Below are 125,209 nucleotides of genomic sequence, written 5' to 3'. Positions count from 1 at the left end.
TTTCAGCATCTTAAATAAACAGCACAGAGTCTGAGGTCACACTACGCTGAACACACTGTAATTGCACAAACAAAATTGTAGGGCTTTGTTCCAACATGATATTAAGACTTGATCTATGGATAAGATCAACTTGTGGTTGATTCAGAGGTGCACCCACTAGTTCCCTGCAACCAGAAATTGTAAACCTACTTATGTGTTTAAAGATGCTTGAAACAATATTGCAGAGAGAGGATGGTGAGACAGTGGAGTGCTGTATGATGGTGAGTGTTAAACACAATTGATTTATTAAAATTAAGTTGCATTCCTTGGATACAAATAGTTCATTTTAAAAAGTAGGCATAGTATTACCCTATTTTTTTTTTATTTTTTGTTCTGAAGACAGTCTCACTCTGTCACCCCGGCTGGAGTGCAGTGGCGCAATCTCAGCTACTGCAACCTCCGCCTCCTGGGTTCAAGCAATTCTCCTATCTCAGCCTCCGGAGTAGCTGGGATTACAGGCGTGCACCACCACGCTCGGCTATTTTTTTTTTTTTTTTTTTTTTTTTTGAGACGGAGTCTTGCTCTGTCACCCATGCTGGAGTGCAGTGGCGCAATCTCGGCTCACTGCAAGCTCCACCTCACGGGTTCACGCCATTCTCCTGCCTCAGCCTCTCTGAGTAGCTGGGACTACAGGCGCCCGCCACCATGCCTGGCTAATTTTTTTTTTGTATTTTTAGTAGAGACGGGGTTTCACTGTGGTCTCGATCTCCTGACCTCGTGATCCGCCTGCCTCAGCCTCCCAAAGTGCTGGGATTACAAGAGTGAGCCACCGTGCCCGGCCCCAATTTTTGTATTTTTGGTAGAGATGGGGTTTCGCCATGTTGACCAGGCAAGTCTGAAACTCCTGGGCTCAGGTTGTCCACCTGCCTCAGCCTCCCAACGTGCTGGGATTACAGGCCTGAGCCACTGCGCCCGGTCACCCCATTTTAATATGTTTAATAAAACCAAATAGTCAAAAAGTTAAGATGGATTATTTATGGGTGTTTGGATTTTGAGTGATTTGTAATTCACTAATTTTGTTTTCTGTTATCCAAGTGTCTACAATGCTATTAATAATATGTATTTATGCCACTATATAAAAATTAATCTTCAAAAATTGCAATATTACTTTACATGTACTAGAATGGCCATTTTTAAAAGGCCAATAATAACAATTACAGGTGAGGATATGGAGAAGCTAGCCCCCTCCTACATTGCTGGTGGGAATGGAAAATGGCGCTTTGGAAAACAGTCTGGCAGTTCCTTGAAGGTTAAACATAGAGTTACCATATGACCCAGCAACTCCACTCCTAAGTATGTACTCAAGAGAAGGAATTAATCTATCCACATGGAAATTCGTATCTGAATATTCGCAGTATCATTTCTCATAACAGCCCCAAAGTGGAACTCACCCAAATGTCTATCGTCTGCTGAATGGATAGAGAATACGTGCTGTGTCCATACGGTGGAATATTATTCAGCCATGAAAGCAAAGGAGGTGCTGTTAAATGCGGTATAATATGAATGGACCTTGAAAACATTATGTGAAGTGAAAGGATCCATCACAAAGGACGATATATTGTTTGATGTCTGTCTTGGTCACTTTGGGCTTCTTTAACAAAAGTATCATAGACCATGTGGCTTCAACAACAGGATTTATTTCTCACAGTTCTGGAGGCTGGGAAGTACGTTCAGTGCCTGGAGAGGACCTGCTTCCTCGTTCGTAGATGGCTGACTTCTTGCTGCATTCTCCCACGGTAGAAAGTGGGAGCGAGGTCTCTGGGGTCTCTTTTCTAAGGGCATTGAGACCATTCATGAAGATTCCACCCTCATGACCTCATCACCTCCTGAAGGTCCCATCTCCTCCTATCATCACATTTGGATGCACATTAAAGTCTGTGCAGTTCTATTCTACCTATCCCGTGTGTGCCTGTGAGATTGGGCGGAGGTTTACCTGCTAGTGCAGGTCTCAGGGCCTTTAAATGTGAATTAGTATCAGAGCAGTGAATGCCCAAATTGGGGTTAATCCTAGGAATTCATCAAAGTCTCCATGGACTCGAATTCTGCAGCTCCATATGCTTTATTATTGTTATGGTGAGAGAAATGGCATTTTGTTATTTTCTATACCCTAACTTGAAGTAGAACTGAACTCTTACATTTGAAGATTGAACACCGTAATTTTATGAAAAATATAAAAATATGTTGTTATTAAAACAAAGAAAGGTACATATTATTAGGCGTTTTATTGATTCATTTGAGTATGTTAAGTTAAAAATACAAGTCCATTAAAAAGAAGCCACGCTGGGCGCGGCGGCTCAAGCCTGTAATCCCAGCACTTTGGGAGGCTGAGGCGGGCGGATCACGAGGTCAGGAGATCGAGGCCATCCTGGCTAACACGGTGAAACCCCGTCTCTACTAAAAATACAAAAAAATTAGCCGGGTGTGATGGCGGGTGCCTGTAGTCCCAGCTACTCGGGAGGCTGAGGCAGGAGAATGGCGTGAACCCGGGAGGTGGAGCTTGCAGTGAGCCGAGATCACGCCGCTGCACTCCAGCCTGGGCGACAGAGTGAGACTCTGTCTAAAAAAAAAAAAGAAGCCACCAGGTTTCTTTTCTAAGTGACGTGTGTCACTGAGAGCTGATGTTACCATTTCACTTCCAAAAGTCCTTTTCGGAAGATAGCCTTTGAATTAATTTTAACACAAAGTGTACAAAATATGTAAGTTTACTAACTCTAGTTTTGTCTTATATTGACAAACTCTTTAATATCTAGAGACTAGATATTATAAAATTAGGACCCATTTGTCCAGTACCTACACAACATATACAGTGTAGCAAAGTTAAATGAAATGCAGGCTGGACACGGTGGCTCACGCCTATAATCCCAACACTTTGGGAGGTTGAGGAAGGAGGATAACCTGAGGTTGGGAGTACGAGACCAGCCTGACCAACATGGAGAAACCCTGTCTCTACTAAAAATACAAAATTAGCCAGGCGTGGTGGCCCATGCCTGTAATCCCAGCTACTTGGGAGGCTGAGGCACGAGAATCGGTTGAACCCAGGTGGCGGAGGTTGCAGTGAGCCAAGATCACGCCACTGCACTCCAGCCTGGACGACAGAGTGAGACTCTGTCTCAAAAAAAAAAAAAAGAGTAAAGTTCCATTAACCGGCAAGTAATGGATCCAGGTCTACAATGCTCTATCTCCTAATGTCATCTCCAGATTAATTTTTTAAATCACCCAGGGCAGCAATCTGCAATGTCCTCTGGATCTGTGTAAACTCTTGCGTGGCAAATGACTGAAAGTTCAACTTCAATGCAGTAAAAATATAAAGAGAGTGTCCTGGCTCCGTTGAATGCAAGGACAGGAGGTAGGACTGACCCCAGGGAGGCTGGTCCATGGGCTCCAAAAACAGCACCGGGAAGGAACGTTTCTCCAGCTGTCCACCTTGCCTTCCATGGTGTTGGCTCCACACAATCTTCACATGAAGCTTCCCATCTCACAAGAGACAAAAGGGAGAAGAGCAAGGGCAGCCTCTGATCCCTCCCAATGAGGAGAAGGCTCCTCGGGATGTCGTCATGTCTCACAAGCCCATTTCCCAGCCGGCTTGTGTTTCCAGGAAGTCAGAGGAGCAGATTAAATTTTCAAAATCATGCCTAGAGGAGGGTCAAGATGGCTGACTGGACACAGCCCAGAAGCACCACTCCCACCAAGAGAAACCAAGATATTGGATAAACCAACAGACTTAGAGAAGATCTTCGTAGGGAAAACACCAAGAGTTGATACAGAGGCATGCAGACAACAGGGCTGAAGAGCGAGGAACCCGGGAATGTGGTGTGGGGTAGCTGAACGCTAGGGCCAGTAGCCAGCACTGAAAGGCTCCTAGGGGAGACTCCTGAGTGAAGGGACAGAGGGACGACAGGCTCTCACCACAGACCGCTGATGTCCCAGCTATAGGAGACTGCATGCCTTCCATAGACATTATTTTTTCTTTTGAGATGGAGTTTCGCTCTTGTTGCCCAGGCTGGAATGCAATGGCATGATCTCAGCTCATTGCAACCTCTGCCTCTCAGGTTCTAACGATTCTCTTGCCTCAGCCTCCCGAGTAGCTGGGATTACAGGTGCCCGTCACCACGCTCAGCTAATTTTTGTATTTTTAGTAGAGATGGGGGTTTCACTATGTTGGCCAGGCTGGTCTCGAACTCCTGTCCTCATGATCCACTCGCCTCAACCTCCAAAAGTGCTGGGATTACAGGTGTGAGCCACCGCGCCCGGCCTCCATAGACATTTTGTCAGAGGCACTTGAACCACAGCAACTCCATCTTTAGTAGAAGCTGGACAAAATGAGGCTGAGACCTACTGGGCTGCATTCCCAAATGATGAAGGCGTTCTGAGTCACAGGATGAGATAGGAGGTCGGCACAAGATGCAGGTCATAAAGACCTTGCTGATAAAAACAGGCTGCAGTAAAGAAGCCAGCCAAAACCCACCAAAACCAAGATGGTGACGAGAGTGACCTCTGGTGGTCCTCACTGCTACACTCCCACCAGCGCCATGACAGTTTACAGATGCCATGGCAATGTCAGGAAGTTACCCTATGTGGACCAAAAAGGGAAGACATGAATAATCCACTCCTTGGTTACCATATCATCAAGAAATAGCCATAAAAATGGGCAGCCAAGACCGGGCACAGTGGCTCACGCCTGTAATCCCAGCACTTTGGGAGGCTGAGGCAGGCAGACCACCTGAGGTCAGGAGTTTGAGATCAGCCTGGCCAGTATGGTGAAACCCCGTCTCTACTGAAAATACAAAAAAAATTAGCCGGGCATGGTGGTGGGCGCCTGTAATCCCACCTACTCGGGAGGCTGAGGCAGGAGAATGGCGTGAACCCGGGAGGCAGAGGTTGCAGTTTGCCGAGATCACGCCATTGCACTCCAACCTGGGCAACAAGAGCGAAACTCCGTCTCAAAAAAAAAAGAAAGAAAGAAAGAAAAACATGTTAAATGACAACGCAAGGATCTAATTGGCAAAACTGAAACCAAAGAAAATTTTACAGAAAAAAATGACCTACTTTCTACAACAATAACAATGTTTGAATGGGGGGATGGAATTAGATAAGTGGCAACTTAGATTAACAAAGAATTAACACACACACACATAAAAACCTATTATAGTGGATGATTTCTATCTCTATGCAAAGCAATAAAGTAAAAATAAGAACCAGGAAATGACAACATTAATGGGATATTTTATGATGTCCTGAATGATGATTACTTTTAATTGTAAGGGAGTATTTATGTAAGACAGTAAAGCATTTTTTAACTCTTCATCTTTTAAACATACATAGTAATTTTTTTTTTTTTTTTGAGACGGAGTCTCGCTCTGTCACCCAGGCTGGAGTGTAGTGGCGCAATCTCGGCTCACTGCAAACTCTGCCTTCCAGGTTCATGCCATTCTCCTGCCTCAGCCTCCTGAGTAGCTGGGACTACAGGTGCCCGCCACCACGCTCGGCTAATTTTTTGTATTTTTAGTAGAGACGGGGTTTCACTGTGGTAGCCAGGATGGTCTCGATCTCCTGACCTCGTGATTCGCCCACCTTGGCCTAAGTGCTGGGATTACAGGCGTGAGCCACCACACCTGGCACATAGTAATATTTTTATTTTTTATGTTTTATTTATTGATACAGAGTCTCGCTCTGTCACCCAGACTGGAGTGCAGTGGCAAGATCTCAGCTCACTACAACCTCTACCTCCTGAGCACAAGCGATCCTCCTGCCTCAGCCTCCCAAGTAGCTGGGACTACGTGCACCACACGCCTGATTAATTTTTGTTATTGTTGTTGTTTAGAGACAGGGTTTTGCCATTTAGCCCAGGCTGCTCATGAACTCCTGAGCTCAGGCAGTCCACCCACTTCGGCCTCTCAAAGCATGAGCCACTGTACCTGGCCATCATAGTGATATTTTTACAGGTGAAATAATATAATGTTCCCAATTTTCTTTAAAAAGATCCACCTAGCAGTGAAGGCGTAGGTGAAACGGGATATTGAGGATACCAGAAAAGAAGCAGGGTTTTTTGTGGTTTTTTGGGTTTTTTTAATTTTGTTTTGTTTTTGAGACGGAGTCTCACTCTGTCACCCAGGCTGGAGTGCAGTGGCGCGATCTCGGCTCACTGCAAGCTCCGCCTCCCGGCTTCCAGCGATTCTCCTGCCTCAGCCTCCCAAGTAGCTGGGATTACAGGCATCCACCACACCCAGCTAATTTTTGTATTTTTAGTAGAGACTGGGTTTCACCATATTGGCCAAGCTGGTCTCGAACTCCTGATCTCGTGATCCACCCGCCTCGGCCTCCCAAAGTGCTGGGATTACAGGCGTGAGCCACCGCGCCTGGCCAAGAAGCAAGTTTTTGAAGGGACAGGATGAGAAACCAAGGAAAGGAAGCACTGCTGGAGGAGATGAAGACCCAGAGAAAATAGAAGGGAATTGGACACCTACAACCACTAGAGGTCGCAAGAGGAATATCCTTTAGTGCCCTGAGCCCAGACCTGAACCAAGGTTTAACAGGGTTCTTCTCAAGTCCTTGGACTTCTTCGGTCGTAATTTGGGAGCCTCCAAAAAGGAGAGCCTGAAATGAGGCTTACGTGCAGATAGTTTATTTGGGGAAGAGGTCAGAAATTTTCTTTTTTTTTTTTTCTGATGGAGTTCCGCTCTTGTTGCCCAGGCTGCAGTGCAATGGCACTCTCGGCTCACCTCAACCTCCGCCTCCCGGGTTCAAGTGATTCTGCTGCCTCCGCCTCCCGAGTAGCTGGAATTACAGGCATGCGCCACCACGCCTGGCTAATTTTGTATTTTTAGTAGAGACGGGGTTTCTCCATTTTGGTCAGGCTGGTCTTGAACTCCTGACTTCAGGTGATCCGCCCACCTCGGCCTCCCAAAGTGCTGAGATTACAGGTGTGAGCCACCGCCCCCAGCCCGAGGTCAGAAATTTTCTTATGCCACATTGTACTTTTTTTTTTTTTTTTTGAGACAAAGTCTCACTCTGTTGCCCAGGCTGGAGTGCAGTGGCACGATCTCGGCTCACTGCAACCTCTCCCTCTCAGGTTCAAGCAATTCTCCCCCCTCAGCCTCCCGAGTACCTGGGACTACAGGCATGCACTACAACGCCCGGCTCATTTTTGTGTTTTTAGTAGAGACAGGGTCTCACCGTGTTGGCCAGGCTAGTGTTGAACTCCTGACCACAGGTGATCCTCCCGCCTCAGCTTCCCAAAGTGCTGGTATTACAGGCGTGAGCCACCATGACCGGCCATACATTTTACCTTTTAACACTACATACCATGGAATACTGTTCAGACTTTAAAAGGAATGAAATACTGATACATGTTTCACCATAGGTGAACTTGGAAAACATTGTGCAAAATTAAATACGCCAGACACAAAAAGGCAAAGGCTGAGTGATTCCACTTCTAGGAGAGCCCTAGAACAGTCAAATTCCTGGACACAGAAAGTAGAACAGAGCTTACCAGGGACTGAGAGAAAAAGGGAATGGGGGCCGGGCGCGGTGGCTCACGCTTGTAATCCCAGCACTTTGGGAGGCCAAGGCGGGCGGATCAGGAGGTCAGGAGATCGAGACCACGGTGAAACCCCGTCTCTACTAAAAAAAATACAAAAAATTAGCCGGGCGTGGTGGCGGGCGCCTGTAGTCCCAGCTACTCCGAGAGGCTGAGCCAGGAGAATGGCGTGAACCCGGGAGGCGGAGCTTGCAGTGAGCCGAGATCGTGCCACTACACTCCAGCCTGGGTGAGAGCGCGAGATTCCGTCTAAAAAAAAAAAAAAGAAAAAGGGAATGGGGTGTGATTATTTAACGGGTACAGAGTTTTAATTGGAAAAGATGACAAAGTTCTGGAGATGAATCGTGATAATGGTTACACAGCGATGTGGCTGTACTTAATGCCACTGAATGTACACTGTAAAATGGTTCACATGGAGGCCGGGCGCTGTGGCTCACATCTGTAATCCCAGCACTTTGGAGGCTGAGGCGGGTGGATCACGAGGTCAGGAGATCGAGACCATCCTGGCTAACATGGTGAAACCCCGTCTCTACTAAAAATACAAAAAAAATTAGTCAGGCGTGGCGGACGCCTGTAGTCCCAGCTACTCGGGAGGCTGAGGCAGGAGAATGGCGTGAACCCGGGAGGCGGAGCTTGCAGTGAGCCGAGATCGCGCCACTGCACCTCAGCCTGGGTGACAGAGCAAGATTCCATCACAAAAAAAAAAAAAAAAGGTTCACATGGAAATTTTTGTGATATATATTTTATCACCGTAAAAAAATGTAACTGGGGTAAGTATTGATCAATATTTGGCAATTTAAGCTTTATGTGGAATTTCATTACTAGAGTGAAGAAAGACAGTGCATAAAAAATAAATTAAATAAATTATTTAGGCCAGGCACGGTGGCTCATGCCTGTAATCCCAGCACTTTGGGAGGCCGAGGCGGGCGGATCACCTGAGGTTGGGAGTTTGAGGCCAGCCTGACCAACATGGAGAAACCCCGTCTCTACTAAAAACACAAAATTTAGCCAGGCGTGGTGACGCGTGCCTGTAATCCCAGCTACTCGGGAGGCTGAGGTGGGAGAATTGCTTGAACCCGGGAGGCGGAGGTTGTGGTGAGCCGAGATTGTGCCATTGCACTCTAGCCTGGGCAACAAGAGCGAAACTCTGTCTCAAAATAAATAAATAAATAAATTATTTAATTGACCAGATAGGGATTCCCAGCCCTTCCTTCCTGGGGAGCTGCAGGAGCTGGTTGGGGGAGGCCTTATCTTTCCTCCCAAAGAATCAAAAGAAAAAGAGATGCACATGAAGGCTTGCTGGGGACCCTCAAAGGAAAAGAAACAATGTAACTCGAGTAGAGGATAAAGGCTTTATTCAGCTGATTTGCATCAGGGCACCTGACGATCAAGCGACTCCCCAGGTAAGCAGAGTCAGGGTGGGAAACTGAGTCTGTGTCCTGGAGGTCTGGGTTTAGGCAGTCATTTTGGGTTTGGTTTTGTTTTGTCTGTTTGTTTTGAGACAGAGTCTTGCTCTGTCACCCAGGCTGGAGTGCAGTGGTGCGATCTCAGCTCACTGCAACCTCCTCCTCCCAGGTTCAAATGATTCTCCTGCCTCAGCCTCCCGAGCAGCTGGGATTACAGGTATGCACCACCATGCCCAGCTCGTTTTTGTATTTTTAGTAGAGACAGGGTTTCGCCAGGTTGGCCTTGAACCCCTCGCCTCAGGTGATCTGCCCACCTCAGCCTCCCAAAGTGCTGGGATTATAGGTGTGAGCCGCCGCGCCCAGCCAAGGCAGTAGTTTTAACTGCAACTTGCAGTTGGAGGTCTTTTCATCTCTTGGGAGGTTGTTGATGCAATCCCAATAAAAGTATTTCTTTTTTCTTTTTTTTCTTTCTTTTCTTTTCTTTTTTTTTTTCTTTTTTTTGGAAACAGGATCCTGCTGTGTCGCAGGCTGGAGTGCCGTGACATGATCACAGGTCACTGCAGCCTTGATCTCCCAGGCTCAACCAAACCTCCCACCTCAGCCTCCTGAGTAGCTGGAACTACAGGTGTGCACCACCACGCCTGGCTAATTTTGTGTGTGTGTGTGTGTGTGTGTGTATGTGAAGATGAGGTCTCACTATGTTGTCCAGGCTGATCTCAAACTCCTGGGCTCAAGTAATCCTCCTACCTTGGCCTCCTAAAGTGCTGGGAATTATAGGAGTGACCCACCATGCCCGGCCAGAACAGTATTTCTGAGACCAGTTTTTGAAAACTGTCTTGAATGGTTAAAATAAGAGAATGACCAAAGTATGATTTCTTTTTCTTTTTTTTTTTGAGATGGAGTCTTGCTCTGTCACCCAGGCTGGAGTGCAGTGGCGCGATCTCGGCTCACTGCAAGCTCTGCCTCCCGGGTTCACGCGTTCTCCTGCTTCAGCCTCCCAAGTAGCTGGGACTACAGGCGCCCGCCACCACACCCAGCTAATTTTTTGTATTTTTAGTAGAGACAGAGTTTCACCGTAGTCTCCATTTTCTGACCTCGTGATCCGCCCACCTCAGCCTCCCAAAGTGCTGGGATTACAGGCGTGAGCCACTGCGCCCGGCCAAAGTATTATTTCAGGAACTCACTAGCAAGCAGTGTGGGTGTTTGGATGTGAGACTTGAGAGAATAACTGGAAAGCTGGCAGAGAGCAGCTGTGCCACAGCCTGAACTCTCCCTGTGTCTACCAAGTCTTTAATATGTTTTGGAGTCCAGTAGTTGAGGCCAGTAATTCACATGTGTAGCTGGATAAAGCAAGACGATAATATTCTCACAGCAAAGGGGACTACAATCCATGTTTTTATCACAGCAAAACATATGTCACTCAGGAAGTAAATTATGTAAGTGTTTAAAATCATTTCAGGCCAGGTGTGGTGACTCACACCTGTAATCCCAGCACTTTGGGAGGCCAAGGCCGGTGGATCGCTTAAGCCCAGTGTCAGGCCTCTGAGCTGAAGCTCAGCCATTGTAACCCCTGTGACTTACACACATATACGTCCAGATGGCCTGCAGGAGCCAAGAAGTCTCTAGCAGCCGAAAAACCACAAAAGAAGTGAAACAGCCAGTTCCTGCCTTAACTGATTAACCCACCTTATGACATTCCACCATTATGACTTGTTCCTGCCCTGCCCCAACTGATCAGTCAACCCTGTGACATTCTTCTCCTGGACAATGTGTCCCATGATCTCTCCACAATGCACCTTGTGAGCCCCTCCCCTGCTGACAACAGATAACCACCTTTAACTGTAACTTTCCAGTGCCTACCCCAGCCCTATAAAGCTGCCCCTCTCCTATCTCACTTCGCTGACTCTCCTTTTGGACTCGGCCCACTTGCACCCAAGTGAATAAACAGCCTTGTTGCTTATACAAAGCCTGTTTAGGTGGTCTTCTATACGGACACGCGTGACACCCAGGAGTTCGAGACGAGTCTGGGCAGCATAGTGAGTTTTCATCTCTACAAAAAAAAAAAAAAATTTAAATTAGCCAGGCGTGCTTGTAACGCACCTGTGGTCCCAGCTACTTGGGAGACTGAAGTGGCAGGATCGCTTGAGGCTGCAGTGAGCCAAGATTGCGCCACTGCGCTCCAGCCTGAAGGACAGAGCAAGACCTTGTCTCAAAAAAAAAAAAGAATAAGAAAAGGAAAAAAATAAAAAAGGAAGGAAGGGAGGGAGGGACAGAGAGGGAGAGAGGAAGGGAGGGAGAAAGGAAAGAAAGAGAAAGAAAGAAAAGAAAGGAGGGAGGGAGGAAGGAAAGAAAGAAAAAAGAAAGAAAGAAGGGAGGGAGGAAGGAAAGAAAGAAAGAAAAAGAAAGAAAGAAAGAAAAGAAAAGAAAGAGGGAGGGAGAGAAAGGAAAGAAGATAGGGAAGGAAGAAGAGAGAGAAAGAAAGAAGAAAGAGAAGAAAGAAGGGAGGGAGGGAGGAAGGGAGGGAGAGAAAGAAAAGAAGAGGAGGGAGGGAGGGAAAGAGAAAGAAAGAAAAGAAAGAAAGAAAGAGAAAGAGAAAAAAGGGAAAGAAAGAAAAGAGAAAAAGAAAGAGAAAGGAAAGAAAGAAAAAGAAAGGAAAGAAAAAGAGAAAGAAAGAAAACAAAGAAAGAAAGAAAAAAGAAATAAAAAGAAAGAAAGAAAAAGAAAAAGAAAAGAAAAAAGGAAAGAAAGAAGGGCGGCTCACGCCTGTAATCTCAGCGCTCTGGGAGGCCGAGGCGGGCGGATTACGAGGTCAGGAGATCGAGACCATCCTGGCTAACATGGTGAAATCCTGTCTCTACTAAAAATACAAAAACTTAGCGTGGGTAGTGGCGGGCGCCTGTAGTCCCAGCTACTCGGAGGCTGAGGCGAGAGAATGGCGTGAACCCGGGAGGCGGAGGTTGCAGTGAGCCGAGATCGCGCCACTGCACTCCAGCCTGGGCGACAGAGAGAGACTCTGTCTCAAAAAAAAAAAAAAAAAAAGAAAGAAAAAAGAAAGAAAAGAAAGGAAGGAAGGAAGAAAAAATCATTTCAAGGCTAGGTGACAGGAGACTTGCGGTTTAGCCGCTAGTCAACGGATGGGGGGAGTGGTAGCAAAAACATAAAAATGGGGACAAGAGAGAAACTGGAGACCCCCCAACGTGTCTGTTTCCGCCCTTTTACCGTCTGAGGGAAAAAAAAAACGCATTCTTTCCTTGGGAAATGCAGGAAGCCAGCAAGCGGCCGGCGTCTCCGGAGCCCGCAAGGAGGCGTGTTGGCTGCGCAGAGAGCGCGCTTCCAAGCTGGAGAGCCTAGGAACGGTGGCGCGGGCGGAGGCGACAGCGAGGACCCAAGGCTGGGGTTTCCTGCTTGGATCAGGAGTGCCTGGGGAGTAAGTTCTACAGGAAATGTCAATCTAGTGGCCGTGGGGGTCAGACTCTGGGGTCGGGTCGATCGGGTCCCGGGGGCGGGGGGTGGGACGGAGGTGGGCAGGCAGGAGTGCGGGCGCTGGGATCCCCTGCCTGCTCGGCTCCCCTCTCCTCCCCCTGGACCCTTATACCGTCCATTTTGAGGAAGGGGTCAAGAAGCGAGTACAAAATGTTTGGGCAGGACGAATCTCTGTAGTCGGTCCTTCCTGGCGGCCTCGTTAGGTTGATTTATTTCAACAGTTTGATCCCCATCCTGGTGCAGCTCCGAAACGCTCCAGGGCTGCGCGCGCTTTTGGGCTGCGCCACCCACAGAGACATCTAGAAGCCGGAGCTAGTGGAAGAGTAAGTGTGCCTGAGTGTACGTACTAATGGCGAGACCGGGCCGGGGCCCAGGGACTTGAGAGTTGCTGTCTGCAAAAGCCTCATTGTCTCTACCCTTCCGGCAGGAAAGGGGAAGGCACGAATGACCCACGTGTTCAGACCCCGAGCGCGCCCTTCACCTTGGCCCAGGCAGAAGGGCGATTCCCCCATGCCGTGCTGAAGCCTCGCGAAAGCGCCTGTCCCCGGGCTTGGGCAGCAGAGATGCCCGCATGCAGCGGTTGCAGGGGTTGTGTTCTTTGCATCCATGAAAGTATTGGAGCTGGCCGGCGCGGTGGCTCACGCCTGTAATCCCAGCATTTTGGAAGTCCGAGGTGGGCGGATCACCTGAGGTCAGGAGTTCGAGACCAGCCTGGCCAACATAGTGAAACTCCGTCTCCACTAAAAATATCAAAATTAGCTGGGCGTGGTGGCATGCGCCTGTAATCCCAGCTACTCAGGAGGCTGAAGCAGTAGAATCGCTTGAACCCGGGAGGCAGAGTTTGCAGGGAGCCGAAATCGAGCCAGAGCCATTGCACTCCAGCCTGGGCGACAGAGGGAGACTCTGTCTCAAAAAAAAAAAAAAAAAAAAAACTTGCCGGGCACGGTGGGCTTCTGTAATCCCAGCTACTCTGGAGGCTGAAGCAGGAGAATCACTTGAACCTGGGAGGTGGAGGTTGCAGTGAGCCAAGCGCCTGTAATCCCAGCTACTTGGGAGGCTGAGGCAGGAGAATGGCTTCTACCTGGGAGGTGGAGGTTGCAGTGAGCCGAGATCATGCTACTGCACTCCAGCCTGGGCGACAGAGCCAGACTCCCTCTCCAAAAAAAAAAAAAAAAAAAAAAAAAAAAAAAAAAAAAAAAAAAAGTATTGGATTGGAGCCTGTTGTGATGAGGGTAAACTGAAAAGTCCCGAGCAGGGCCAGACGTGCAGGATGCACTGGTTTCTTAAGAGAAAGAGTTTTGTTTTGTTTTGTTTTGTTTTATTTTTTGAGAGGGAGTCTTTCTCTGTCGCCCAGGTTGGAGTACAGTGGCGCGATCTCAGCTCACTGCAAGCTCCGCCTCCCTGGTTAACGCCATTCTCCTGCCTCAGCCTCTCAAGTAGCTGAGACTACAGGCGCCCGCCATGGCGCCTGGCTAATTTTTGGTATTTTTAGTAGAGACGGGATTTCACTGTGTTAGACAGGATGGTCTCGATCTCCTGACCTCGTGATCTGCCCGCCTTGGCCTCCCAAAGTGCTGGGATTACAGGCGTGAGCCACTGCACCTGGCCAGAGAAAGAGCTTTGAGGGTTTGAGTTCCGTGTGCTGAGCATGTTGTTTTATGGGAACTGAGACCTCAGCAGAGGAAATGTATAAAAAGGACAAGCTGCAAGGAGAGTGGTGTGAAGGTGTCAGGATCAAACCCCACGGTCGGAACAAGATGCATTTTTATTACTAATCCACTCCAGTGAGGTCTGGTTTATTAGAACTCAGGGCAAAGGTGGGAACATGTTTCATCAGCCAGGTATATTTTCGTCATGGACAATCAGGCAGAAGCCAGCCTCAGCCTGCTCACCTGAGCTGACTCACAATGATGCTTTGTTTTTCTTTTTCTTTTATTTTCTGTTTTTTTTTTTTCTTTTTTAACTATTGTCCTGAGCTGATATGTCTGAGGTTACTAGGGTCAGAACCGGCGCTCCAATTGTATTGGGGAAAGGGTGGAATTCAGGGAAACTTAATTGAAATAGGCGGTTTTATCTTCTTAGGTAGGCTTAGAGCTCAGATGCGTGTAATGGGGTTATCATCAGGTGTGGCTGTTTCCTTGGAAACTATAAAGTCAAGATAGATGTGGAATGTTGTGTCTCAAAAACTCTTATCTACAGCTCAGGCCCTGAGCTGCACAGGCTTGCTTCTGTGTCAAAGTGACTTGGATCCCCCAGGCAACAGGTGGGGCTTTTCTTTTTTTTTTCTTTCTTTTTTTTTTTTTTTGAGATGGAGTCTTCCTCTGTCGCCCAGGCTGGAGTGCAGCGGCGAGATCTCGGCTCACTGCAAGCTCTGCCTCCCGGGTTCATGCCATTCTCCTGCCTCAGCCTCCCTAGTAGCTGGGACTATAGGCACCCGCCACCACGCCCGGCTAATTTTTTGTATTTTTAGTAGCGATGGGGTTTCACCATGTTAGCCAGGATGGTCTTGATCTCTTGACCTCGTGATCCGCCCGCCTCGGCCTCCCAAAGTGCTGGGATTACAGGCGTGAGTCACCACGCCCGGCAACAGTGGGGCTTTTCATGTTTACCGATACGATGTCAGAAAGCAAAGTTTTTGATAAGCTGTGAATGTTAGAGAACAAAGTTTCTCAGGAAGCAAGAGAATTATAAGAAAAAAACCCTCAAAGACAGGGCTTGTTATTAATATTTCCTTTAGACTGCTGCTGGCTTGATCGAGGCTGATATCTCCTCCTGATGCGTGGTAGGGCGGGTTTTCATATTATTTCACAATGAGAAGGCTGCCGTGTGATCCCTGGTTTGCCCAAGCATGCAATCGCTTTTTTTCTCTTCTTTTTTGTTTTGTTTTGTTGTTTTGTTTTTGTTTTTGTTTTTGATTTTGAGATGGAGTCTCGCTCTGTCGCCCAGGCTGGAATGCAGTGGCGCAATCTTGGCTCACTGCAACCTCCGCCTCCTGGGTTCAAGCGATTCTTCTGCCTCAGCCTCCCCAGTAGCTGGGATTACAGGGGTGCACCACCACGCCCAGCTAATTTTTGCTACTCAGGAGGCTGAGGCAGGAGAATCGCTTGAACCCGGGAGGCGGAGGCTGCATTGAGCCAAGATCACACCACTGTACTCCAGCCTAGGCAACAGAGCAAAACTCTGTCTCAAAATAACAATAATAATAATAAAAAAATACTCAAAAGGAGCGCTGATAATTTCTTTTTTTTTTTTTGTATAAAAGTGAGTATTTACATTGAGGAAAGACATCAAATAATCACAACTTTTTTTGAAAATTTTTGAGAAATAAAAGAAATACCCAAACCATCACAAAATCAAGAAAATTTGACATGTTGGTTAGAACTGACTGGAAGGGCCGGGCGCGGTGGCTCACGCTTGTAATCCCAGCACTTTGGGGGGCCGAGGCGGGTGGATCACGAGGTCAGGAAATTGAGACCACAGTGAAACCCCGTCTCTACTAAAAATACAAAAAAAAATTAGCCGGGTGTGGTGGCAGGCCCCTGTAGTCCCAGCTACTCGGAGAGGCTGAGGCAGGAGAATGGCGTGAACCCGGGAGGCAGAGCTTGCAGTGAGCAGAGATTGCGCCACTGCACTCCAGCCTGGGCGACAGAGCGAGACTCCGTCTCAAAAAAAAAAAAAAAAAAAAAAAGAACTGACTGGAAGACTGCTATATTGCTACTGCATCTCTTCTACTTGATCATATACCCTTTGAGTACTCCTATTTGATAATGTCCTGTGGAGAATATATATATATGTGTGTGTGCATGTGTATATGAATATATATATTTGCCACAATATATAAAAATATATCTATATATACAAATATATATACACATATATAAATATATGTGTATATGTATTTATGTGTGTGTGTATATATATATATATATATATTTTTTTTTTTTTTTTTTTGAGACGGAGTTTCACTCTTGTCACCCAGGCTGAAGTCCAATGGCACAATCTCAGCTCACTGCAACCTCTGCCTCCCAGGTTCAAGCAATTCTCCTACCTCAGCTTCCTGAGTAGCTAGGACTACAGGCATGTGCCACCACACCTGGCTAATTTTGTATTTTTGGTAGAGACAGGGTTTCTCCATGTTGGTCAGGCTGGTCTCAAACTCCTGACCTCAGGTGATCTGCCCGCCTCGGCCTCCCAAAGTACTGGGATTACAGGTGTGAGCCACCGCGCCCGGCCTAGAGTTATGTTTCTTTCGGCAGGATGCAAACACATTGTGTGCGTTTCTCTTCCAGGGCTCACACCCTCGAACTTGCCTCCCTTTGTTGATGACATTAACTAGTTGGAGTCCCTGGGTAGTCAGAATAGCAGAACGTCCACGCCTGTGGATTTGTGGGTTGTTCCTTGTGTTGTTGAAAGTTAGACCTGGCCAGGCACGGTGACTCACGCCTGTGATCCCAGCACTTTGGGAGGCTGAGGTGGGAGGATTGCTTGACCCCAGGAGGTCAAGGCTACAGTGAGCTCTGATCACACCACCACACTCCAGCCAGGGCAGCAGAGTGAGACCCTGTCTCAAAAAAGAAAGAAGAAAGAAAGAGAAAGAAAGAGAGAGGAAGAGAAAGAGGGAAAGAGAGAGAGAGAGAAGGGAGGGAAGGAAGGAAAGAGGGAAGGAGGGAAGGAAGGAAGGAAGGAAGGAAGGAAGGAAGGAAGGAAGGAAGGAAGGAAGGAAGGAAGGAAAGGGAAGGAAGGAGGGAAGGAAGGAAGGAAGGGGAGGGAGAGAAAAAGACAGAGAGAGGAAGGGAAGGAGGGAAGGAGACAGAAACATCCTAGGTTGGTCAGGCTTGGTGGCTCTAATCCCAGCACTTTGGGAGGCTGACACGGGAGGATCATCTGAGGTCAGTAGTTCGAGACCAGCCTGGCCAACATGGTGAAGCCCTGTCTTTACTAAAAAAATACAAAAAAAAAAAAAAAAATAGCCAGGCGTGGTCGTGGGCGCCTATAGTCCCAGCTGAGGGACTTGGGAGGCTGAGGCAGGAGAATCTCTTGAACCCAGGAGGCTGAGGTTGCAGTGAGCCGAGCTAGTGCCACTGCACTCCAGCCTGGGCGATAGAACGAGACCTTGTCTCGAAAAATATATAATAACAAAGAAAAATTTAAACAAAATAAAAATGAAAGATACATCGTAGGTGGTGTGTTCATCACATCAGTGTAACTATAATGGCTGTTTGTTGCCGGGCACGGTGGCTCACGCCTGTAATCCCAGCACTTTGGGAGGCCGAGGCGGGTGGATCATGAGGGCAGGAGTCGAGACCATCCTGGCTAACACAGTGAAACCCCGTCTCTACTAAAAATACAAAAAATTAGCCGGGCGCAGTGGCAGGTGCCTGTAGTCCCAGCTACTTGGGAGGCTGAGGCAGGAGAATGGAGTGAACCCGGGAGGCGGAGCTTGCAGTGAGCGGAGATCACACCACTGCACTCCAGCCCAGGCGACAGAGCGAGACTCCATCTCAAAAAAAAAAAAAAAAACTATAATGGCTGTTTGTCCCTGTACAAGTCAAGCTAACATTGGTGGGCAGTTTCTGGAGGTGAGAGAGCCTCTTCCCTCTTTTTTTTTTTTTTGAGATGGAGTTTCGCTCTTGTTGCCCAGGCTGGAGTGCAATGGTGCAATCTCGGCTCACTGCAACCTCCACCTCCCAGGTTCAAGCAATTCTCCTGCCTCAGCCTCCCGAGCAGCTGGGATTACAGGCACATGCCACCACACCCGGCTAATTTTGTATTCTTAGTAGAGACGGGGTTTCTCCATGTTGGTCAGGCTAGTCTCGAACTCCCTACCTCAGGTGATCCACCCGCCTCAGCCTCCCAAAGTGCTGGGATTACAGGCGTGAGCCACTGCACCCGCAGAGCCTTACCCCTTAAAGTTGCATCCCTTTATGCCCAGCAAGTCCTGAGTGACGCCCCCATACCCTGCTAATGACTGCCTCCCCTTTCTGTGTCCACCAACGTGTCTTATTTCCTGAATCAGTTGTTTTATTAGGGTTGCAAAATGATGATTTTTTTTTTTTTTTTGAGATAGGGCCTCATTCTGTCACCCAAGCTGGAGTGTAGTAGTGCAGTCATAGTTCACTGCAGCATCAACCTCCCGGGCTCAAATGATCTTCCCACCGCAGCCTCCTGAGTAGCTGAGACTAGAGGTGCACACCAGCGTGCCCACCTAATTTTTAAATTTTTTGTAGAGACGGGGCCTCGCTATGTTGCCCAGGGTGGTATCAAAATCCTGGGCTCAAGTGATCCTCCTGTCTCAGCCTCCCAGCATGCTGGGATTATAGGTGTGAACCACCCAGCCCAGCCCAAAATGGTGATTTTTTAAAATATTCAATTGTCCCATCTAAACATGTAGCTGGGGCCGGGCGCGGTGGCCCACGCCTGTAATCCCAGCACTTTGAGAGGTCGAGGCAGACGGATCACCTGAGGTCAGGAGTTTGAGACAAGCCTGGCCAACATAGTGAAACCCCGTCTCTACTAAAAATATAAAAATTAGCTGGGCGTGGTGGCCCAAGCCTGTAATCTCAGCTACTCCAGAGGCTGAGGCAGGAGAATCGCTTGAACCCGGGAGGTGGAAGTTGCAGCGAGCTGAGATCGTACCACTGCACTCCAGCCTGGGCAACAGAATGAGACCCTGTCTCAAAAAAAATTTTTTTTTAATATATATATGTTTTTATTATATTAGCTGGGCGTGGTGGCAGGCGCTTGTGGTCCCAGCTACTTGGGAAGCTGAGGCAGGAGAATCACTTGAACTTGGGAGGCAGAGGCTGCTGTGAGCCGAGATGTCCCCACTGCACTCCAGCCTGGATGACAGAATGAGACCTCGTGTCAAAAAATAAATAAATATGTAGCTGGAATTCTGTAGTTTTCCGTCATCCATAAGGCTATTCCATTTCTTTTCTTATTGGAAAGGCAAAGTAAAGGCTTAGTTTTTCCTCTTTATTAACCAAGGCTTGTGTTTTTTCCCCCTCTGGTTCTCTCTTTCTGGTTATCATTATGAGTGCAGGTATTTTTAGTGTTCAGTGTGTTTCCATCAATTGCAATGATTCACTTTGTAGTTCAAATCCGGCTGCTGGGAGACCTTTCCAGCCGCTGTGCATCCTCCTAACGCGGTCTAGGGCGGCTCCCCTGCCATCTGGCACCGCAAGGCTCACACTGGAAATTTCCTGTTCCCGGATCAGCCATGTCTCCGAGGGTGTTCATCGCTTCCTGCTTGTTAATTCTTCTAAGCATTTTCTATGAATAGACTGACCAGGGAGACATTGTGTGTGTGTGTGTGTGTGTGTGTGGTTTCATGATGATATGAAGCCTTTTCATCTTATATTTGAAACTTTTTCCTCTTACACTAAAAATCTGACTTCCCAGTAACATGAATACTTTTCATCTTATATTTGAAATTTTTTTTTTTTTTGAGACAGAGTCTCACCCTGTCGCCCACGCTGGGGTGTGCAGTGGTGCAATCTCAACTCACTGCAACCTCCGCCTCCCAGGTTCAAGTGATTCTCCTGCCTTCAGCCTCCCAAGTAGCTGGGATTACAGGTGTGTGCCACCACACCCGGTTAATTTTTGTATTTTTAGTAGAGACAGGGTTTCGCCATGTTGGCCAGGATGGTCTCAAACTCCTGACATCAAGTGACGCACCTGCCTTGGCCTCCCAGAGTCTTGGGATTACAGGCTTGAGGCACCGTGCCCGGCCCAATTCACCTTCTTAAAGGGTGCAATTCAATGGCTTTTAGTATATTCACAGATGTGTACGTCCTTCAAATTTAGAACATTTCCATCACCCCCAAAAGAAGCCCTGTATCCTTTAGTGGTCATCTCCCAGTCTCTCATCTCCCCCAGCCCTGGACAACCTCTGATCTGCTTTCTGTCTCTATAGATTCGCCTATTCTGGACATTTCTCTTTCAGTGGGGTCATACACTGTGGTCTTTTGTGTCTAGCTTCGTTAACTCGGCATCCTGTTTTCAGAGCTCATCCGCGTTGTAGTGTGTGTCAGTGCCTCAGTCCGTTTTATGGCTGGATAATATTCCATGGTGTGGATAGACCATGTTTGCTTTCTTTGTTCATGCATTGATCAATATTGGGTTGTCTCTACTTTGGGCTGTAATGAATATTGCTATGGGCCAGGTGCAGTGCTCACACCCCAATCCAGCACTTTGGGAGGGCGAAGCGGGCGGATCACTTGAGGTCAGGAGTTCAAGACCAGCCTGGCCAACATAGCGAAATCCCGTCTCTACTAAAAGTACAAAAAATTAGCCGGGTGTGATGGCAGGCACCTGTAATGGCAGCTAATTGGGAGGCTGAGACAGGAGAATCACTTGAACTGGGGAGGCGGACACTGCAGTGAGCTGAGGTCGTGCCACTGCACTCCAGCCTGGGTGACAGTGAGACTCCGTATCAAAAAAAAAAAAAAAATGCAATTAGATTAGTGGCTGCCAGGAGCTGGGTGAAGGGGAGAATGGGAAGTGACTGCTAAGGGGGATGGGGTTTTATTTTGCGGTAATGAAAAGTATTTGGAACTAGGTAGAGGTGACGTTTGTACAACATTGCAAATGCACTAAATGCTACTGCATTGTTCACTTAAAATGGTTAACTTCATGATATGCAAATTTCACCTCAATTAAAAAAAAATGCTGCTTGAGGCCAGGAATTTGAGACCAGCCTGGGCAACATAGTGAGACCCCATCTCTGTGAAAATAAATATGAAAAATTAGGGGACATGGGGGTGCATGCCTGTACCTTCAGCTACTCAGGAGGCTGAGGCAGGAGGGTCACTTGAGCCCAGAAGTTTGAGGCTGTAGTGAGCTGTGATTGCACTATTGCACTCCAGCCTGGGCAACAGGACAAGACTCTGTCTCTAAAAAATTAAATTAAAATATAGGGGTGTGTGTGTGTGTGTGGATGGGGTGTGTGGGTGGGTGGGGGGATGGGGGTGTGTGTGGGTGTGTGTGTGGATGGGTGGGGAGATAGAGGTGTGTGGGTGTGTGTGTGGGTGGGTTGGGGCATGGGGGGTGTGGGTGGGTGGGTGGGGGATGTGTGTGGGTAGGGGGTGTGTGTAGTGTGTGGGTGGGTGGGGGGATGGGGTGTGTGTGTGGGTGGGTGGATGGGGTGTGTGTGGGTGAGTGAGTGGGTGTAGGGGGTTGGGGGGTGGGGGGATGGGGGTGGGGGGGTGGGTGTGGGGCCTGTGGTGGGGGAGTGTGTGCACACATGCATTTCTGTGCTGAGATAAATGTCAGGCAGGACCCACATGCGAGTGTGGGGAAGGCAGGGTGCCTGGATTCTCATAGCTCCATTCTTCTCCCAAGCTCTGCCTCACCTGCCTCCTTGAAGGAAACACGGGGAAGCCAGGACTGGCCGTCGCATTGGTGACAAATATGTCCCAGGTAAATTGACAGCTCACCCTCTCCCAGAAGCGTGTTGTTGTTCCCACGAGTGAATGTGCCTCTGCCTGTGGCTGGGGAGTCAGGCAAAGCCCATGGAACCAGGCAGGGCGCACCACCAGCCGTGCTGTCGCAGGTCTCTGCACCTCTGCTTGGAGAGAGACGCTGCCCTGGGGATTCTCCTGGGGCCACCCCCACCCCAGTACTGACCGGTCCTTTCCACGCCTCATCCTGGCTGCCTGTGAGCTTCACGTTCTGCTGCAGAGCGCACTAAGAGGAGATGAAAGCGTCTTTGGTGGGGCGCAGTGGCTCAAGCCTGTAATTCCAGGCTTTGGGAGGCTGAGACAGGAGGATCGTTTGAGGCCAGGAGTTCAAAACCAGCCTGGGCAACATAGCAAGACCCCCATCTCTATAAATATTTTAAAAATTTGCCTGGTGTGGTGGTGCACAGCTGTAGTCCCAGCTACTTAAGAGGCTGAGGTGAGAGAATCACTTGAGCCCAGGAGGTCAAGGCCACAATGAGGAGTGATCACTCCACTGCATTCCAGCCTGGGTGATACAGTAAGACTCTGTCTCTAAAAATAATAATAAAGTAAAATAAAAAGAAAGTATCTTTGTCTTAAGGAACTCAGGGTCTTGCAGGGGACGCTAGGCATTTATGGAGCGGGCAGTGCTCTCCTGGTGGCAGCATCTCCTGCGACTGTCGTGACCTGCAGATAACAAGGAGTGGACTGAGCCGTGCCCCACTCCAATTTTTTTTTCTTTTTTTTTTGAGATGGAGTTTCACTCTTGTTGCCCAGGCTACAGTGCAATGGTGCAATCTCAGCTCATTGCAACCTCTGCCTTCCAGGTTCAAGTGATTCTCCTGCCTCAGCCTCCCGAGTAGCTGGGATTACAGACATCTGCCATCACGCCTGGCTACTTTTTGTATTTTTTGTTGAGATGAGGTTTCTCCATGTTGGCCAGGCTGGTTTCGCACTCCTGACCTCAGGTGATCCGCCTGCCTCAGCCTCCCAAAATGCTGGGATTACAGGCGTGAGCCGCCGCGCCTCGCCAGGGTTTAAGATTTTTAAGTCACCCCTCTGTGATCGTTTGTGATGACAGCCTGAACAGGCTAATGCATGAGAAAGACACACAGTCAATTGGTAGAGACTGAAGTCCAGTCGCGTGACTCAGGTACTCTTTTTCCTGAGACAGGGTCACACGTGATGGTGTGTGCCGGTTGTCCCAGCTACTTGGGAGGCTGAGGTGGGAGGATCGCTTGAGCCCAGCAGTTCGAGGCTGCCGTGAGCTTCATTTGCACCACTGCACTCCAGCCTGGGTGACAGAGCAAGACCCTGTCTCAGAATAAAGAGCACCTGAGTCATATGACCGGATGTCAGTCTCTACCAATCGACTGTATGCTCTTCCTGTTGCATTAGGCTGTTCAGGCTGCTGAAACTATCACAGATGGGGTGGCTTAAACAACAGACATTGATTTTCTCACAATTCTGCAGGCTGGAAGTCCAAGATCAAAATAGCGGCAGAGTTGGTTCCTTCTGGAGGCTCCAAGAAAGAATTTGTTCCATGCTCTTACCTAGCTGCTGGTAGTCACTAGCGTCCTTGGCATTCCCTGGCTTGTGGACCCATCACTCCAGTCTTTGCCTCCCTCACCAAATGACATTCTTCCCTCTGTGTCCCTCCGTCTGTCCACATTTCCCCTTCTTTTTTTTTTTTTTTAATTTATATTTTGTTTGTTTTTTTGAGACAGGGTCTTGCTCTGTTACCCAGGCTGCACTGCAGTGGCAGGATCATAGCTCATTGCAACCTCCACCTCCCAGGCTCAGGCAATCCTCCCTCCTCAGCCTCCCAGGTAGCTGGGACTACAGGCACCCTCCCACACTCATGGGTAATTTTTTTATTTTTTGTAGAGACGGTCATCACTGTGTTGCCTAGGCTGGTCTTGAACTCCCAGCCTCAAGCAATCGTCCCACCCAAAGTGCTGGGATTACAGGCATAAGCCACCGCACCTGGCCAGATTTCCTTTTCTTATAAGGACACCAGTCGTTGGATTAGGGCCCACCCAACCCCCAGTACAACCTCATCTTTTTTTTTTTTTTTTCTTTTTGAGACAGTCTCACTTTGTAGCCCAGGCTGGAGTGCAGTGGCATGATCTCGGCTCACTGCAACCTCCACCTCCCCGGTTCAAGCAGTTCTCTGCCTCAGCCTCCCAAGTAGCTGGGACTACAGGCACCCGCCACCACGCCCGGCTAATTTTTTGTATTTTTAGTAGAGACGGGGTTTCACCATGTTGGCCAGGCTGGTCTCGAACTCCTGACCTTGTGATTGGCCCGCCTCAGCCTCCCAAAGTGCTGGGATTACAGGGTGAGCCAATGCGCCCGGCCACAACCTCATCTTAATTCATTGACATCTGCAAAGACTCTAGTTCTCAAATCAGGTCACCTTTGCAGGTACCAAGGGTTAAAACCTCAACGTACCTTTTTTTGTGGAGAAAGGGGTCACAGTTCAAACTGATAACAGGACACCCCACTGAGCCAAACTGCGTGTGTTGTTTTAGGACTCGGTGACCTTTGCAGACGTGGCTGTGAACTTCACCAATGAGGAGTGGACCCTGCTGGATCCAGCTCAGAGGAATCTCTACAGAGACGTGATGCTGGAAAACTCTAGGAACCTGGCATTCATAGGTAAGGAGGCCCCCTTCCTGCCCTTAATCAGTGATGGGACCAGTGCTGGTCTGGAACCGTGTTCTGGAAAGTGCATTGGAAAATGGGAACTGGGTTAAATTCCAGAGACACAGCTGCTGCCCCCCAGGTAGTAGATGTAGGGTTCACCGTGAAACTGGAAATCAGTTTGTTGCATTACTTTATTTTATTTTATTTTATTTCATTTTATTTTTCGAGACAAGGTCTCACTCTATCTCCCAGGCTGGAGTGCAGCGGCATCACCTCAGTTCACTGCAACTTCCACCCCCCAGGTTCATGCAATTCTCCTGCCTTAGCCTCCCCAGTAGCTGGGAATACAGGTGCACACCACCACACCTGGCTAATTTTTGTTTGTATTTTCAGTAGAGGCAGATTTCACCAAGTTGGCTAGGCTTGTCTTGAACTCCTGACCTCAAGTGATCCTCCCACCTCAGCCTCCCAAAGTGCTGGGATTACAGGCGTGAGCCACCACACCCAGCCTTTATTTTTCTTTTCATTAAGATGGGGTCTCACCCTGTCACCCAGGCTGGAGTGAAGTGGCACCATCTCGGCTCACTGCAACCTCCGCCTCCTGGGCTCAAGCAATTCTCCTGCCTCAGCCTCCTGAGTATCTGGGATTCCAGGCATGTGCCACCACGCCCAGCTAATGCATTACATTTTTATTCTCTTCGTGATTGAACAGACTTTGGGGGATCCTTATGTAGGTGAACGTGGTACACAGGAAAAGGGTCGTTGTGAGCCCTTTTGGCAGAGTTTTAGTGCATTGATGAGAAAAGTAGAGGGACAACTGTTGCTCTTCTATTCACACATCTTCAGCTTCAGAACCCCAGCAAACCAAAGCCTGTGTCCATTTCACAGAAAGTCTTGGCACAATTCCTTTACACCACATGCTTGCCCAGTGAACAGGATTTCAACTAGGCAAACCCAGTCTGCCCTCTCATTTGGAGCAAGAAGTGGTCTGAAAACAGTGCAGGGCAATTTTGTCCAGTCATTGCTGCATCTCAGTGCCAGGCAGATGTGAACATTACAGGACCAACTGGTTTGTAAGCCAGCAGCGTGGTAACAGGGCAACAGGCTCACGCCACTGAGACCGCAGGGTTTGCAACAGAGTTTCCTGATTACATGGTGCCAACCGAGGAGATGGGAGGAGACGCTCAAATTCTTCTCCCTGAGGGGTTCTGGGGTTTTTCCTTTTTTGTTTTTTGAGACTGTGTTTCACTCTTGTTGCCCAGGCTGGAGTGCAGTGGCACGATCTCCGCTCACTGCAACCTCCGCCTCCTGGGTTCAAGCAATTCTTCTGCCTCAGCCTCCCGAGCAGCTGGGATTACAGGCATGCACCACTACACCTGGCTAATTTTTGTATTTTTAGTAGAGACGGGGTTTCACTATGTTGGCCAGGCTTGTCTCAAACTCCTGACCTCAAGTGATCTGCCCACCTCGGCCTCCCAAAGTGTTGGCATTACAGGCATGAGCCACTGCTCTCATTTTTAAGGGGATCATGGAGGGCAAGGGACTGGAGAATTGGAGATGTTGATTGGTCAGAGGAAGGGGGATGAAGTCATCGGGATAAGGAAAGTACATTCTTTTGTGCGTCAGTTTCTCACAGCGTTCCTCAGATCAGTGAGCGTAGTCATTTCATCAGAAGGCAGGACCTGAAGGAATATCTCAAAGGGAAAACTTAATGTTTTATAATTTTCAAGGTGTTATCTACAGAGCAGCTAAGGAGACCTATAGGCCAGGCACAGTGGCTCACATCTGTAATCCTAGCACTTTGGGAGGCTGAGGCAGGATGAGGATTACTTGAGGCCAGGAGGTCGAGACCAGCCCAGCCAACATGGCAAAACACTGTTCTTTTTTGTCTTTAAAAACAATTTTTTTTAATTAAAAGAAAAAAAAAGAAAGAAAAAAACAGGCACTCTGTCCCCCAGGCTGGAGGGCAGTGGCACAATCTCGGCTCACTGCAATCTCTGCCTCCCGGATTCAAGCGATTCTCCTGCCTCAGCCTCCTGAGGAACTGGGATTACAGGCACCCGCCACCATGCCCGGCTAATTTTTGTATTTTTAGTAGAGATGGGGCTTCACCACGTTGGCCAGGCTGGTCTCAAACTCCTGACCTCCGGTGATCCACCCACTTCAGCCTCTCAAAGTGCTGTGATTCCAGGCGTGAGCCACTGTGCCTGGCCGAGCTTATGTTTTTTGACTTTTATCCATCCTCTCGTATATTCATTTTTCCCAGAGAAAGGCCTGTTTCTTTTCTCCTTAAAATTGTACATGGAGCCAGCTACTCGGGAGACTGAGGCAAGAGGATCACTTGATCCCAAGAGCCCAAGATTGCAGTGTGCTGTGATCACACCTATGAATAGCCACTGCGCTCCAGCACCTGGGCAACCTAGTGAGACCCTCATCTCAAAAAAATAAAAATTTCACATGGACTCTCTGTCCAATTCTCTTCCACTTAGAATTCCTGATCATTTCCTTGATCTCTGCAGAACCGTTCCTCAGTAACATGACACTCTCCATGTTGAACCCCTGACCTTACCGTCATCACATTCCTGACACTGCGGAACCTCTGATGTCTTTCTCTGCTTCCTTCCTCTTGCTTTCTTCCCCTTCACATTTTTATCATACATGTTGAGTGAACATTTAGAAAGAAATCCACACAGAGGCCTGGCACGTTGGCTCATGCCTATAATCCCAGCACTTTGGAAGGCTGAGGCAGGTGGATCACATGAGGCCAGGAATTCAAGACCAGCCTGACCAACATGGTGAAACCCCATCTCAACTGAAAATGCAAAAATTAGCCAGGCATGGTGGCACGCACCTGTAATCTCAGCTACTCAGGAAGCTGAGGCCAGAGAATTGCTTGAACCTGGGAGGCAGAGGTTGTAATGAGCCAAGATCATGACACTGCACTCCAGCCTGGGCCACAGAGCAAGACTCTGTCGAAAGAAAAGAGAGAAAGACAGAAAGAGAGAACGAGAGAGAGAGGAAGGAAGGAAGGAAGGAGAAGGAAGGAAGAGAGGAAGGAAGAAAGAAGGAAGGAAGGGAAAGAGAGAGAAAGAAAGGGAGAAAGAAAGAGAAAGGAAAGAAAGAAAGAAAGAAAAAGAAAGAAAGAAAGAAAGAAAGAAAGAAAGAGAGCCAGGCGCGGTGGCTCACGCTTGTAATCCCAGCATTTTGAGAGGCCGAGGCGGGCGGATCACGAGGTCAGGAGATCGAGACCACGATGAAACCCCGTCTCTACTAAAAATACAAAAAATTAGCCGGGCGTGGTGGTGGGCGCCTGTAGTCCCAGCTACTTGAAGAGGCTGAGGCAGGAGAATGGCGTGAACCCGGGAGGCGGAGCTTGCAGTGAGCCGAGATTGCGCCACTGCACTCCAGCCTGGGCGACAGAGCGAGACTCCATCTCAAAAAAAAGAAAAAGAAAGAAAGAAGGAAAGAAAGAAAAGAAAGAAAGAGAAGGGAGGGAGGGAGGGAAAGAAAGAAAGAGAAATCAACACGGACATTGCCTATGTTATCATCTCTAACCCACCTTTACTTTCAGCAAAGAATTTAACTTTTGTGCCACTGTATTTCAGATTGGGCGACTCCATGTAAAACCAAAGACACAACCCCTCAGCCGGATATTCTTCCTAAAAGAACATTTCCTGAAGCCAACAGAGTGTGTCTCACGAGCATCAGTTCCCAGCTCTCCACATTAAGAGAAGACTGGAGATGCCCCAAAACAGAGGAACCACACAGGCAGGGGGTGAATAATGTGAAGCCACCTGTGGTTGCCCCTGAGAAAGATGAATCTCCTGTTAGCGTCTGTGAAGATCATGAAATGAGGAACCACTCTACACGTACCTGCAGGCTTGTGCCTTCACAGGGAGATTCCACAAGACAATGTATCCTAACACGTGACTCAAGTATTTTCAAGTATAATCCTGTCTTAAACGATAGTCAAAAAACACATGAAAATGACGAACACGATGGAGGCTTGGGGCGCAACATTCAGTGGGTTCCATGTGAGAGAAAACCAGAGCTGAAAGCAAGCACATGGACTGGCAGTCAGAACACTGGGCATCATATATGTGATGACATTGATATGGGAGCCAACAGGCACCAGCGGCCTCCATTCGGAGAAGCTTTCCGTGAAGACGGCTCCCTTAGGGCACACAACACTCATGTTCGAGAGAAAATGTATGATTTTACTCAGTGTGAGAACACCTCCAGAAATAACTCAATTCATGCCGTGCAGATGCAGTCGTATACCGCAGAGACAAACGAGAAGGATTGTCAAACTGGAGCAACCTCTGCCAGCGCTCCAAATTCCGGTTCACACAAGAGTCGTTGCACTGGAGAGAAAACCCATAAATGTCCCGAATGTGGCAGAGCCTTTTTTTATCAGTCATTTCTTATGAGACATATGAAAATTCACACTGGAGAGAAACCGTATGAATGTGGGAAATGTGGGAAGGCCTTTAGATATTCCTTACACCTTAATAAACATTTAAGAAAGCATGTCGTGCAGAAGAAGGCCTACGAATGTGAAGAATGTGGGAAAGTCATCAGGGAGTCCTCAAAATATACACATCTAAGGAGCCACACTGGAGAGAAACCCTATAAATGTAAGATATGTGGAAAAGACTTTGCGAAGTCGTCAGGACTTAAAAAACATCTTAAGACTCACAAAGATGAGAAGCCCTGTGAATGAAAGGAAGGTGGGAAAATTTTCATTAATTTTCTAACTGTACTGAACATGTGAGGAGGACATATTGGAAGGGAGCTCAAGGGGTTAGCATGCATGAGAACATCTTCCCTGAACTCCCCTATCTTACAGAAATGTGAAAAAAAAAAAAAACCCTGTGAAGGTAAAGTCTACAGAAAGCCTTTCATCTTCATTCATCTTGAGTAGACATTTGTTCTCACCCTGGAAAGAAACTGCAAATCTAAAAGGAATATGACAAAGCCTTCAGTGTGGTCTCAAATTCATGGTTCATACAAGAACTCACACTGCAGAGACTCCTTACGGAAATAAAAAATGTAGGAAAGACCTGCCGGCCGCGGTGGCTCACACCTGTAATCCCAGCACTTTGGGAGGCCGAGGCAGGCATCCGGATCACGAGGTCAGGAGATCGAGACCATCCTGGCCAACACAGTGAAACCCCGTCTCCACTAAAAATACAAAAAAAAATTAGCCGGGTGTGGTGGCGGGCGCCTGTAGTCCCAGCTACTGGGGAGGCTGAGGCAGGAGAATGGCATGAACCTGGGAGGCGGAGCTTGCAATGAGCTGAGATCATGCCACTGCACTCCAGCCTGGGTGACAGAGCGAGACTCCATCTCAAAAAAAAAAAAAAAATGTAGGAAAGACCTCTTTAAACACTTACCACTCATGTTACATGTGAATCCACATCCTGGAGGGAGGCTACAATTGGAATAAAAATAAGAAAGCTTTCAAGTCCTGGTGCAGTGACTCACACCTGTAATCCTAGCACTTTGGGAGGCCAAGGTGGGAGGATTGCCTGAGTCCAGGAGTTTGAGACCAGCCTGGGCGACATGGAGAAACCCCATCTCTAAAAAAAAAAAAAAAAGCAAAAATTAACCAGGCGTGGTAGCACATGCCTGTAGTCCCCGCCACCTGGGGAGCTGAGGCAGGAGGATCACTTGAGCCTGGGAGCTTGAGACAGCAGTGAGCTGTGTTTGCACCACTGCATTCCACCCTGGGTGACAAAGTGACACCCTGTCTCAAAAAAAAAAACAACAAAAAAAAGAAAGCTTTCAGGTCCAGCCCTTCACTTAGGCACAATGAGCGTGAAGTAGGACTGAAACACTGTAAATGTTCATGATTTTCCAGTTTTTCCTTTCTAAAAAAAAATGCTACAAGATGAAGGATATCCCTCTTTGCACCCTCCCAGCTCTGCCACATAAATGTTGATATATAGCAGGTTCATTACAACTCACATACACGCGGTCTCATTTTCAATGGGAAGCCTTCTTTGAGCCTCATTCAATTTAGATTTGGGATTCATATACTCCGTGATACCATTTTTGTCTTATTGGTCACTGTTCAACTGCATTATGGTCAGAGTATGTGGTCTTTCTGGTACCAACTTGGGGTGCTTGTTATGACTTTGTCAGTCTAATGTGCCCTATTCTGTCAATTTCCCTGCCATCTCCATTCTTCTCATCTTCTTTACTAAGGGCACATAGATCCACTTTCCGCAATGAGCACTATTTAATGTCTTATTTTTATTTTTATTTTATGTATGTATTTATTTTGAGACAGAGTCTTGCTCTGTCACCCAGGCTGGAGAGCAGTGGGGCAATCTCGGCTCACTGCAACCTCTGCCTCCCTGGCTCAAGTGATTCTCCTGCCTCACCCTCCCGAGTAGCTGGGATTACAGACACCCACCACCACGCCCAGCTAATTTGCTATTTTTAGTAGAGACGAGATTTCACCACGCTGGCCAGGCTGGTCTCAAACTCCTGACCTCGAGTGACCTGCCTGCCTTGGCCTCCCAAAGTGCTGGGATTACAGGCATGAGCCACAGTGCCCGGCCTCTTTTCAATCTTTTAAAAGTTGGGAAACGGCCGGGCATGTTGGCTCATGCCTGTAACCCCAGCACTTTGGGAGGCCAAGGTGGGCGGATCACCTGAGGTGAGGAGTTCGAGACCAGACTGACCAACGTGGAGAAACTCCATCTCTACTAAAAATATAAAATTAGCCAGGTGTGGTGGCTCATGCCTGTAATCCCAACTACTCAGGCAGCTGAGGCAGGAGAATTGCTTGAATCTGGGAGGCGGAGGTTGCGGTGAGCCGAGATTGTGCCATTGCACTCCAGCCTGGGCAACAAGAGTGAAACTTATCTCAAAAAAAGTAAAAATAAAAATAATAAAAAATAAAAGTTGGGAAATATGACTACCTGAAATGTATGAAAATGTACACATACATTTTTTTTTTTCCGAGATGGAGTTTTGCTCTTGTTGCCCAGGCTGGATTGTAGTGGCGCGATCTCTGCTCACTGCAACCTCTGCCTCCCAGGTTCAAGTGATTCTCCTGCCTCAGCCTCATGAGTAGCTGAGATTACGAGCACCCGCCACCACGACATTTCAAAGTTAATAAAGTGATCACCCTTATACCCACCATCCAAGCCCATAAACAGCTCATCATTAAACACCAGGCAATTCACGTCTGTGCCTCACAGACAACATCTCCAGCCCCAAGAGGAAACCGCTATGGTTCATTTTGTATCACTCGCCCCTCTCGCTCATCTTTATGTTTGCACCTGTGCAGAAATCCCCAAATACCCTGTTTTCTAGTTTTGATGATGTTTATGTTACGTATGATGGTATGGCGTAGAATATTTCTTTGTGCCTTGCTTCTTTCAGGAAAAGAAAGGCTAAGCAGGTAGGGTGCAGGTGGCATTCATTCTTTCTTAGTTATAGTCATTCCAGAGACCTTCGTTCTATATCTCACTTTAGAGATTATAAACACGACTGCTAACGCCAATCTCGCAAAGCCCTCCCAATGAGCATTTTATAAAAGGCATTCTTGGCCGGGCGCGGTGGCTCACGCCTGTAATCCCAGCACTTTGGGAGGCCGAGGCGGGTGGATCACTTGAGGTCAGGAGTTCAAGACCAGCCTGGCCAACGTGGTGAAACCCCGTCTCTACTAAAAATACAAAAATTAGTCAGGCATGGCGGCATGCACCTGTAGTCCCAGCTACTCAGGAGGCTGAGGCAGGAGAATTACTTGAGCCCAGGAGGTTGCAGTGAGCCGAGATCGTGCCACTGCACTTCAGCCTGGGCAACAGACAGAGTGAGACTGTCTGAAAAAAATAGGCCGGGCACGGTGGCTCATGCCTGTAATCCCAGCACTTTGGGAGGCCGGGGTGGGTGGATCACTTGAGGTCAGGAGTTCGAGACCAGCCCAGCCAACATGGCGAAACCCCATCTCTACTAAAAATACAAAACTTAGCCAGGCATGGTGCAGACATCTGTAATCCCAGCTATTCTGGAGGCTGAGGCGGGAGAATCGCTTGAACATGGGAGGCAGCGGTTGCAGTGAGCTGAGACTGAGCCACTGCACTCCAGTCTGGGCGACAGAACGAGACTTTGTCTCAAAAAAGAAAAGAAAAGAGAAACTCCACTGGTAAGAGCAGAGGTGCTCCTAGGCGTGCATTCTGCGTGGCCCCAGCACTGCTAAGTTCAACTTTCAGTGTTTGGGGAGGACTTGCAGGTCAGGGACCCCGCTGTGGCTGAGGCGGCTCAAGCTTGGCCCTTTCTCCAGGACCCCTGCTGCCTGCGTTTCCCAGGAATCTGCTGCTTTATCCTAGAATCTGGGTGACTCCTGGCCCTCCCCATCCTGGAAGGAATGAGGAGGAGGAGGGGAGGCTGCTACGCCAGGACAGTTCCAGACCTTGCCAAGGGGCCTGGGTCCACTCCCACCCCCAGGGAGTGCTGGGCGGAGGAAAAGGACCGTGGCTGAAATCGGAATTCCTGGATTCAACTGGGGGAGGAGGGGCTGGGGCAGGAGGCGGGGAAATATCTGTAGGTGAGGGAACACCCCTCCCGCCTCCAGTCGCTGAGGCTGAACTTAGCCGACTTTGGGGATTCCCCACCCCTACCCCCAACTGGTCCTCAGTTCTCACAGATGTAAATTGAGAATTTTCAACAATCGGTTTGGCAAACATACGCCAGGCCCCCTTCTGAGCGCTTTGCACCTATTAACTCATGCAACGCCTGCAGCCTTGTGAAGTGGCTGCTGTTAATCACTACCATTTTACAGTGGGGGGAACCGAGGCACAGCGAGGCCAAGCACGATGCCCAAGATCACACAGCCAGCAGGTGGCCGGGAGGGACTCAACCCCCTCGTGCTGTCAGGCACCAGAGACTCGGCTCTTCAGCCCCAGGCCAGAGCCTCCCTGCACTGACGGGGCCGCGAATGAGGGGCAGGAGGGTTCGTGTGTGTCCTCACCCCTGCGACGCGAGCTCCGGGGACGGGGAACTCGTCTGGCGTGGGAGGCATTTAATGAGCGCCATAGACTGAAGCCAGGACGGTCTTAGGAGAGCCACTTCCCTTCTTGGCCGCCTGAAACCCCCTACAGGGTTCTGCTTCTGGAACTGCATTCGAGGTCAGAGTTTCTAGTACGAGTAAAGTGGATCCTCGGGAAAAGACCTGACCAGAAGGAAATCGCTGTCTTGGAAGATCTAAGGCCGGGATGGGACAAAACCTACTCCGGGCGTGGGGCGCGCGCCACCTGGCGGCGGATCCTGCTAAGGCAGCGCCGCCCAGAGACCAGAAACGTTTGATTTGGGCAGTGGGGCGAGGTGGTTGGAATTGGTGAATGGGCAGTTGTCTGAAAATCATTGTATGAAACTAAGGACTGTCTACCAGTGGCTTCCAAAATTCTGACGCACAGTAAGAAATCATTCTGCGTCAGCATTTTTTTTTTTTTTTGAGACAAGGTCTTGCTCTGTTGCCCAGGTTGGAATGCCGTGGCAGGATTTCGGCTCACTGCAAACTCCACTTCCAGGGTTCAAGCGATTCTCCTGCCTCAGCCTCCTGAGTAGCTGAGATTACAGGCGCCTGCCACCGCGCCTGGCTAATTTTTTTATTTTTAGTAGAGATGGGGTTTTACCATGTTAGCCAGGCCGGTCTCAAATTCCTGGCCTCAAGTGATCTGCCCGCCTCGGCTTCCCAAAGTGCTGGGATTGCAGGCATGAGCCACCGCGCCCGGCCGCACCAGCATACTTTTACAAAAGAATACCACCCTCTATAGTCAACAGTAATGGATTGTATATTTCAAAATAGCTAGAACGTTTTGCATGTTTCACCACAAAGAAATGGCAAGTGTCTGGGATGATGGATTTGCTAATAACCTTGATTTGATCACTGCACAATTTATATATGTATCGAAACATCACACTGCATCCCATAAATATGTACAATTAAAAACAAAATCTAGGCCAGCTGCAGTGGCTCACGCCTGTAATCCCAGCACTTTGGGAGGCCGAGGCAGGTGGATCACGAGGTCAGGAGTGCCAGACCAGCCCGGCCAAGATGGTGAAACCCCATCTGTACTAAAAAAAAAAAAAAAAAAGGCCGGGCGCAGTGGCTCACGCCTGTAATCCCAGCACTTTGGGAGGCTGAGGCGGGTGGATCACGAGGTCAGGAGATCGAGACCACGGTGAAACTCCGTCTCTACTAAAAATACAAAAAATTAGCTGGGCGCGGTGGCGGGCGCCTGTAGTCCCAGCTACTCGGGAGGCTGAGGCAGGAGAATGGCGTGAACCCGGGAGGCAGAGCTTGCAGTGAGCCGAGATCGCGCCACTGCACTCCAGCCTGGGCGACAGCAGCGAGACTCCGTCTCAAAAAAAAAAAAAAAAAAAAAAAAATTAGCCGGGTGTGGTGGTGGGTACCTGTAATCCCAGCAACTAGGGAGGCTGAGGCAGAGAATTGCTTTAACCCGGGAGGCAGAGGTTACAGTGAGCCGAGATTGCGCCACTGCACTCCAGCCTGGGTGACAGGGCGAGACTCCGTCTCAAAAAAAAAAAAAAATTCAGTTTTAAAAATACCACCCTGTATTACACGATGCTTTATATTCCACTCTATTCCTTTTTTTTTTCTTTTTTTTGAGACAGAGTGTCACTCTGTTACCCAGACATGATCTCGGCTCACTGCAACCTCTGTCCCCCAGGTTCAAGCAATCCTCCTGCCTCAGCCTCCCTCAGCCTCCTGAGTAGCTGGGATTACAGGCTCCCGCCATCATGCCCAGCTAATTTTTGTATTTTTAGTAAAGACGGAGTTTCACCATGTTGGCCAGGCAGGTCTCGAACTCCTGACCTCAGGTGATCTGCCTGCCTCAGCCCCCCAAGGTGCTGTGACTACAGGCATGAGTCACCAGGCCCCGCCTATTCCTATTTTTAAATGCTGGTCAGCTCACCTTAAAATGGTTTCCTGACTCTCTTAAGAGTCTGGGATAGGGTTTTCCACTGTTCTAGATTATCCCCATGTTTTTTCACTTGACAGAGATTATGATGAAGAACCGGTTCACACCCACACTGCCTCCCAGTGAGCCTTCCCCACCACACAAAGCTGCCTCTGGGATTCGCTGCCAGCTCTGATTTCAGGATGAGTAACAGCTCAGAGTGCTGAAGACACTGGCCCAAGACCACACAGCCTGGATGTGGCAGTGCCTGTTTCTGCCTCACTTCTGGAGGAGGAAAACGACTAAATACCCGTAATTTCACTGCTATTGAGTACAATTTAATTCATCCTTCTCCACTTTTGCTGATTAGATTGAGCTGCACTTGCCTGCTGTTCTCTTAGACTGTACCATGTCAATTAAAGGCATTCCAGAGGTCAAACTTTAAAATGTCTTTTTCACTTTGGGAGGCCAAGGCGGGAGGATCACTTGAGGCCAGGAGTTTGAGACCAGCCTGGACAACATGGTGAAACCTCCGTCTCTACGAAAAATACAAAAATTAGCCTGGCGTGGTGGCACACACCTGTAGTCCCAGCTGCTCAGGAGGCTGAGGCATGAGAATCACTTGAACCCGGGAGGTGGAGGCTGGAGTGAGCCGAGATTGCACCTCTGCACTCCAGCCTGGGCAACAGAGCAAGACCCTGTCTCAAAAAATTAAAAAAATCAAAAACCTAGGTTGAATTCTCAGGCATCTCTAAAGTGGCCTTCGATGTATTCTGAGCTGGGTGCTGCAGGGTTGACCATCTAAAAGTGGCGAGCTCAACCCTGGTCCAGGGGAAGGTAGAGGAGGTGAACCTGCTCGGTGCAGGACTAGGACCCTTGAGGTGACAGAGAGCGTGGTTAGCCTGAGTCCGTCGCACTGTGGTGGTCTATGAGGCCGCTTTGCAGGGGGAGCAAATCAGAAGCCTCGGTCTGCTGTGCTTACTCTGCTGTCTTTGGAAGGAAAGAGGAGGAAATGGCTCCGAAATGGTAGATAGGGCTGGTGGTCACGACTCAGCTCCACGCCAAGATGAGACTTCCTGGGCCCCCAGGGAGGAAGAATAGCAGCTCCACTGCCAGGAGCCACACCTCAGAGGAGCTGCCTTTCCACCTCCGTCCTGAAATGTCATTTTCAAATTTCTCCTTTACTCTTCCATCCCCAGAACCTAGTACAATATATGGCACATAGTACATGCTCAATAAATATTTATCAAATTAATGAGAAAAGATATGTGGATGTCCCCTCCTGTGCAGCTGTAAGGGGAGAAATAGAGTTTTTTTTTTTTTTAACTTTCCTACACCAGTTTTATTTAAAACACAAAAATAAGTATTTCTCTTTCTGTAAGGAAAAATGGCTCAAATATTGCTGAGCACAGGCCAGACTCAGTGGCTCATGCCTGTATTCCCAGCACTTTGGGAGGTCAACGTGGGAGCATCACTTGAGGTGAGGGGTTCGAAACCAGCCTGGCGAACACAGTGAAACCCCATCTCAAATACAAAAAAAAAAAAAAATTAGCCAGGCATGGTGGCAGGCGCCTGTAATCCCAGCTACTTGGGAGGCTGAGGCAGGAGAACTGCTTGAACCCAAGAGGCAGAGGTTGCAGTGAGCCAAGATTGCGCCACTGCACTCCAGCCTGGGCGACAGAGCGAGACTCCGTCTCAAAAATAAATAAATAAATAAATAAATAAATAAATAAATAAATAAATAATAGAAAACACTACACTCCTTTCCATCTTTATCGCTGTCCTACGAATAGTCACATATATTTCTGAGCATTTACTACATGCTAGGTACTGTTCTAAGGCTTTCTGTGTATCAGCTCATTTTATTCTCACACAAAGAAGTATGTACTATTATCAAGCCATTTTATTTATTATTTATTTATTAATTTTTTGAGATGGAGCTTCACTTGTCACCCAGGCTGGAGTGCAGTGTTGCAGTCTTGGCTCCCTGCAACCTCTGCCTCCCGGGTTCAAGAGATTCTCCTGCCTCAGCCTCCGGAATAGGTGAGATCATAGGCATGCGCCACCATGCCTGGCTAATTTTTGTATTTTTAGTAGAGACGGGGTTTCACCATGTTGGCCAAGCTGATCTCGAACTCCTGACCTCAGATGATCTGCCCACCTTGGCCTCCCAAAGTGCTGGGATTACAGGCGTGAGCCACCACGCCCAGCCACTGTTCTAAGGCTTTGTGTATAAATTCATCTTATTCTCACACAAAAAAGGATGTACTATGATCAAGCCATTTTAAAGGGAGGTTCAGGGTGCTACATTCCTGGATTAGGAAGGCGGATGATGGATTATCTGTTTGGATTTGAACTTTTTTTTTTGAGACATTCTCACTCTATTACCCAGGCTGGAGTGCAGTACTGTGATCTCGGCTCACTGCAACCTCCCCTTCCCAGACTCAAGCAATTCCTGTGCCTCAGCCTCCCGAGTAGTTAGGAAGACAGGTGCATATTACCATGCTCTGCTAATTTTTGTTATTTTTAGTCAAGACAGGTTTTGCATGTTCACCAGGCTGGTCTTGAAATCCTGGGCTCAAGTGATCCATCCACCTCGGCCTCCCAAAGTGCTGGGATTACAGGTGTGAGCCACCACGCTTAGCCTGAATTTTTAAAAGTTTTTATATAGCTTTGATACCAATGGATTAAATTTTGACAGGGCATTTGGCATGACTCAACTACAGGAAAGAGTTATTATCATGGTGTTCTAAGCGCTCTCACTCCTACATCCACCCCTGCTGCAGGAAAGGGTCAAGGTCAGCTTTTTCTGTGTGACCCTGTGGCTGGAGTTAGGGCTGTCCATAAACAATCTTTCCTTTCTCTCCTTCCAGGCACATGAAAAGACTGCGCTTCCCAGCGACCCTTTGAAGTTCGGCATGACCAGGTGACCCACTCTGGCTGAGTGTGAGCTAAGAGGACAGGTGTCATATCAGGTCCAAGCCTCGCGAGTCACTGCCTGCTGTGCCATCCTCTTTTCTTCCCGTGCCAAAGGACTGGCAGCATTCCAGATGATGGCTGTGCCATGGGCCCGGGGTACATGTGTGATATGGAGCAGAGCGCTCAGCTGGCCCACAAAAGAGAGAAACCTCTGCTGCCTGAGGACCACAGCCCAGCCTGCCCTGACCAACACAGCTCCAGGAGAGCCTGACATGTGGAGGTCTCAGACAAATAGATGAATAGGCTGGGTCTGGTGGCTCACGCCTGTAATCCCAGCATTTTGGGAGGCTGAGGTGGGCAGATCACCTGAGGTCAGGAGTTCAAGACCAGCCTGGCCAACATGGTGAAACCCCATCTCTACTAAAAATACAAAAATTAGCTGAGCGTGGTGGCAGGCACCTGTAATCCCAGCTACTCGGGAGACTGAGGCGGGAGAATCACTTGAACCCGGGAGGCGGAGGTTGCAGTGAGCTGAGATCATACTACTGCACTCCAGCCTGGGTGACAAGAGGGAAACTTCATCTCAATAAATAAATAAATAAATAAATAAGAATGCTGAGTGAGTGAGTGAGTGAGTGAATGAATGAATGAATGGCAGGGAATCGGGACAGGGTCACAGATTACCCCCAGGCCGGAGGAAGAGTAAGCGGCCATGCCTGAAGCCGGCTCTCCACACATACTTTATTTCCACAGTCCCATTTTCCCATGCTGAACCTGGCGTCTTCGCCCTGACTTTTCCCACGCCTGTCAGCACTGGAGGGCTCTTGGGGAGTGAGGAGCTACAGAGAGAGGGACAAAGGATGCGTGGAGAGCCTGGGAGATGGAGATGAGGAGAGTGAGCCAGGAACAGGAGGTGGGGGATCCACAAGGGGCCAGGGCGCAGCAGACAGGGAAGGGGCAGATACGGAGACAAGATGGACAGACACTGACCGGGAAGCCGAGAGAACAGGAGATCGGGAGGCAGAGGGAAAAGCAGGGTCAGGAGCAGAGAGAAAGGAACCAGGAGACATAGGTGAGGCGGTGATGAAGGGCAGATGAAAACCGTTGAAGGGGCAAAAAGACAGAGGCCTGCGACTGGGAGAAAAAGACAGAGACCCACAAGGCAAACAGGGAAGTAGAGACACAAAAAAAGACCCCACAGAGAGCCAGGGCAGGGTGGGGGCCGCATGCCCCTCGTGTTAGCCCCGGGAGTCTTTGCTGGTGGAGGACCCCGGGCCAGTGCTGGAGGCAGGGCCGGTGCTGGAGACGTGGTCTCTGCTGGACCCGAGGGCTCCGCTCTCCACACCACCCTCTGTGTTTTCTCCGCCCCTGCTGGACCCCACATATCCAGTGGAGCCCAGGAAGCTGCTGGTGCTGACGGGTCTGAAGGTCACGTGGCCCCCACTTGAGGCACTGGTGGAGCCGAAGGTCACATGGCCAGTGTTGGGGTCACTGGGCGTGACGTGGCTAGGCAAATGCCCCGTGCTGGAGCTGAGGAGGCCAAAAGTGACGCGGCCAAGAGAGCCACAGTCTCTGCTAGTCTTGTGGCTCAAGATGGACCCGGGGATGGCATGGGGGTGCCTGGTGGGCACCAGGGCGGTACTGGAGCCGGCCCTCTGGGTGCTGGCCAGGTCCACGCTCACGGTGCCGTCCACCTTCGCGGCGGCGTCCGCCAGGTCCTTCTGGCGCTGCGCCTCCGCCTGCTCCTGGAGCTCCACCTGCAGGGAAGGTGAGCTGGGCCCCGACACGCACTGAGGCCTGGCCCCACCCCCGCGGGTCCCACTCTCACCAGCTTCTCCACTTGGCTCAGCAGCTCCTCCCTGCTCATGGGGTAGTCATCACTGGCCTCAAAACCCGGGGGGTCTTCTCTGGGGACGGGAAGGAAAATCGGAAAAGACTAGACCTCAGCCCTCAAAAAGGCCAGTGGCCCTTCCTGCTAAACCCCAGGAGCCTCAGCCATTCTCCCACCAGCCCCAAGTGCCCTCCCCTTCTGGGGTACCCAGGGCCCCGTCTTTCCACACAGGTGCCAAGCCCCTACTCCTTCTGGCTGCCTGGAAGCACATACTTCATATTCTAACCCCCCAGGGCCACATCCGCCAGCCAGTCCCCAAAAGCCCCTCAAAACCCTCTATCCTGTGTTTTCCCTCTGCCCCCATGGAAGCCCTGTCCCCTCTGCATCCCTCCTGCCCTGCGCCTCACAGATTGTCAGGGGGCTGAAGTGGGGCCATCTTCTTCGGAAGGTCCTCCAGGCTCTGGCCCAGTGCCAGGAGGGCCACGTCGGCCAGGGAGGTGAAGCTCTGGAGAGTGTGGAAGCCTGCGGTCAGCTGGGCCACCCCGAGACCGGCCTCCCGTCCTGGCTCCCTGGCGCCTCCCACCTGGGCATCCAGGAAGGCCTGCACCGTCAGGAGCTCCACCAGCCGCTTCTCAATGAGGCTCAGGAAGAGGCCCATGTCCCGGTCTCCCATGCTAGTCTTGACCCCAAGGAGGTCATCAATCATGCTGCTGTCGCAGTGGGCCTTGGTGAAGAGGAGCTGGATATCTGCGTCATGGAGGGCTGGTTGTCAGGGATCTGGCACCGCCAGCTCGGTGCCAGCCCTCTCCCCACTCAGGTCCTCACTGCCCCATTCTACAGAGACTGAGGTCAAGGCTCAGAGACCAAAAGGGAGTCACCACCCAAGCTCAGCCAGCCAGGCAGGGGGACGGCACTGCTGTGCATCCCTCTCTCCCTGGCTTGTCCTTCAAAGTCAGCCTCAACTGTCACTGCCTCCAGGAAGCCTTCCCAGTGACCCCAGCAGAGCCGGCCTCGTGAGTGTGAGACCCAGGCAGTGGTGAGGGGCCTGCACTTGGCTTGACACGCTGCCGCTCTTCCTACCTTGAAAATCTCGGCAATTTTTTAACAAGGGGCCCCTCATTCTGCACTGGGCCGCACAAATTATGGTCTTGCACCACAGACTGAGTTAGGGCCTTCTCTCGCCCCCAGTGCCTGGGCGTCCTCCGCCCTAGCCCCTGAATGATGAGTGCCCAGTGCACAGTCAGTCCCCTCCAGGGCCTCTCCCCGCTGTGCCCACATCACCTAGCACAGGGCTCGGCTCAGCCATCACGACAGCAGGAAGGAGGACCTGCCCATATCTGAGCTCCTACGGTGTGCCCTGCGGGGGTTCTCCAGCTCGCTCCCCACCACCCCCCACCTTTCTCTCCATCCGTCATCCCTTCTAATTCTCATGACAACCCTGCAAAGTAGGCATGGCCATCCCCATTCCCAGAGGGGAAGGAGGAAGCCACACACCAGGTTCAAAACTGGTGGAGCTGAGATTCAAACCCAGGACAGGCTGGGTGCAGTGGCTCACGCCTGTAATCCCAGCACGTTGGGAGGCCAAGGCAGGCAGATCATTTGAGGTCAGGAGTTTGAGACCAGCCTGGCCACCATGGTGAAACCCTGTCTCTACTAAAAATACAAAAAAACTAGCCGGGCATGGTAGTGCACGCCTGCAATCCCAGTTACTGGAGAGGCTGAGGCAGGAGAATTGCTTGAACCTGGGAGACGGATGTTGCAGTGAGCCAAGATCACACCACTGCTCTCCAGCCTGGCTGACAGAGTGAGATTCCATCTCAAAAAAACAAATAAAAGCTAACAATAAATGTTTAAAAAAAAAAAAAAAAAGAAAGAAAAAAAAGAAACAGGACAGCCTGACTCCTGAGTGCTCTGCATGGCTACTTCCTGAAAAATAAGAAAGATGAGGCTGGGCACAGTGGCTCACGCCTGTAATCCCAGCATTTTGGGAAGCCAAGGCGGGTGGATCACCTGAAGTCAGGAGTTTGATACCAGCCTGGCCAACGTGGCAAAACCCCCCTCCACTAAAAATACAAAAATTAGCTGGGTGTGGTGGTGTGCGCCCATAATCCCAGCTACTAGGAGGCTGAGGCAGGAGAATCGCTTGAACCAGGTGGGGGAGGTTGCAGTGAGCCGAGATGGTGCCACTGCACTCCAACCTGGGGGACAGAGTGAGATTCTGTCTCAAATTTAAAAAAATAATAATAATAATAGAAAAAAAAGGATGCACGGGTGGATGCAACTGATACCCACAGAAAGGATAAAAAAAGAAACTCAGCCAGGAGTGGTGGCTCATGCCTGTAATTCCAGCACTTTGGGAGTCCAAGACAGGAGGATCACTTGAGTCCAGGAGTTCAAGACCAGCCTGGACAACATAGTAAGATCCCATCTCTAAAAAAAAAAAAAAAGGGCCGGGCGCAGTGGCTCATGCATATGTAATCCCAGCACTTTGGGAGGCCGAGGCAGGTGGATCACCTGAGGTCAGGAGTTTGAGACCAGCCTGGCCAACATGGCGAAACCCCGTCTCTACTAAAAATACCAAAATTAGCTGGGCGTGGTGGCGGGCACCTGTAATCCCAGCTACTCGGGAGGCTAAGGCAAAACTGCTTGAACCTGGGTGGCAGAGGTTGCAGTGAGCCGAGATTGTGCCACACTGCACTCCAGCCTGGGCAAAAGAGCGAAATTCCTCTCAAAAAATAAATAAATGAAAATAATCTAACAAATTTTTTAAAAAGGAAACTCTAGACCCCTGCCTCATACCATACATGCAAATCAATTTGTCATAAGTCACAGACTTCAATGTGGGAGCTCAAACAATGAAACTTCTAGGAGAAAACACAGCATAATGCCTTTGTAACTTCAGGACAGGCAAAAATTTCTTAGGCAGGCCACAAAGTCACTAACTACAAAAAGAAAATTTTATAAATTAGATCTCCTCAAAACTAAGAAACTTCAGTTCATCACCAAAAAAATGAAAAGGCAAGCTACAGTATAAGAGAAAATATTTACCAAAAGCCTAGTATCTAGAATATACAAAGAACTCCTACAACTTGGTTATAGCAAGACAAACCCAATTTTTAAAAAAACAAGTGCACAAGATTGAACAGGAACTTTACAAAAATATTTGAATGGCCAATAGGATGCTCAATATTATCAGTCACCAGGGAAATGCCAATTAAATTAATAGAGAGAGTACGGCACACATGTTAGATGGCTAATATTAAAATGGCTGACAGCCAGGCGTGGTGGCTCACATCTGCAATCCCAGCACTTTAGGGGGCCGAGGCGGGCAGATCACAAGGTCGAGAGATCAAGACCATCTAGCCAACATGGTGAAACCCCGACTCTACTAAAAATACAAAAATTAGCTGGGCGTGGTGGCGCACACCTGTAGTCCCAGCTACTCGAGAGGCTGAGGCAGGAGAATCGCTTGAACCCAGAAAGCGGAGGTTGCAGTGAGCCGAGATCACGCCACTGCACTCCAGCCTGGTGACAGAGCAAGACTCCATCTCAAAAACAAAACAAGATAAAAAATGGCTGACACTAGGAAGTGGTGGAAAGGGTGTGGATCATCTGGGACTCCCATATGCTCACATAGGTGAGGGCATAAAATCTTGCGACCAGTTTGGAAAACTGTTTGGCATTTTCTAATAAATATCAACATATACCTACCCTAAGACCCATCAGTCCCACTGCTAGGCATTTATAGACAGACAGATGTACATGGATGATCCATGGATGAATACTGGATAGATGGATGGATGGGTGGATGATGGATATGGGACAGTTGGAGGGACAGCATCTGTTTTTTAGTGTTTTGTGAAACAAGTGGAATAATGCATAAGTGCCTTGCACAGTGAATGACACATAATAAACATTGCTATTATATTTTATCATCATTTTCTTTACGAATAATAACATTTTTGGTAACTAAGACTAAGAAGAAATTTGGTAACTAAGACTAAGACTAGGAAGACAAAAGTCAAATGTCATTGCAGATAGATGGATGAACAGATGGATATGGGGCTGTTGGAGGCAGATGGATGGACAGACAATGGATGGATTGATGGACATGGGACAGATGGAGGGATAGACCCTGGATGGATGGATGAACATGGGACAGTTGGAGGGATAGACCCTGCATGGATGGATGGATGGACATGGGACAGTTGGAGGAATAGATCCTGGATGGATGGATGGATGGATGGATATACGGACAGATGGATATAGGACAGATAGAGGGGTAGATCCTGGATGGATAGATATGGGACAAATGAAGGAATAGACCCTGGATAGTTACATGGATATGGGACAGATGGAAGGATAGACCCTGGATGGAGAGATAAATATAGGACAGATGAAGGAATAGATCGTGGATGAATGATGGATACAGGACAGTTGGAGGGATAGACCCTGGATGGATGGATGGATGGATGGATGGATGGATGGATATAGGACAGATGGAGGGGTAGATCCTGGATGGGTAGATAGATATAGAACAGATGAAGGAACAGACCCTGGATAGATAGATGGATATGGGACAGAATGGAGGAATAGACCCTGGATGGAGAGATAGATATAGGACAGATGAAAGAATAGATCCTGGATGGATGATGGATATAGGACAGTTGAAGGGATAGACTCTGGATGGATGGATGGATATAGGATAATTGGAGAGACAGACGTTGGATGGATGGATGGATGGATGGATGGATATAGGATAATTGGAGAGACAGACGTTGGATGGATGGATGGATGGATGGATATGGGACAGTTGGAGGGATCAACCCTAGATGGATGGATGGATGGGTGTAGGACAGTTGGAGGGACAGAAGCTGGATGGATAGATGGACATGGGATAGTTGGAGGGATAGACCCTGGTTGGAAAAATGGACAGATATGGGGCAACTGATAAGCAAGTGAACCAGATTGTCCATGCAATGCCTCCAAGCCCCGCGGGCTGATGGTGTCCTTCCAAGTGGAGAAGCCAGGCTTGGGAGGGGGTGCCCGTGGGTGCTCACCAGCCTTGAGCTTCTCCAGCTGTCCCCGCACATCCTGGAAGCGGGCCTCAAGGCGCTCAGCCTCTGAGTGCACCTTGTCCACGCGCTGCTGCAACGCCTTCTGCTGCTGCTCCTGCAGCAAATGCTGGTCATCCTTGCTGGCACGTGCGCTCACCAAAGCCTCCTGCATCTGTGGGGACAGGGCTGAATGCTGGGCCAGATGGTAGCCTCAGGAGTTGGGGGGTGTGGAGCTGGGAAGAGGCAGGAGGTGGGCTGAGGGAGGGGAGGGGGCGGGGAGGCCGGGAGGAGAGGAGGAGATGGAGAGGGCAGGCCTCACTCACCTCCTTGATCTCTTCCTGCACATGCTCCAGCTCCAAGTTCTGCTCGTTGATGAAGTTGAATTCAGCAAAGTTGCGCTCCTCGACTGGGAGAGTTGGGCAAGGTGGGCCCAGAGAGAGGGAGACAGAGACACAGAGACAGAGAGAACAGAGACAGAGAGGCACACAGAAGGCCAGAGAAAGTGAAGATGAGGAAGGCCACACAGAAACCAAGGCAGAGAGATGAACAGAGAGGAGTCACAGAGACAAAGAGGCGTGGGAAGATATGGCAGGGGGGACACAAATACACAGCAAGGCAGAGAGGGAAAGCCAGAGACTCGGCAATAGCAAGGGAGATGGGGAGATGCAGGTGGGGAGAATGGTAGATATGGGTAAGGAGAGAAACAGAGAGGGACAGGGTTGAGGGAAGGATGTGGAGAGTGACCCCAGGCCCAGGAGTGAGGAGGGGGTGGGGAGGGGCGGAGACAGGGCCATAGTAAGACGCCAGTGGATGCGGGTGGCGGGTCCCAGGCATGACACCATGTTCCTCCGGCGCAAGTGGAGGAGTCCCCAGGGCCAGAGCTGAGGCCAGCCTGCACTGGACTCGGGGTGCTGGGGCCCCTGGGCCTCCTCCCTCCACCCAGGACCCCACTCACTCTCCAGATACTTCTGCACCAACAGGTCGGGGTCGCTCTCCCCCATCAGCTGGGACAGTTTATTCAGGGCGTCCTCGTAGCGAAGCACCAGCCTCTCCTGCGAGGTCTTCCGGACGCCCTCAGCCACCTCCTGGGCTGGGGGAAGAGAGAACAGCAGGTCGGCCTCCTGGGTGGCCTCCAGCACAGAGACCTCCTGGGTGAGGGGGAGCGAAGTGTGGTCCCACCTGGGGCACCAAGGTCCGCTGCAGGTGCCCCAGGGGTGGCCAGGCCCTCAAGATGCAAAGCAGCAGTCCCAGCCTCACCCTGCCTTTCACACTTCTCCAGGACATCAGGATCTGGCTGCCGGTCGTTGTTCTTAAGCTTAAGGAAGTGGTGCAGCTGCTCCAGGTGCGAGATCTGCCGCTGCAGGACCTGCACCTCCATCTCGCTCTGGGCCTCCTCCTTCTCCGCGCGCTCCCGCAGCAAGCCCATCTTGGCCTTCGCCTCCTCCCTGCGGGGGTCAGCCGGGGTCAGGATGACTGGAGGCTGGACTGGGGTTGGCCTGCGGTCCTGGGGATGGGCGAGGTCAGCCAGAGGTTGTGGGGGGTGGGGTGGAGCCAGCTGGTGTCCCAGATGGGCAGGGCCAGCCTGGGGTCACATGAATGGGGCTGAATCAGGTTGCAGTTATCCTGTGGTCACAAAAAGCAGAGAACTGGCTGGGCACGGTGGCTCAGTCTGTAATCCCAGCACTTTGGGAGGCAGGAGGATCACCTGCGGTCAGGAGTTTGAGACCAGCCTGGCCAACATGGTGAAACCCCATCTCTACTAGAAATACAAAAATTAGCCAGACCTGGTGGTGCATGCCTGTAATCCCAACTACTCGGGAGGCTGAGGCAAGAGAATCGCTTGAACCTGGGAGGTGAACATTGCAGTGAGCCGAGATCGCACCACTGCACTCCAGCCTGGGTGGCAAGAGCGAAACTGTCTCAAAAAAAAAAAATGACGGAAGCAAGAACTTCAGAAGAGTCCGACATCATATTAAAAACCCAACACAAAACTCTCGGCGTGCTGCTGGCTCACGTTCTTTCAGCAGCCTGCTCTCCTCATCCTTCAGAGTGTACTGTCTCTCTCTATGTAAACTCTCTGTTCTCTATTTGCCTTCAGTAAATTCTCTTTGTTGGCTAAATCAGTCTCTTGGCAGAATTCTTTCTCCCAAGTAAGACTAAGAAGCGAGGATTCCTGCACTTCCCGGTGGCAGGTACAGTTTCCTTTTGGAGTGATGGAAATATTTCAGATCTGGATAGAAGTGGTGCAGTTGCACAACCCTGTGAATGTCCTAAATGCTGCTAAATTCTATGCTTAAAAATGGTGAATTTTGCCATGTTTATTTTAACAGAGAGAGAGAGAGAGAGAAATCACAGAGACCCTAAGGCGGACCCAGGCCACAGCTGATGTCGATCAGGGACCATGAGAAAACAGAAGCCAGAGAAGAACTCAGTAGAAGGTAAGAAAGCATTTGGAGCAAGAGAAGAAGAGGGCGACACTAAGAAAGAGACAGAGACGGAGTGAGAGAGAGAGCATGGAGCTCATGAGAGCCGCAGACAGAGAGAGAGTAACCAACACCTAAAGCAGCTTCAGCTCTTCAACTCCTTACAGCGTGTCTCTATCTAAAGGTGGCCCGAGAGAATCTCTGTCCCTTACAACCAATGCTGATGAATAACAAATTCGCCAGATGCTTCCAGGAACCCTGCTGCACTATATATGTGCTAGATGCACTTTTTTTTTTCTGAGACGGAGTCTCACTCTGTTGCCCAGGCTGGAATGCAGTGGTGCAATCTCGGCTCACTGCAACCTCCGCTCCAGGGCTCAAGCAATCCTCCCACCTCAGCCTCCCAAGTAGCTGGGACCACAGACACCCGCCACCATGCCCAGCCAAGTTTTTACATTTTTGGTAGAGATGGGATTTCACCATGTTGGCCAGGCTGGTCTCAAACTCCTGACCTCAAGCAATCTGCCTGCCTTGGCCTCCCAAAGTGCTGGGGTTAAAGGCGTGAGCTACCTCGCCCAGCCACTAGACGCATTCTTATGTGCTAGATGGGGTCAGTAGAGGTTAATTTATGTGCCCAAGAAAGAGAACAGGGCTGGTGGGGTGCAGTGGCTCACGCCTGTGATCCCAGCACTTTGGGAGGCAGAGGCAGGTAGATCATGAGCTCAGGAGTTCAAGACCAGCCTGGCCAAGATGGTGAAACCCGTCTCTACTAAAAATACAAAAATTAGCCAGGCACAGTGCCGAACACCTGTAATCCCAGCTACTCGGGAGGCTGAGGCAGGAGAATCACTTGAACCTGGGAGGTGGAGGTTGCAGTGAGCCGAGATCGCACCACTGCCCTGTAGCCTGGGCAACAGAGCCAGACTCTGTCTCAAAAAAAAAAAAAAAAGACAGAACAGGACCTTGCCAGTGGAGGTGGGGAACTGCTGGTGGGGGAGAGAGAAAAGGGGGATATTATGGGGGAAAAATAGGTTCTGACGTGTTTCATGAGTCTGAACCTTCCCACCACTGCCTTATGGAAAGGTGCGTCCTGAGTCATCTGGGTCCCGCCACCCCAGGATACCCACAGTCCCTACCTGATGGCGTAGGCAGAGGTGGAGGAGAGGGTAAGGGTGCTGACCAGGTGCTGCAGGTGGTGGATCTCCTGTGGGGGGAGGAGAAAAAAATCAGCGCCACTTCTTATAACCTCATTGCTCAAAGTCTTTCCTTTCAGCCCCATGCTTCTCCAATAAGGAGTAAAGCTCTTGAGCCTTCCAAATGTGGACCCTCCTCATTAGCGACTGCCCATGAAAGGGATTTTAAAGAGGTGTGAAGTCAAATTGATAAGCTGGATCAAAAGGCTCTTTCTGTAGATAACCAGAAACTAAGAAAATATTTAGTAACCTATGGGGGCTGGGTGGAAATGAGGTGGAGGAGATGGAGAGGAAATGATGTTTCTCTAGGAGACCTTTTGGAATAGTTTTGATTTGAGAACTTTGTTAATGTCTTACATATTCATAAAGGAAATTAAATCAATAAAGAGAGGAGAGAAACCTAAAACTGAATGCAAACAGAAGCAAGTGAACTTAATTGTATTTAAAAATAATAATAGGGCCAGGCGTGGTGGCTCACGCCCATAATCCCAGCACTTTGGGAGGACGAGGTGGGCAGATCACCTGAGGTCGGGAGTTCGAGACCAGCCTGGCCAACATAGAGAAACTCCATCTGTATTAAAAATATAAAATTAGCCGGCGTGGTGGTGCATGCCTGTAATCCCAGCTATTTGGGAGGCTGAGGCAGGAGAATCGCTTGAACTTGGGAGGCGGAGGTTGCAGTGAGCTGAGATTGTGCCATTGCACTCCAGCCTGGGCAACAAGAGCAAAACTCCATCTCAAAAAATTATTATTATTATTATATTAATAACCACACAGAAGGCCAAAAAAAAAAGGAACTAATCCAAATAACTTCTGAATAGAATAATTTGAAAAGATAAGCCGACGCTCATGCCTGTAATCCCAACACTTTGTGAGGCCAAGGCAGGAGAATCATTTGAGCCCAAGAGTATGAGAGCAGCCTGGACAACATAGTAAGACCCCATCTCTACAAAACATAAATCGAATTTTTAAACATATAAAATATGTGTGCTTCCTAGCTCTCTCTAGAGGAAGGGCCTCAAAGCAATGACACCCAAGTAGGAACAAAGTCCCTTAGTGCCAGCCAGGTGCGGTGGCTCATGCCTGTAATCGCAGCACTGTGGGAGGCCGAGGCAGGCAGATCACGAGGTCAGGAGATCGAGACCATACTGGCTAACACGGTGAAACCCCCTCTCTACTAAAAATACAAAATATTAGCTGGGTGCAGTGGCGGGCGCCTGTAGTCCCAGCTACTCAGGAGGCTGAGGCAGCAGAATGGCGTGAACCTGGGAGGCAGAGCTTGCAGTGAGCCGAGATTGCGCCACTGCACTCCAGCCTGGGCAACAGAGCGAGACTCCGTCTCAAAAAAAAAAAAAAAAAAAAGTCTCTTAGTGCCTCAACCTCAACACCTACTATTCCCTAGAAAGAACCGGGACTCCTCAGAAAAATGGCCAACCCCAGGGATGGGGCAGAACAAGATCCAGATTATCCAGACTATCTTCCTGTGCCAGAAAGTGAGGAAGTACTCCCAAAAAGTGATGGGGTATGTCCAAAGGCCACAGAAGCCAGCTTGAAGGGGCTCCCACTAACCAAATCTGGGGCAATTTGAACATTAAAATGAATGGCAGTTATGGATCATCATCTATAAAGTCAGAATACACTAATGCTCACTGACAACACTCAAATATACAGGGGGAGAAAGAGAAGTGTTTCCTTTTTTTTTTTTTTTTTGAGATGGAGTTTCACTCTTGTTGCCCAGGCTGGAGTACAATGGCGCAATCTTGGCTCACTGCAACCTCTAGCTCCCCGGTTCAAGTGATTCTCCTGCCTCAGCCTCCCAAGTAGCTGGGATTACAGGTACGCACCACCACACCCGGCTAATTTTTTGTATTTTTAGTAGAAACGGGGTTTCACCATGTTAGCCAGGCTGGTCTCAAACTTCTGACCTCAGGTGATCCGCCTGCCTCAGCCTCCCAAAGTGCTGGAATTACAGGCATGAGCCACCGCACCCGGCCGAGAAGTGTTTCCTTAAGGCAAATGCCATCTTATAAATGTAGGAGAAATTACAGAGTTTTTTAAATCACCCTTTTGCAGCCATTACAGTAATAACCGCTCAGGGAAGAATCATTCATGGATGATAAAATTGATGGCAGTAGCTGCTGGCTGTGGCTGCACACTCCACGGAGCTGGCAGGAGCCCGGCCCTTCTGAGTTGGGATAGGAGCTCCCCGTGTGCAACTGCAGCCACCCGAACCGCAGCTGCAGACCCAGGCCTTCTGCTCCACAGAGTAGGCATGATCCCCACCCTCCTGGGCGGGGCTAGAGCTGCTCAAACTGCGGCTGTGGAGCTAAGCCTCTCTGTGCTCTTGCAGGAAGCCAGGAGCAGGTAGGATCTGCCCTCCTGGGTGCAGCTGCAGCTGCCCAACCCGCAGCTACAGACCCAGGCCTCCCACTCCAGGCAGCAGGCAGCAGCCAGGGACAAGCGAGGGTCCTGCCCCTTCCGAGTTGGTGGGGTGGGAGCTCCCAGAGTGCAGCTGTGGCCACCCTCCCAATCCCAGGACCTAGGCCTCTCTGAAGTTCTCTGCAGCCTGCACCCTGAGGGGCCCAGGAAAGCACCCCCCCATCCCTGCAGGCTCGGCCGTGTCTGCTCCTGTTGCTCGGCCCCTGTCCTCTCTCGCACCCACTCTGATCTGAGAGAGGGGTTGGGGTCCAGCCCAGTGCCATGAATGGCAGCAGGAGGCAGGCAGATTCCTGGGCAGAAGAGGGCAAGTCCCTGGTAAGGTCCCTCCTTTAGGCCAGGGAGGGCCTGAAGGCTGGGGGCCAGGTTGCCAGTACTGCAAAAGGAGTGGGGACTTGGAGCGTCTCCTCCAGGCCTGCCCATGGCCGCCCATGGAGCTTCCCTCTCTGCTGAGAGGTTCAGAGGCCTGCAGAGACATCTGAACAACCTGCCTGCAGAAAGGACCCACCCTCTCCAGGGCCTCCTCACTGCTGACAGCTGAACACTAGACAAGACGACCTGCCTACAGAGGAGCTGCCCCCTGCAGGTCTCCTCTGAGCTGTCCTAACACTCGGTAAGGCTCCTCTTCATCTTGCTCACCCTCCACTTGTCTGCCTACCTCCTTCTTCCTGGACGCAGGACAAGAACTCGGGCAAAGGCACCACTGGCCAAGGAGGTTTCCCGCCAGAAAAGTGACGCCCTAAAGATCCCGTAACAAAATGACTGAGTGAAGGTGTGTCAGGGGACAAGATATTTACACAGTCTCAGAGAATCTCCCCACGGACCACATCTTCACTGCGAAAAGGAAAACTCTCCATTGCAGAAAACTGGCTAGCCAAGTGATCAAAGACAACATCACTAGTCATGGGACAAGCTGACATCAGGTGCCTCCTGAGATCCTGCACAGGAGAGACACACTATCACTGCTGTGACATTCCCCCCAAAGTGCAGACACCAAGTCTAATCACGAAGAAAGATCAGATAAACCGGCTGGGTGCGGTGGCTCATGCCTGTAATCCCAGAACTTTGGGAGGCTGAAGCGGGTGTATCACCTGAGGTCATGAGTTTGAGATCAGCCTGACCAACATGGAGAAACCCTGTCTCTACTAAAAATACAAAATTAACGAGGCATGGTGGTGCATGCCTGTAATCCCAGCTACTCAGGAGGCTGAGGCAGTTTCCTGCCTCACTTGAACCCGGGAGGTAGAGGCTGCAGTGAGCCAAGACTGTGCCATTGCACTCCAGCCTGGGCAACAAGAGTGAAACTTCGTCTCAAAAAAAAAAAAAAAAAAGACCAGATAAACCCATGTCAGGGGACATCGCACAACACAACCGGCCTGGATGCTTCCAAAATGTCAATGTCATGGAGAAAAAAAAGCCCAAGGGACTGACCCAGATGAACAGAGCCAGAACAACCAAATGCAATGTGGGATTCTGGACCAGAGCCTAGAGTAGGAAAATCAAGTTCACTGTAAGAGACATCATTGGGACGATCAGTGACCTTGAAATATGGACTGTTTAGAATTCTAACGGTGTTAACGTCCCTGACTTGGATAACAGCACTGTGTTTATGTAAGAAAATGGCTTTGTTCTTAGGAAATGCTCACGCAAGTTCTTGGGAGCATAATGTCTACAACATATTGTCAAACAGTTCAGCAATTAGGATAATAAATTATTTTCAGCAAAATAATAATTAATAACACAAATAGTAAGAGTGGGGGAGAAAGAGAAAATAAATGTGGCAAATTATCAAACTGGGTGAAAGATATATAGGAGTTCTTTGTACAACTCTTGCACCTTTTCTGTAATTTGAAATTATTTCAAAATGAAAGTCAAGACCGGATGCAGTGGCTCACACCTCTAATCCCAGCACTTTAGGAGGCCGAGGCAGGCGAATTGCCCGAGCTCAAGAGTTCAAGACTAGCCTGGGCAACATGGTGAAACTCTGTCCCTACTAAAAAAAAAAAAAAAAAAAAATCGGCCGGGCATGGTGGCTCACACCTGTAATCCCAGCACTTTGGGAGGCCAAGGCAGGCAGATCACAAGGTCAGGAGATTGAGACCATCCCGGCTAACACAGTGAAACCCCATCTCTACTAAAAATACAACAAATTAGCCAGGCGTGATGGCTCACGCATGTAGTCCCAGCTACTCGGGAGGCTGGGGCAGGAGAATGGCGTGAACCCAGGAGGTGGATCTTGCAGTGAGCCGAGATCACGCCACTGCACTCTAGCCTGGACAACAGTGAGACTTCGTCCCCCCGAAAAAAAAAAATTGTTTTAATTAGCTGGGCATGGTGATACACACGTGTAGTCCCAGCTACTCGAGAGGCTGATGTAGGAGAATTGCTCGAATCTGGAAGGCACAGGCTGTAGTGAGCCGAGATCGCCTCACTGTGCTCCAGCCTGGGCGACAGAGTGAGACTCCATCTCAAAAAAAAAAAAAAAAAAAAGAAAGAAAGAAAGTCAAAAAAGAGAGGGGACAGGGCTGGTTCTTCAAAGATCCCCATGGAATGTATAATAAATGGTCTTGCTTGCTCATAGATTGCCCTGGGTGATACTATTCAGAATGACACTCTGCTTTCTACATCTATAAATGAGGCCACTTTTTTGTTTGAAGTGTCCTCCAACATTTCCCAGGCCTCCATGCCTTCTGGACTAAAGCAAGCCTACAGCTCTAGTCAATTCCATACTTGAGGCCTGAGTGCTAGAGCAGGAAGGGCAAACAGCTGTGGGGAGGACCTGGGCATGGGTCCCTCTCTCCTCCCCTGGATTTCAGGGCCACTGACCTTCTTCAATTTGCGGTCCATGTTCAGATAGCGGTTCCTGTCGATCCGCAGCAGATCCAGCTCCTCCCGCAGGGCCGCATTCTGCACCAGCTGGTTGTCAAAGTGACAGGTGACCTGGGAGTAGAAAGGCGGATGGAAGAGTGGGTCTGAGGCCAGGCCTGCCTCCCTCCTCCAAGCTCAGCCAATGAGGAGACACTTATCAGAGGTGGGGGCGGCCTGTTTCCTAAGAAATATAGGTTCTTTGGGGTTCCCGAAATCAATGTCCACTCCCCTCTAAGGACCCATGAGTCTCCTTTCCTTGGGAACCTCCATCCCTCCAGAATCCTGTGTCCTGACACACATGTGCACACACTGTCCACCATTTCCAGAACCCAACGACCATGCCCAGTTCCTCCCATAACCCCACAATTCAGGTAGAGGGACAAGGAGGTTGACCCTCACCCGGTCCAACTGGTCTTCTAGGATCCTGATCCTTCGCCCAATCTTGACCTTCTGATCCAGGATGAATCCTGGGGACCTGACATTCTTACTGTGGGTAAAGATCCGCGTCTCCCACTCCTGGATCTAGAAGAAAGAGGATGGTACACTGAATGTAGGAGAGATTGAATGGCCGAGGGAAAATGAGTCACTAATCATGGCAGACATCTGCTATCACTGTTGCCCCAGAATAACATCTACCCTTCTGCTGACACCATCCAGCCCTCCATGTGGTTCTGGTGGGCCTTCCAACCACAGTGTATCACCCTATCAGCCACATGACCCAGGTCTGGACACTCACAGGGATTGGCCTAGAGATGGGAATGTGATCTCATGGAGCCAGCCTGACTCCTTTCCTTTTTTTTTTTTTCTTTTTTTTTGAGACAGGGTCTTACTCTGTCTCCCAGGCTGGAGTGTGCAGAGGCGTGATCTTGGCTCACTGCAACCTCCGTCTCCCAGGCTCAAGCAATTCTCGTGCCTCAACCTCCCAAGTAGCTGGGATTATAGGCACGTACCACCACATCCAGCTAATTTTTGCATTTTTAGTAGAGATGGGGTTTTGCCATGTTGGCCAGGCCAATCTCAAACTCCTGACCTCAAGTGATCCACCTGCCTTGGCCTCCCAAAGTGCTGGGATTACAGGCAAGAGCCACTGCACCCAGCCCTGACTCCTTTCCTGATAGTCTGGGAGAAGCACATGAGATGGAAGGATGGGATTCCAGGACTTCTGCTGTCATAGCCCCACCACAGGGAGAGTCCTGGGAGAGTGAGGCCAGTGGACAGAAGTGGAGATGAGAGTTGGAGAGATGGTGAGAATGAACTTGATGACATTCGTATCCCTGGGTCTGCTTATGCCTAAAACCAGCTTCCAATCTGTCCTTCTCATTTTTGTATTCATCTGTACTTATTGGGGTGTGCTCTGTCTCTCCAAGCAAACTGGGGGTTCCATGAGGACACAGAGTCTTGTGTTTTCTCCGTGTCTGAGACAAGGTATTCAACATAACATGCGGACTAAATAAATGAATTGCTCAACACTTCAATTTGTGCTCTGTTATGGGTTGAATCATGTCCTGTAAAAAGTCATGTTGGCCAGGCGCGGTGGCTCACACCTGTAATCCCAGCATTCTGGCAGGCTGAGGTGGGTGGATCACCTGAGGTCAGGAGTTCGAGACCAGCCTGGCCAACATGGCGAAACCCCACCTCTACTAAAATACAAAAATTAGCAAGGCGTGGTGGCAGGCACCTGTAATCCCAGCTACTCGGGAGGCTGAGGCAGGAGAATTGCTTGAACCCAGGAGGCAGAGGTTGCAGTGAGCTGAGATTGTGCCACTGCACTCCAGCCTGGGGAACAGAGCAAGACTCTGTCTCAAAAAAAAAAAAAAAAAAAAAAAAAAACTCACATGTTGAAGTCTTAACCCCCAGCACTTTAGAATGTGACATTATTTGGAGACAGAGTCTTCAAAGAAGTAATTAAAATGAGGTAATTGAGGTGGACCCTAATCCACTACGACAAGGTGTTCTTAGAAAAATGGGAAATTGCTGGGTGTGGTGGCTCATGCCTGCAATTCCAATACTTCGGAAGGCTGAGGCAGGATGATCTCTTGAAGCCAGGAGTTCAAGACCAGCCTGGGCAACAAAGCAAGACCCCATCTCTACAAGATACAAAATAAATTAGTCGAGCATGGTGGTGCACACCTGTAGTCCTAGCTACTTGGGAAGCTGAGGTGGCAGATCCCTTGAGACAAGGAATTCGAAGCTGCAGTGAGCTGTGATTGTGCCACTGTACTCCAGCCTGGGTGACAGAGGGAGATCCTGTCTCAAAACAAAAAAATAAAAAGGAAATTTGGACATAGACACGCACACAGGGAGAACGCCACGTAAGGATGAAGGCAGAGGTCAGGCGTGGTGGCTCACGCCTGTAATCCCAACATTTTCGGAGGCTGAGATGGGCAGATCACTTGAGGTCAGGAGTTCGAGACCAGCCTGGCCAACACGGCGAAACCCCATCTCTACTAAACATACAAAAATTAGCTAGGTGTGGTGGCACAGCTACTTGGGAGGCTGAGGCAGGAGAATCGCTTGAACCCAGGGGGCGGAGGCTACAGTGAGCTGAGAGATTGGGTGACATATCTACAAGCCAAAAGTACCCAAGACTGCCAGCAAACCGGCAGAAGCAGAGAGAGAGGCATGGAACAGACAGATTCTCCCCCGCACTGCTCAGAAGGAACCAAACCTGCCTACACCTTGATCTTGGACTTCTGGCCTTTGGAACTATGAGAAAACCTATTTTTGTTATACGAGCCACTCAATTTGTGGACCTTTGTCACGGCAGCCCTAACAAACTAATCCATGTACCAAAGATACCTCAGAAGGCTGCAGCAAACTTAAGACTCAGCACAAGGATGTTTTAAATTTTTGAGGAAGACCTTGATATTGGTCAGATGGTCAGACACCACATGAACTGCTAGCTCAAGGTAGTTTACAAGTTCAACATGAGAGGGCGCTATCGTCCTTTTGAAGATGTCACATCTTTGTGAGACTGGATTTTCAGCAGTTGCTGCAATAAAAGCCAAATACCCAATTGTTGGTGGGGCACAGTGGCTCACGCCTGTAATCCCAGCACTTTGGGAGGCCGAGGCGAGTGGATCACCTGAAGGTCAGGAGTTTGAGACCAGCCTGGCCAACATGGCGAAATCCCATCTCTACTAAAAATACAAAAATTAGCTAGGCGTAATGGCACGTGCCTGTAATCCCAGCTACTCAGGTGGCGGAGGCACGAGAATCACTTGAGCCTGGCCTGGGAGGTGGAGACTGCAATGAGCCGAGATCGCACTACTGCACTCCAGCCTGGGTGACTGAGCGAGACTCCACCTCAAAAAAGAAAAGAAAAAGAAATGCCCAAAATGTTGACACTGGGGAAAAATGCAGCAAAGTGTACAAGGGATATCTCTGCATTATTTCTTTCAACTGCACGTGAATCCCAACAAAATTTTCTTTCTTTTATTTTTTCTTTTTCTTTTTAAGAGACAGGGTCTCACTCTGTCACCCAAGCCAAGTGCAGTGGCACCATCATAGCTCACTGCAGCCTCCACCTCCCAGGCCAGGCTCAAGCAATCCTCCTGCCTCAATAATTGCTTTACTAAAGAAGAGATGACATATGGTAAAACTGCACATATTTAGTGTTCAATCTGGGACGGGCACGGTGGCTCACGCCTGTAATCCCAGCACTTTGGGAGGCCAAGGTAGGCGGATCACCTGAGGCCAGGAGTTCGAGACCAGCCTGGCCAACATGGCGAAACCCCATCTCTACTAAAAATACAAAATTAGCCAGGCATGGTGACAGGCACCTGTAGTCCCAACTACCCAGGAGGCTGAGGCAGAAGAATTGCTTGAACCCGGGAGGTGGAGATTGCAGTGAGCTGAGATTGCGCCACTGCACTCCAGCCTGGGTGACAGAGCGAGACTCCATCTCTAAATAAATAGAGCGAGACTCCATCTCTAAATAAATAAATAAATAAACTGTATAACTGTTATGTTTTGACATAAAATAGTGAAAATATCCATCACCCCTAGGTTTCCTCGTGCCCTTTTGTAGTTCCTCACCTCATTCTCTTCCTGCAGTCGAGTCTCCCCCCAGCAATCACTCATCTGTTTTCTGTCCTATAGATTGGTTTGATTTTCTAGAATTTTATATTAATGGAATTGTATAGTATGGACTCTTTTGGGGATCAAAGGGGTATCTGGTTTCTTTCACTTAGAATAGTTATTTTGAGATTCACCGATGTTGAGTGTATCAATACCAGTTCCTTTTATTATGAGTCACATTCCGTTGCATGTATAGATCACAATTTGCTCGTCCACTCGACCACCGACGGACATTTGGGTTGTTTCAGTTTTCAATTTTACAAATCAAGTTGGGTTGTTAAGAATATTCATGTACAGTTCATTATATGGACATGTGCTTTCTTTCCTCTTGGGTAAACATCTAGGAGTGCAATGTCTGAATCATATTGTCAAGTATACATTTTGGTTTTTGGCAACTGCCAAACTGGGCCAGGCACAGTGACCCACACCTGTAATCCCAGCACTTTGGAAGGCCGAAGCAGGTGGATCACTTGAGGTCAGGAGTTCAAGACCAGCCTGGCCAACATGGTGAAACCCCCCTCTCTACTAAAAATATAAAAATTAGCTGGGAGTGGTGGCGCATGCCTGTAATCCCAGCTACTCGAGAGGCTGAGGCAGGAGAATGTTTGAACTCAGGAGACAGAGGTTGCAGTGAGTTGACATTGTACCATTGTACTCCAGCCTGGATGACAGAGCGAGACTTCGTCTAAAAAAAAAAAAAGGCCGGGCGCGGTGGCTCACGCTTGTAATCCCAGCACTTTGTGAGGCCGAGGCGGGCGGATCACGAGGTCAGGAGATCGAGACCACGGTGAAACTCCGTCTCTACTAAAAAAAAAATACAAAAAAAAAAATTAGCCGGGCGTGGTGGTGGGCGCCTGTAGTCCCAGCTACTAAGAGAGGCTGAGGCAGGAGAATGGCGTGAACCCGGGAGGCAGAGCTTGCAGTGAGCCGAGATCGCGCCACTGCACTCCAGCCTGGGTGACAGAGCGAGACTCCGTCTCAAAAAAAAAAAAAAAAAAAATTCTGCCAAACTGTGCAAACGGTGTACCAAAAGCAGTGTGCCATTCCACATTCCCACCCGTGGAGTATGAGAGTTCTGCTTCCTCCACATCCTTACCCCAACACTTGGTATGGTCCGTCTTTTTAATGGAGTTTGGGAAAGTTCTTAATATATTCTGGATATAAGTTATCTATCAGATACGTGCTTTGCAGATATTTTCTCCCAGTCTGGACCCTGTCTTTTCATTCCTTGCCTTTGCCAGTTTCTGCAGGTGGGATTCCTTGACTTGTGGACTCTTTACCTGTGTCTGCATCACTGTTTTTTGTTTTTTAAAGGGGTTCCGGGCCAGGCACAATGGCTCACGCTTGTAATCTCAGCACTTTGGGAGGCTACAGTGAGTGGATCACCTGAGGCCACGAGTTTGAGACCAGCCTGGCCAACATGGCAAAACCTCATCTCTACCAAAAATACAAAAATGAGCTGGGCTTGGTGGCACGTGCCTGTAATCCCAGCTACTCAGGAGGCTGAGGCAGGAGGATCGCTTGAACCTGGGAGGCGGAGGTTACAGTGAGCCAAGATCCTGCCAGCCACTGCACTCCAGCCTGGGTGACAGAGCGAGACTTTGTCTCAAAAAAAAAAGAAAGAAAAGAAAAAGAAAAAGAAAGTGGGTTTCTCTCTGTTGCCCAGGCTGGAGTGCAGTGGGGCAATCATAACTCATTGAAGCCTCAAACTCCTAGGCTCAAGTAGCCCTGCCCCCTCAGCCTCAAGACACGCACCACTGTGCCCAACTGACAAATTGGTTTTTTAAATGAAGGGTAGACCAGAATTTACCAGAATGAATCCCACATTAAAAAAAAAAAAACATATATTATTTGCTGAAACTTCTGTTTCAGATATATTAATATATGTGTGTGTGTATATCTGTATGCATCTTGGTGTGTATGAACTACACCTCATGAGTCATGGTCATAAAAACTTGACAGATCACTGGCCTAGAAAAATCACATTGTTTGCAAGGTCAAATAGCAAGGTCCCGAAACAGATGGGATTCGCAACCTGTCTAGACTGTGGCATTACCACCATCCTTGTTTGCAGATGAAGAAACTAGGGCCCAGGGAGGTAAAAACCTGCCTGCCCCTGATCACAGAGCTCCGGTGGCAGAGCCAGGACTCTAATGCAGGTTTTGGGGACTCTAGCACGCAAACCTTTCCCGCTTAACCACACTAGTCCTGTTTTTGAATGCCTGGGACTGTGCTAAAGCAGCAAACATCTATATTTCCACTGAGCACAACTCTACCAGATGGATGCTTTCAATAGCCCCGATTTTTTTTTTTTTTTTTTTTTTGAGACAGAGTCTTGCTCTGTTGCCCAGGCTGAGGCTGGAGTGCAGTGGCGTGATCTTGGCTCACTGAAACCTCTGCCCCCTGGGTTTAAACGATTCTCCTGGCCGAGCGCTGTGGCTCAAGCCTGTAATCCCATCACTTTGGGAGGCCGAGGCAGGCTGATCACAAGGTCAGGAGATCGAGGCCATCCTGGCTAACACAGTGAAACCCTGTCTCTACTAAAAATACAAAAAAATTAGCTGGGCGTGGTGACAGGCGCCTGTAGTCCCAGCTACTCGGGAGGCTGAGGCAGGAGAATAGCTTGAACCCGGGAGGCGGAGGTTGCAGTGAGCCGAGATCGCGCCACTGCCCTCCGGCCTAGGCGACAGAGCGAGACTCCGTCTCAAAAACAAAACAAAACAAAAAAACTATTCTCCTGCCTCAGCCTCTCGAGTAGCTGGGATTACAGGCATATGCCACCATGCCTGGCTAATTTTTGTATTTTTTGTAGAGATGGGGTTTCACCATGTTGGCCAGGCTGGTCTCGAACTCCTGACCTCAAGTGATCCGCCCGCCTCAGCCTCCCAAAGTGCTGGGATTACAGGCATGAGCCACTGCGCCCGGCCTAATAGCCCCAATTTCACATGAGGAAGCTAAGGCTCAGGGAGGTTACAACACTTGCCCGTAAGCAGGCTCCGCAGAACCCCATCTCAAATCCCACCTGCTTGTCCAGGGCCCTGGTCTGCTCCTGCAGCTCCTCGATCTCTGCCTGCACCTGGGCCCGGCCCTTCAGCAGGCGGTCCATGTTCTCCAGCCGCTCACTGTCCCGAAGCCGCTTGACCTGGTTCTGGGCTGCGCTGATCTGCACCTGGAGATCGCCCCGTACCTCCTCCAAGCGCCGGATCTCCTCACTACCCAGGCAGGGAGGTGGAAGAGGGGCCAGTAAGGGGGTAGAACTCAGCATCACTAAAGGCAGGACGAAATGCTCCTGCACTCCCCACTCAGACCCAGGAGTCCAGTCTCCAGCCCCTCTGACCCCCTCCTCCCCAGCTCAGGGCCCAGGTGCCCAGCTCACAGTTGCTTGTTGATGCGCTGGTGGACTTCCTTGCTGTAGGCCCGCCTCTCCCCTTCCATCACTTTGCATTGTCGCTGCAGCCTACTCAGCTCCCAATCCGCTGAGAACAGGGCCAGCCAAGGGACTCAGTAGGGATCCTGGCCACCAGCTCCTTCCAACCCAGGACCTAGGAATTCTCTCCCTTTGGAGTCTCACAAACTGCAACTGAACTGCAGATCCAGCCCCCGACACCCCTCTAGGAATGCACCTCAGTTCTGGGATCCCTCGAGCTTCCTCATCCCTTCATACCCAAAACTGAACTCAGGGTTTTTTCCCCTAAAACCCACTCCCATCCCACCAGAGGGTACTTCTGGAAGGCCTCTGGGTCTTCTGGGACCTGGGCACACCACCTGGAATTGGGAAGGCTCTTGCTGCCTCCCTCCTTTTCTTCCCCACAATCAGCAGCCCTCAGCCCCATCCTCTTGCCTCCTCCCTCTCTCAACCCATCCCCTGGGCTCAGCCTCATCCTCTCCTACCTGGACCATCGCCCCAACCTTTCTCTCAACTTCCAGCCTTCCCACACAGTCCCAGAGGGTCTCTCTACACCCACAGCTGACTCTAACCCACCCACAACAGACCCTACCCCTCACAGGCTTCCCATGATGCCCCAGTACCTGCAGGACAAAGTCTCAGCACCTCAGCCTGGGATCCGAGACCCCAAGTGACCTGACCTTACCCACCTCTCCAGTCTTGCCCACATGCTCCCCATCTCCAAAGGCCCAGTAGTTTTCAATGAGGGGGTGATTCTGCCTTCCAGAAACATTTGGCAATGTCTGGAGACTTATTTTTTTCTAGACAGGGTCTGGCTCTGTCCCCCAGGCTGGAGCGCAGTGGCACAATCTCAGCTCACTGCAGCCTCCACCTCGCAGGCTCAAGTGATCCTCCCACCTCAGCCTCCCAAGTAGCTGGGATTATGGGTGCATGCCATCACACCTGGCTAATTTTATTTTTTTTGTAGAGATGAAGTCTCACTGTGTTGCTCAGGCTGGTCTTGAACTGCTGGGCTCAAGTGATCCTCCTTCCTCAGCTTCCCAAAGTGCTGGGATTACAGGCATGAGCCAGCATGCTCAGCCTAGAGACACTTTCATTGTCATGACTTGTGGGGAAGGGAGGGGGCTACTGGGTCCCAGTGAGTAGAAGCCATGGACACTGCTTGGCATCCTACAACACAAAGGACTGCCCCCACAACCAAGAATTATCCCACCCCAAGAGTCAACAGTACCAAGGTTGAGAAAGCCTACTCTAGCCACATTCTGTCATCTCTGCAGAAACACCCTTCCTTCCTTCTCCCCTTGGCAATTCCTACGGGGAGTTCTGGGCCCCACTCAAACTTCTGCTGCCTGAAGTCTCCAGCCTGCCCCACTGCCCAGGCTTGGCCTATCCACGGTGGTGCCCGCCCCGCCTCCCTTAGGGCGCATGTCTGTTCCCACCAGAGGGCGCTCCTGGACAGACACTCTCTCCCTCTCTCCCTACAGGACCTCGAACTTGGGAAAGCTGGGGGCTGGAAAAGAATGGGTGAATGATATAAAGAATGAATGAATTACCCATTTCCTCCAGAAAGGCCTCGCTTCCCTCCTCGGAGCGGGCGCTCCCTGCCAAGCGTCCCAAAGGCATCCTGGCCAAAGAGGGTGGGGCTCCTGTAGGGATGGACATATAAGACCCTTCAGACAGCAGGCGGGCCAGGGCCCAGAGGAGGGTGGGCAATGAACTGCGAGGGACTGGGAATTGAAAGGGGGTGACCCTAGAACCACGCTGGCCTCATTCCTCCAAGAGGGGTTGGAGAGGGACCTCTCTAAGGCCTCTCCCACACCTCTCCAGCCCTCCCACCTCTCACACTCTGGGTCTTGCGTCTAGGCTCTGATTCTGGCGCGGGTTTGGCAGAGGACAGGTCTCCTGGGCTCTCAGGATATCCGAGGCCAGGCTGTTTGGTCGCAGGAGAGGGGAAAACCCCTGCCTGCTGTAGGGGGGTTGGGCAGGGTCGGGGAAGTCCTGGGCCCTACCTGCCGACAGGCCTGACCTGTTCTTGGTGCTCCAAGCTCAGTGTTGTGGTCTGGTTACTGGAGAGATAAGGGACCAATGAGCACTGAGGACAGCGGCTAGGGAGGGACTGAGGCCGCGGGGTAAACTATGGGAGGAGGGGCGGAGAAGGATGCGAGGCGTAGACCTGTAGGGTTCCCACGGACTTAGAACTGATGGGCGAGGCCAGGCGCGGTGGCTCACGCCTGTAATCTCAGCATTTTGGGAGGCCGAGACGGGCACATCACTTGAGGTCAGGAGTTCGAGACCAACCTGGCCAACATGGTGAAACCCCGTCTCTACTAAAAGCACAAAAAATTAGCCGCACATGGCGGCTTGTGCCTGTAATCCCAGCTACTCGGGAGGCTGGGGCAGGAGAATCGCTTGAACCCGGGAGGCGGAGGTTGCAGTGAGCCAAGATCGCGCCACTGCACTCCAGCCTGGGCGACAGAGCAAGACTCCGTCTCAAAAAACAAACAAACAAACAAACAGAACTGATGGGCCGGGAAGTCCTGCGAGGGGCGGAGCCGGGAGGGCCTGTGGAGGGGGGCTGAGGAGCCCTGAGAGGTGCACGGCTGTGAGGCCTGAGAGGGGCGTGCCGTGGGGAGCTGTGATGGGCGGGGCTGAGACCTGTGAGGAGACTGAGTGGGAGGAACTTCGAGGGGCGGGGCTTCGGAGCAGGCGAGAGGAGGGGCATGGACACTTGCACACGACGGGACTTCCCAGCCGGCGAGGAGAAAGGCACGAACACCTGTACAGGACGGGGCTTCAGAGACGGCGAGGGGAGGGGCTTCCCCGTAAGGGGCGGGCTGCGAGGGTCGCGTTTGGAAGGCCTTACGAGGGGCCTGGTGGAAGGGCGGTGAAGGGCGGGCTAATCGGCAGGCGCTCAGGCCTTGAAGGCCTGCGGGAGGTCGAAATGGTCCTGGGGAGGTCGAGGCTCAGGTCTCACTAGTACCGCGGGCCTGGAAGCGGCGGGAGCTGAAAGCCTGCGGGGACCTGTATGGAAGCCCTCGAGGCCAAGCCGAGGTCCTACGAGACGGAGCCCGAGAGGTGCCGGTCTTAAGCTGACTATGACCACGTTAGATTAAGGGTTCATAGGAAGGAAGGCGGTGCCGAAGCCGCGAGTTGCGCGGAGAAGGAGCGCTCACCACAGCCTCAGCGGTTCACTACGCAAGCGCGACCAACGGCTTCCCGGGAAGCAGCCAAAAACACTTGGCCGCCTACCACGTCCGCGCGCTGGAAGGCGGAAGTGGGCGAGACCTCCGGCACTCCGTACCGCCCCCGCTTTCTGGCCACGCCCCCTCTTGGTTACACCCACTCGCTCTGTAAGGCACGCCCCCTCCGCGTCGGCGGCTGCTACCCACGTGGGCCTCCCCGGGCGGGCGCGCAGTGGGCGCCTCTCCCTGCAGGCTGGGTGTGCCCGAAGCCTGCGGTTTCCTGTGGGAGGAAGCGGCCTGCGTACGCTCAGCTCAGCTCATAATCTCGGAGGCCCAGGATGGGGAGATCCCGCCGCCACCCTCAGATCCCCTGATTCTTCCCCTTCTACATAGCCCTAGTGTGGGGACCCCCCCTAATATCCCCAGGGTACCCAAGCCTGGCGCCGATTCCACTCAGGGAACTTGATTCTGAGTCCTAGACTCGTGTTTTTCACCTCCCTGGCTCAGGTTTCCATCTTCCTAGCCCCTGGCTCCCCCAGTCCTCTCAAGAAAGTGGAGCCCTCTTTTCCTGCTCCCCAAGAGGAACATGTGTCTCCCCAGCCCCTAATTTTTCCTTCAGTGACCCAGACTTTGCAACTTCCTTAGGGATCTGAGTGCAGACCCCAGTTTCTGTCCCTCTCAGGCACTTAAGTTTGAGAATACTTATTCTCCTCCCCCAGGGACCGTCATTTTGGATTCCCAACTTTTTAGCCTTGAGACCCAGTGGACCCAAGAATTTGCCCCTTCCCCAACTCCTAGAGATCCTGAATCAGGGTCCCCCAGTACTGACTCCACTCAGAGCCCCAATGCCTGATATGACTAGCACTACCCTAAAAACTGCCCTATAAGGTATTTACTATTATCTCTTTTTCAGATGAAGAAACTCAGGCATAGAGAAGTTATTAGTAAATTGCCAAAAATTACACAGTCAATCAGTAAAACAGCTTGGATTTTGAGTCCAACCAGTGTGGCTCTAGAGTCTGTGCTATACTGGTATCCCAGCTTCCAGGTCTCGGGTACCCAGCCAGGCACTGAACTGTCCATCCCTCACCCGCTCAGGGAGCCCGAATCACCAACAGCTATCCCAAACCCAGCTCTGGCCCATCAGATACCCAGACATCCCATCATCCAGTTCCCTTCCCTGGATCCAGGATTTGAATTCCCCTGCTCTCAATTTATCAGAGTCCTGGACACCTGGTCCCCTCCCAAGAGACTTGTGTACATAGTAGTCATCACCCCTGACCCTAATTTAATATCCCCAAAATTAATAATAATAGTTAACATTAAACCTTTGGGGCCGGGCATGGTGGCTCACGCCTGTAATCCCATCACTTTGGGAGGCCAAGGCAGGCAGATCACTGGAGGTCAGGAGTTCGAGGCCAGCCTGGCCAACATGCAGAAACCCCGTCTCTACTAAAAATACAAAAATTGGCCGGGCATGGTGGCGGGCACCTGTAATCCCAGCTACTCAGGAGGCTGAGGCAGGAGAATCGCTTAAACCCAGGAGGTGGAGGTTGCAGTGAGCTGAGATCATGCCATTGCACTCCAGCCTGGATGACAGAGCAAGACTCCATCTCAAAAAAAAAAAAAAAAAAAAAAAAAAACTTTGGTACTACGCTCTGTTAAAGCCTAATGGCTTTCCACTGCACTTAGAACGAAATCCAAGCCCCTCCCCTAGTCTTCAAGGGCACCCTTTGATTTCCCTTCTCACCACTCCCTCTGTCTCCCTGTGCTCCAGCCACACTGGCCCTTCTGTCTGCTCCCTAAACAACCTGAGCTTGTTCTCAAAAGCTTTAAGAGCTTTTGCACTTCCTCTTCCCCCCACGCCCCCCCACCACTCCCCCACCCCGGCGTTCACATGACTCCTGTCTTCAGCTCAAATGTTACCTCCTCCAAGAGGCCTTCCTTGATTTTCCTGTTTCAAGTAGTCTCCCCTGCACTCTGTCATTATCTCCATCACTCTATTTGATTTCTTATTGTATTTATTTTTCTTTTCTTCTTTTCTTTTCTTTAAGATGGAGTCTTGCTCTGTCACCCAGGCTGGAGTGCAGTAGCGCGATTTCAGCTCACTGCAACCTCCGCCTCCCGGGTTCAAGCAATTCTCCTGTCTCAGCCTCCCGAGTAGCTTGGATTACAGGTGCCTACTACCACGCCCAGCTAATTTTTGTATTTTTAGTAGGGACAGAGTTTCACCATGTCCGCCAGGCTGGTGTTGAACTCCCGATGTCAGGTGATCCTCCGGCCTCGGCCTCCCAAAATGCTGAGATTACAGGCGTGAGCCACCGCGTCCAGCCTATTGTATTTATTTTTCAAGGCACTTATCCCTATCTGAGATTTATCTTCATCATTGATGTTTTCTCTTGTCTGTCTTCCTCTACTGGAAGACAAGCTCCGTAATACCAGCAGGGCTCATGTCTGTTTTCATTATTAACTCCCAGATCAGAGTACATGTTCAATAAATGTTTTTTTTGTTTTTTTTTTTGAGACGGAGTCTCGCTCTGTCGCCCAGGCTGGCACGATCTCGGCTCACTGCAAGCTCCGCCTCCCGGGCTCACGCCATTCTCCTGCCTCAGCCTCCCAAGTAGCTGGGACTACAGGTGCCCGCCACCACACCCGGCTAATTTTTTGTATTTTTTTTTAGTAGAGACGGGGTTTCACCGTGTTAGCCAGGATGATCTCGATCTCCTGACCTTGTGATCCACCCACCTCGGTCGGCCTCCCAAAGTGCTGGGATTACAGGCATGAGCCACCGTGCCCGACCTCAATAAATGTTTGATGAAGGAAGGAACAGGTTAGGTGTGTGAGTGTGCCAGTATTACCTTATTCATTCAGCATAAGTATCAGAATTATTATTATCAGTATTAGTATTTTGTCAGCATTATTATACTTTCAACATAGACTAAGATACTGGAGCCCAGGTGGGTGAAATAATTGGCTCAAGGTCACTGAGCCAGGAAATGATGGCACTGGGATTCTTAACTTCCGCCTCCTCCCCACTTCCAGAGTTTCACACTTTTTTTTTTTTTTTTTTTTTTTTGGCGACAGGGTCTCACTTTGTGACCCAGGCTGGAGTGCAATGGTGTAAACTCAGCTCACTGCAGCCTCCACCTCTCGCGTTCAAGCGATTCTCATGGCTCAGCCTCCCGAGTAGCTGGGATTACGGTTGCCCAACACCACACCTGGCTAATTTTTGTATTTTTGATAGAGACAGGTTTCCACCACGTTGGCCAGGCTGGTCTCAAACTCCTGACCTCAGAAGATCTGCCCGTCTCGGCCTCCCAAAGTGCTGGGATTACAGGCATGAGCCACAATGCCCTGCCGAGTTTCACAAATTTCATCTCCCATCCTCTGACCCCCCACCACGGGGACAACTTCACCAGCCCAATCTCAGTCCATGCCACAGAAATCTGGCCTCCCTTCCCAGACTCCTATCCAGCCCCAAGCTCCATTGGGGAAAGCAGACATCCGGTTCCAGGACAAGACCTCAAAACTCAAGGGTCCTGAGAATCGGGCCCTCCCACCCCTGACGCTTGCCCCTCCCCAGAGCCCCATTCCAAGAGTTTCTCATCTCAACCCTGGGAGGGAGCCCCAGATGATGTCTGTCTGGGGGGATTGGGTGGAGGCCCAAAGAAAGAGGAACCGGAGTGCCTGGGCCCTCCCACTGGCAGCCGACCTCAGCTGGGTGCGGTGAGGGTGGGTTTATAAAAGGGTCAGTATATATTGAGAGGAGGAAAGAAAGAGAAACGGGAGCAAGAGAGAAGGAGGCCCAGACAGTGAGGGCAGGAGGGAGAGACGAGAGGCAGAAGGAGAGCGAGCGAGACAGAAAGGGTTCCGGATTGGAGGGGAGAGCAAGGAAGGGAGGAAGGCGGTGAGAGAGGCGGGGGCCTCGGGAGGGTGAAAGGAGGGAGGAGAAGGGCGGGGCACGGAGGCCCGAGCGAGGGACGAGACTCCGACTCCAGCTCTGACTTTTTTCGCGGCTCTCGGTAAGTTTCCGGTCCGTTATTCAGGGCTGGGACTTCTTAATTTACTTGGGAATGTAGCAGTTTGGGAAGGACACCCCCAGGCTGGGAGAGACGCCCCTTACTCTTGGAAATCCTTGTAATTTAATAAGTGATCTCTTAGCACTTGAGGTGGGGATATGGGAAGGGGTGGGGCCCAGCAAAGTTTTGGGGTCCCAGCAGAGCCCTCCATGGGAAAACTTCCTGCAGTTTTTCCCTCAGCAGTGTCCACTGTCCTCTGGGGACCCTGAGATCAGGGCATTGCATGAGAACACCCCAAATCTGGGAGACCTCTAGGTCCCCTGTTCCTGGGCACCAAAGAGTCCTGGGAGGCTAACTCCTTCTCAGGCCTCTCTTTCCCCCAGCGCGAATCCTATCCATTTCCTCCAGAAGATGTCCAACAGTCACCAGTCTGGCAGCAGGGTGGGGTGAGGACCTTGTGGACATAGCCAGGGGCTGGGGTTTCCCTGGTGCTTAGAGATGGGGGCGGGGGATGAGTCACCAGATGACTCACCAGGTCCCCCTCCTCCCCTCACCCCAGGAGAGGAGTAGTGTGAGTCAAGAATGCCTGTCGCTGGGGGCAGCTCCTCGATCCTGATATCGGGGTGCAGGGCGGGGTCTCAACTTGAATTTTCACTATCTGGCCTGTATGTAACCCAGAGCCAGGGTTCTGGGGAGAGAGGAGCCACATTGCTAGTCCTCCTTATTCAAGGAACCCAAGAGTCCATCTTTGGCCCTCTCCACCCCTCCAGCCAATGGGGAACTCAGGAATCCAGGCCCCAGTGGTCTCCTCCCTGAGAGACCCAGGAGTCTGCACCCACGCCCTTCCTCCATCAGGAGACATCTCACCTGCCTTTATGCCAATTTTTTTTGAGACAGAGTCTTGCTCTGTCACCCTGGCTGGAGTGCAATGGCATGATTTTGGCTCATTGCAACCTTCGCCTCCCGGATTCCAGTGATTCTCCTGCCTCAGCCTCCCAAGTAGCTGGGATTACAGGTGTGCACCATCACACCCAGCTAATTTTGTATTTTTAGTAGAGATGGGGTTTCACCATGTTGGCCAGGCTGGTCTTGATCTCCTGACCTCAGGTTATCCCCCTGCCTCAGCCTCCCAAAGTGCTGGGATTATAGGCGTGAGTGTGCCTGGCCTGTGCCAACCTCTTCAGACTCCGTCCCCTGCTCCCCCTCCCCAGGCTTCCTCCACTGCAGCCATGTCACTCCTCTTGCTGGTGGTCTCAGCCCTTCACATCCTCATTCTTATACTGCTTTTCGTGGCCACTTTGGACAAGGTAAGCCTACTTGGAGCTCGGGGCCCCTCTGCTCCCCTTCGGAATCTTGCCACGCCCCTCCTCTAAAGGCATTCTGGCCCCGCCCCCTTTACCTAGTGTTTCTTTTATATTTCATTTATTTTGAGACAGGATGTCACTCTGTCCCCCAGGCTGGAGTGCAGTGGTGCGATCCCAGCTCACTGCAACCTCGGCCTCCCGGGTTCAAGCGATTCTCCTGTCTCAGCCCCCCAAGCATCTGGGATTAGAGGCACCTGCCACCACGCCCGGCTAATTTTTTTATTTTGGTAGAGACGGGGTTTCACCATGTTGCCCAGGCTGGTCTCGAACCCCTGGCCTCAAGTGATCCACCTGCCTTGGCCTCCCACAGTGCTTGGATTACAGGCATGAACCACCAGGTTAACCCTTTTAGCTCTACCTCCGATGCCTCCTCCCTGCCCTGACCCTACCCACTCTCATATTAAATCCTAATTCTCCCCAGTTCCGTCCCATCCCAGATACCCCGCCCTTTTCCCAGCCCTTCCCACAGTCTGCCTGACCCTGTCCCCTCTCCTTTCCTAACCCTGCCCCTTGTTTCATTCTCTGTCCATCCCAGTCCTGGTGGACTCTCCCCGGGAAAGAGTCCCTGAATCTCTGGTACGACTGCACGTGGAACAACGACACCAAAACATGGGCCTGCAGTAATGTCAGCGAGAATGGTGAGGGGTGAGGGCGGTGGGACTGGTCTTCAAAGGGGAAGGGAAATCCTTCGTGTCCTCACGGGACTGAGAATTGGGAACCCTCCCTCAACAAAGTTGGAGTGAGCGTGGTCCAGGCCTGAGTGGCTGAGTGCCTAGGACTAATGCATGTCCCACCTGTCTGGATGTACCTACCTCTTGTTTTTTTTGTTTGTTTTTTGTTTTTTTTTTTGTTTGTTTTTTGAGACTGAGTTTTCCTCTGGTTGCCCAGGCTGGAGTGCAGTGGCGCAATCTTGGCTCACTGCAACCTCTGCCTCCCGGGTCCAAGCAATTCTCCTGCCTCGGCCTCCTGAGTAGCTGGGACTGCAGGTGTGTGCCACCACGCCTGGCTAATTTTGCATTTTTTTTTTTTTTTTTTTTTGAGACGGAGTCTCGCTCTTTCACCCAGGCTGGAGTGCAGTGGCGCGACCTCGGCTCACTGCAAGCTCCGCCTCCCGGGTTCACGCCATTCTCCTGCCTCAGCCTCCCGAGTAGCTGGGACTACAGGCGCCTGCCACCGCGCCCGGCTAATTTTTTGTGTTTTTAGTAGAGACGGGGTTTCACCGCGTTAGCCAGGATGGTCTCGATCTCCTGACCTCGTGATCTGCCCGTCTCGGCCTCCCAAAGTGCTGGGATTACAGGCGTGAGCCACCGCGCCCGGCCATAATTTTGCATTTTTAGTAGAGACGGGTTTCACCATGTTGGCCAGGCTGGTCTTGAACTTCTGACTTCAGGTGATCCACCTCCTTCAGCCTCCCAAAGTGCTGAGATTACAGGCGTGAGCCACCACGTCCAGCCAGTACCTCCTGTTCTGAAGAGGCCATATAGATAAAAGCCTCCTCCTCTGACTCAGAAAGGGTGAGACGGCATGCTATAGGTTTAAAGAATAGAGAAGGGAGGCCAAGGCAGGTGGATCACAAGGCCAGGAGTTCGAGACCAGCCTGGCCAAGATGATGAAACCCTGTCTCTACTAAAAATACAAAATATGCCGGGCGTGGTGGCTCACGCCTGTAATCCCAGCACTTTGGGAGGCCGAGGCGGGTGGATCACAAGGTCAGGAGATCGAGAACACGGTGACACCCCGTCTCTACTAAAAATACAAAAAATTAGCTGGGCATGGTGGCGGGCGCCTGTAGTCCCAGCTACTCGGGAGGCTGAGGCAGGAGAATGGCGTGAACCCAGGAGGCGGAGCTTGTAGTGAGCCGAGATTGCACCACTGCACTCCAGCCTGGGCGACAGCGAGACTCCGTCTCAAAAAAAAAAAAAAAAAAAAAAATACAAAATATTAGCCGGGCATGGTGGCATGTGCCTGTAGTCCCAGCTACTCAGGAGGCTGAGGCAGGAGAATCGCTTGAACCCAGGAGGTGGAGGTTGCAGTGAGCTGAGATTGCACTACTGCACTCAGAGCAAGATTCCGTCTCAAAAAAAAAAGGAATACAGAAAACTCTCCCAAGATTCTGAGAAGACAAGAGTATTTTTCCAAAGCTCCAAGGAGATGGGGCTGGTGCTCTGAATGGATGCCTGGGACCATTTCATCCAAGTTCCAAGGGGATGGGGCTGAAATCACTTAAGGTTCTAAAGGGGTGGGGCCAGGTGCACTGGAGTTCTAAAGGAATGGAGCTGCATCTATCTAAAGTTCTGTGTGAAAGATTTAATGCAAAACTAAGATTAAAGGAAGTGGTCTGCTCTCACCACTTCTATTCAACGTTTTACTGGAGTAGCCAATGCAAGAAGGCAAGAAAAAGAAATAAAAGGCATGGGAAATAAATTAGGAAAAAGTGTCTCTATTCCCAGTAAACATGTTGTTTATGTAGAAAATCCGTTAAAATTCTGCAAAGCAGACAGGCACAGTGGCTCACACCTGTAATCCCAGCACCTTGGGAGGCTGAGGATCACTTGAGCCCAGGAGTTCAAGACCAGCCTGGACAACATAGGGAAACCCTGTCTCTACAAATATTTAAAAATTACCCAGGTGTGGTGGCTTGTGCCTGTGGTCCCAGCTACTCAGGAGGCAGGGGTGAGAGAATTTCATGAGTCCTGGAGGATAAGGCTGCAGTGAGCCATGACTGCACCACTGCACTCCAGCTTGGGCAACAGAGCAAGACCTGGTCTCAAAAAAAAAAAAAAAAAAAAAAAAAAATTGGCAAAGCAACTACTAGAACTGAGAAGGGAATTTAGCAAGGTAACGAGGTTCAAGGTCAACATAAGTGATACATCTAAGTATCTAGGCTTGTATGGGTCTAAACGGGAGCAGGGATGGGGCAGAGAAGAGTCACATGGTGAGCAAGCGGGTGAGCTGGAACTCTGGACCCGCCGTGATGTCCCCCTCTGTGTCCTCCTTACTGCAGGCTGGCTGAAGGCGGTGCAGGTCCTCATGGTGCTCTCCCTCATTCTCTGCTGTCTGTCCTTCATCCTGTTCATGTTCCAGCTCTACACCATGCGACGAGGAGGTCTCTTCTATGCCACCGGCCTCTGCCAGCTTTGCACCAGTGAGCACTGCCCCTCCCCACCCCTAATCCCCCAAGAATTGAGCAGAAGGGAGTGGGGTGTGTCAAGATGCTGGGGGCCCTGAAAATGGGCCTCTCATAGAAAAAAAACAATTTTCAACACCCCAGGAGCCACGAGAGGTGCCTCCGTGGGCTACCTCTCTGCCCCTAGGGATTGCTGGGACTTGTAGTTTTCAGTGGCTAATGATAGTTGTGGCTTGTGACTATGAGTCATCAGGGAGCTTAAGAGTTTCAGGGAGCCGGGGCTGGGGAAGGAGGTATAGGTAAATAGTTTTGGTACCAGGGATCAGCGGCGACGTGGGGGGATAAACTAATTAGTACCTCAGTAGAGAGCTCTGAATCATAATAGTAATGGTATTTATATCAGCCAACCGCTGTTTCTGGCGTGCCTATTGTGCATCAGACACTTCAAGAAGTTTTGCGTACTTTTTAATTTTTTGACTTCAGGTGCAAAGGGCTAACTTAATCATAGTCCTCAGTTTGGGGAACATTATAGGTTCCTGCAAAGCCTCTCTCTTGCTTTATGAGTTTACTACTGCATGTTTGGCTTATAGAAACACACTCAAAAATATTCCTTGGATGGATAGAGAGATATTATTGGACCTAGAGAGATTAAATCAGTTACCTAAGGCCGCGCTGCAGTTGCACTGCGCTGGGGAGAGAACCACAATTCCCAGCAGCCAGCGGCGCTGCCCACGGGCCCTCCGGCGCTTCTTTGCCCCCACAGGATATTGGGAAATGTAGTCTTCTTGAGGGGCACTGCGTGACGCGTGGTTTTCGTCTTCCGCAGGCGTGTCGGTGTTTACTGGGGCCTTGATCTATGCCATTCACGCCGAGGAGATCCTGGCGAAGCACCCGCGAGGCGGCAGCTTCGGATACTGCTTCGCCCTGGCCTGGGTGGCCTTCCCCCTCGCCCTGGTCAGCGGCATCATCTACATCCACCTACGGAAGCGGGAGTGAGCGCCCCGCCTCGCCCGGACGCCCCCGCCCCCTCCCGGCCCCCCTCGCCGCGCGTCCTCCAGAAAATAAAACTGTTTAACCGCGGGCTCTGCCTTGATCTCCTTCCTTCCTTCCTTCCTTCCTTCCTTCCTTCCTTCCTTCCGCCTCCAGGGACCCAGGCTGCGCACGCTTGACCTCTCCTGAACCTAACAGGGTCCCCACCACCAGCTGCTCAGCCCTCAGAATGCCCATCTCCCAGTCCCCAACCCCTTCCTCCCGAGGACACAGGAGCCGGGACTCCAGGCACCTTTTCCCTCCCACAGACCCAAGAGCCTGGGCCGTCCCCTCTCAAGGCCCAAGAGACCTCCGTGAGGCACCTGAATCTAGACCTTCAAGCACTTCTGGGAAGAACCTGGATTCTGGGTTCCAGCAAACCCTGTTAGTATAGGAAGCCTGCAGTGACCAGTCCTCTCTCCTTACCCAAGCTTCTGTCACTCTGTTGCTCTCTCTCAGAGCCCCGGGCATAGTGTGTGTTTGTAGATTGTCGGACTCTTTTTTTCTTTCTGTCCAGGCTGGAGTGCAGTGGTACGATGTCGGCTCACTGCAACCTCCGCGTCCCCGGTTCAAGCGATTCTCCTGCCTCAGCCTCCCAAGTAGCTGGGACTACAGGCACGAGCTACCACACCCGGCTGATTTTGGACTCTTTTTTCTTTCTACTAACTTTCCATTTGGGAAGACAGCTTTCTTTTTACCTCTAGGAAAACAGTCTCTCTCTCTCTCTTTTTTTTTTAAGACAGAGTCTCGCTCTGTCACCTAGGCTGGAGTGCAGTGGTGTGATCTTCACTCACTGCGACCTCCGCCTCCCGGGTTCAAGCAATTCTAATTCTCCTGCCTCAGCCTCCTGAGCAGCTGGGATTACAGGCGCCCACCACCACGTCTGGCTAATTTTTGTATCTTCAGTAGACACGGGGTATCACCATGTTGGCCAGGCTGGTCTCGAGCTCCTGACCTCAGGTGATCCACCCACCTCAGCCTCCCAAAGTGCTGGGATTACAGGCGTGAGCCACCGCACCCGGCCCAGTCTCCCTCTCTAGGGACTGAACATTTGGGGTCCTAGAGAGGGAGACTCTTGCCCTCTCTCCCCAGAGGCTGCCTCTAGCCCATATGACACGTTAGCAAAAATTAGGAGGCACCCCTTCTTCTGGCTGACCCAGCCCCACACCAGGATACATGTAGGGGTATGGGCTGGATCTTACAGCCACCCACCCATGGCTGTGTTCCTTTGTGCAGTTAACAATCTGCACAGGCCGGGTGCGGTGGCTCACGCCTGTAATCCCAGCACTTTGGGAGGCTTAGGCGGGTGGATCACCTGAGGTCAGGAGTTCAAGACCAGCCTGGCCAACATGGTGAAACCCCGTCTCTACTGAAAATACAAAAAATTAGCCAGGCGTGGTGGCAGGCACCTCCCAGCTACTCAGGAGGCTGAGGCAGGAGAATCGTTTGAACCCAGGAGGCGGAGGTTGCAGTGAACCAAGATCACGCCATTGCATTCCAGCCTGGGCAACAAGAGGGAAACTCCATCTCAAAAAAAAAAAAAAAAAAAAAAAATCTGCAAATCTGCACAATCGCACATGGCTACCCTATCTCCTCTGTTCATCAGGCCCTGGGACTCCTCAGGAATCAGATCCTTCTCAGATCCTCTTCCATGACTGTCTTTGTTTCACCAACCATGAACCCAGCCTCTTTTTAGGACTACAGCTTTCTCTGTCTGGGACCCCAGGACCTAGAGTCCCTCCCTTCTTTCCAGGATTCAAATGCTTTCCTTCCCTCCAACTCCTGCACCCATCCCACTCATCTAGATTTTTAAAAATAATTTTTTAACCGCTCCTACAGAGCAGGGTTACCCTAAAGGCAGTGTGTTAAGAGTAGTCTCATCCAGACTTATTAAACATGATTTATTACTTTGGGACAGGAGACAGGGGAGAAATTGATAGACCAATAAATATTGCACAGGCTGCTGGTGGTGGGGAAATCCAGACTGAGGTAGTTTCTGTAGAAAGGGTGAAAGACCTGGGCGAGGAAGGCACCTGAGGTTGCCGGGAGCCAGGTTGGGAGCGAGTCTTGGTGGCGAGGGTGGTTTCTGGTTCACCTACCTAGCACAAGGTCTCCAACTCCTTCAGCCTAGACACCCTGATCAGCAGCTGACCAGCTGGCCTGCCATTTAAGCAGCAGCAATTGATAGCAAGATCAGGTTTCCTTTAGAAATTCTTATTGGTTGCTTCCCTGCAGCGACAACCGGCTGCCCAAGGTTGATGGAACCCAGCAGCTGTCACTGGACGTTTGCCAGGAGGCAGGGCTAACGGCCTTGGTACACATGATGGGCAGTTTGCCTGAAGCGGGCTAAAAAAGACAATGATATATAGTCTCGGGAGGGCGCAGCTTTAACTCTACCTGGCGGTTTACAGAAGCCAGAGCTGAGCAGCTGTGATTGGCAGACACCCCCAGCTCCTCAGCCAAACCACACTTGGATGTTTATGGTGAGGGTGGGACTAAGAAATGGAATAGAAGCAGAGCTAAATCCTTTTGATTGGCTGTTCATCGAAGGGGCGGGGGAGACTTAGCAACTGCTAGCTACTCTGATTGGCTGCTTTGCTTAAGCACACAGTGTAGCAAAAATAATTACCTGTCAGTTTTTGGAAGTTGGAGTGAAAAAGCATAATAACCGTAATTGACAGCCTGTCGTGAAGGAGGCGGGTCTTAGTTCCTAGCCTGGTGACTGGGCAGGAAAGTAGGTTCTACTCAGGGGGTGTTACTGCTGGGCGTGGCCTGCGGGGGCTCGGAAGTGATCCGAGACACTGGGTCTACTTTGGGGAAACCCGGGGGTGGGTACAATCCCATGCTGGGGGTCAGGGCCTGCAGATGCGCCAGGGCCCGAGTTCCGTTGAAGGCCACCTCACAGCCTGACTTGGCTAGGAGCCAGTTCTCCACCTCCGACCGGAGCCACCTGGAGGTCTCTGCAAGGGGAGAGGCAGGTGTTCTGAGGTCACACTGAGATCGGGGAAGATTCGAGGGACCAGCAAGGAGGGGCGTAGGGCAAAGAACAGGAAGGGCCTGGGTCTGGGAGAAGCCTAGGAGTGATCTTGAGGCTTGGAGGGGAGCGGAACAAGGCCCAGGAGGCTCGAGAGGGCCAGAAGGCCCAGCTCTGGGGCTCTTGTCTGGGGACCAGTCAGGGGCTCTTGGGCAGGGAAGGTGGGGGCTCCTGTAGGGAAGGGGGCCACCTAGAGCCCACACAGGGAGCGCGCAGGGTCTCTTGGAAAGTGTCAGCTCAGGTAGAGGAAAGAGTGACAGGAGGGGGCCGTGCCATGGAGCTAAGACTCCCAACCAGGCTGAGGTTAAGAAAGGGCGGTCACATCAGGGACCAAGATCAGAGGCTGGATTCGGAGGTCCTGTCTGCTGAGGACCGGGGTCTCTTCGCAAATTCGTCAGGTCCACCCGTGGGAACTGGGGCTGGGGACGTGTCTCGCTGGGGCGGGACCTCACGGGGGTGTGGCCCCCGGGGGCAAGGTCCCAGGGCCACGTCCTACCTTCGGACGAGCCTTGAGTGCCCCCTGGCCGCCGGGCCAGGAAGCTGTGAGCCAGCAGCGCCTCCTTGGTGTGTTCGTCCTGCGCGCGCAGGGCCAGGGCGCTGAGCAGCTCCGAGTTGTTGGAGGTACTGCGGTAGTAGAGCATGTGCGCCAGCTCCAGCGCCTGTGCGCTGCGCCGCTGCCCGAACATCTGCAGGCGGGACAGCGCCCCGTGGGCTCAGTTCGGGGTGCGCCCCCACCCATACACAACCCCCGGCGTCACCCACGCCGGCATGGGGCATGGCCCATGTCGCATACTCCCCCTGAGGAGGCGGGGAGGTCCTACCTAGACCTCTTCAGTACGGGTCCCCAGAGCTCAATCGAGGGATCTGTTTAGGGGGTTTTCTTTCTTTCTTTCCTTCTTCTTTTTTTTTTTTTTTTTTGACACGTTCTCGCTCTGTAGCCAGTCTGGAGTTCAGTGGCTATTCACAGGTGAACTCATAACGCACTGAAGCCTTGAACTCCTGGGCTCAAGCGATCCTCCTGCCTTGGCCTCCTAAGTAGCTGGGACTACAGGTGTGCGCCACCAAGCCCGGTATTTTTTGTAGAGACGGGATTCTCCCTGTGTTGACCAGGCTGGTCTCAAACTCCCAGCCTGGAGAGATCCTCGCTCCTCAGCCTCCCATAGTGCTGGGGTTACAAGTGTGACCCAAGGTGCCGGCCGGGGATCTGTATTTTTAACACACGTGCCCTCATTCCAGTGGCTCCAAGACCACCAGCCCCATCTGGCCTACAGTTTTCAGCAACCACTGCACTGGTTTGCTCATCTAAGCCATGCATGTATTAATGGATTTGCCCACAGATTTGCAGATGATAGGAGTTTTAGCTTTGAAAGATTTTGTTACAATACATCTTTATGTTTTAGAGACATAATAAAGTATTTCCAAATAAGTTTAGGTAGGATTTACTTCAAAATCATCCAATAGTAGGACAGTGAGGTCTTCAGGGGAAATCTGATTAACTATTGCTAATTACTGATGCTAGGTGCTGGCTAGTGGAGTTTATCATACTATCCTATTTCTGGGTTTGTTTGAACTTTTCCATAATGAAGAAAAAAACGGTTTAAAATATTAAACTGGCCGGGCGCGGTGGCTCACGCTTGTAATCCCAGCACTTTGGGAGGCCGAGGCGGGCGGATCACGAGGTCAGGAGATCGAGACCACGGTGAAACCCCGTCTCTACTAAAAATACAAAAAATTAGCCGGGCGTGGTGACGGGCGCCTGTAGTCCCAGCTACTCGGAGAGGCTGAGGCAGGAGAATGGCATGAACCCGGGAGGCGGAGTTTGCAGTGAGCCGAGATTGTGCCACTGCACTCCAGCCTGGGTGACAGAGCAAGACTCCGTCTCAAAAAAAAAAAAAAAATTTTAAACTGTAGGTCAAGTGCAGTGGCTCACGCCTGTAATCCCAACGCTGAGAGGCCAAGGTGGGTGGATCACCTGAGCCCAAGAGTTCAAGACCAGCTTGGGCAACATTGTAAAAGCTTCATCTCTACAAAAATAAAAATTAAAAAAAAAATTAGCAAGCTGGGCTCAGTGGCTCATGCCTGTAATCCCAGCACTTTGGGAGGCCGAGGCGGGGGGATCACCTGAGGTTGGGAGTTCGAGACCAGCCTGGCCAACATGGAGAAACCCTGTCTCTACTAAAAATACAAAATTAGCCAGGCGTGGTGGCAGGTGCCTGTAATCCCAGCACTTTGGGAGGCCGAGGCGGGCGGATCACGAGGTCAGGAGTTCGAGACCAGCCTGGCCAACATGGTGAAACCCCGTCTCTACTAAAAATACAAAAATTAACTGGGTATGGTGCCGGGTGACTGTAATCCCAGCTACTCAGGACGCTGAGGCAGGAGAACTGCTTGAACCGGGACCCGGGAGGCGGAGGATGCGGTGAACTGAGATCACGCCATTGCACTCCAGCCTGGGCAACAAGAGTGAAACTCTGTTTCAAAAAAAAAAAAAAAAAAATTAAATTAAATTGTAAAGAGAAGAGGAGAGGGGAAGGGGGAAGGATGTTGAGAGGAAGAGCAGGTCTGGGCCCAGCTGTCTACTGGCTGCCGCCTTCCCCACCGTTAATCTCTTTGCTTGGACCCCTGTTCTCATCCTTGATATTGGTAAGGAGAAATGAGGGCACCAGTGCCCTCTGAGCTCCCACTGAAAACCTGTGCCAGACACGGTGGCTCACACCTGTAATTCCAGCGCTTTGGGAGGCTGAGGAGGGCAGATCACTTGACGTTAGGAGTTCAAGACCAGCCTGGGCAACATGGTGAAACCCCATCTCTACTAAAAATACAAAAATTAGACCTGGCGCAGTGGCTCATGCCTGTAATTCTAGCACTTTGGGAGGCCAAGATGGGCAGATCACTTGAGGTCAGGAGTTCGAAACCAGCCTGGCCAACATGGTGAAACCCTGTCTCTACTAAAAATACAAAAAAAAAAATTAGTCAGGTATGGTGACGGGCGCCTATAACCCCAGCTACTTGGGAGGCTGAGGCAGGAGAATCGCTTGAGCCTGGGAAGCAGAGGTTGCAGTGAGCCAAGATTGCACCATTGCACTCCAGCCTGGACAACAGAGCGAGACTCTGTCTCAAAATAAATAAAATAAATAAATAAATAAATAAATAAAAATACAAAAATTAGCCAGGTGTGTGGCATGTGCCTGTAATTCCAGCTACTCAGGAGGCTGAGGCAAGAGAATCTCTTGAACCCGGCAGGCAGAAGTTGCAGTGAGCCGAGATCATGCCACTGCACTTTAGCCTGGGTGACAGAGTGACACTGTGTCTCAAAAAAAAAAAAAAAAAAAAAAAGCGGCCCGCCACGGTGGCTCACACCTGTAATCTCAGCACTTTGGGAGGCCGAGGCGGGCAGATCACGAGGTCAGGAGATCGAGACCATCCTGGCTAACACGGTGAAACCCTGTCTTTACTAAAAATACAAAAACAAAATTAGCCGGGCGTGGTGGCGGGTGCCTGTAGTCCCAGCTGCTGGGGAGGCTGAGGCAGGAGAATGGCGTGAACCCGGGAGGCGGAGCTTGCAGTGAGCCAAGATCGCGCCACTGCACTCCAGCCTGCGTGACAGAGCGAGACTCAGTCTCAAAAAAAAAAAAAAAGAAAGAAAAAAAAGAAAACCTGTACCTGTACCCAGATTCCTCCATTCAGCCACAAAATGAGCTCAGGGCCACTGGACCCTGTAACTGGCAGGCCTGGCTGCCTGACCCACTAAGCCCTTACCAGCTGTGAGCCCTTGGTAAGACCTAAGTCCTCGGGCAGCACTGTCTGTACAACAATTGCTGATGCCAGAGAGGGTTCAGGAAGTCAATACACGGTTAATAAAACATTGGGACAGCTGGGCGCGGTGGCTGATGCCTGTAATCCCAGCACTTTGGGAGGCCGAGGCAGGTGAATCACGAGGTCAGGAGTTCGAGACCAGCCTGGCCAACATAGTGAAACCCCGTCTCTACTAAAAATACAAAAAATTAGCAGGGTGTGGTGGCGGCGCCTGTAATCCCAGCTACTCGGGAGGCTGAGGCAGGACAATGGCTTGAACCCGGGAGGCAGAGGTTGCAGTGAGCTGAGGTTGCACCACTGCACTCCAGCCTGGGTGACAGAGCAAGACTCCGTCTCAAAAAAAAAAACAAAAAACATTGGGACAAAGCCTGGCCCCTCAGAAACACTTACCAAACAACAGCTACTATGGAACAGTCGCCCACACCCTGTGCTGGGTGCCCATAGAGTGTTCCCATCTCACACCGAGGCCTGAGGTGAAATGCCTCTCAAGTCAGCGCACCCCAGAAAATCACTGAGCCTCAGTTTTCTCATCTGGAAATGGGGATGATAGTGAGATCTGCCTTGTAGGGTTGTGAGCACGAAATGAGTGAGTCTGTGAGAAGCACTGGGCAGTGCTCAGCTCATGGTAGGGGCTACATAAGAGTTGACAGCCGCTCACTGAGTGCCGGCTTTAGGGGCGCTTTAGTGATGTGGTGAAGGGGGTGCAAGGTACCAATGACACGCTTGCATGTGGACTGTACCCTCTTCTCACCAGGCCAGCACAGTCAGTTTAGGTACCTGCATTGGAACAAATCGCCATTTCTTCGGTTGAGGGCAAGATACAGGAATAGCATGCATTAGGGACCGTGTGGCATGAAAAACACATTTGGTTTGTGTCAGTATCTGCCAAGCCAATGGAGCTGAATTTTAGTTAAAGGAGCAGGTCACTCCGTGGCACACAGATGAAGCCAGAGTCTCCCTGGAGAGGGGTCCCCCTGCCACCTAGAGGGTCCCTTCAGCACTCATCACCATCCACAATGAGCACAGCACTCGCTCCTCCTACCCTGGGGTCTATGTCTTGGGCAGCCCCTCCACCTACTCAGTCACAGGCCAGGCCCCTGGCACCATCCTTGCTCCCCCTTTGCCAATCTGCCAGTCCCAACCCCATTCTGCTGTCCCCTGACTCTCTCTGCCCATCTCCTCCTCTGCAGCTCCCCCGCTCAGCCTTGGATCAGACTTTATCCCCCGCTGCATCTCTCCAGCCTCCTCCCTGGCCTCAGTCTCCCCGTCCAGTTTGTCTGCACACAGGTTCAGAGCTGCCCCTGCCCCTCCCCTGCTCATTGTCCTCCCATGGCTCCCCAGTGCTCTCAGAGAGTCCAAGCTCCATGGTCCGGCACACGAGGCCCTCCCTGTCACCTCCTGCTCCTCCCCTCTGAATGCAGCCCATGGTGAATAAGCCGGTTTACCCTGAACAGGCCCTGCTCTCTCAGGCCTCCAGGCCCAGGCACAAGCCAAACCACCCCTGGTGTGTTCCTGGAAAATGTTCACTGCCTCATCCTCAAGGCTCAGGATGGACATCACCTCTCACAGACGAGCAGATGCAGCCTCGGGCTCCTGCCGTGCCAGCTGCTGCCTCCATTACAGACCGACTGCCTGTATCCAGGGACCCCACACCTGTCCCTCCAGGGCAGGATCGGGCTGCTGCATCTCAGGGGCACCAGTTCAACATCCCTCCCCAGGCTGCCCCATGGGCCTGCTCGGTGCTGGGCTAAGGGGCTTCACAGTAGAGCCCAGGGTATAGAGGAGCCCACAGGGGCACCACCCCAGCCTCGGACATCCGGGAAGGCTTCCCAGAGCAGGCAGCCTCTGAGCTGAAGGTGAGGGGTGAGCAGGGGTCGGCCAGCCCAACAAGAGGAAAGGGCATTTCAGTCCAAGGGAACAGCACAGGCAAAGGCAGAGAGCGAGGGATGGCAGGGTGGGGGCGCCGCAAGCATGCAGGAGGAGCTGAGGTGCAGATTCGAGGGGAAGGATTGTGTCCAGTGAGGCTGGGAAGCAGGGTCCCCGGTGCCAGGCTGTGCCCAGAGGAGGGGCAGGGCAGGACTGGGTAGAATGGGGAATGGGCTGGAAGGGACCGACTGGAGGCTGGGAAGAGGGCCTGAGTGGGCGGCACAGAGGTGGGACAGGAAGGGCGGGCTGGGGGTCTAGCCAGTGACTGGGGGGATGACAGGCCATCCATAGATGCGGAGCCCAGAAGAGAAGATGTCGGGGGAGACGCTGTGCTTGGCCTACGGTGAGAGTGAGGGGCCCAGCTAGGAGGCTGAGCCTGGAGCTTCCTGGTTGATCTGATCATAGACAGTAGAGCGCTCCTGTGGAAACCGCAGAAGCAAGGAGCCCTGTATCCTGGAAGAAAGAGGGCCCCACATTCCGCACCCCGCACCTTGCACTCCGCACCCCGCACCTTGCACTCCGCACCGCACCCCACATCCCGCAGCGGGGCTCTGAGTGCCTGTTCCAAGGTGAGATGGGGAACTTGAGAGGAGCAGGAGGGTTGAGGCAGCTGGACTCCGGGCTCATGGGGACACGCTGCACATGGGCTTGGGTGGGTCCAGGGAACAGGAGGAGCAGGGTTTGGGGACTAGGGGAGGGGATTGCAATGAAGACAGAGATCTGGGAGCAACTGAAGCGCAGGAGGGGACCAGCCAAGAGGGAGTCTGGGAGGGCCAACTGTTTTTTTTGTTGGTTTGTTTGTTTGTTTGTTTGTTTGTTTGTTTGTTTGTTTGTTTTGAGACGGAGTCTCACTCTGTCACCCAGGCTGGAGTGCATTGGCGCAATCTCAGCTCACTGCAACCTCCGCCTCCCGAGTTCAAGCAACTCTCCTGCCTCAGCCTCCCAAGTAGCTGGGATTTCAGGCATGCACCACCACGCCCAGCTAATTTTTGTATTTTTAGTAGAGACGGGGTTTCACTATGTTGGCCAGGCTAGTCTTGAACTCCTGACCGCATGTGATCTGCCTGCCTCAGCCTCCCAAAGTGCTGGGATTACAGGCACGAGCCACTGCGCCCAGCCAAGGGCCCACATGTAAAGGCTGGGCCTCACCCCAAGGTGTGGGGAAATACCTCATGAATACACTAAATTAACTTGTCAACTGGGCTTTTTTTTTCAGATGGAGTCTCACTGTGTCGCCCAGGCTGGAATACAGTGATGCCATCTCGGCTCACTGCAACCTCTGCCCCCTGGGTTCAAGTGATTCTCCTGCCTCAGCCTCCCGAGTAGCTGGGATTACAGGCATGTGCCACCACGCCCAGCTAATTTTTGTATTTTTAGTAGAGACGGGGTTTCACCATCTTGGCCAGGCTGGTCTTGAACTCCTGACCTCGTGATCCACCCGCCTCAGCCTCCCAAAGTGCTGGGATTACAGGTGTGAACCATTGCGCCTGGCTGGGCTTTTTTATCGTTATTTTTTGATTTGGGGTTTCACTGTGTTGCCCAGGCTGAACTCCCAACTCCTGGGCTCAAGCAATCCTCTCACCTTGGCCTCCTGAGTAGCTAGGACTACAGGCATGTGCCACCATGCCTGGCATGAATTGGGTTTGAAATAGGGTCTTTCGGAGCCTGACAGGCTCCATAGCACCCCTGGGGCCAGCAAGGGATGAGGCGATAGTCACCATGGGCTGGGACTCGGTGTCTTCTCCCCAGAGGCACTGGCCTCCCCGCCTCTCATCTCGCCCCTGCCCTCTGCCTTCCATGGTTGCAGCTTACAGCCGTTCCACAGCTCCCTGCGGCTCTGAGGATAAGGCCTAGGGTGCCACTCTGGGCATTCAAGGCCCTCATCACCCTCTGGGACCTCCCCTCTCTACCCTGCTCGCTGGATCCAGCCCCATGAGATACACCAGGCTGAGCTCGTGGGCTCTTTCTCCACCAGGCTCAATCCCCGTCTTCCAGAGCTTTCCTCAGATCCTACCTGAGCCCTGGTCCCAAGCAGAAATTGCTCCCTCCTCAGCCCCTCTGTTGGCCCGAGTATGCCAGCACCCTCTCAGGCGGCACAGCCTGGCTATTATCTGCGGGATTTATCACCAGCCTTCCTAAGAGCCTGTCAGCATGGCTGAAAACAGCTTGAAAACCAATGAGCCAGCAGGTGAATGATCGGGCACGACAGATGCTTCACACCAGTCTATACTCCTGGGGCCGGTGCCAACCCTGGGGAGAATCAGTAAAAGGCAGCTCCCCTCTGGGCTGACTCAGCCTCGAGACAGGACACGAGTTTTGGCAAGTGGAGCACAAGTTGGGTGTCAGCCTCCACCTGGCCCCTGGGCCACGAATCCTTGGATGGTGAACAACCCGTGCAACGGTTCAAGGCAGCCCGGCACTCACATGTAGCAGAATCAAAAGGGAGCTTGTTAAAAATATAGTTCCCTGGGCCCCAGTCCCAGAGTTTCCAATTCAGTCCACTAGGACTGGAGCCCAGGAGGCTGCATTTGTCAGCCAGCTCCCCCAATGATAATGATACCCAGTCAGGATGGGGACTTGGAACAAACAGCCCAATTAGTAATGATAATCGTCATCATCCTGGTAATAGCTAACTCTCACATAGTACCTTCTGTGCCCTGTGGGAGGCTCTGTTCTCAGCACTGCACATGTTAATTCATTTAATCCCCACAACACCTCTATGAGTTAGGTCCCACCATCATCCCCACTTTGCAGATTTTGGAGCTGAGACACAGAGAGGTTAAGCAACTTGTTCGAGATCACACAGCGAGAAGAGAGTAGAGTCAGATTCAAATCCAAGAAGTCTGCTTCCAAAACACACCCCCTTCACCACATCACTAAAGCGCCCCTAAAGCCGGCACTCAGTGAGCGGCTGTCAACTCTTATGTAGCCCCTACCATGAGCCGAGCACTGCCCAGTGCTTCTCACAGACTCACTCATTTCATGCTTACAACCCTACAAGGCAGATCTCACTATCATCCCCATTTTCCAGATGAGAAAACTGAGGCTCAGAGAGATTAATAACCCCCGCCAAGGGATGTTGAGTAAATGAAGCAGGGAAGGGACGGGGAAGGGAGGGGAGCGGAGGAGAGGGCAAGAAGGGAGGGAAGGGAGATAGAGAAGGGGGGGAGGAAGGAGGTGGGGAGAGGGAGGGAAGGGAAGGAAAAGAGGAACAGGAAGGAAGGAAGGGAGGGAAGGGAAGGGGATGGGGGAAGGGGAGGGGACAGGAGGGGAGGGGAGGTGGGAGGAAGGGGAAGAAGGAAGTGAAGGGAAGGGAAAGGGGAAAAGGAAGGGGAGGAGAGAGACGGAGGAAGGAAAGAAGAGAGGAAGGGAAGGAGGAAGGAAGAACAGGGAGGGAAGGGAAGAGAAAGAAAAGAAGAATGGGAAGGAAGGAAGGGAGGGAGGGAGGAGAGCATGTCGCAGGAACAATGCATGAAACAGAGACAACTATAGGGGGCCTGACCTGGTCCCCACAGTGCAGGGCCGCAGGAGGCGTGGCAGGCGCTGCTCACCTTGGAGGCCCGCAGGCCCATGAAGATGGCGAAGAGCAGCAGCAGCAGGGAGGTGGCCACCTTGAGGTCGGTTAGCACCACCATGCCCACGTTGACGAAGATCGCCACGCCAGAGACCATCAGCATGAGGTTGAGCAGGGCGCGCTGCAGGGTGGGCGTGCGCACCTTCAGCTCCGGCAGCAGCTGCTCCAGGCCTTCCAGTGGCGTGTCCTTGAAACTCTTCAGTACCAGGTGTCCCCGTTTGGTCCGGGCTGCCAGCACCACCCGCTTAAAGTATCTCCTGAGGGACCGAGACAGAGGCAGGATCGGGACTGCACTGCCCTGGGGAGCCCCCTCCGGTCCTAGGACACTCACTCTGGCTCTACAGTCGCACAACCATCTTAAAAGCGACTCAGTAATCATGGGGAAGAAACCAGAGATCAGCTGTGTCCAACCACAGGGGATCGGTTCAATCGTGCCATCGATCCCTGGTATTGGACGTGCAGGTTGTTTGTTGGAATCCTGGCTGTGCCACATCTTCAGAATGTGGACCTCCCTCTCCGAGCCTCAGTTTTCCTTATTGGAAAATGGGGAGAAATGTCCCCATCCTTTCTCTTCCCCTGGGAATTGAGTGTGGTACTCACTTTCCCTTGAGAAGAAAAGACAGCATTGGATGAGTCACGCCTTCCATTTCTCAACTTCCCACCCAGGGCCCAGACACTCAAACCAGACACTGACCTGTCAGTCCCCTCTTGACTCTAACCTTGCTCCCTCTTGCTGCAGCTGGGGAACAAGGGCTGCCTCACCTCTCTGCAGGGGGCAGCTTGGTGAAGAAGCCACGCCTGGAGCCCACGCTGGACTTCAGGGGCATCTGCCCGACTCGCTGGCCCAGGGCCCAGAAGTGCATGTAGACATACTGATCCAAATTTATTGTCACCTGCCGGGGGGATGAAGGAAGCAGTGGCGGGTGAACATGCGCAGGTGTGTTAAGGGCAGGATACCAGAATCAGATGCCCTGCCCCTAAATAATTCCCGTTTCCCACTTATCACCATTTACCATCTAGGCAGGGCCGTCACATATGGTTGTCCATGTCGTATACTGCACAAGGGCTCATCATCTAACACAGTGCCATTCACGTAGAAGTCATCTTTATTACCATATTTCCTAGAATCTAAGGTGCCACTGACTCTACCCGATTATTTTATGAAGCAACTAAAAATAAAATACGTTGCCAATTAAATGATGTCACACCACCACCTGTAAATTACATCCCAATTTCAGAGATGACAAAACATGACTTTGGAAAAACTGCAGTTTAAAATCACTAAAATGTGGAATTTGGGGAGGTTTTAGTATTTTTTATTTCTGTTTTTATTTTTATTTCTATTTTGAGATAGTGTCTCACTCTGTCACCCAGGCTGGAGTGCAGTGGCACAATCTCAGCTCACTGCAACCTCCACCTCCTGGGTTCAAGTGATTCTCGTGCCTCAGCCTCCCAAGTAGCTGGGACTACAGGCACCCGCCACCATGCCTGGCTAATTTTTGTATTTTTAGTAGAGATGGGTTTTCACCATGTTGGCCAGGCTGGTCTCAAACTCCTGACCTCAAATGATCTGCCCACCTCGGCCTCCCAAAGTGCTGGGATTACAGGTGTGAGCCACTGCACCCAGCTGATTTTAGTATTTCTTATAATTTTGTTAGCATTTTGAGTGCTTTTGGGGGCTTGGTTTTTTGTTTTTTTTTTTAGTGTGTGTGTGTGTGTGTGTGTGTGTGTGTTTTGTTTTGCTTTTTTGAGACAGGGTCTCAATTTGTCATCCAGGCTGGAGTGCAGTGGCAAGATCATGGTTCACAGCTCACTGCAGCCTTAAACTCCTGGGATCAAATGATCCTCCCACCTCAGCCTCCTGAGTAGCTGGGACTACAGGCCCACACCACCATATCCAACTAATTTTTGTACTTTCTGTAGAGACGAGGTCTCCCTGTGTTGCCTAGATGAGTCCGGAACTCCTGGGCTCGAGCGATCCTCCTGAATGCTGGGATTACAGGAATGAGCCATTGAACCTGGCCTTGTATTATATTATTTATTATTACAATTTTGGCAGATGGTGCTAAGTCTCTTGCCCTAAGAGAGCCATATCATTTGATACTTTTCCAACAGATGGCAGTGAAGTGACCTGAGAAAGCAGCACCTCCTTTTTTTTTTTTCAGATGGAGTTTCACTCTTGTTGCCCAGGCTGGAGTGCAATGGCACGATTTCAGCTCACTGCAACCTCCACCTCCCGGGTTCAAGAGATTCTCCTGCCTTAGCCTCCCCAGTAGCTGGGATTACAGGCACCCACGACCATGCCCGGCTAATTTTTTATATTTTTAGTAGAGATGGGGTTTCACCATGTTGGCCAGGCTGGTCTTGAACTCCTGACCTCAGGTGATCCACCCGCCTTGGACTCCCAAACTGCTGGGATTACAGGCTTGAGCCACTGCATCCAGCCAAAAGTAGCACCTTCTCTGAGTTCACCAAGTGCGTCATATGGGCCAGAGTCCCGGGCTCAGGACTACAACTCCCAGCAGCCCATGCCTCTCAGAGGCTCTGCCCCACCCTAAAGGCCTCCTGGGAGTTTCATTCTCCTGGGGAGCCAAGTACCTGGACCTCATCCTGAGGGTGGTGGACCACCAGCGCGTAGGCCAGGGTGTCCTCAGATAGCGGGGAGAAGTTGGCCTGGGCCAGCAGGGGCTCCAGAGCCCGAAGCACCTCCCGCTCATTAGACAGACGCTGGGAGTCCGTTAGTGATGGCTGCTCGAGGGTCTCCGTGTCAGGGTTGATGGGGTCATACAAGGCCTAAGAGGAGAGTCAGAGAGAAAAAGATGGGCTAGGTCTCTGCATGAAGGATTCTAGGGACACCTAAGGATGTCCCTTTCCAGATACTTTCGTTTATTTATTTATTTATTTATTTATTTATTTTATTGAGACAGAGTCTCGCTCTGTTGCCAGGCTGGAGTGCAGTGGCACGTTCTCGGCTCACTGCAACCTCCACCTCCTGGGTTCAAGCAATTCTCCTGCCTCAGCCTCCCAAGTAGCTGTGACTACAGGCGCACGCCACCATGCCTGGGTAATTTTTTTTTTTTTTTTGTATTTTAGTAGAGACGAGGTTTCACTATGTTGCCCAGGCTGGTCTTGGTTTTACTATATTGGTCCTGAGCTCAGGCAATCTGCCAGCCTTGGCCTCCCAAAGTGCTAGGATTACAGGCATGAGCCACCATGCCCGGCCTGTTTTTTTTTTGTTTTGTTTTGTTTTTGTTTTTTTGAGACAGAGTCTCGCTCTATTGCCCAGGCTGGAGTGCAGTGGCACAATCTCAGCTCACTGCAACCTCCACCTCCTAGGTTCAAGTGATTCTCCTGTCTCAGCCTCCTGAGTAGCTGGGATTACAGGTGCACACCACCATGCCCGGCTAATTTTTATATTTTTAGTAGAGAAGGGGTTTCACCATGTTGGTCAGGATGGTCTCAAACTCCTGACATGTGATCTGCCCACCTCGGCCTCCCAAAGTGCTGGGATTACAGGCATGAGCCACCTTGCTAAGCCCTTTTTTCTTGTTCTTTCTCTCTTTTTTTTTTTTTTTTTGAGACGGAGTCTCGCTCTGTCGCCCAGGCTGGAGTACAGTGGTGCAATCTCAGCTCACTGCAACCTCCACCTCCCAGGTTCAAGCAGTTCTCCTGCCTCAGCCTCCTGAGTAGCTGGGATTACAGGCACACGCCACCACATTCAGCTAATTTTTATATTTTCAGTAGAGATGGGGTTTCACTATGTTGGCCAGGCTGGACTTGAACTCCTGACCTCAAGTGATGCAACCACCTTGGCCTCCCAAAGTGAGATTACAGACATGAGCCACTGTGCCTGGCAGATTCTTTTCTTATCATACCCATATCCAATCCTTTGGCGAGTTCACTTGCTAACCCCCTGAATCTTCTTGAATCCACCCTCCTCTCTATCTCCTTTGCTGCTATCTTCTCACTGAAGCCACCTTCATCTCTCATTTAAACAGTTATGTAGGGCTTCTGTTCCCCAACTTTTACTCTTACTACTTTCTTTTTATTTATTTATTTTTTTGAGACAGAGTCTCACTCTGTTGCCCACTGCAACCTCCACCTCCCAGGTTTAAGTGATTATCCTGCCTCAGCCTCCCGAGTAGCTGGGACTACAGGTGCCCACCACCACGCCTGGCTAATTTTTGTATTTTTAGTGGAGACGGGGTTTCACCATGTTGGCCAGGCTGGTCTCAAACTCCTGACCTCAAGCGATCCCCCCACTTCAGTCTTCCAAAGTGCTGGGATTACAGGCGTGAGCCATCGCACCTGGCCTACTCTTACTACTTTTCTTTTTTTTTTTTTTTTTTTCTTTTGGGACTCGCTCTGTCCCCCAGGCTGGAGTGCAGTGGCGCGATCTCGGCTCACTGCAAGCTCCGCCTCCCGGGTTCACGCCATTCTCCTGCCTCAGCCTCACCGAGTAGCTGGGACTACAGGCGCCCACCACCACGCCCGGCTAATTTTTTTTGTATTTTTAGTAGAGACGGGGTTTCACCATGGTCTCGGTCTCCTGACCTCGTGATCCGCCCGCCTCGGCCTCCCAAAGTGCTGGGATTACAGGCGTGAGCCACCGCGCCCGGCTAATTTTTTGTATTTTTAGTAGAGACGGGGTTTCACCGTATTGGCCAGGCTGGTCTCGAACTCCTGACCTTGTGATCCACCTGCCTTGGCCTCCCAACAAGCTGGGATTACAGGTGTGAGCCACGGCACCCGGTCTTTCTTTTTTTTTTTAATTAGCCAGGCACAATAGTGCATGCCTGTGGTCCCAGCTACTTGGGAGGTTGAGGTTGGAGGATCACTCGAGCCCAGGAGGTGGAGGCTGCAGTGAACCATGATCGTGCCACTCCACTCCAGCCTGGGTGACAGAGCGAGACCCTGTCTCAAAAAAAAAGAAAAAGATAAAGAGTCAAGCCAAGAAAATCCTCCTCTGAAGTAAGTCCTAGGGCTGTGCTCACATCCTCCAGCCTAGGCTGGTCGAGCAGTTCTGGGACTTACAGAGTGACCTTGAGAAATTCCATTCCCAGGCTGAGCTGCAGTTTGAAAGCTGGAGGAGAAAGAAATCTGCATCGATCAAATGTCCACTGTGCGCCAGATTCTCTTCTGGAAACTTCACATCCTCCCGGGGCTTTGGGCCAAAAACCTGGACATTGCACGTGATCCCTGCTGCTCCCTTCCCTGTCACAATAAATCCTGCCGATTCCACCTTCAAGCAGACCGCACTTCACCCAGCTCTCTCCTCCCCACCAGCCCTGTCTCAGTCCATGCCAGCCACCACCATTTCATCCTGCCTGGATGAGCCCAACAGCCTTCTCAATGGTCTCCCCAAATCCTGTAACACACCCCATCCCCTGCCAATCGGTTCTTTACACAGCTTCCAGGGAGATCTTGTCAAACAATAAAATAACAACAATCATCATCAATGATAATGGTGTACATTTACATAGCACTTACTATGTGCCAGGCACAGATTGAAGTATGTTACATGCACATTCTCACAGTGTGAAACTCCTAATTTACAGATGTGGAAACTGAGGCACAGAGAGGTTAAGTAATTGCCCGAGGTCACATGGCCAGGAATTGGTATAACCAGAATGACATATTTGACCATGTCAATCTCCTGCTGAAACCCTTCCTGATTGCCCTCGGGAATCAGGATCACACTTCCTAGTAGGGCCTGCAAGGCCTCACAGGACCACAAATCCCCTCGGTCACTCCATACCATCCAGACTGTCTTTAGGTTGGCTGGGCGCGATCACTCATGCCTGTAATCCCAGTAGTTTGGGAGGCCGAGGGAGGAGGATTGCTTGAGCCCAGGAGTTCGAAACCAGCCTGGGCAACACAGCAAGACCCCATCTCTACCAAAAAAAAATACATTTATATATATAAAAATTAGCCAGGCGTGGTGGTGCACACCTGTGGTACCAGCTACTCAGGAGGCTGAGGCAGGTGGATTGCTTGAGCCCAGGAGATTAAGTCCATAGTAAGCCATGATCACAGCTTGGCACTCCAGCCTGGGCAACAGAGAAGACCCTGTCTTCAAAACAACAACAACAACAACAAATCAGATTGGTTTTAGTTCCTCCAGCCACAGAGACTTTGCACATGCTGTTGGAAGACTCTCTCTACCCCCTTCCTGCCTCCTTCCCTTTTCACGATTGAAGTCTTACTCTCTGTCATATTCTAGGTCCATTATCACTATCAAAAAGCCTCGGATAGTGCCTCGGGGCAGTGGCTCACACCTGTAATCCCAACACCTTGGGAGAACAAGGCAAGAAGACTGCTTAAGGCCAGGAGTTCAAGACCAGCCTGAGCAATGTGGTGAAACCCCATTGCTACTAAAAATACAAAAAATTAGCTGGGCATGGTGGTGGGCGCCTGTAATCCCAGCTACTCTGGAGGCTGAGGCATGGGAATCACTTGAACCTTGGAGGTGGAGGTTGCAGTAAGCTGAGATCGCGCCAACTGCACTCCAGCCTGGACAACAGAGTGTGTCAGTGTGTGAGTCTCTGTCTCAAAAAAAAAAAAGCAGCAGCCTTCCTCTACTTATCAAACTGAGCAGGGCCACCCTGTGTGGTTGGGCAGGATGTGCACTGCACAAAGGTACCAGATCTAAGGGCAGACCTGTCCATTTATCATGACAGCCACACTTCAGATGGAAATAAAGGAACAGAATAGCACCATCCACTAGAACTGCCTGCAGTGAGGAAAATGTTCTAGATCTGCACTGTCCAATAAGGTCGACACTGGCCATAGGTGGCTTCTGAGCACCTGAAACATGATCAGTATGCTGAGAAACAACATTTTTTTTTTTTTTTTTTTTTTTTTTTTGAGACGGAGTCTCACTCTGTCGCTCAGGCTGGAGTGCAGTGGCGCGATCTCGGCTCACTGCAAGCTCCGGCTCCCGGGTTCATGCCATTCTCCTGCCTCAGCCTCCCGAGTAGCTGGGACTGCAGGTGCCCGCCAACACGCCCGGCTAATTTTTTGTATTTTTAGTAGAGACGGGGTTTCACCGTGTTAGCCAGGATGGTCTCGATGTCCTGACCTCGTGATCCGCCCGCCTTGGCCTCCCAAAGTGCTGGGATTACAGGCTTGAGCCACCGCGCCCGGCCTGAGAAACAACATTTTTAATTTTGTTTTACTTATGTCAAATTTTAACAGCTAGTGTCTACATTTAAATTTTTTTTTTTTTCTTTTTTTTGAGACAGAGTCTTGCTCTGTCACCCAGGCTGGAGTGCAGTGGCGCAATCTTGACTCACTGCAACCTCCGCCTCCCGGGTTAAAGTGATTCTCCTGCCTCAGCCTCCGGAGTAGCTGGGATTACAGGAGCCCGCTACCATGCCAGCTAAATTTGTGTGTGTGTGTGCTTTTTTTTAGTAGAGATGGGGTTTCACTATGTTGGCCAGGCTGGTCTCTAATTCCTGACCTCGTGATCCACCCACCCAGACTTTGGCCTCCCAAAGTGCTGGGATTACAGGCGTGAGCCACTGCGCCCGGGGTACATTTAAATTTAATGAAGTTTGTGGCTACTATAACGGACAGTTCGAGGCTAGTGAAAGAGGCACCTTTTTCTAATTTGCACACGGACCCCAGTGTAGCAACCAAGGTCCACTCTGTTATCCGCCTGCAGGGCACCATGCCCCTCGCCCTCATGGTCTGAACTTAACCACCACTGGGGAGAGCATCTCATTCATGACCGTCCCCACCACCCACGTTCAGCTCCCAGAGCGCACAAAGCAGGCCCAATTTCACTCCTCAGTGAAGACACAGCACCTGGCACCGGGCCTCGCACAAACATCTGCTAAAAGAATGACTTAACTGGGGCCAGGCACAGTGGCTCACGCCTGTAATCCCAGCACTTTGGGAGGCTGAGGCAGGTGGATCATTTGAGGTCAAGAGTTTGAGACCAGCCTGGCCAACATAGTGAAACCCCGTCTCTACTGAAAATACAAAAATTAGCCAGGCATGGTGGTACGCGCCTGTAATCCCAGCTACTTGGGAGACTGAGGCAGGAGAATTGCTTGTACTCAGGAGGTGGAGGTTGCAGTGAGCCAACACAGTACCACTGCACTCCAGCCTGGGAGACAGTGAGACTACGTCTCAAAAAAAAAAAAAAGAATAACTTAATTGGGTCTTCGTGGCAATTGCTGCTGCCATTTTCCACCATCAAGCATTCCCTTGTGGCTGTCACATGCCATCTGTCTACTGAGGACTCCCAGATTTCCATCTGCAGTCCAGATATCTCGCTTGAGCTCCAGATTCACACGGCTGGGCGTCTACTCAATACCTCCATACAGATGCGCCGTGGGCCTCTCAACACCTTCACAAGGGCATCCTCTCAAACCCACGATGCCCCAAACCTGCTCTCTCACCCTCGTCCCCATCTCAAAAGATGCAACTCCATCCTTCCAGGTGCTCAGGCCCAAAGCCTGGGGGTCATCCTGGAGTCCTCCCTTTCTCACACATCCAACCCATTGGCAAATCGTGATGGCACCACATTCAAAACAGATGCAAAATCTGACTGTTTCTCAACCCGTGGTCTCAGCCACTCTCCTCCCTGGCCTGGGAGCGGTTCTCCCTGCCCCGTCCCCATCCCCAGTGGGTTCCCCAAGCAGCCACCAGAGGGCGCCAGTTCGCACCTATAGCAATTCCAGTCTTTGCTTAGAACACTGGGCTTAGCCACCGGCCCACTCAGTCAAAGCAAAGTACTCACCACCGCCCAGGGGGGCTCTGCAGGATCTGGCCCCAGGTCCCCCTCCCTCTGCCCTCACCTCCTGCTCTCTTCTGCTGGTTCACCGGGCTCTAGCCCCGCAGGCCTCCTGGCTATTCCTCCACACACCATGCACACTCCTGCCCCAGGGCCTTTGCACGTGGGGTTCCCTCAGATCTCCACAGGGCTTGCTCCCCTCTCCTTCAGGTCTCTGCTCAAATGTCCTTTGCTCAGTGAGGCCTTCCTGACCACCTTACCTGAAACTGAAAAACACCCCCTCCCTTGCTTTCCTTTTCTCCTTATTAGGTTTTGAAAAAAGAAAAATACAGTCATCCCTTGGTATCCATAGGAGATCAGTTCCAGGATGCCCCATGGATACCCAAACCTACAGATGCTCAAGCCCCTGATATAAAATGACATGTCTGCAGCCGGGCGTGGTGGCTCACGCCTGTAATCCCAGCACTTTGGGAGGCCAAGGCAGGTGGATCACGAGGTCAGAAGATCGAGACCATCCTGGCTAACACGGTGAAACCCCGTCTCTACTAAAAATACAAAAAATTAGCCAGGTGTGGTGGTGCATGCCTGTAGTCCCAGCTATTCGGAAGGCTGAGGCAGGAGAATGGCATGAACCCGGGAGGCGGAGCTTGCAGTGAGCCAAGATCAAGCCACAGCCCTCCAGCCTGGGCGACAGAGTGAGACTGTCTCAAAAAAAAAAAAAAAAAAAAAAAAAGACATATCTGCATATAACCTCTGCACATCCCCTCATATACTTTATTTTTATTTTTTTAGAAACAGGGTCTAGCTCTGTCCCCCAGGCTGGAACGCAGTACTGCAATCATGACCCACTGCAGCTTCAACCTCCCAGGCTCAAGCAATCCTCCTGCCTCAGCCTCCCGAGTGGCTGGGACCATAGGTGTGTGCCATCACGCACAGTTAATTAAAAAAAAAAAAAACTATGGAGGCTGGGCACAGTGGCTCACACCTGTAATCCCAGCACTTTGGGAGGCCGAGGAGGGTGGATCTCTTGAGGCCAAGAATTCGAGACCAGCCTGGCCAATATAGTGAAACCCCGTCTCTACTAAAAATACAAAACCTAGCCAGGCATGGTGGTGCGCACCTATAGTCCCAGCTACTCGGGAGGCTGAGGCAGGAGAATCACTTGAACCCAGGAGGCAGAGGTTGCAGTGAGCCAAGATCACGCCACTGCATTCCAGCCTCAGCAACAGAGCAAAAATCTGTCTCAGAAAAAAAAAAAAATTTTTGCAGAGACAGAGCCCTACTATGTTGTCCAAGCTGGTCTCAAACTCCTGTCCTCAAATAATCCTCCCGCTTCGGCCTCCCAAAGCGTTAGAGTTACAGGCATGAGCCACTGTGCCTGGCCATGTATACTTTAAATAATCATCTCTCTCTAGATTACTTATAACACCAAATACAATGAAAATGTTATGTAAATAGTTGTAATGCTACATTGTTCAGAGCATAGTGACAAGGAAAAAAAAAGTCTGTACATGTTCACTACTGATGCAATTTTTTTCCCAAATATTTTTTATCCACAGTTGGTTGAATCCACAGATGCAGAACCCATGGATATGGAGGGCTGACTGTGTAGGACACCAGTTACATATGAATTTCAGATCAACAACAATTTTTTTTTTAAACGGGATCTCACTCTGTTGCCCAGGCTGGAGTGCAGTGGCGTGATCTTGGCTCACTGCAACCTCCACCTCCTGGGTTCAAGCAATTCTCCTGTCTCAGCCTCCATAGTAGCTGGGATTACAGGTGCCCACCACCATGCCCAGCTAATTTGTTTTTTGTATTTTAGTAGAGACAGGCTTTCACCAGTTTGGCCAGGCTGGTCTCGAACTCCTGACCTCAAGCAATCCACCCGCCTTGGCCTCCTAAAGTGCTGGGATTACAGGCGTGAGCCACCATGCCTGGCCCAACAACAAACAATTTTTTTAGTTTAACTATGTCCCATGCAATATTGGATGACTGTATTGCATAGGACACACTTATACTGTACTAAAAAATTATCCAGTTTATCTGAAATTCAAATTTACTGGGTATAATGAGTTGAATGTTGTCCCCTAAAAATTTACATCCCTTTGGAACCTCAGAATATGATCTCATTTGGAAATAGGGTCTTTGCAGGTAGAATTAAGGTAAAGATATAGATGAGATCATACTAAATTAGAGTGGAACCTAAATCCAATGAGAGTGTCCTTATAAGAGACAGAAAAGGACACACACAGGACACCGAGAAGGCAGCCACAGGAAGATGGAGATAGGAGTTGGAGTGACTCATCTACAAGCCAAGGAGTACCAAGGGTTGCTGGCAGCTACAGGAAGCCAGGAGAGACACCATGGATGGTTCCCCCTCAGGGCCTCCACAAGGAAACATCTTTTAATACATTTCACTTCTTTTTTTTTTTTTTTTTTTTTTGAGACATAGTCTCACTGTTGCCTAGACTGGAGTGCAGTGGTGCGATCTTGGCTCACTGCAGCCTCTGCCTCCCGGCTTCAAGTAATTATCCTGCCTCAGCCTCCCAAGTAGCTGGGATCACAGCCGTGTGCCACCACGCCCGGCTAATTATTGTATTTTTAGTAGAGTTGGGGTTTCACCATGTTGGCCAGATTGGTCTCGAAATCCTGACCTCATGTGATCCACCTGCCTCAGACTCCCAAAGTGCTGGGATTATAGGCGTGAGCCACTGCACCCAGACGTTTTCTTTTTTTTTTCTTTCTTTGAGACAGAGTCTTGCTCTGTCACCCAGGCTGGAGTACAGTGATGCGATCTCGGCTCACTGCAGCCTTTGCTTCCCGGGTTCAAGTGATTCTCCTGCCTCAGTCTCCCGAGTAGCTGGGACTATAGGCACCCGCCACCACACCCAGCTAATTTTTGTATTTTCAATAAAGACGGGGTTTCACCATGTTGGCCAGGCTGGTCTCGAACTCCTGACCTTAAGTGATCCACCCACCTTGGCCTCCCAAAGTGCTGGAATAACAAGCGTGAATCACTGTGCCCAGCCAAATTTCACTTCTTTACCTTGTTGCTGGTCTCTTCCTCAGTAGAACAGAGCCTGGGAGGCACATCTGTCACGCTGTCCACTGTCCCCCAGAGCCTCGAGCCATTCCAGAGACACAGTAGGTGCTCAATAAATATTTACTGAGCGAACTCAATGAATGAATGAATCAGCGAAAAAAGATCAGAGAGAGGTCACCCGCCAAGGTCACCCGCACCACTAGTGAACAACCAAGCTATTGTTCGAACCGAGGCTATGCTGCTTCTTTCCCTGCCCAGGCCACATCTTCAAAGGACTTAAGTCATCAGCAAATGGTCACCCAGCCGGCCTCACCCGCCTCTGCCACTTCTACCCTGCCCCTGCCTCTGTTTAAAATCTCCTGCCTGGGAGATATATGCTTATTCACTTATGTTCTTTCTACATTTCTATATATTTATACATTTCTATAATAAAATGGGCTTTTTTTAACTTTTTTTTTTTTTAAGAGTCTCGCTCTGTCACCCAGGCTGGAGTGCAGTGGCGTGATCTTGGCTCATTGCAACCTCCACCTCCCGGGTTTAAGTGATTCTCATGTTTCAAGTGATTCTCATGCCTCAGCTTCCTGAGTAGCCGTGACTATGGGCACCCCCCACCACAACCGGTTAATTTTTATATATTTAGTACAGACAGAGTTTCACCATGTTTGCCAGACTGGTCTCGAACTCCTGGGCTTAAGTGATCTGCCTGACTTGGCCTCCCAAAGTGCTCAGATTACAGACAAGAGATACCACGCCCAGCCTTAACTTTAAAAAAAATAGAAAAAGCAAAAAACAACCGTGGCTCCAGAGGCCATAGGCGCCCTGTGGAAGAGCTTGGAGGCAGGCAGACGGGGGCTTGATCTCGACTCCACCAGTTATGAACTGTGTGATCCTGGGCACAACCCGGGCCCTCTGAGACCTTCAGTTTCTCCCTGTACGAATGGGCTGATGGCGGCTGCCTCTCCGCACTGCAGGAAGGAGTCAATAAGCCAGACACAGCAAGCGCTCAGCAACAAGGGCCTGTGATGGCCGCTGTTGCTGGGGTCGTTATTATTCAAAGCAAAGTGCGGAGCTGCAGAAGGCAGTGGTGGGATGCGGCGAGGGGTGAATGCAGCAGGCCTGGGTTGTCCAAACCCCACACATTCCAAAAAAAGGACCGGCCCTGGACCAGCTTCTGGGAGGGAACCTCTAAGCCCTTGGAAAGTTCTGACTGATAAGAGTGTCTTGGTTTACCTGGGGCCTGGGGCCACACTGGATGCTGTATGTTAATGTTGTGATCTATGGTCAGGGCCTGGAGCCACTGGGTATCAGTTTGACCCCTGAAGGGGCTGGAGTCTCAGGTCAGCCACCATGCATGTGACTGACCCCCAGTAAAAACCCTGGACACCCAGGCTTACAGGAGCGTCCCTGGTTGGCAGTACTGCTTGCGTGTTGTCACACATCTTGCTGGGAGAATTAAGTGCCATCCATGATTTCACCGGGAAAGAACAGCTGGACACTCACGCCTGGTCTGTCTTGGATTCTGCCTCATGTACCTTTTTCCTTTTTTTTTTTTCTTTTTATGGGACAGAGTCTCACTCTGTTGCCCAGGCTGGAGTGCAGTGGCATAATCTCAGCTCACTGCAACCTCCGCCTCCTGGGTTCAAGTGATTCTCCTTCCTCAGCCTCCTGAGTAGCTGGGATTACAGGCACACGCCACCATGCCCAGCTAATTTTTGTACTTTTAGTAGAGACAGGGTTTCACCATGTTGGCCGGAATGTGGTCTCGATCTCCTGACCTCGTGATCTGCCCGCCTTGGCCTCCCAAAGTGCTGGGATTACAAGCATGAGCCACCACACCCAACCCCCAACCCTCCTTTTTTTTTTTTTTTTTTTTGAGACAGAATCTTGCTCTGTTACCCAGGCTGAAGTGCAGTGGCAAAATCTCAGCTCACTGCAACCTCCGCCTCCCGGGTTCAAACGATTCTTCTGCCTCAGCCTCCCAAGTAGCTGGGATTACAGGCATGCACCACCACACCCGGCTAATTTTGTATTTTTAGTAGAGACGGGGTTTCTCCATGTTGAGGCTGGTCTCGAACTCCTGACCTCAGGTGATCCACCCGCCTCGGCCTCCCAAAGTGCTGGGATTACAGGCGTGAGCCACAGCGCCCAGCCTTTTTTTTTTTCTTGAGATGGACTCTCACTCCGTCACCCAGGCTGGAGTGCAGTGGCATGATCTCGGTTCACTGCAAGCTCCGCCTCCTGGGCTCAAGTGATTCTCCTGCCTCAGCCTCCTGAGTAGCTGGGATGACAGGCACATGCCACCACATCTGGCTAATTTTTGTATTTTTAGTAGAGACGGGGATTCACCATGTTGGTCAGGCTGGTAATTTCTGTATTTGCAGTAGAGACAGGGTTTTGTCATGTTGGCAAGGCTGGCCTCGAACTCCTGACTTCAGCTGATCCACCCGCCTTGGCCGCCCAAAGTGCTGGGATTACAGGCGTGAGACACCGCGCCCGGCAGTACTACCATCTATTAATAGATCCTCCCACAGCAGTTTCTCAGCCCAGACCTCTCCCTTCACCTCCAGATCTACATATTCAAGTCCATCTTTCTTTTTGTTTTTTTTGTTGTTGTTTGTTTTTCTGAGACAGAGTCTCACTCTGTCGCCCAGACTGGAGTACAGTGGCGCAATCTTGGCTCAAGCTTGGCGAAAGCTCCGCCTCCCGGGTTCATGCCATTCTCCTGCCTCAGCCTCCCGAGTAGCTGGGACTACAGGCACCCGCCACCAAGCCTGGCTAATTTTTTTTTGTATTTTTAGTAGAGACGGGTTTCACCGTGTTAGACAGGATGGTCTCGATCTCCTGACCTCGTGATCCGCCCGCCTCGGCCTCCCAAAGTGCTGGGATTACAGGCATGAGCCACCGTGCCTGGCCTCAAGTCCATCTTTCTACCTGGCTTTCTAAAAGGCGGCTCAATGCATAAGGAAAATATGGTCTATATATACCATAGAATACTACTTAGCCATAAAAAGGAACAAAATAATGTCTCTTGCAGTAATTGGATGGAGCTGGAAGGCCATTATTCTAAGTCAAGTAACTCAGGAATGGAAAACCAAATAACCTGTATTCTCACTTATAAGTGGAAGCTAAGCTATGAGGGTGTGAAGATATACAGAGTGATATAATGGAATCTGGGGACTCAGGGAGGGGGTTGGGATGGGGGTGAGGGACTACATATTGGGTACAGTGTACACTGCTCTAGTGATGGGCACACCAAAATCTCAGAATGCACCACTATAGAATTCATCCATGTAACCAAAAAGCACATGTACCCCAAAAACTACTGAAATAAAAAATTTTTTAATTAAAAAAGAATAGGCCAGGCGCAGTGGCTCACGCCTGTAATCCCAGCACTTTGGGAGGCCAAGGCAGGTGGATCACTTGAGGTCAGGAGTTCAAGACCAGCCTGAGCAACATGGTGAAACCCCATCTCTACTAAAAATACAAAATTAGCCAGGCGTGGTGACACACGCCTGTAATCCTGGCTATTTGGGGGGCTGAGGCACAGGAATCACTTCAACCCAGAAGATGGAGGTTGCAGTGAGCCAAGATCGCACCACTGCACTCTAGCCTGGGCAGCAGAGTGAGACTCTGTCTCAGGAAAAAAAAAAAAAAATTAAAACAGAATAAATAAATACATAAATAAATGGTAGCTCAAATTCTTAAGTCCAAAACTGAGCTCTCAGTCCTCCCTGCAGATCTTTCTCCCCATCCCACCACGGTCTTCCCCATGGCAGCTCCATCCTCTGGGAGGCTCAGGCCAGAACCGCTGGAAACGCACCCCTACTCCTCTCTCTTCCTCCCACCACACCACCATAGCCAGCACATCAGCAAAACGCTGATGCCTTCCAATATAACCAGCATCTGACCGTTTTTCACCACTTCCATCACTATTACCCTTGTCAGAGCTTCCATTATCTCTCCCCTAGACAAATATAATAGACTCTTTCGTAGACGTCCTTGCCTCTGATAGTCTGTTCCCTACACTGCAGCCAGAGAAATCCTGTTAACACCTAAATCCGCTGCTCACATCTCTCCTCAGCTCAGAGCCCTCCCATGGCTCCCGGCTCATTCAGAGTCAAAGCAAGGTCCTCAGTCTGGCGCAGTGACTCATGCTTGTAATCCCAACACTTTGGGAGGTCGAAGCAGGTGGATCACTTGAGGTCAGGAATTCAAGACCACACTGGCCAACATGGTGAAACCCTGTCTCTACAAAAAATACAAAAATTAGCAGGGGGAAGTGGTGGACGCCTGTGGTCCCAGCTACTCGGGAGGCTGAGGGAGGAGAATCACTTGAACTGGTGAGGCGGAGGTTTGCTGTGAGCAGAGATCGCACCACTGCACTCCAGCCTGGGCAACAGAACAAAAACTCCATCTCAGAAATGAAAACAAACAAACAAAAAAAACAAAGCAAGGTCCTCATGGTGGCCCACAAGGCCCAGTACGATCTGTCCCCATCCCCTCTGCCCTCATATCCTACCCTCCACACACATTGACTCTCCTGCAGCCACAGTGGCCTCCTCACTGTTCAATACTCCAGGCCCCCGCACACCTCAGGGCCTTTGCACTTGCTCTTCCATCTGCCAGGAACATCCTCTCCCAGGCATTCATCAGGCTCGTTCCCCCTCTTCACTAAGCCTTTAGCCCACGTCACCTCCTTGGGGAGCCCTTCCCCACCCACCCCGTCTGAAACAGACCCCATCTCGCCCCTTTTTTTTTTTTTTTTTTTTTGAGATGGAGTTTTGCTCTGTCGCCCAGGCTGGAGTGCAGTGGTGCAATCTTGGCTCACTGCAAGCTCCGCCTCCCGGGTTCATGCCATTCTCCTGCCTCAGACTCCCGAGTAGCTGGGACTACAGTCACCCCCCCACCACGCCCAGCTAATTTTTGTATTTTTAGTAGAGACAGGGTTTCACCATGTTAGCCAGGATGGTCTGGATCTCCTGACCTTGTGATCTGCCCGCCTCAGCCTCCCAAAGTGCTGGGATTATAGGCGTGAGCCACCGTGCCCAGCCCATCTCATCCCTCTTTATCTCACTACTCCACCTCATTGTTCATGGCACTTATCACAACCAGGCATCATATTTTATATTTATTTGATTCCTTGCCTCCCCAGTTGGAATGTTGGCTCCATGAGGGCGTCGCTTCATCTGTCATGTTCACTGTTGAATCCCCAGCACTTAAAATAAGGGCCAGCCTCCAAGAAGGTGTCAGGGAATGTTTGCTGAATGAGCGGATGCACGAACAAGCACCACGGGGCTGGAGGGGCCCCGTCCTCACCTGCAGCCGGGCCAGGATTTGGTGGTAGTGGAACAGGGTGCAGAAGTCCACGTGGGCCGAGAACGCCTCCAAAGCCGCCTTCTCTGCCGGACTCGAGTGGAACTCCTGTTACCTCAGGAAGCAAAACTTCTCTGTAGGGCTTTTCCCCTTCCCCAAGGGAAAGAATTCTTTCCCTGGCTGCCTAACTACACAATCAGAGCTCTGGACTTTGAAGTTTTGTTCTGGGGCCGGGCGCAGTGTCTCGCACCTGTAATCCCAGCACTTTGGGAGGCCGAGGCAGGTGGATCACTTGAAGTCAGGAGTTCGAGACCAGCGTGGCCAACATGGTGAACTCCCATCTCTACTAAAAATACAAAAATTAGCTGGGCATGATGGCGTGCACCTGTAGTCCTAGCTACTCAGGAGGCTGAAGCTGGAGAATTGCTTGAACCAGGGAGGCGGAGGCTGCAGTGAGTCGAGATCGCGCTACTGCCCTCCGGACTAGACAACATGAAGACGCTGTCTCAAAAAAAAAAAAAAAAAAGTTTTGTTTTGGTTGGGTGGGGGCTGACCAATTTTACTGAAACTGAGGCAGCCAAATATAGTGAAAAACTATACTGGGCTTAAAAAGCTGGAGGTTCAAGTTTTTGCTTTGACATTTCCTAATCAATACACACAATTCCAGGAACTGTCTGACAGTGTAATATCATCCTCCAGAAGTAGATGGAATTATTATTATTATTATTATATTGAGACAGGGTCTCATTCTGTCACCCAGGCTGGAGCTCAGTGGTGCAATCTCAGCTCACTGCATCTTCAACCTCCTAGGATCAAGCGATCCTCCCACCTCAGCTTCCTGAGTAGCTAAGACTACAGATGCCCACCACCATGCCCGGCTAATTTTTTTCAATTTTTTGTAAAGGTGGAGTCTCACTATATTGCCCAGGCTGGTCTGAACTCCTGTGCTCCAGCGATCCTCCCACTTCAGCCTCCCAAAGTGCTGGGAGGCTGAGCCACCATACCCCCAAGGTTGATGGAATTATAACTCCCATTTGTCAGCAGGAGAAACTGAGGCTCTGGAAAAGTCATTTGGTAAGGGCTGCAGTGTCTGTGGGAAGTGACTGCAATCTAGGCCTGTCTGACTCCAGGGCACACATTGAACCATTTCTTTCTTTCTTTTTTTTTTTTTTGAAAAGGAGTCTCACTCTGTTGCCAAGGCTGGAGTGCAGCGGCCACGATCTCAGCTCACTGCAACCTCTACGTCCATAGTTCAAGCAATTCTCCTGCCTAAGCCTTCTGAGTAGCTGGGATTATAGGCGCCTGCCACCACGCCTAGCTAATTTTTGTACTTTTAATAGAGACGGGGTTTCACCATGTTGGCCAGGCTGGTCTCAAACTCCTGACCTCAGGTGATCCACCTGCATCGACCTCCCAAAGTGCTGGGATTACTGGCGTGAGCCACCACACCTGGCCTTGAACCACTTCTTTTTTTTTTTTTTTTTTTGAGATGGAGTCTTGCTGTTGCCCAGGCTGCTGGAGTGCAGTGGCACCATCTCGGCTCACTGCAAGCTCCGCTTCCCAGGGTCACACCATTCTACTGCCTCAGCCTCCCGAGTAGCTGGGACTACAAGTGCCTGCCACCTCGCCCGGCTAATTTTTTGTATTTTTAGTAGAGACAGGGTTTCATCGTGTTAGCCAGGATGGTCTCAATCTCCTGATCTCGTGATCCGCCCGCCTCGGCCTCCCAAGTGCTGGGATTACAGGCGTGAGCCACCGCGCCCGGCCTTGAACCACTTATGTTTCCTATCTCAATGTCCTGGGTAATTGTCTTCACTTCTCTGAGCCTCAGTTTCCTCACTGGCAACAGAGGATTACATGCTCTTTCTCAGAGAGCTACAGTGAGAATTTGATGAGATTACATGTGTCCTATATACACATGTGTTCACATATGTGTGCATATATTTGTATATTTATATGTGTATATTTGTGTATTTTTGTGTGCATATATTTGTGTGTGCGTGTATTTGTGTATTTGTGTGTATATTTGTGTGTGTGCATTCGTGTGTATATTTGTGTGTGCATTTGTATGTGTATATTTGTGTATTTGTGTACACCTATTTGTGTATTTGTGTGAGAATGTATTTGTGTGTGTACTTGTATGCATATACTTGTATGTATTTGTGTGTGTATATTTGTGTGTGTATCAAGTCCAGCACAGAATTGAGTACATACAGTAAGTGTTCAGTAAATAAATGTTAAATTAATGAATGATGGTGGGGTGTGGTGGCTCATACCTGTAATCTCAGCACTTTGGGAAGCCAAGGTGGGCAGATCACTTGAGGCCAGGAGTTCAAGACCAGCCTGGCCAACATGGCAATACCCTGTCTCTACTAACAATACAAAAATTAGCCAGGCGAGAGTCCCAGCCTCTCGGGGGGCTGAGGAAGGAGGATCACTTCAGTCCAGGAGGCAGAGGTTGCAGTGAGCTGAGATTGTGCCACTGCACTCTAGTCTGGGCAACAGAGTGAGACCCTGTCTCAAAATAAATAAATAAATAAAAATAAGCGAATGAATAATAATCCTCAAAATCCTCAATAATGACAATGATGATGATGGTGGTAATAAGACCTCAGGTTCTAGAGTGAGACCAAGACTAGGATGAGGTGAATATGGCACCCAAGGGTGCAAAATTTAATGCGGCACTCACTCTTAGGGTCGAGCGAGTGCCTCACTTGCCTAACCCTAGTCCTGGGCCAGCTCTGGAGTCAGACCACTTTGGTTCAAATCTAAGCCACTACGTTGTGGCCTTGGGTAAGTCACTTTCTTCCCTATGTTTCCATTATCTCATCTGTAAAATGGGGATGATGGTGGTATCTCTCTTACTGATGATTCAACAATACATGAAAAATGTCTGGCACAGTGCCATAGAGTCAGAGCTCAAATTGTGTGATAATAATTATGATTACAGCGTTGTGACTTTATAGGTACAATTATCAGGTAGTAGAAAGAGTAATGATGAGGATGATTACTATACCCATCTTAAAGAGGAAAAAACATGCCCCAGAGAGTGCCTGTTCAAGCCCTCACAACAAGCCAGAGTCGGGAATGGATGCTGCATCTGCATCTCGGAGACCTGGCTCCTGCATTCCAGCTCATCTCCCGCCCGCTAGGGAACCACGAAAGGACTCGGGAACTACAACTCCCAGGAGGCGCCAGGGCAGCTCTCTGCAGCAACTAGGGCCCTGCTGCCGCGAAGCCTGCTGGGAGTCGTAGTCCCCAGGCTCTTGGACCCAGGACAGGCGGTACCTGTATTAGGAGGCGGAGCAGCTGCTCCTTGGAGAAGGGAATGAAGCGCTCGCGGTACTGCTGGGCCCAGTCGCGGGGCTCCCTGGGGTTCCACATCTTGCGATACTCCCCCATTTTGGCTGCCAGCGATGAGAGGGCCCGGGGGGGCCCGAGGAACGCGGGCAACAGTGGCCATACTCGGACCCTGGACCCCCAGACCCCCCGGGTCACATGCAGCATGGCTAGACCCTTTCCCTGGAGCCTAAACAGAGGAAAATGGGCAGGGGTCAAAGGCCATCTAGAGGAAAAGCGCCCTCTCCACCTCCACGTCCCACCCTCCAGAAGCCGTCTCTACCCCAGGCAAGGTGCAGAGCCCATCCGCTCGCCTCGAAGCCCCTGTTGCCTGTCCCCTTCCCACACTGCTCATTTGGCCTGGGTCCCAGACAGGGGTCAGAGGTCTTAGGTTCTGGGGCGTTTTGCAGGCCCAGAGACCCTGTAGTGGTACAACGTTTCTTTGGGGTCTAGACAGCGAGGTAGATCTTAGGAGTGCAGGAAATGCTCGGAAAGGTTACCTAGGGGGTGCAGGGCCGCCCTCCCTGGCCATGCAACCCCCCGATTTCTCCCTCACCTTAGCCAAAGCTCGACTGTCATTGAGCCTTCTGCGCATGTGCAGGAGGGCGTCCTGGGCTCCCGAAGTTCGGCTTCAGCCAGCAGTAAAACGCATGCGCAAAGCCTGGGTCAATGCGGGCTGCCATTTCTCACCGCCGACTCCCTATATCACCTACGCATGCGTTGCCTGCCTTTCGCCGCCGCCGGCCTCGTTTGGGAGCGACGCATGCGCCGCAGGAGTGTCTCCTTGTCCGCTTGCTACAAAGGGAAGGGGCGGAGTGGACGCGAGACTCCCCAGAGGGATGGGGCGGGGCAGGGCTCCCGCGCGCAGTCCGCCAACGGCGCGCGGTCCAACGTCTGCCGAGGCCACGCCCCCGCTCGTGTCAGCTCCTGAGTAGGCGGAAAGACGGAGGGGGCGGGACTTGGGCGCAGCCAATCAGCTGTGGAGGAGCGAAAAGGCGGGAAAAAGCGTAACCAAAAGAAGGCTGAGGTGGCGCCAGGGACCAGGAGGGGTGGGCGGGCGAAAGGAAGGGTGGGCCATCAGGTGACGCAGATTGGCCCTCCAGTGAAGGGGCGGCCCCTTCTCAGGCGGCGTCACCCCCAAACCCCAGCGCTGCCATTCCAGGTCCTTAAAGGGGAGACCGCGATTCTAAGAAGGTAGCCCAGTGCCGGGGCGTGGCCTCATTCTGAGGTTCCCCACAAATCCGAGGTCCCGACTCCCAGCTTGAGGAACTGCATTTCCGTGAAAATGGAGCTGAATTCGAAAGGGAGGCCCTTATTCTGGGAAATAGCCCCAAATGACAAGGACAGCCTGAAATATGCCCTGAGATACCTGGGTTCTCCACGAAGGGTGCTGTCACCCCCAAACCTGAAAGGGATTATTCGGTTTCAGACCTCCCAGGGCCTCTGATCTCAATGGCCGCACCCCCTAGTCCCCAGAAAATCCCACCTGTGTCCTCTCACAGAAGGACCCAGTCCTTCTGCGGGCCCTTCAGCTCCTGGGTCACAAGACATGGTCCCCAAATATCCCAGCTCTCCCCTGCACTCCACCTCTGGGACCCCTGACAGCCCTCTCACCCCATAACCCCCTTAGCCCACATTCCTGACTTCTGGAACCTGAAGCAGCCCCTTCACTTATGTCCCTCACTCCTGGGACCCCCAGAATCTCCCTCACCCCAGGCCCTCACGTCTCTGGAATCCTCCATAGACCCCCTTAACCCACACCTCAACCCAGGGGACCCTCAGTGACTCTCTCACCCTGGACCTCCACCTCTGTGACCCCTGGCAGCCCTCCCCACACAATACCTTTCCTGGGACCCCTAGTATCCCCATCCTATGCCCCCCTCTCCTGGGACCCCCAGAAAGCTCCCTCACCACACACAACCCCATTCCTGGGACCCCCCCAGCACCCGCATCCTATGTCCCCCACTTCAGGGACCCCCAGCAGCCCTCTCACTCCACACAACACCTTTCCTGGGACCCCCCAGAACCCGCATCCTATGCCTCCCACTTCTGGAACCCCCAGCAGCCCTCTCACCACACAACCCCATTCCTGGGACCCCCAGCACCCCCATCCTATGCCCCCCACTCCTGGGGCCCACAGAAGCCCCCTCAGCACACACAACCCCATTCCCTGGGACCCACCTGCACCCCCATCCTATGTACCCCATTTCTGGGGCTCCTGACAGCCCATTCACCCCACACCTTGACTCCTAAGAGGCTCAGCCGTCCCCTCACCCCACACAACTCCATTCTGGGGACCCCTCATCCCCACCCCATGTCCCCCAATCCTGGGGCCCCCAATAGACCTTCCACCCCGTGCCCCTGACTGGCATCCCCCATCTGTGTCATCCCACAGCAGCCAAGCCCAGGGCCGGCCTGAAGCCCCCGGACGGCAGTGCCCAGCAGGCAGCGCCCAGCACCCTGGCTCCCACCTGCCAGTGGCCCCAAAGGAAAACAGCTGCCATGCACATCCCTGAAAGCCTCCAGGAGCTGGCCAAGAGCGAAGCCGTGCAGTTTCTGAGAAGGCCCAAGACCATCATGCGGGTCTTCGAAGGGGTGAGGCCCTCCCGTGGCCTGACTGTGCCCCTGGGCGACAGGAGCCCGGACCTCTGAACTCCCAGACACGGTGCGGGAGGTGGGGGGACAAGGAAGGGGTCAGACCGGGAAACAAGGCAACGGAGCAAATGCTGACACCACCTTTTCCTGAGCACCCCACTATGGGCCCTGTGCTATTAAGGCACTTATGGACTCTCATAGTAAGGAACAGCCCTCACAGTAGGTGCTGCAAGTCCCATCTCTGAGATAAGAAAACTAGGGCTCAGGAAAGTTAAGTAAATTTTTTTTCTTTGAAACAGTCTTAATTAGCCAGGCATAGTGGCACACACGTGTAATCCTAGCTACTGAGGAGGCTGAGGCAGGAGAATCGCTCGAACCCGGGTGGTGGAGTTTGCAGTGAGTGGAGATCATACCACTGCACTCCAGCCTGGGCAACAGAGCCAGACTCCATCTCAAAAAAAAAAAAAAGAAAGAAACGTTTTGCTCTGTTGCCCAGGCTGGAGTGCAGCAAAAAGCAGTGGCGCGATCTCCACTCACTGCAACTCCACCTCCTGGGTTCAAGCGATTCTCCTGCCTCAGCTTCCCAAGTAGCTGGGATTACAGGTGTGCGCCACTGCGCCTGGCTAATTTTTGTATTTTTAGTAGAGATGGGGTTTCACCATGTTGGCCAGGCTGGTCTCAAACTCCTGAAGTCAAGTGTTCCGCCCACCTCAGCCTCCCAAAGTGCTGGGATTACAGGTGTCAGCCACCGCACCCAGCCTAAGTAAATTTTTTAAATCTGGGATGTCCAATGGGGTAGCCACAGCCGCATGTGGCTACCTCACTTTGCACTAATTAAAATAAAAGAGTCCGTTCTTCACTCACAGTGGCCACATTTTAGGTGCTCAACAGCCACATGTGGCTGAGGACTCTCATATCAGACAGTACAGGCTGGGTGTGGTGGTTCATGCCTGTAAAACCAGCACCTTGGTAGGCCAAGGCAGGCAGATCATCTGAGGTCAGGAGTTGGCCAACATGGCGAAAACCCGTCTCTACTAAAAATACAAAAATTATCCAGGCATGGTGGTGTGAGCCTGTAGTCCCAGCTACTTAGGGGGCTGAGGCTCGAGGATGGCTTGAGCCCATGTGGCGGAGGTTGCACTGCAGCCTCGGTGACAGAGTGAGACTGTCTCAAAAAAAAAAAAAAAAAATTGTGGCCGGGCGCAGTGGCTCATGCCTGTAATCCCAGCACTTTGGGAGGCCGAGGCAGGCGGATCACAAGGTCAGGAGATCGAGACCATCCTGGCTAACATGGTGAAACCCCGTCTCTACTAAAAATACAAAAAAATTAGCCGGGTGTGGTGGCGGGCGCCTGTCGTCCCAGCTACTCGGGAGGCTGAGGCAGGAGAATGGCATGAACCCGGGAGGCGGAGCTTGCAGTGAGCCAAGATCGCACCACTGCACTCCAGCCTGGGCGACAGAGCGAGACTCCATTTTAAAAAAAAATAGTGCGGATATGGGACATTTTCATCATGCCAGAGAGTTCTATTAGACAGCATTGGCTAAGGTCACTCAGTAAGAGGCAGGGGCAGGATTCAAACTGAGATCCGTGAGATGCCAGAGCCCATTTATTTTCCACCTCCCAGTTGAGGGAGGAGGAGGAGAGGAACAGGGGCTGGGGCCTCTAGGAAGAGAATAAGGAGTGCAGACCTGAAGTGCCAGATGTTGGGTGGTCACCGTGTGCCAGGCACCATGCCACCGTTCATTTCATCATCCCCACACTCCTGAAGAATCCGCACACCTGGAGTCAAATCCTCATTCAGCCCAGACTTTGCTGTGTGACCTTGAACCAATCACTGATCATCTCTGGATCTCAGTACATGAAGGGTTAGGGCTGTGGCTCTGACCTTTAACCTGTGCTGCTTCCACCACTCTGCTTTAACAGAATTGGAAACTAAGGCCCAGGGAGATGTTGAGACTTGATCGAGGTCTTGGGAGTAGGTGGGGTTCCCCGGCTCAAACCCAGGGTCTCCACCCCCAGAGTCCTAATCCAGAGTATCTCCTCTCTGCCCCTTCTAGAGCCTGAGCTTGGAGAAGGAAAAAACAGGCCTGGAATCCTGGCTCAGCCACGTGCTGTCCATGCAAAGTGGCATACTGCCCAGTTTACCTGGGCCAGGCCTGGTGTCATTACCAGCAGCAGCACCTTTCTTTCTCAAAAGTGCCCCTTTTGTTTGATGGCTTGCGTGGTCACCCTGTGTCCATGTGACCCTGAGCAAGCTATTTGATTTCTCTGAACATCTCCATACTCTCGTCTGTAAAAAGAGGTTCCTAATACTCTACTCCTAGGAAGGATCATTGTGAAAATGAAACAAATTAATGCCTATAAACTGATTAGCATGGGCCAGGCAAGTAGTGATCTTTCCTTAGTGATTTTTTTTTTTTTTTTTTTTTTTTTTTGAGACAGAGCCTTGCTCTGTCACCCAGGCTGGAGTACAGTGGTGCAATCTCAGCTCGTTGCAACTTCCGCCTCCCGGGTTCAAGCAATTCTTGTGCCTCCGGAGTAGCTGGGATTACCGGCGTGCACCACCACGCCTGGCTAATTTTTGTATTTTTAGTAGAGATGGGGTTTCACCATGTTGGCCAGACTGGTTTTAAACTCCTGACCTCAAATGATCCACCCGCCTCGGCCTTCCAAAGTGTTGGGATTACAGGCGTCAGCCACCGCACCCAGCCTTGATAGTGATTATTATCAAAACAAATCATTACTCGTGTGTGAGGAGAGGGCCTGGGATGATCGAGATTTGTGTCCATTGTCCTCCCCAGGGAAAGAGGGGAATCCTGAAAACCACATCCCAACACCAGATCTTTCGCTGGTATTAGCTTCTCTACTCCTCACCACAACCCTATGACACAGGCATTATGATCCCTGTTTAACCCAAGGGGAAACTGAGGCTCACAGAGGTTGAGTGTCTTGCCCAAGGACATCACCCAGCTGGTGAGCAAGTCCAGCTCGGATCCACCTGCCTGTCTGGAAAGCCTCGGAAGGCAGGGCGGGTGGCAAGGGAGACGGAAGCCCAGCTGGTGTGGACTGGTGCGGGGAAGGGGGAGGAAGAGCCGCCAACCACGCCAGACGTTCTGGTCACAGACTTTGCCCGCCGACTCCATCCACCCTCCCCACCCCCCCGCCCTCTCCTCCTTCCCCCCTGGCCTGGCTCCTCAGTAGGGAGTCTCTGGGCAGCTGGTGCTCTTGTCCTCACTGCCGCCTGCCAGCTGGTGCCTTAACTGATAAATCTTTGCTCCCTCCCTAGGGACAGGCCAGGGAGGGCATGGAAGGAGTTTGGACTGAGGCTTCAGAGGGATAGGGTCCCTCTAGCCCAGATAAGCCCCTGCTCCTCAAATCTCCAGTGCCCCGGGCTCATGTCACAGCCCAGGGTTTTGGGGGTCAGTGGACAGACAGCCCACCCGCCTAGATGTCAGGAGGGCTGGATTCCAATCCCCCTTCCACCACTTACTGACCTTGAGAGGACGCCTCCCCTCTCTGGGCAAGTCACAAGAATGACCATTTTCCTAAGCACCTGCTAGATCAAAGCCCCTACCCCCACATTCCTCCTTTTCATAGCATAGAAACAGACCAAGAAACTGAGGCTCCAAGAGATGAGTGATTTGCCCCAGGCCATACAGCTGGCGCAGTCAGAAGCATCTGGCTCTTTTCACTCCACCAAAATGGCTTCGATTTATCACCTGTGAAACAGAAATGAATTAATAACCTCCACCACGTGGGGCCGGTGTGAGGTTCCAAGGAGGTAACGCAGGTAAAATTAATATGGGCTCAAAAATGATCGATGTGCTTTCCTGTCCTCGACCTGGCTCTGCCTCAGACCAGCAGGGCCAGACACACCCCCTCTATAGTCAGTTCTTCTGCTCCAAAATAGGGAGAATCATCTTACAGCCTCCCTCCAAGGGTTGCTGTGCAGATCAAGTGAGATGATGGATGTGAATACCCTTGGTTATTGCCGAAGGGCTAGGCAAAAACAGGGAGTCAGGGTGTTGCTGTTGTTGTTGTTGTTCACAGAAGGCAATTAAGGCAAAGGAGAAGGGAGGATGGACGGAAGCTGAGGAGTTTAGGGGTCAGTTCCTTGCCTCCTCCATCTCCACTCTGAAGGGCAGGGCAAGAGTCAAGACAAAGCCAAAGTCATTCACTCTTTCAGCACACATTTGCTGAAGTCCAGTCTAGTGCTGGGTGCTGGGGATAGAGAGCAGGGGCCTGGCAAGGTGGCTCACGCCTGTAATCCCAACACTTTGGGAGGCCAAGGCGGGAGGATTGCTTGAGGCCAGGAGTTTGAGACCTGCCTGTGCAACATAGCGATACCGTCTCTACAAAAAATTAAACATGAGTGAGGCATGGTATTTCGCACTTGTAGTCCCAGCTACTCAGGAGGCTGAGGTGGGAGGATTGCTTGAGCCCAGGAGGTTGAGGCTGCAGTGAGCCGTGATCACGCCACTGCACTCCGGCCTGCAAGACACAGTGAGACACTGTCTCAAAAAAAGAAAAAAGAGAGAGAGCGAGTCCTGTGTGGAGACTATCCAGGAAGAGTTCCAATTCTAACGAAGGGGAGATTTTCTTTTTCTTCTTTTTTGAGACAGGGTCTCACTCTGTTGCCCAGGCTGGAGTGCAGTGGTGCGATCACAGCTAACTGCAGTCCTGACCTCGTGGGTTCAAGCGATCCTTCTGCCTTAACCTCCCAAAGCACTGGGATTACAGGCATGAGCAACCACACCAGACCAAAGGAAGATTTTCAACAGTCTGTTTCTCTTGGCCTACCCCCCCCAATCCCCAACCCCTATCGCCAACACTGCCACTTCCAATCAATCACCGAGTCCTATTTTACACGCTAAATATTACTGAATTTCCCAGGGCTCTGGCCTCAGCCTTTCTCACCTGGGCCTCCCCACCTCCTCTCGGGTATGTTGGCCTCTTGTCTTGCCCACCTCCGATCCATCAGCCACGTGACCCCAGAGGGCTTCTCTAACCCCAAGGCTGACCCAGCTGTCCCCTGCACAGAATCCTCCCATGCATAACATTGAATGCTTTCCATGGCTCCCCAGGTCCGGCTCCTGGCCCTGGTATTCCGGGCCTCTTAGAGCCTGGCTCCCACCCACTTTTCCAGCCTCATCTCACACCAGAACCCTCCAGTGAGTTTCTCTCTTATCTCTGAAACTGCCCGCTCTGCAGCATCTGGCTTTTCCACGTGCCATCCGCCCTGCTGGGAATGCCCTTCCTCCTCTTGTCTGCCTGAGAAACTCCTTGTTCTTTCAGGTCCAGTTCAGAACTCACCTGAAATCCAGCCCTCAATCTGGCTTCCGCCTTGACTCTCTCCCCCACCCCAGGCCCCAGCCTCCTCCCCACCGCCCCATCTACACACCAGCTCGTCTTTGTCTGGCACAGACCCGCCCTGCTGCATTGTGACCATCTGGGACAAATCAACGGGGCTTCAAATTTTCACCGAATTTCATTGATAGGAGTCCCCGCCCTCAAGATGCGTGGTCCAGTTTGAGGTGGCGGAGCAAGAGGTCAAGGGCAGACTCAGGAGCCAGGCTGCTTCGGTTCAAATCCAGGCTCTGACACTGACACTGACCAGCTGACTTTTTTTTTTTTTTTTTTGAGACAGGGCCTCACTGTGTTGCCCAGCCTGGAGTGCAGTGGCACGATCAGGGCTCACTGCAGCCTTGACTTCCGGGTCTCAAGTGATCTTCCTACTTCAGCCCCCCAAGTACCTGGGACTATAGGTGCACACCACCACACTGAGCTAATTTTTTTTTTTTTTTTAATAATTTTTGGTAGATACTAGGTCTCACTCTGTTGCCCAGGCTGGTCTCCTAAGCTCAAGCGATTCCTCCCACCTTGGCCTTCCAAGTGTTGGGATTACAGATGTGAGCCACTGTGCTTGGCCTTTTGTTTGTTTGTTTTGAGACAGAGTCTTGCTCTCTCGCCTTGGCTAGAGTGCAGTGGCACAATCATGGCTCACTGCAGCCTCAACCTCCTGGGCTCAAGTGATCCTCCTGCCTTAGCCTCCCAAGTAGCTGGGACTACAGGTATGCACCACCACACCCAGGTATTTTTGTTTTTAATATTTTTGTAGAGACTGGGCCTCGCTCTGTTGCCCAGGCTGGTCTCGAACTCCTGGCCTGACACGATCCTCCCACCTCAACCTCCCAAAGTGCTTGAATTACAGGCATGAGCCACCTTGCCCAGCCATCGGCCAGCTAATTGGGTTCAGCCAACTCCTTATCCTCTCTGTGCCTCAGTTCCATTATCTGAAACACAGAGCTGTGAGTAGAGCTCGTGTCCTAGGGTGGCTGTAAGGGTGACCTGGGTGAGTGTTTGCAGAGTGTTTCCGTGGTTTATTTAGCAAATACACATAGAAGACAGGCATGGACGCAGACTGTGCACCATGCACAGACGAGAGGGACAGGGTTACCAGATCAGTGTCGTATTTCTCTAAAACAAAATCCCAAAGCCAAAAAACAAGGCAAAATGTTAATATGTGTTAGTTTGGCCAGTCGACACTGGGTGTTTCTTATGTTTCTCTTCGTATTTTTCTGTATGCTTGGACTATCTTGCATATTGAACCTAAGAAATGAATAGGAATTAGTGAGGCCAGGAGGGAGGAGACAGAAGTCACAGAGGGAAGGGCTCTAAGTGCCTCCTCTCGTTTAGTCCTCAGAACCACCCCAGAGGGAAGAGCTGAGAGGCAGAGAGAATAATCACGACTGCAAACACTGATTCAGCTCTTCCCATGTCCCAGGCTCTGTGCCAAGCATTTTATATGGGTACCTGGGTTTGGTGGCAGAAGGAGAGTGTGGGGGAGGCAGGGGTGAGTGAGGAGAGATGAAATTGGAAGAGTGAGGGGAGTGGTGACTCTGCAGGGCCTCCAAGGCCAGGCTTCAGGGCTGGGACTCAGTCCTGAGGCACTGGGGAGCCATGAGGGGCTGTGGCAGGGAGGGGCAGGGTGTGGAAAGACTCCCCTGGGGATGGGCTGAGTTGGGGGGAAACTGGAGGTGGGGAGGCTGGGAGGAGGCTGGGGCAAGGGCCAAGGAGAGCAGACGAGGCCTGAGCCAGGATGGAGCAGAGGGGACGAGGGGCAGGAAGCTGAGGGCTCTGACACTGTGACAATGACAAGGAGGGAGGGGCCCAGACGGACCAGTGACTGGGTATACGGAAAGACCGACAGCACCAGGGAGGAAGGTGGAGCAGCTTCGGGGAGAGACTGAGCTCCTCTCTGGCCCCTGGAAATCCACAGGTCTTCTCCCTGATCATCTTCTCGTCCCTGCTGACCGATGGCTACCAGAACAAGATGGAGTCTCTGCAGCTCCACTGCATTCTCAACAGCAACAGCGTGGCCTGCAGCTTTGCTGTGGGAGCCGGCTTCCTGGCCTTCCTCAGCTGCCTGGCCTTCCTCGTCCTGGACACCCAGGAGACCCGCATTGCCGGCACCCGCTTCAAGACAGCCTTCCAGCTCCTGGACTTCATCCTGGCTGGTGAGCCCCCAGGACCCCCAACCCAGAGCTGCCCCTCCTCCTGCTCACAGCCCTCCTGGCTCCCCAGGGCCTCCCAGGCACAACCCTTCACCACCTAGCCGGCCTCCACCCTGACCATCCTCCCAGTAGGAGGCATCTGACCACAAGTGGCCCAGAGCTTCTCACTGCGCCTGGCACCTGCTGTCTCCTGCTGGGGAATTATTATCCTTCAGACCCTGAGTAAGGGTCACCTCTTCTGACCCCCAGGCAAATTATAGCAGCCTCCCTTCTGCCCTGTGCTTTCTTTGCATTTGCTTCCCTCATTCACAGAAAATCTCTCTTTTTTTTTTTTTGAGATGGAGTCTCACTGTGTCACCAGGCTGGAGTGCAGTGGCACAGTCTCGGCTCACTGCAACCTCCGCCTCCCGGGTTCAAATGATTCTCCTGTCTCAGCCTTCCGAGTAGCTGGGATTACAGGCGCACACCACCATGCCCAGCTAATTATTTTTTGTATTTTAGTAGAGACGGGGTTTCACCGTGTTAGCCAGGATGGTCTCGATCTCCTGACCTCGTGATCCGCCCGCCTCTGCCTCCCAAAGTGCTGGGATTATAGGCGTGAGCTACCACGCCCAGCCAAAGTCTTGCTTCCTAACCACTGCCAAACACTCCTGATGGAGCCTGGCACACAGCAAGCACAAAATGTGTGTCCTTCTTTGGGGCCTGACCTCCTTCCTCTCAGTCTGTTTGATCTCAACTCCTCCCCACCCTGCCGCTCCTCCTCCCCACTGGGCCAGTCCCAGTGACTTAGGGCCAAGGGAGCCCTGGAAGGTCATGGAATCTAGTGCTGTGCAGGAGAACTCCCTGTGAGGGTGGAAGTGTTCTGTCCCTGTGCTTTCTCATGCAGGAGCCACTGCTCAGCCGTGGCTATTAAGCACTTGAAATGCAGCCACTGGCCGGGGACGGTGGCTCACACCTGGAATCCCAGCACTTTGGGAGGCCAAGGCAGGCGGATAACTTGAGGCCAGAAGTTCGAGACCAGCCTGGCCAACATGGCGAAACCCTATCTCCACTAAAAATACAAAAATTAGCTGGGCAGGGAGGCAATTGCCTGTAATCCCAGCGACTCAGTAGGCTGAGGCAGGAGAATCGCTTGAACCCGGGAAGCAGAGCTTGCAGTGAGCTGAGATTGTGCCACGGCACCCCAGCCTCGGCAACAGAGCAAGACTCCGTCTCAATAACAACAACAAAAAAAGAAATGTGGCCAGTGCAGCTGAGAAACTTTTTTTTTTTTTTTTTTTTTGAGACAGAGTTGCACTCTGTCACCCAGGCTGGAGTGCAGTGGCGCAATTTCAGCTCACTGTAACCTCCAACTCCCAGGTTCAAGCGATTCTCCTGCCTCAGCCTCCTGAATAGCTGGGACTACAGGCGCCCGCCACCATGCCCAGCTAATTTTTGTTTTTTCAGTAGAGACAGGGTTTCGCCATGTTCCCCGGGCTGGTATCAAACACCTGGCCTCGAGTGATCCACTTGCCTCAGCTTCCCAAAGTGCTGGGATTACAGGTGTGAGCCACCTCGCCTAGCCTAAAATCCTGTGTTAATGAATAGAAACTTAAACAGCTGCATGAGGCCAGCGGCTCCTGTATTAGACAGCGCAACTCTACTCCAGCAGCTCACTTTAGGGAAGGCTAGGAGGGACTGGGGAATGACTTGTGGGAGATGTGTCAACATAGAAGCTAATAAAAAAAAGTATTTTTCAATAACTCGTGGAAGGTCGTGCAGCAAGACCGCCAGCTCCATCCTTCCCATGCCTCAGCAGCCCCGCCTGAGCGAGCTTTCCCCCTGCCCCTTTTCTCTCCCTGTGACGCCACAGTTCTCTGGGCAGTTGTCTGGTTCGTGGGTTTCTGCTTCCTGGCCAACCAATGGCAGCATTCACCACCCAAAGTGTTCCTCCTGGGGAGCAGCAGTGCCCAGGCAGCCATCGCCTTCACCTTCTTCTCCATCCTTGTCTGGGTGAGGACAAGCCCCTCCACCGCCCCTCCCTAGGAGGGGCACCCTCTGCAGGGTGGGGTTGAAAGGGCTAGAACATTCCTGCTCTCACTTAGCTCCCGTGGGAGTCAGGGGTGGGGGTGCTCCCCCAGGACTCCACTGGTCCGTTCCAGGTGCCGCTTCCTCTGAGCAGCCACAGCCCAGCATCAGGCCTGTGCTTCAGCTCGGGGCTCCTGGGCAATGAGCAGTTCAAACACCGGTACCTTTTGTCTCCTTCCCAGGCCAGTCCCCAGCCCAGTCCCTCTTCTGACCTGCCCAGCCCAAGCCAGCCTTCAGCACGCGCTTTTCTGCCCACAGATATTCCAGGCCTACCTAGCATTCCAGGACCTCCGAAATGATGCTCCAGTCCCTTACAAGCGCTCCCTGGATGAGGGCGGCATGGTGCTGACCACCTTTCCCTTGCCCTCCACCACCAGCCCTGTGAACATGCCCACCACTGGCCCCAACAGCCTGAGTTATGCCAGCTCTGCCCTGTCCCCCTGTCTGACCGGTCCAAAGGTCCCCCTGCTCGCTATGATGCCTGACAACTAAATATCCTTATCCACATCAATAAAGAGAGAATCCTCCCTCAGCCCTCAGTCCTTTACATGTCTGTTCCACTCTGGTCCCTTGAGTGGTGAGGGTGGGTAAGAATCCCACAAGGTCACCACTGGGGTCTCTGCACTGGGTCACATTTCCATACCATCTCCTGGAGCCATCATTGGGACACCACCTTGATAGTGACAGACTGGAAGTGGTGAGAGGAGGGAAGCACTTTTTTTTTTTTTTTTTGAGACAGAGTCTCGCTCTGTCGTCCAGGCTGGAGTGCAGTGGCGCAATCTCGGCTCACTGCAACCTCTGCCTTCCGGGTTCAAGCAATTCTCCTGCCTCAGCCTCCCTAGTAGCTGGCATTACAGGTGTGCACCACCACACCTGGCTAATTTTTGTATTTTCAGTAGAGACGGGGCTTCACCATGTTGGTCAGGCTCGTGTCGAACTCCTGATCTTGCGATCCGCCCACCTCGGCCTCCCGAAGTGCTGAGATTACAGGCGTTAGCCACTGCGCCTGGCCAGGAGGCACTTTTTTCAGGCCTGTTACACACTAAGTCCTGTCAAGTCATTACTCCATGAGTCCCCACACTAGCCAGGGGAGGAAGGCACAAGGTGCCTCCTTTACAGTCGAGGAAGCAAAATGCTTCCACCTGTGGAGAGAACACCAAGATGAAGGGCCAACAAGGGGACCCAGGCCTGTCACTCAAGCCCAAGCCCTTTCACTCCCCATGGTGACCAAAGACTAAAAACCATGGCGTGTGAGGAGTCGGTGAAGGAACGGGGTGCTGAGTCCGCGAACGAGATTCAAGGGAGACCGTTGTCTTTAAATATTTCAAAGAATATTTTCGGGGAGGAGGAGTTTTTATTCCAGGAGAACCCCAGTGGTAAGCAGGGGACTCAGGCACAGGCCACAGACGTTCCTACCTGTAGGAGCCAGGCAGGAAACCCCAGTGGGTGAAGCGCCTATTAAGGGAGTAGTGGGAACAGGACCACATCCAAGAGGGGCAGCCTCCACTCAGCGCACGTTCAGTAACGGGGCCTGGAGTTTCTTTTCTTTTTTTTTTTTTCTTTTTTTCTGAGATGGCATCTCGCTTTGCAGCCCAGACTGGAGTGCAGCGGTACAATCATAGCTCTCTACAGCCTTGACCTCCTGGCATCAAGCAATCCTCCTGCCTCAAGCCCCAAAGTAGCTGGGACTAGAGGCGTGTGCCACCACTCCCAGCTAATTTTTCAATTTTTTTGAGGAGATGGGATCTCACTATGTTGCCCAGGCTGGTCTTGAACTCCTGGGCTCAAGCCGTCCTCCTGCCTTGGCCTCCCAAAGTGCTGGGATTATAGGCATGAGCCACCACGCCTGGCCAGCCTGGGGTTTCTAGAACAGTGCTGTCCACTTGAAATCTGATGTGACACCCAAGGGGAGTTTAAAATAGTCTAGTGGCCACATTAAGAAAAGTAAAACAAGGCTGGATGCGGTGGCTTATGCCTGTAATCCCAGCACTTTGAGAGGCCGGGGCAGGCGGATCACTTGAGGAGGCCAGAAGTTCGAGACCAGCCTGACCAACATGGTGAAACCCCGTCTCTACTAAAAATACAAAAATTAGCCGGGTATGCCTATAATCCCAGCCACTTGGGAGTCAGAGGCACAAGAATCACTTGAAACCAGGAGGTGGAGGTTGCAGTGAGCCAAGATTATGCCACTGCACTCCAGAATGAGACTCTGTCTCAAAAAAAGTAAAATGAAACAAATGAAATTAATTTTAATATTTTATTTATGTCAATATATCCAAAATATCGTTTCAACATGTAATCAACATAAAAATTATTAGTGAGGCATTTTCCACTCTTTGGTACTAAGTTTTTGAAATCCATTGTGTATTTACACCAATAGCACGCCTCAGTTTGGACTCGCCAGGTTTCAGGGGCTCGACAGTCACACATAACCACTGGCTACCCTACCAGACAGTACAGCTATAGAAACTCCCATTTTTCTACAACAATTTGGACATTCATTCTGTGGGGGGTTTTAAAATGTGAAATCAGGCCAGATGCGGTGACTCACACCTAAAATCCCAGCACTTTGGGAGGCCGAGATGGGCGGATCACAAGGTCAGGAGTTCAAGACCAGCCTGACTAACATGGTGAAACCCCGTCTCTACTAAAAATACGAAAATTGGGTCGGGCTCAGTGGCTTACGCCTGTAATCCTAGCACTTTGGGAGGCCGAGGCAGGCTGATCACTTGAGGTCAGCAGTTCGAGACCAGCCTGACCAACATGGAGAAACCCCATCCCTACTAAATATAAAATTAGCCAGGCGTGGTGGCGCATGCCTCTAGTCCCAGCTACTCAGGAGGCTGAGGCAGGAGAATCACTTGAATCTGGGAGGCAGAGGTTGCGGTGAGCCGAGATCGCGCCATTGCACTTCAGCCTGGGCAACAAGAGTGAAACTCTGTCTCAAAATATATATATATATACACAAAAATACAAAAATTAGCTGGGTGTGGTGGCGTGCACGTGTAGTCCCAGCTACTCAGGAGGCTGAGGCAGGAGCATCGCTTGAACCCAGGAGGTGGAGGTTGCGGTGACCCAAGATGGCGCCACTGCGCTTCAGCCTTGGTGACAGAGCAAGACTCTGTCTCAAAAAAAAAAAAAAAAAAAAGTGAAATCGGTGGGCAACAAATACAAAATAAACGTTGGGCAGTCCAAACGAAACACACCTGCCTGGGGCCATCATGGCCTGCAGAGCACTAGTTCACAAACCGGACAAAAGGATATGAGATGTGGGGAATCAAATTTGGGTTCCATTAGTCCTTTTTTGGAAGCTTCCTGTGTGGCTGGCCCTGTACCTGGAGGTGTAGAAATAACTGCGTGGTCCCGCTGGGTATAGAGAGAAAACAGCAGCAGTGCAGTGAGACAGGAAGTGTTCTGACATGGAAATGAGAGGACTCTGCACTAGACATCCCTCCGGATAAGCGTGGGTGTGTCACTTACTGTCTCCGGGCCCAAGTTGTATTGGCTATAAAACTAAATAATTAGACAGATTTTTTTTTTTTTTTTTAAAGACAGGATCTCTGTTGCCCAGGCTGGAGTGCAGTAGAGTGATGATCATGGGTCACCGCAGCCTCAACTTCCTGGGCTCAAGCAATCTTCCCACCTCAGCCTCCTGAATAGCTGGGACTATAGGTGCAGGCCACCATGCCCGGTTAGTTTTTTGTTTTTTATTCATTTTTTTTTTTTTGAGATGGAGTCTCACTCTGTCACCCAGGCTGGAGTGCAATGGCTCAGTCTCGGCTCACTGCAACCTCTGCCTCCCGGGTTCAAGTGATTCTCCTGCCTCAGCCTCCTGAGTGGCTGGGACTACAGGCACATGCCACCACACCCAGCTAATTTTGTATTGTATAGTAGAGATGGGGTTGACCTTGACCTCCCAAAGTGCTGGGATTACAGGTGTGAGCCACCATGCCTGACCTTTTTTTCTTTTTTTTTTTTTTAAAGAGGGTGCCTCACTCTGTTGCCCAGGCTGGTCTTGAACTCCTGAGCCCAAACAATTCTCTCACCTCCACTTCCCAAAGTGCTGGGATTACAGGCATAAGCCACTGCACCCAGCTAAAGAATTGAACCGGATTTAGATGGATGCTTTTCAGACTGTTCAAAGAGATGCCGGCTGGGCGCGGTGACTCACGCCAATAATCCCAGCAGTTTGGGAGGCCAAGGCGGGTGGAACACCTGAAGTCAGGAGTTCAAGACCAGCCTGGCCAACATGGTGAAACCCCATTTCTAAAAAATACAAAAACTGGGCTGGGCACAGTGGCTCACGCCTGTAATCCCAGCACTTTGGGAGGCTGAGGCAGGTGGATCATGAGGGCAGGAGTTCAAGACCAGCCTGGCCAAAATGGTGAAACTCCGTCTCTACTAAAAATACAAAAATTAGCCCAGCGTGGTGGTGGGCGCCTGTAATCCCAGCTACTTGGGAGGCCGAGGCAGAGAACTGCTTGAGCTCAGGAGGCGCAGGTTGCAGTGAGCTGAGATTGCGCCACTGTACTCCAGCCTGGGCCACGGAGGGAGACTCTGTCTCAAAAAAAAAAAAAAAAGAGAGAGAGAGAGATGCCCTGGGGCTGGGCACGGTGGCTCACACCTATAATCCCAGCACTTTGGGAGGCTGAGGCAGGAGGATCACTTGAAGTCAGGAGTGTTTGAGACCAGCCTGACCGACGTGGTAAAATCCCATCTCTACCAAAAAATACAAAAATTAGGCCGGGTGCAGTGGCTCACACCTATAATCCCAGCAACTTTGGGAGGGTGAGCCAGGTGGATCACCTGAGGTTGGGAGTTCTCAAGACCAGCCTGGCCAACATGGTGAAACCCCATCTCTAAAAAATACAAAAATTAGCTTGTCATGGTGGCGGACACCTGTAGTCCCAGCTACTTGGGATGCTGAGGCAGGAGACTTGCTTGAACCCAGGAGGAGGAGGTTGCAGTGAGGTGAGATCACACTACTGCACTCCAGCCTGGGCAACAGAGGGAGACTGTCTCAAAAAAAAAAAAAAAAAATTAGCCAGGTATGATGGTACACGCCTGTAGTCCCAGCTACTCTGGAGGCTGAGGTAGGAAAATCACTTAAAACAAGGAGGCAGAGGTTGCAGTGAGAGAAGATCGCGCCACAGCATTCCAGTCTGGGAGAGTGAGACCTGTCTCCAAAAAAAAAAAGGTGCCTTGGGCTGAGCAGGCAGCAATACAACCCCCTTCCCCAGTCATCCCCAGCGAGTGAGCAGCCCCGCTCTTGTGTTTTCCATATTGGGCTTCCAGGCACAAATCCAAACAGAAGGTCCCTTGACTTAAGAGAAAGAAACAAAAAACCGGCTGAAAAACCACACAATGTTGGTTAAACACACAAGCTCTGGCATCACGAAGCCCAGGTGCAAAGCCCACCTTTGCCACTCACCCCTCTGAACCTATTTCCTCATCCACAAAGTGCCCCCTCTGTAGGGATGCCGTGAGGGTCGCAGGAGCTCATCCGCGTAACACACAGTGCCTGGCACATATCAAGTGCTCAGGAAACGCCACCTCCCTGCCTCCTCAGGCTTCCAGAGCCAGCCTCCAGGGAAGCTGCAGACAGCTACACAGTTTAGGAAGGTCTTAGAGGACATCTAGGAAGTTTGACATAGTCAAGGGTCAAAAATCCAAAAGCCAACAACAGCCAGGCAGGTAACATAAGTGAAGAAAATAGGCCAGGTGTGAGGCCAATCTGGAGAGAGACAAGGAAAATATTTCACTTTCCTCTTAACTTCGCAAACAAACAAAAATAACCACACGGCGTCAGCCCA

General features: G+C 51.2%; 6 protein-coding genes across 24 annotated transcripts; 3 read left to right on the top strand and 3 right to left on the bottom strand.

Moving 5' to 3' along the window:
- Positions 1 to 12,067: 12,067 nt before the first annotated feature.
- ZNF114 (zinc finger protein 114) lies at positions 12,068 to 29,531 on the top strand. The gene is made up of 4 exons (XM_055235869.2): positions 12,068 to 12,409; positions 21,808 to 21,885; positions 24,440 to 24,566; positions 28,160 to 29,531. The coding sequence occupies exons 2-4, from the start codon at positions 21,877 to 21,879 to the stop codon at positions 29,275 to 29,277; spliced, it is 1,254 nt and encodes a 417-aa protein (XP_055091844.1). The 5' UTR covers positions 12,068 to 12,409; positions 21,808 to 21,876; the 3' UTR covers positions 29,278 to 29,531.
- A 9,599-nt stretch (positions 29,532 to 39,130) lies between these two features.
- Positions 39,131 to 65,054, bottom strand: ODAD1 (outer dynein arm docking complex subunit 1). 12 transcript variants are annotated; one of them, XM_063615806.1, is made up of 17 exons: positions 64,881 to 65,054; positions 64,363 to 64,483; positions 63,717 to 63,773; positions 63,261 to 63,353; positions 61,678 to 61,777; positions 61,324 to 61,513; positions 54,621 to 54,743; positions 54,180 to 54,293; positions 48,861 to 48,928; positions 46,481 to 46,746; positions 46,257 to 46,391; positions 45,625 to 45,707; positions 45,305 to 45,473; positions 40,828 to 40,991; positions 40,652 to 40,749; positions 40,242 to 40,320; positions 39,131 to 40,170 (listed from the first exon to the last, which is right to left on the bottom strand). In XM_063615806.1, exons 4-17 carry the CDS (start codon positions 63,328 to 63,330, stop codon positions 39,652 to 39,654), a joined length of 2,178 nt encoding a protein of 725 aa, XP_063471876.1. In that variant the 5' UTR covers positions 63,331 to 63,353; positions 63,717 to 63,773; positions 64,363 to 64,483; positions 64,881 to 65,054; the 3' UTR covers positions 39,131 to 39,651. The 12 variants fall into 12 exon arrangements, with proteins under 12 accessions (XP_063471876.1, XP_063471875.1, XP_063471877.1 ...); XM_063615805.1 differs by having other exon boundaries at positions 63,734 to 63,773; XM_063615807.1 differs by having other exon boundaries at positions 63,734 to 63,773; positions 64,436 to 64,483.
- On the bottom strand, positions 43,172 to 45,290 carry LOC134732274 (uncharacterized). The gene is made up of 2 exons (XM_063615933.1): positions 43,672 to 45,290; positions 43,172 to 43,186 (listed from the first exon to the last, which is right to left on the bottom strand). Exon 1 carries the CDS (start codon positions 45,218 to 45,220, stop codon positions 44,273 to 44,275), a length of 948 nt encoding a protein of 315 aa, XP_063472003.1. The 5' UTR covers positions 45,221 to 45,290; the 3' UTR covers positions 43,172 to 43,186; positions 43,672 to 44,272.
- Positions 65,055 to 67,971: 2,917 nt separating the features above from the next.
- Positions 67,972 to 74,480, top strand: EMP3 (epithelial membrane protein 3 (MAM blood group)). Its single transcript, XM_055235905.2, has 5 exons — positions 67,972 to 68,911; positions 70,120 to 70,215; positions 70,808 to 70,910; positions 73,277 to 73,417; positions 74,226 to 74,480. The coding sequence occupies exons 2-5, from the start codon at positions 70,138 to 70,140 to the stop codon at positions 74,393 to 74,395; spliced, it is 492 nt and encodes a 163-aa protein (XP_055091880.1). The 5' UTR covers positions 67,972 to 68,911; positions 70,120 to 70,137; the 3' UTR covers positions 74,396 to 74,480.
- Positions 74,481 to 76,310: 1,830 nt separating this feature from the next.
- Positions 76,311 to 108,138, bottom strand: TMEM143 (transmembrane protein 143). Of its 6 annotated transcripts, XM_055235870.2 has the most exons (8): positions 107,776 to 108,126; positions 107,169 to 107,409; positions 103,884 to 103,988; positions 89,377 to 89,571; positions 87,541 to 87,671; positions 86,756 to 87,035; positions 77,959 to 78,148; positions 76,311 to 77,388 (listed from the first exon to the last, which is right to left on the bottom strand). In XM_055235870.2, exons 1-8 carry the CDS (start codon positions 107,796 to 107,798, stop codon positions 77,174 to 77,176), a joined length of 1,380 nt encoding a protein of 459 aa, XP_055091845.1. In that variant the 5' UTR covers positions 107,799 to 108,126; the 3' UTR covers positions 76,311 to 77,173. The 6 variants fall into 6 exon arrangements, with proteins under 6 accessions (XP_055091845.1, XP_055091846.1, XP_055091849.1 ...); XM_055235871.2 differs by lacking the exon at positions 103,884 to 103,988 and having other exon boundaries at positions 107,776 to 108,138; XM_055235874.2 differs by lacking the exon at positions 89,377 to 89,571 and having other exon boundaries at positions 107,776 to 108,106.
- Positions 108,097 to 119,935, top strand: SYNGR4 (synaptogyrin 4). 3 transcript variants are annotated; one of them, XM_063615949.1, is made up of 5 exons: positions 108,097 to 108,246; positions 109,615 to 109,814; positions 117,095 to 117,332; positions 119,182 to 119,321; positions 119,579 to 119,839. In XM_063615949.1, the coding sequence occupies exons 2-5, from the start codon at positions 109,722 to 109,724 to the stop codon at positions 119,693 to 119,695; spliced, it is 588 nt and encodes a 195-aa protein (XP_063472019.1). In that variant the 5' UTR covers positions 108,097 to 108,246; positions 109,615 to 109,721; the 3' UTR covers positions 119,696 to 119,839. The 3 variants fall into 3 exon arrangements, with proteins under 3 accessions (XP_063472019.1, XP_055091873.1, XP_055091874.1); XM_055235898.2 differs by having other exon boundaries at positions 108,110 to 108,246; positions 119,655 to 119,935; XM_055235899.2 differs by having other exon boundaries at positions 108,244 to 108,413; positions 119,655 to 119,935.
- Positions 119,936 to 125,209: the final 5,274 nt, after the last annotated feature.

Source organism: Symphalangus syndactylus, chromosome 13, assembly GCF_028878055.3.
Source record: "Symphalangus syndactylus isolate Jambi chromosome 13, NHGRI_mSymSyn1-v2.1_pri, whole genome shotgun sequence".
Taxonomy (NCBI): Eukaryota; Metazoa; Chordata; class Mammalia; order Primates; family Hylobatidae; genus Symphalangus; species Symphalangus syndactylus.
Note: the sequence above shows the minus strand (reverse complement) of the source record. Positions and strands in the feature narration are given on the sequence as shown.

Coding starts and splice junctions, on each gene's coding strand:
- ZNF114 (XM_055235869.2), top strand. Junction 24,567..28,159: donor TAGGAACCTGGCATTCATAG/GTAAGGAGGCCC, acceptor ACTGTATTTCAG/ATTGGGCGACTCCATGTAAA.
- EMP3 (XM_055235905.2), top strand. CDS start 70,138: ATGTCACTCCTCTTGCTGGTGGTCTCAGCCCTTCACATCCTCATTCTT. Junction 70,216..70,807: donor TCGTGGCCACTTTGGACAAG/GTAAGCCTACTT, acceptor TGTCCATCCCAG/TCCTGGTGGACTCTCCCCGG. Junction 70,911..73,276: donor CAGTAATGTCAGCGAGAATG/GTGAGGGGTGAG, acceptor TCCTTACTGCAG/GCTGGCTGAAGGCGGTGCAG.
- ODAD1 (XM_063615806.1), bottom strand. CDS start 63,330: ATGCCTTTGGGACGCTTGGCAGGGAGCGCCCGCTCCGAGGAGGGAAGC. Junction 46,747..48,860: donor ACCTCTGCCTACGCCATCAG/GTAGGGACTGTG, acceptor TGACCCCCGCAG/GGAGGAGGCGAAGGCCAAGA. Junction 40,321..40,651: donor CTTCAGCCCCCTGACAATCT/GTGAGGCGCAGG, acceptor TCCCGTCCCCAG/AGAAGACCCCCCGGGTTTTG.
- SYNGR4 (XM_055235898.2), top strand. CDS start 109,722: ATGCACATCCCTGAAAGCCTCCAGGAGCTGGCCAAGAGCGAAGCCGTG. Junction 109,815..117,094: donor TCATGCGGGTCTTCGAAGGG/GTGAGGCCCTCC, acceptor GGAAATCCACAG/GTCTTCTCCCTGATCATCTT. Junction 119,322..119,654: donor TCTTCTCCATCCTTGTCTGG/GTGAGGACAAGC, acceptor TTCTGCCCACAG/ATATTCCAGGCCTACCTAGC.
- TMEM143 (XM_055235870.2), bottom strand. CDS start 107,798: ATGACAGTCGAGCTTTGGCTAAG. Junction 103,989..107,168: donor TGCTCCGCCTCCTAATACAG/GTACCGCCTGTC, acceptor CTGAGGTAACAG/GAGTTCCACTCGAGTCCGGC. Junction 87,672..89,376: donor ACCCTCAGGATGAGGTCCAG/GTACTTGGCTCC, acceptor TCCCCCCGGCAG/GTGACAATAAATTTGGATCA.
- LOC134732274 (XM_063615933.1), bottom strand. CDS start 45,220: ATGGACAATCTGGTTCACTTGCTTATCAGTTGCCCCATATCTGTCCAT.